Genomic DNA, 144,179 nt, shown 5'->3' with positions numbered 1-144,179 from the left:
GGTCATTGATACTGCAGTGTAATATTTGTTGATATGGAGAATGATCAGTTGAGAGGAGAGCAGGAACCACATACTAGAGCTGGAGCTGCTGCCAGGGCCACCAGTCATGAAGTCCATCTATGTAATTTACTAAAGCCGATGCCCAAGGGCATACAGGGCTTAAGTCAGGGCATCTAAAATCAAAGAACCAATCTGTTACAGTGGTAAAGAAAAAAAATATCAAAGGGAAAGTTAGCTGCAGAAAGTCATAAAATTGGCAATATGCCTTTCGCCACACAAAGTGGCAAGGAAAGGCTAAGGACTTGGCCTTTATTTATTACTGGTGGTTCTGCTTTTTATGATGATGTAAGCCCTTCTCCCTGTAGAAGTTTCAACAAAAATTTAAATTGTTAAGGCACAGAAGCCAACTGTGCGCTCAGAAATGTATCAAATCCCTGAGGAGAGTCTAAGGAGTAAATTTACTAAAGGGAGAGTTTGCAGACTCTGGAGAGTTTGGTCATTTTTTCCCACTCTCAAATTTACTAATGTCATACTCGGGAGAAAGATCTCCTTTGCTACGGGAAAATACTGGAGAGATAGCAAACTGTCTTCAATTCACCATCGGCAAAACTCGAGAACCTTTTCACTGGTGAAGATAGGATTCTGGAATTTACCAAGCAGAGAGTTTCTAAACTCTCATGAGATGGAAAAACTCTCCTGTAAAAATTTGTGAAATAAATACACCTGCCTGTGATCTGCGAGTTGGCAGAAACATACACAGATCACTGTAGGTTAAAAGTAAAAAAAAAATGACATAGTGCCCCCTTCCTAAAGCTTAACCGCCCTGGACTTGCCAGCCTGTCCTAGTTCTTAAAATTACAAAATGTGTAGGGTTCCACCATAATTTAAGAACCAGCACCTGGCTGCAGGGCCAGACCTGGTTTTAAATATAGGGGTGAAAAAAATGTGTGAGGTCCCCTCTATATTTAAATCCAGCTCTGGGTTCTTTCTAGCAGGGGACTAATGCCACAGCCAGGGGTGCCCTTTCACCGGGCCCCAAAGCCGCAGCATCAGTCCTGACCGCTAGTTAGAAAAGGCCAGGGATCCTTGGGGAGTTGGAGACCCCCCCAATAAAGAGGTCCCCCTCTCCAGGGCACCCCTGGCCTAGGCTGATAGCCTGGGGCTATCCCCACCACCCCTGGGCGGTGGATGGTGGGTTTATAGTGTAGGTGTAGTGTGTAAAAAATGTAATTATTCACATTGTCTTTACAGTGGAACTACAGGTTAAACTTTAGGGGGGGCTATGTCATTTTTGAAAAAAAACTTTTAACCCATTTTTTTACAGGCTGTAACACAAACAGCTTACACATATCTCACTGATATGTGCAAACTGCTTGAATGGGAGAGTTTTGCAGAGAGAAGACACTACAATCTCGGGTGAGTAATCTCCTGCAAAACCTGCTACTCAGGGGAGAAATCTCGTTCTGCTTCACCATCAGACATCTCACTCTCAGCTAAACTCGCTTCTTTGTAAATTTGCGAGTCTTAGGAGCTTCAAATCACCCGAGTTTCGGTGAAGTTAATCGAGTTGAGGAAAAAGCAAACTCTCCCAGACTCGATGCTTAGTAAATTTATCCCTGAGTGTGTCGACGGGTGCCATGTGTGAGCTTGACCTTTCCAAAACTGTACTCGAAGAGGAGCCTCCTTCCACAACTTGGCTCCAGCACAATTTAGAAAATTCCATTGTTTTTCAAAATCTTGAGCAATAGCATGCCACTCTTCGACCATTTATAAGAACTGAAATGAAAAATAGAGGAAATGTAAATTCAATAGTCACATGAATTATCTAATATTTACTTATATAGTTTTATTACATAGCCACCACTGCTTATCGAGGAGATGACATTGGCTACTATGGAGGAACCGGCTGACAAATCATCTACCAGCCAATTTAATGCCTCCACCACACAGCAACTCTCCCGGCTTGTCCTGCAGGAGTAGAAGGAAAAGACCATGTTAGGGAGGGGAGGGAGAGGATCCAGCTGAGGTCATGACTCGCTGCATCCTGGAGTCTGCTAACAGGCTCATGGACAAAAATGAGGACGAGCTGGGCCTAGTGGGAATTACCATTATAAAAAAACTGAGGAGGATAGATCCTGAGAACAGGGTTGTGGCAGAGAGGATTATCAATGAGGTCCCATATAGGGGAAATAAGGGTGAACTGATCCATTACACTAGTCTGGCAGAACATATCCCAATGACCAGACGGGAAGAGTTTAAGCTCATCTGACCAGCCCCATTGTCTCAGTCATCCTCATACCCACAGAGGCACTTTCCCCAATTTCCCCAATTTGAAGGATGGCCTGTACTCCCCCCTTCTGTATTTACGCGCCTTCCACCAACAATAACAATTGCTCTGGCAGGAAATTCAAGCTTGCTGTACATTGGGGAAACCCCAAGGTAGAGAATGAACGTCTGTAATTATTTTTAGTTCTTAAGTTTATTTCTAGTTATTATTTATAGTTATAATTGCTTGTTTTATATATATATATATATATATATATATATGGGATGAGCGGGTTCGGATTTCTGAAATCCGAACCCCCCCCCCCAAGCCCCCTCGATCAGAGCCGGGAACCGAGCCCGGCTCTGGTTTTCCTGTCTGACTCGGAACTGAAATCGAGGCAAAACTTCATCATCCCGCCTTCCGGATCTCGCGGGTTTTGGATTCTATAAAAGGTATCCGCGTCGGCGCCATTTCTCACTCCAGCTGTGGACAGTGAAGAGGAAGGGTGGAAGTTAGGGCTGGCTGGGCTGTGTTGTGCTGTGCTGCTGTTGTCCATAGGGGCTATGTCTACTCCTCCAAAGGCCATAGGGGCTGGCTGGGCTGTGTTGTGCTGCTGTTGTCCATAGGGGCTGGCAGGACTGTGCTGCTGTTGTCCATAGGGGCTGCCTGGGCTGTGTTGTGCAGTCAGTTGTCCACTCCAAAAGTCTATAGGGGCTGGCTGGGCTGTGTTGTGCAGTGTCCCATAAAGGCTGTAGTCCTAAAGGGGTGCTGTAGTGTTGTCCAGGGGGTGATCTGTCCATCAGGGGTGCTCCCCCCAAGTGCAAAAAAAACATTTATTTCTGTGTTTGTGAATTGTGTGCACTGTAGCTTCACGTGCATCAACAAAGGAGCAGCGCCAAGCAAGTAAAGGGCCGGCTGGCTCATCTCTTAAAGGGTGGTGTAATCCCCAAAGTGCACTTAAAAACATAAAAAAATCTTTTCTGTGTTGTGAATTGTGTGCGCTGTAGCCGCACGTGCATCAACAAAGGAGCAGCGCCAAGCGTGCGTCTGTCTCAAAAGTCTGTTAAAGGGTGGTGTAACCCCCAAAGTGCACTCCAAAAAAATAAAAAATTCTTCTTTTCTGTGTTGTGAATTGTGTGCATTGTGGCCGCACGTCCATCAACAAAGGAGCAGCGCCAAGCATGCGCCTGTGTCATAAGTATGTTAAAGGGTGGTGTAACCCCCAAAGTGAGCTCCTCAAAAAATAAACAATTCTCCTTTTTTTCTGTGTTTGTATGTGAAATGTATATGCAGTAGCCGCGCGTGCATCAACAAAGGAGCAGCGCCAAGCGTGCGTCTGTGTCATAAGTAAAGGGCCGTCTGGCTCGTCTGTTAAAGGGTGGTGTGACCCCCAAAGTGCACTTCAAAAAAAATTACAAATTCTTCTTTTCTGTGTTGTGAATTGTGGGCCTGATTAAGACCCGCTCGCGAGTCTTAATCAGCGCTCGCAAGCGGGTCGATGTTAGGCCAGTGCGCATGCGCATGACGGACCCGGCTCCGTCGTGCGCATGCACGAGACCCGTTTAGCGACGGGCAAGCCGTTGCTATGGGTCTCGCTACAAAGGGAGCGTGCTGTCGATGATGAGTGACAGCACGCCCCATTTGGTGGGCGTGCCGGGAGCGTGGCTGCCCAGACGGAGGCATTCCCATGGGAACGCCTACCGTCTGGGGTCGGCCCCACTGACATCACAAGTGATGTTAGTGGGATTGCTTTTGGGTCTGATAGAGCCAAAAGCATTCCAGGGCTTGCAGCAGACGAGACCCTACCACAAGGGTCTCTTGGCAAGCCCGATGGTCGCGATGGTCTTGACCATCGCGACCATCTTTTTGGCCACTCGCTATAGCTGTGGGTGGTCACCCACAGCTATGCGAGCGGCCAGGAGGCCGCTCTAAAAAAGAAAAGGAGGGCCCTGATTCAGAGCAAGTGCTCTGAAAGAGCATCCGGCTCTGAATCAGGCCCTATGTGCGCTATAGCTGCACGTGCATCAACAAAGGAGCAGCGCCAAGCGTGCGCCTATGTCATAAGTCTGTTAAAGGGTGGTGTAACCCCCAAAGTGCGCTCCACAAAAAATAAACAATTCTTTTTTTCTGCGTTTGTGTGTGAAATGTATGCACAGTAGCCACATGTGCATCAACAAAGGAGCAGCGCCAAGCATGCACCTGTGTCATAAGTCTGTTAAAGAGTGGTGTAACCCCAAAAGTGCGCTCCACAAAAAATAAACAAATCTTTTTTTCTGTGTTTGTGTGTGAAATGTATGCACAGTAGCCACATGTGCATCAACAAAGGAGCAGCGCCAAGCGTTCACCTGTGTCATAAGTCTGTTAAAGAGTGGTGTAACCCCCAAAGTGCGCTCCACAAAAAATAAACAATTCTTTTTTTCTGTGTTTGTGTGTGAAATGTATGCACAGTAGCCGCACGTGCATCAACAAAGGAGCAGCGCCAAGCGTGCGCCTGTGTCATAAGTAAAGGGCCGGCTGGCTCGTCTGTTAAAGGGTGGTGTAACCCCCAAAGTGCTCTCCAAAAAAATTATAAATTCTTCTTTTCTGTGTTGTGAATTGTGTGCGCTGTAGCTGCACATGCATCAACAAAGGAGCAGCGCCAAGCATGCGTCTGTGTCATAAGTCTGTTAAAGGGTGGTGTAACCCCCAAAGTGTGCTCCACAAAAAATAAACAATTATTTTATTCTGTGTTTGTGTGTGAAATGTATGCGCACTAGCCGCACGTGCATCAACAAAGGAGCAGTGCCAAGCATGCGCCTGTGTCATAAGTCTGTTAAAGGGTGGTGTAACCCCCAAAGTGAGCTCCTCAAAAAATAAACAATTCTCCTTTTTTCTGTGTTTGTGTGTGAAATGTATGCGCAGTAGCCGCACGTGCATCAACAAAGGAGCAGTGCCAAGCGTGCGTCTGTGTCATAAGTAAAGGGCCGGCTAGCTCATCTCTTAAAGGGTGGTGTAACCCCCAAAGTGCACTTAAAAAAAAATAAAAAAATCTTTTCTGTGTTGTGAATTGTGTGCGCTGTAGCCGCACGACCATCAACAAAGGAGCAGCGCCAAGCGTGCGTCTGTGTCATAAGTCTGTTAAAGGGTGGTGTAACCCCCTAAATTGCACTCCAAAAAAAATAAAAAATAATTATTTTCTGTGTTGTGAAATTTATCCGCAGTAGCCGCATGTGCATCAACAAAGGAGCAGCACCAAGCATGCGCCTGTGTCATAAGTCTGTTAAACGTGGTGTAACCCCAAAGTGCGCTCCACAAAAAATAAACAATCCTTTTTTTCTGTGTTTGTGTGTGAAATGTATGCGCAGTAGCCGCAAGTGCATCAACAAAGGAGCAGCGCCAAGCGTGCGCCTGTGTCATAAGTCTGTTAAAGGGTGGTGTAACCCCCAAAGTGAGATCCTCAAAAAATAAACAATTCTCCTTTTTTTCTGTTTGTGTGTGAAATGCATGTGCAGTAGCCGCACATGCATCAACAAAGGAGCAGCGCCAAGCGTGCGTATGTGTCATAAGTAAAGGGCCTGCTGGCTCGTCTGTTAAAGTGTGGTGTAACCCCCAAAGTGCACTTAAAATATAATTTAAAATTCTTCTTTTCTGTGTTTGTGTGTGCCTTAGCCGCACGTATTTATCAATATAACATAAATGGAGGACAAAACTTTGTCCGATAAAAATAAAATAGGGAAAGATCAAGACCCACTTCCTCCTAGTGCTGAAGCTGCTGCCACTAGTCATGACATAAGACGATAAAATGCCGTCAATGTCGTCTGCCAAGGTTGATGCCCAGTGTCATAGTTGAGGGCATATAAATTCCCAAATGACAAAGTTCAGGAAAATGACCTTAAAAATCATCTGAGGAGACGCGTAAACTTACCAATATGCCATTTACGACATGGAGTGGCAAGGAACGGCTAAGGTTTTTCCCTATGTTCATGACTAGTGGTTCAGCTTCACATGACAATGGAAGCCCTCCTCCCGCTACAAAAATCAAACGAGTTAAGCTGGAAAAAGCACAGCGAAGAACTGTGCGTTCTAAGAAGATATCACAAATCCCCAAGGAGAGTCCAAGTGTGGTGGCGGTTGCGATGCCTGACCTTCCCAGCACTGGACGGGAAGAGGTGGCTCTTTCCACCATTTACATGCCCTCTGCAAGTGCTGGAAGGAGCACCCACAGTTCACTTGCTGATATGCAAATTGAAGATGTCACTGTTGAAGTACAGGATACTGGTGTAGCTGGTGCTGAGGAGGAAGTTGGCGAGGAGGATTCTGATGTGGTTTGTTTAAATAAGGCTCCGGGGGAGACAGTTGTTGTCCGTGGGATGAAAAAGCCCATCACGGTCATAAGACCAAACATTCCACCTCTTTGGTCTGGTAATATTTCTATCCAAATCCGGACAACAACTGTCTTGCCATATGTACCATTTGTAAAGGTGAAATAAGTAGGGGTAGGGACATTAACCACCTAGGAACATCCTCCCTTATACGTCGCTTGCAGCACATTCATAAAAAGTTACTGTCAAGTTCAGAGACCGTAAGCAGTCCAGGGACACCTAAATCCCTTTGTCCTGTTGTATCCAAGCGCCTGCAAACCACACCGTCAACTCCCTCCTCGTCAATTTCCTCCTTAGTCTGGATCGGAAGTAGTCCTGCAGTCATGTCACTGGCATGACTGACTCTCCTATCTGGGATTCCTCCGGATTTTCTGGCTCTCACTGCATACTGCGGAGATTTGACCCCGTTGCCTTCCGTCATGAAGATGATGGAAACCACTATCTTCTACACAGAGTCACACAATCAGCGGCACTCAGGGATTTAAAAAACACAACAGACAACCAGGTAGCAAAAGCCAACGTTTCTATGCTGGCGTATTAAAAATGCCCTGATGAAAATGCGCCAGCATTGAAACGTTGGCTTTTGCTACCTGGTGGTCTGTTGTGTCTTTTAAATCCCTGAGCGCCGCCGATTGTGTGACTCATATATATATATATATATATAAAAGCATACCAGAAGGTGCGGCACTCAGGTCATATCCAAAGAATGTACTCAGACACATAAAGCGTTTTCAACGTTTCAATCTTATTAAAAAGATTTTCGTCAGGAAATACAAAAGATAAAAATCAATCTTACCTTATACCCTCTCACCCAGCATGTGAACAGCGTACGTCTCAACGGCACGCCGCATAGATGCCGGGAGCCGGGGCACACATTGATGACGTCATCAGCATATCAGTGCTGTACATGTCTGTAACACCAACCATCACCAAGGAAACCAAGTAAACAGGAACACACTGAGGGGAGCGAACGGCATAATGAATATGGAGCAGCACACATCATGTACATAATAAACATGAGCAAAATAGCATAATGGATATAAATCAACGCACATGATAGACACAAAAAAATTATATATATCAATCAAACATGGTAAATAAATTATTGATCCATGTGTATCCAATGAAGATGTAAGCATATGTATATGCGTGACGTATTTCTATATTGCAACAGTGGAGGCACTAATAATGCAACGTAAAACCGCTAGAAAATTTAAGGTGAGGATGGGAGTCCATAGATCCACCATTAGAAAGGCACTTACCAATGGTGACAGTGACCAACCAGTGGCACGTCATTTTGTGGAGGCGGGGCATAATCTTGCCAGTCTCCGCTACAGAATGATTGACCATATACCCCCCTCAGGAGAGATGGAGATAGGAATGGCATGTTGCTGAAACGTGAATCCTTTTGGATTCATTATTTAGATGTGATCACTCCAAAGGGTTTAAATGAGGTTTTACCATTATCATGCTTCACATGATTTATAGCTGCATGTATTCTGCTCCTCTATTTGATTCTATTACGTTGCATTATTAGTGCCTCCACTGTTGCAATATAGAAATAGGACACGCATATACATATGCTTACATCTTCATTGGATACACATGGATCAATAATTTATTTACCATGTTTGGATTGATATATATAATTTTTTTGTGTCTATCATGTGCGTTGATTTATATCCATTATGCTATTTTGCTCATGTTTATTATGTACATGATGTGTGCTGCTCCATATTCATTATGCCGTTCGCTCCCCTCAGTGTGTTCCTGTTTACTTGGTTTCCTTGGTGATGGTTGGTGTTACAGACGTGTACAGCACTGATATGCTGATGACGTCATCAATGTGTGCCCCGGCTCCCGGCCTCGATGCGGGATGCCGTTGAGACGCACGCTGTTCACATGCTGGGTGAGAGGGTATAAGGTAAGATTGATTTTTATCTTTTGTATTTCCTGACAAAAATCTTTTTAATAAGATTGAAATATTGAAAACGCTGTATGTGTCTGAGTACATTCTTTGGATATGACCTGAGTGCCGCACCTTCTGGTATGCTTATTTGTTGATTTATGTGATGGCACCAGGCGAAGGTATATATTTTGTATGAGTGCTGGACCATATTGGATCTTATATATACTGTATATAACCCCCCTTTAACCTCTAAAGGGGACACTAGGTTACCAACCCCCACAACACCTATTAAATGATATGACTATCATTATGATCAGTGCCTCCACCCAAGTGTTTATGATGTGTGTGGGTCTACTTGGGAAAACCCAAATGATAATGCAGTGTACTAAATATTAACAATAACTCACGTTCTTCCTACTTTTCCCTTTTTCCAGGTCCGCTTTGAATACAACTATGCTCCGGGAACGACAGGTAAGTGACAACACACAAATGACATATCTTTTTTTCCCTTTATGTACTTAAGATTAATACTATACGTACTTTTCAAAACAATGTATAGAGATAAGGTTATCACAGAAAATACAGAGGGCGTATTAACATTTCCTTACAGCTGTAAACTGTGGCCTAACATAAACTATTGCTCTTCTTATTAATTACACTTAGGGCCTGATTCAGACCCACTCGCGAGCGGCTGTCCACTCGCAAGTGGGTCGATGGTCTGCACTGCGCATGCGCATGACGGAAGGAGCTCCGTCGTGCGCATGCGTGAGACGCGACGAGCGAAGGACTTTCCTTCGCTCGTAGTGTCTGATCAAAGGGGGCGTGCTGTCGATGTTGATTGACAGCACGCCCCCTTTGGTGGACGTGCCGGGGGCGTGCCTCCCAGACGGAGGCGTTCCCAAGGGAACGCCTACCGTCAGAAGCCGGCCCCACTGACATCACTAGTGATGTCAGTGAGAGTGATTTTGGCTCTGATAGAGCCAAAATCACTCCGGGCCTTGCGGTTGAGAAACTCAACCGCAGGCTTCTGCTCGCAGTGGCGATGGTCGCGATGGTCAAGACCATCGCGACCATCATCCTGCATGCTCGTATATGCTGTGGGTGGTGACCCACAGCTATACGAGCGTCCAGGAGGACGCTCCATATTTATGGAGGTGGGCCCTGATTCAGAGCGAGCGCTCTGGTCAGAGCGTCCGGCTCTGAATCAGGGCCTTAATACACAAATACGTAATTTCTTATAGAATATCCTGCTTGGTGACGAAGTGTGATAAGTTCTGAACAGTCTCTTAAAGTTAATAGCCTTTAACGGTGAACTGACAATAGTAAGCAAATGTTCAATTAGTATATGTTAAGTGGAGATAATACTCCCTTTCGACCAAGATGTATTCCTAAATGGCGAACTATGTTGAAGAGCTTTTATATATATTCTGTAGGTAGCTATAGCTGAGAGGTTTTAATATGATAACCCTCACAGGGTTGGTCTCTTTGCCAGGCGATTAAAGTTCCTGTTCTTGGCGTATTAATAATCCTGACGTTAGATGAAAGTCAGTTGCTGTTAACAGGCTAACAAACTGACATTTTCTGCTAAAATATATATATAAATAAATATATATATATATTATATATATATATATATATATATATATATATATACAGTTTTAATTGAGTATCACTTCTGGGATCATAGGTGTCAGCAACCACTTAAATGAAGGCAATCCTCCTATACATCAGCTGTTCTGTGATTTTTTTACTGAGACTATGAGTTTTACTTCCCTTACTAATTAATCCTCAAAGTGGAAATCCAAGAAGTGCATTGTATTGTCACGTAGTTATATATGTTCAGTCACCGACTGACCTCATGGATAAGGATAAATTTAGATGCCTGCAGTCTTAAAAGTTGTTACTCCCATGCAGATGTTTTAATGCTCTGCTATGGTATATTCTATTGTAGCCTGGATCTTAAGTCTCCTTTAATGCTGTTGTGTTAGAATGCTTATAGTGACTAGAATGTTCCTAGCAATATGGAGCTAGCAGTTCCCTCTTTACATAGTAGACTATCCACTCTGTGTGAGTATAATACTGGGTGATGGGAGTGGCAGTGTCAAGTAACATCACTGGGATCACCTCACCCCTCCTGTAGACTGTGCTTTCTGATTGCGATGAGGTGAATCCTGTCACACACCCCGCCTCCTTCCCGGCTGTTCACCTCAGACTCCGGGGTGTGCCACCACAAGCCTGCCCCTTCATCTCACTGAAGGGCTTCTGCTCACCAGGCACAGCTGCTCTCTCTTCTCAGCAGGTACCCTCCTCACCAGGAGTTTCCTGCCTTACTTATCCCCCCCTGGCTCCTCTAATCCAGCCTCACAGCCACTACTGCCGCCCTCCTTAGGTTACCTCAGCGCAGTGCTGCGGCCTTAGATCAGAGGGCTCACGATAAAGAACTCCAGTCTGCCAACTGACACTAGCTCTTTCATATTTATAGCCTTCCCCTCAGCCTGCCACAAGCCCCTCCCCTCTGTACCTAGTGCATGCCATTTCTAGAACCTTCCAGGATCCTTACTAACTGTGGCACCATAATTACCTATATGGCCGTGTGATGTCTTGAGTAACCATATAGGAGAATTGCCTTCACTAGTCACAGATACAACAGCTCCATGTACATTACCTTTATTTAATACCAATAAATAGCCCTCCATAACTGTACATTTCATTTCAGCATACCTGAGTTTTTTATTACCCACACTTTACAGTAAATATACTGTATATACAATGTGTGTGTCCTATATTTGCAGGGAAAAGGTTAATTATTTAACACAGGGTGTTACATATATATATGGTTCCAATAAGCAGCACTCAATGGACTTTTCAATAACGATACCTCACACCTGGTAGAGCAACGTTGGGGGCTTTAATGCCCGTCATCAGGCTGCATATACTGTACATCAAGAAACAGAATACAAACGCTTACCTTAAATACCTGTGGTCATCTCCGACATGCGTCCAATCCTCACTGGCCACCCTCCGTCTCGTGCGCTCGACTTACGGCAATGCCGGACATGCGTCACCGCACCACCTGACAGGATGGTTACCATGGTAACCCGATGCCTGCCGGAGAGAACCCAGTGACATTGTAAATATCACCAAATTCAACTATAAAAGAAAAAAAAGAAATAAAGAGAGAGCTTAAATGAAGACAAAACCTAGAAATATAAATACAGAAGAGAACAACAGTGAAACATAATAAAAAATGTTGGATGAAAATAATAATGTGTTGAAAAAATATTAGAAGAAAATATCAGAAAAAAATATTGAAACAAAAATAATTTAAAAGTGAATCCATTACTGATTGAAGCTAGTGGATCTAGGCAAGGAGACATAAGTATCCACTCAACACAATATATACTCAATACTCCAATTTCAAAAGAAGACATTATAGTTAAGCTGATCGTTGAGTCCTCTGGTCCTCTGGGTCTTCACTTTGGTTACCGTGGTAACCATCCTGTCAGGTGTTGCGGTTGACACATGTCCCGAAATCGAGCGCACGAGACGGATGGTGGCCAGCGGGGATTGGACGCATGTCAGAGATATCCACAGGTATTTAAGGTAAGCATTTGTATTCTGTTTCTTGATGTATATGCAGCCTGACGAAGGACATTAAACCCTGAAGCGTTGCTCTAAAAGCTGAGGTGTCGTTATTGAAAAGTCTGTTGAGTACTGCTTATTGGAACCTTTTGTATGATATATATATATATATATATATATACACTGCATCCAGAAAGAATTCACAGTGCTTCACTTTTTCCACATTTTGTTATGTTACAGCCTTATTCCTAGTGGAATAAATTAATTTTTGTCCTCTAAATTCTACACACAATGGGCCTGATTCAGAGCCGGACGCAATTAGCGCTCGCTCGTCCAGAAAATAGGGGTGGCTATTCAAATGAACTGTTCGCTTTTTTTGCGGTCTGTTCACGCCTCTAGGTCTGAACGAGCGAACAAAACTTGCGGTAGTTTTTTGGGAAACTACGCCCCCTGGCCACTCGCATCCTACATCATGTCCGCTATTTATTAGATTAATTGAGTACATCGACCAGGGTATGAACTGCTCGTTATTCTTGTGGTTGGTTTTTGCTACCACAATTTTGCGAGCAGTTCTGGCTATTAAATAACCCAGTGACGTGGTCATTGACACTGCTGTTTTAATTATGCACACCCATAAAACGCCCGTTTTGACCTTTAAGCACACCTGCGATCGGATCTCCACTCCCCGTTTTCAAGCACCTTCCCCTGTTACCACCCACATTCGCCTCATTCTGTCACTCAAATTATCAGGCATTCGCTATTTTGCGAGCTCATGAATTTCGACCGCACTGACTGGTTTGCGCATGCGTATAACGATCCGTACGCATGCGCAGTTGGGCAAACATCGCTCGGAGCGAACGAGCTGCTGCTTATGAGTGGCTCTGAATCAGGCCCTATAGCCCATAATACAACGTGTGAAAAGTTTTTTTGAGATTTTTGCAAATTTAATTAAAAAGACCCTAAGAAATCACATGTGCATAAGTATTCACAGCCTTTGCCATGAATCTCAAAATTGAGGTCAGGTACATCCTGCTTCCACTGATCATCCTTGAGATGTTCCTACAACTTAATTGGAGTCCACCTGTGGTAAATTCAGTTGATTGGACAGGATTTTGAAAAGCATACACCTGTCTATATAAAGTCCCACAGTTGACAGTGCATGCCAAGCATGAAGTCCAAGGAATTGTCTGTAGACCTCCGAGACAGGATTGTCTCGAGGCACAAATCTGGGGAAGGGTACAGAAAAATATCTGCTCCTTTGAAGGTCCCAATTAGGACAGTGGCCTTCATCATCCGTAAATGGAAGAAGTTGGGAACCACCAAGACTCTTCCTAGAGTTGGCCAGCCATCTAAACTGAGTGATTGGGGGAGAAGAACCCTAGTCAGGGAGGTGACCAAGAACCCGATGTTCACTCTATGCTAGAGCTACAGCATTCCTCTGTGGAGAGAGGAGAATCTTCCAGAAGGACAACCATCTCTGCAGCAAACCACCAATCAGGCCTGTATGGTAGAATGGATTTGTGGTATCTTGCGCTCCCAATATTTATGTGAGCAGCTGTCTATTAGTTTAATCAGAAACACTGACTAAAATATATGATAAATGCAATTTGATAGACGCGCTTGTGTTTAACTAAATAAAATCTATATGGTGCTTAGCTGACCAATGCATCGAAGATGAAGATCATGTGCAATAAACATCTATATATATGGGTATGGAAATGTCAGAACTGATATCAAAATAAATAATATATAAACATAAATAAATACAATGAAAACAATTTAAAATTATTATTAAAAATGTGTCTAGGACCGGTAATGTCTGAATATACAGTGGACTCAATATATAACATGAAAAAAGTGTGTTTATAGCTCTTTTTGTGAAAATATACGTGTTAGTCCAGGTCTCCAGTATGGGGCTGTTTAACGCACCCTACCTTTCCCTAGCGGCGGAATGAGCTGATGGTTGCTGGAGTCTTGCAGCAGTCGGATCGGGCTCAGTCTGCTGTGTAAATGGCCCGTCTGACTTACGCTTTCATTCACCCAGACTGTGTCCTCTCCCAGGCTCTAAGCAGAGAGCCGCTGTTTAAGTTGGGAGTTCTTGTTGCCTCGTGTGCTCGCATCCACTCTGTGTTGCCATCAGTATGGGGTCCTTCTTACACCAACGCGTTTCATCACGGATGACTTTATCAAGGTGTCTGTGAGGTGAATTTTGCCTCCTTTTATTCCTGAGGGACTGTTTTAATTGGCTACTTAATTGAATAATTGGATACACGCCTTAGATCCCTCTTTTGCTTGTTCATGGGAAATTATAAAATGAGTTATACCACATAATAGGAAAATATATATATAATAAATATATTAAAATGTACTTTATTCGTTTGTGTGCAAAACATAAATTAAATGGATGTATTTAAAATAAACGGTTGTCTTTAAAATCAATTGATATGTTCTAAAAAAATAGCTACAAAAAATCCCCTTATTCATAGTATCAATTGTGTACAACAATATATACAGATTATTGCCAGGTCCTAATAGAATGAAAAATATATATGGAGATATTTGATAAATTTAAAAGATACGCTGTATAGATATTATGTATAAATGTTTTGCATGAAAGAAGTTATGATTTAATTAATAAATTGCATTTAATGAATAGATTCGCAAGGCTATATAATGAGATTAATACTGCTGATGCATTGGATTTAATCAGTTCCTCATCTCCTGTGTCTGTTGATTGGGACACTGTCTTCAGACTTTTAGAAATACTCCCAAATCACAGTCTATGGCCCTGATTCAGAGCCGGACGCTCTGACAGAGCGCTCGCTCTGAATCAGGGCCGTCCTTCTTAATTTTTAGAGCGGCCTCCTGGCCGCTCGTATAGCAACAGATATAGCGAGCGGCCAGGAAGATGGTCGCGATGGTCAAGACTATCGCAACCATCGGGCTTGCGACGAGACCCTTGTGGTAGGGTCTTGTTGCCACAAGCCCTGGAGTGCTTTCGGCTCTATCAGAGCCGAGAGCACTCCCACTGATATCACTTGTGATGTCAGTGGGGCTGGCCCCAGATGGTAGGCGTTCCCATGGGAACGCCTCCGTCTGGCAGCCAAGCCCCCAGCACGCCCACCAAAGGGGGCGTGCTGTCACTAACCATCGACAGCACGCCCCCTTTGGTACAAGACCCAGAGCGACGGCTTGCCCATCGCTATCCGGGTCTCGCGCATGCGCACTGGGCCAACATTTATCCACTTGCGAGCGCTCAGGCCCTATGTTCAGACTTTCAGGATGGAGGGTTCCCATTTTATAAGTCCATTCAGTTTCTGACTTTGAGATTCTTTCTAGATACTGACCCCCTCTCCAGTCTTTTTAAATTTTTCATATTGCTAAGAATTTCATACCTCTCGGATCTTTTTGATGGTGTAGTAGAAAGTGATTGGAGATGCTGTGTGCTGTGAATCCCTTTTTAATGTTATTAATGTGTTCTCCAATCCTTGTCTTCAATTTTCTAATGGTGCGGCCAATGTACTGAAGGCCGCACGGACATTCCAGTTGATACACAACACCTTCTGAATTGCAGCTGAGATTCTGCTTAATGTCGAATTTTTTGTTTTTGGCATTTGAACAGAAACCAATGACTGATTTTGTGCTGTTGATGCCAGTGTCTCTGCATACTTTGCAATTTAAACAAAAATGAAATCCCTTTTGTTGCAACATAGGGGTAGATCTTTCCGGTGGTATACAGCTTGCAGTTAGAATATTTTGGAGTGTTTGGGCTTTCTTCTAGACTACTCTTGGTTGAGTCGGGACTAGGTCTTTTGTTTCTGGGTCTAGTTTCTGTAGATGCCAGTGCTTTCTCAGCCTTTTATGTAGCTGTTGTATTGCGTGATGAAGAGAGTTTTGACATTTCCATACCTATATAGTAAAATGGCCAGACGGAAGCAACTCCTTGGTAAAAAGCACATGGCAGCCCACCTGGAGTTTGCCAAAATGCACCTGAAGGACTCTCAGACCATGAGAAACAAAATTCTCTAGTCCATGAGACAAAGATTGAACTCTTTGGCGTGAATGCCAGGCGTTATGTTTGGAGAAAATCAGGCACCGCTCATCACCAGGCCAATACCATCCCTACAGTGAAGCATGGTGGTGTCAGCATCATGCTGTGGGGATGTTTTTCAGCGGCAGGAACTGGGAGACTAGTCAGGATAGAAGGAAAGATGAATGCAGCAATGTACAGAGATATCCTGGATGAAAACTTGCTCCAGAGCGCTCTTGACCTCAGACTGGGGAGACGGTTTATCTTTCAGCAGGACAACGACCCTAAGCACACAGCCAAGATATCAAAGGAGTAGCTTCAGGACAACTCTGTGAATGTGCATGAGTGTCCCAGCCAGAGCCCAGACTGGAATCCGATTGAACATCTCTGGAGAGATCTGAAAATGGCTGTGCACCGACGCTTACCATCCAACCTGATGGAGCTTGAGAGGTGCTGCAAAGAGGAATGGGCAAAACTGCCCAGAGATAGGTGTGCCACGCTTGTGGCATCATATTCAAAAAGACTTGAGGCTGTAATTGCTGCCAATGTTGTTTAACAAAGTATTGAGCAAAGGCTGTGAATACTTATGTAAATGTGATCTCTTAGTTTCTTTTTTGTCATTAAATTTGCAACAATCTCAAAAAAACTTTGTATATGTTGTCAATATGGGGTATTGTGTGTAGAATTTTGAGGACAACATTGAATTTATTCCATTTTGGAGTAAGGCTGTAACATAACAAAATGTGGAAAAAGTGAAGCGCTGTGAATACTTTCTGGATGCACTTTATATACACACACACACACATATATATATATATATATACAGACTATGGCCCTGATTCAGAGACGGACGCTCTGACAGAGCACTCGCTCTGAAGCAGGGCCGTCCTTCTGAATTTTAGAGCGGCCTAGATGGTCGCGATGGTCAAGACCATCGTGACCATCGGGCTTGCGACGAGAGCCTTGTGGTAGGGCCCAACATCGAACCGCTTGCGAGCGCTCAGCGCTTGCGAGCGGGTCTGAATCAGGCCCGATGATCGGCACTCCATATATTGATACAGTGTTCGGTGTGCAATTTCCCAAGGGGTCTGACATGGAGCCATACAGCCATTACAGCTGACTGAAGTTATTACAAGTGATGTAAGCACTCTAAGCCATAAAGTAGCATTGTACATATATGTACAGTATATATAACCTACTTGACATATCTAGAGCACTGTGAGAGCAAAAAGGGTCTCAGTAATGTATTTATTTGAATGTGAGCAAAAATAAATTAAATCTTTTTTATTTCAAATTATGAATTATGTAGCACAATTTTGTGTGTTTCCCACTGGGTCAAAATTTAGGTACACAACACTAAACACAATATATATATATTAGGGGTGAGCGGGTTCGGATTTCTGAAATCCGAACCCCCCCGAGCCCCCCCGATCCGAGTCCGATCCGAGTCAGGCTCGACTTTTCCCGCCTGACTCGGATCTGACATCGAGGCAAAACGTCATCATCCCGCCTTCCGAGTCTCGCGGGTTTTGGATCCTATATAAGGTACCCGCGTCGGCGCCATTTTCTCACTCGGCTGTGGACAGTGAAGAGGGAGGGTGGGAGTTAGTGCTGTGTAGTGTAGTGTAGTGTAGTGCTGCTGTTGTCCACTACTTCAAAGTCCATAGGGGCTGGCTGTGTTGTGCTGTGCTGCTGTTGTTAATAGGGGCTGTGTCCACTACTTCAAAGTCCATAGGGGCTGGCTGGACTGTGTTGTGCAGTCAGTTCCAAAGTCCTGTGCAGTGTCCCAGTCCTAAAGGGGTGCTGTAGTGTTGTCCAGGGGGTGCTCTGTCCATCAGGGGTGCTCCCCCCAAGTGCTAAAAAAATAATATATTTTCTGTGTTTGTGAATTGTGTGCGCAGTAGCTGCACGTGCATCAACAAAGTAGTGCCAAGCGTGCGCCTGTGTCATAAGTAAAGGGCCGGCTGGCTTGACCGTTAAGGGTGCTGTAACCCCCGAAAGTACACTCCAGTCCAAACCAAAAAAAAAAATATTTTCTGTGTTTGTGAATTGTGTGCGCAGTAGCCGCACGTGCATCAACAAAGTAGTGCCAAGCGTGCGCCTGTGTCATAAGTAAAGGGCCGGCTGGCTTGACCGTTAAGGGTGCTGTAACCCCCGAAAGTACACTCCAGTCCAAACCTAAAAAAAAAATATTTTCTGTGTTTGTGAATTGTGTGCGCAGTAGCCGCACGTGCATCAACAAAGTAGTGCCAAGCGTGCGCCTGTGTCATAAGTAAAGGGCCGGCTGGCTTGACCGTTAAAGGGTGCTGTAACCCCCGAAAGTACACTCCAGTCCAAACCAAAAAAAAATTATTTTCTGTGTTTGTGAATTGTGTGCGCAGTAGCCGCACGTGCATCAACAAAGTAGTGCCAAGCGTGCGCCTGTGTCATAAGTAAAGGGCCGGCTGGCTTGACCGTTAAGGGTGCTGTAACCCCCGAAAGTACACTCCAGTCCAAACCTAAAAAAAAAATATTTTCTGTGTTTGTGAATTGTGTGCGCAGTAGCCGCACGTGCATCAACAAAGTAGTGCCAAGAGTGCCCCTGTGTCATAAGTAAAGGGCCGGCTGGCTTGACCGTTAAAGGGTGCTGTAACCCCCGAAAGTACACTCCAGTCCAAACCAAAAAAAAATTATTTTCTGTGTTTGTGAATTGTGTGCGCAGTAGCCGCACGTGCATCAACAAAGTAGTGCCAAGCGTGCGCCTGTGTCATAAGTAAAGGGCCGGCTGGCTTGACCGTTAAAGGGTGCTGTAACCCCTGAAAGTACACTCCAGTCCAAACCAAAAAAAAATTATTTTCTGTGTTTGTGAATTGTGTGCGCAGTAGCCGCACGTGCATCAACAAAGTAGTGCCAAGCGTGCGCCTGTGTCATAAGTAAAGGGCCGGCTGGCTTGACCGTTAAGGGTGCTGTAACTCCCGAAAGTACACTCCAGTCCAAACCTAAAAAAAAATTATTTTCTGTGTTTGTGAATTGTGTGCGCAGTAGCCGCACGTGCATCAACAAAGTAGTGCCAAGCGTGCGCCTGTGTCATAAGTAAAGGGCCAGCTGGCTTGACCGTTAAAGGGTGCTGTAACCCCCGAAAGTACACTCCAGTCCAAACCAAAAAAAAATTATTTTCTGTGTTTGTGAATTGTGTGCGCAGTAGCCGCACGTGCATCAACAAAGTAGTGCCAAGCGTGCGCCTGTGTCATAAGTAAAGGGCCGGCTGGCTTGACCGTTAAAGGGTGCTGTAACCCCCAAAGTACACTCCAGTCCAAACCAAAAAAAAATTATTTTCTGTGTTTGTGAATTGTGTGCGCAGTAGCCGCACGTGCATCAACAAAGTAGTGCCAAGAGTGCGCCTGTGTCATAAGTAAAGGGCCGGCTGGCTTGACCGTTAAAGGGTGCTGTAACCCACAAAGTACACTCCAGTCCGAACCAAAAAAAAATTTATTTTCTGTGTTTAGCCGCACGTATATATCAAATCGATATAACATAAATGGAGGACCAAACTTTCTCCGATAAAAATAAAATAGAGAAAGATCAAGAACCACTTCCTCCTAGTGCTGAAGCTGCTGCCACTAGTCATGACATAGACGATAACATGCCATCAACGTCGTCTGCCAAGGCCGATGCCCAATGTCATAGTAGAGGGCACATACAATCCCAAATGGCAAAGTTCAGGAAAATGACCTTGAAAAAGACATTTAAATCAGCTGAAGAGAAACGTAAACTTGCCAATATGCCATTTACGACACGGAGTGGCAAGGAACGGCTAAGGTCGATCCCTAGTATGTTCATGACTAGTGGTTCAGCTTCACATGACGATGGAAGCACTCCTCCCACTAAAAAAATCAAAAGAGTTAAGCTGGCAAAAGCACAGCGAAGAACTGTGCTTTCTAAGAAGATATCACAAATCCCCAAAGAGAGTCCAAGTGTGGTGGTGGTTGCGATGCCTGACCTTCCCAGCACTGGACGGGAAGAGGTGGCTCTTTCCACCATTTGCACGCCCCCTGCAAGTGCTGAAAGGAGCACCCACAGTCCACTTGCTGATATGCAAATTGAAGATGTCACTGTTGAAGTACAACAGGATGAGGATACTGGTGTAGCTGGCGCTGAGGAGGAAGTTGGCGAGGAGGATTCTGATGGTGATGTGGTTTGTTTAAATCAGGCTCCGGGGGAGACAGTTGTTGTCCGTGGGATGAAAAAGCCCATCACGGTCATGCCTGGGCAGAAGACCAAACATTCCACCTCTTTGGTCTGGCAATATTTCTATCCAAATCCGGACAACAACTGTCTTGCCATATGTACCATATGTAAAGGTGAAATAAGTAGGGGTAGGGACGTCAACCACCTAGGAACATCCTCCCTTATACGGCACCTGCAGCGCGTTCATAAAAAGTTACTGTCAAGTTCAGAAACTTTGGCTCAGACCGTAAGCAGTCCAGGGACACCTAAATCCCGTTGTCCTGTTGTATCCAAGCGCCTGCAAACCACACCGTCAACTCCCTCCTCGTCAATTTCCTCCTTAGTCAGGATCGGAAGTAGTCCTGCAGGCCATATCACTGGCATGACTGACTCTCCTATCCGGGATTCCTCCGGAGGATCCTGCATTGCTACGCCTACTGCTGCCGCTGCTGCTGTTGCTGCTGCTGCTGGGAGTCGTTCATCATCCCAGAGAGGAAGTAGGAACACCACTACTTTTACTAAACAATTGACCCTCCAACAGTCCTTAGCGAGGAGGATGAAGTACGACAGCAGTCATCCTGAAGCAAAACGTATAACTGAGGCCTTGACTGCTATGTTGGTGTTAGACGTGCGTCCGGTATCCGCCATTAGTGCAGTGGGATTTAGACAATTGATGAAGGTAGTGTGTCCCCGGTTCCAAATCCCGTCTAGATTCCACTTCACTAGGCAGGCGATACCGAGACTGTACAGAAACGTCAGAAAAAGTGTCCTCAGTGTCCTGAAAAATGCCGTTGTACACAATGTCCACTTAACCACGGACATGTGGACAAGTGGAACAGGGCAGACTAAGGACTATATGACTGTGACAGCCCACTGGGTAGATGTATCACCTTACGCAGCAACAGCAGCAGCGTCACCAGTAGCAGCATCTCAGAAACGCCAGCTCGTTACAAGGCAGGCTACGCTGTGTATCACCGGTTTCAGTAAGAGGCACACCGCCGACAACCTCTTAGAGAAACTGAGGGAAATCATCGCCCAGTGGCTTACCCCACTTAGACTCTCCTGGGGATTTGTGATATCTGACAACGCCACCAATATTGTGCGGGCATTACATCTGGGCAAATTCCAGCACGTCCCATGTTTTGCTCACACAATAAACTTGGTGGTGCAGAATTTTCTGAAAAGCGACAGGGGCGTGCAGGAGACGCTTTGGGTGGCCCGAAAAATTTCTGGCCACTTTCGCCATTCAGCGACTGCGTGCCGAAGACTGGAGCGCCAGCAAACACTCTTGAACCTGCCCCGCCATCACCTGAAGCAAGAGGTTGTGACGCGGTGGAACTCAACCCTCTATATGCTTCAGAGGATGGAGGAGCAGCAAAAGGCCATACAAGCCTATACATCCACCTATGACATAGGCAAAGGAGGGGGTATGCACCTGACTCAAGCGCAGTGGAGAATGATTTCCGTGTTGTGCAAGGTTCTTCAGCCCTTCGAACTTGCCACACGTGAAGTCAGTTCAGACACTGCCAGCTTGAGTCAGGTCATTCCCCTCATCAGGCTTTTGCAGAAGCAGCTGGAGAAAGTGAAGGAGGAGCTAAGACGGAGCGATTCCGCTCGGCATGTGGGACTTGTGGATGAAGCCCTTCATTCGCTTTGCCAGGATTCCAGGGTGGTCAATCTGTTGAAATCAGACCACTACATTTTGGCCACCGTGCTCGATCCTAGGTTTAAAGCCTATGTGGTGTCTCTCTTTCCGGCCGACACAAGCCTGCAGAGGTGCAAAGACCTGCTGGTGAACACACTGTCAGCTGAAGCGGAACGTGACACGTCAACGGCTCCTTCTTCATTTTCTCCCGCAACTGGGGCTGCCAGGAAAAAACTTAGGTATCCTAAGCAACCCGCTGGCGGTGATGCAGGGCAGGCAGGACCAAGTTTGGACATCTGGTCCGGACTGAAGGACCTGGCAACAATTTCTGACATGTCTACTGTCACTGCATATGATACTGTCACCATTGACAGAATGGTGGAGGATTACATCGGTGACAGCATCCAAGTAGGCATGTCAGACAGTCCATACCTGTACTGGCAGGAAAAAGAGGCAATTTGGAGGCCCCTGTACAAACTGGCTCTATTTTACCTGAGTTGCCCCCCCTCCAGTGTGTACTCCGAAAGAGTGTTTAGTGCAGCCGGGAACCTTGTCAGCGAAAGGCGTAGGAGGTTGCTTCCACAGAATGTGGAGAAGATGATGTTCATCAAAATGAATTATCAGCTCTTCCAGGGAGACCAGCCTCCAGAAGGTACAGAGGGACCTGTGGTGGTGGATTCAAGTGGGGACGAGTTAATACTTTGTGAGGATGAGGATGTACACACTGAAGAGGGTGAGGAATCGGTGGATGAGGAGGATGAGGATGACATCTTGCCTCCGTAGAGCCAGTTTGTGCAGGGACACATTAATTGCCAGCTTGTTTTGTGGGGGCCCAAACGAACCAATCATTTCAGCCACAGTTGTGTGGCAGACCCTGGCGCTGAAATGATTGATTTGTTAAAGTGTGCATGTCCTGTTTATACAACATAAGGGTGGGTGGGAGGGCCCAAGGACAATTCCATCTTGCACCTCTTTTTTTCTTTGCATTATGTACAGTTTGGGACCTAGTTTTTCTAACTGCCATCCTGCCTGCCACTGCAGTGTCACTCCTAGATGGGTCACGTGTTTGTGCCGCCCACTCGTGTCGCTTAGCATAGTCATCCAGCTACCTCGGTGCAACCTTTTGGACATAAAAACACTATTGTGAGGTGTGAGGTGTTCAGAATAGACTGGAAATGAGTGGAAATTAAGGTTATTGAGGTTAATAATAGCATAGGAGCAGAAAAACCTACAAATTCTGTGATTTTAGCTGTTTTTATGCTTTTTTTCAAAAAAATACAGATCCAAAACACAAAACCCAGAACCCAAAACACGGAAGGGTGGTTTTGGCAAAACCAATCCAGATCCAAAACACGAAGAAAGATCCAGATCCAAAACCAAAACACAAAACACGAAAAGTGGCCGATGCACACCCCTAATATATATATATATATATATATATATACACTGTATACACTATATACATATGCACTATACGTTCAGGCGGTCCTCTAACACTGGGGTTGTATTTAAGGTAAGATTTTGTGTGTGTTGTATCATGTATGCCTTGAAGAAAGATGAATTAAACTTCTGAAGCGTTGCATTTACATAGCATGTTTATGTAATTATTTAGCGGTGGAAGTGCTGCCCATATTGCAGTCATATACATATATATATATATATATATATATATATATATAATGTATATACAGTATGTGTTTATTGTGTGTGTACCTAAATATTGATCCAGTGGGAAACATACAAAATTGTATTGCATAATTCACCATTTTAATCTCATTTTTAATCTGAACCTTTGCATTTATGCAAATAAAAGATTTCCTTTATTTTTGCTCACATTCAATTAAATACATTGCTGTGACCCTTTTTGCTCTCACAGTGCCTTAGATAAGTCAAGTAGGTTATATATACATACTAGGGGTGTGCACCGGCCACTTTTCGTGTTTTGTGTTTTGGTTTTGGATCTGGATCTTTCTTCGTGTTTTGGATCTGGATTGGTTTTGCCAAAACCACCCTTCCGTGTTTTGGGTTCTGGGTTTTGTGTTTTGGATCTGTATTTTTTTGAAAAAAAGCATAAAAACAGCTAAAATCACAGAATTTGTGGGTTTTTCTGCTCCTATGCTATTATTAACCTCAATAACCTTAATTTCCACTCATTTCCAGTCTATTCTGAACACCTCACACCTCACAATAGTGTTTTTATGTCCAAAAGGTTGCACCGAGGTAGCTGGATGGCTATGCTAAGAGATACGAGTGGGCGGCACAAACACGTGGTCCATCTAGGAGTGGCACTGCAGTGGCAGACAGGATGGCAGTTTGAAACACTAGGCCCCAAACTATACATAATGCAAAGAAAAAAAAGTGGTGCAAGATGGAATTGTCCTTGGGCCCTCCAACCCACCATTATGTTGTATAAAAAGGACATGCAACCTTTAAAAAACCAAACATTTCAGCGCCAGGGTCTGCCACACGACTGTGGCTGAAATGATTGGTTCGTTTGGGCCCCCACAAAACAAGCTGGCAATTAATCTGTCCCTGCACAAACTGGCTCTACAGAGGCAAGATGTCGTCCTCATCCTCCTCATCCACCGATTCCTCACCCTCTTCAGTGTTGTGTACATCCTCATACTCACAGAGTATTAATTCGTCCCCGCTGGAATCCACAACCACAGGTCCCTCTGTACGTTCTGGAGGCTGGTCTCCCTGGAAGTGTTGATAATTCATTTTATGAACATCATCTTCTCCACATTTTGTGGAAGCAACCTCCTACGCCTTTCGCTGACAAGGTTCCCGGCTGCACTAAACACTCTTTCGGAGAACACACTGGAGGGGGGGCAACTCAGGTAAAATAGAGCCAGTTTGTACAGTGACCTCCAAATTGCTTCTTTTTCCTGCCAGTACAGGTACGGACTGTCTGACATGCCTACTTGGATGCTGTCACCGATGTAATCCTTTAACAGACAGACGCACGCTTGTCGCTGCTGCTTTGAGGATGCAAGTGCGGCTACAGCCCACACAATTCACAAAGACAGAAAGAAAAAGAAGAATATTTTTATTGTTTGTGGAGCGCACTTTGAGGGTTACACCAGCCTTTAACAGACAGACGCACGCTTGTCGCTGCTGCTTTGAGGATGCAAGTGCGGCTACAGCCCACACAATTCACAAAGACAGAAAAAAGAAGAAGAATATTTTTATTGTTTGTGTAGCACACTTTGAGGGTGTCACCACCCTTTAACAGACAGACGCACGCTTGTCGCTGCTGCTTTAAGGATACAGGTGCAGCTACAGCCCACACATTTCACAAAGACAGAAAAAAAAAGAACAATATTTTTATTGTTTGTGTAGCACACTTTGAGGGTGTCACCACCCTTTAACAGACAGACACACGCTTGTCGCTGCTGCTTTGAGGATGCAGGTGCGGCTACAGCCCACACATTTCACAAAGACAGAAAAAAAAAGAAGAATATTTTTATTGTTTGTGTAGCACACTTTGAGGGTGTCACCACCCTTTAACAGACAGATGCACGCTTGTCGCTGCTGCTTTAAGGATGCAGGTGCGGCTACAGCCCACACATTTTACAAAGACAGAAAAAAAAAGAAGAATATTTTTATTGTTTGTGGAGCGCACTTTGTGGTTTACACCACCCTTTAACAGACAGACGCACGCTTGTCGCTGCTGCTTTGAGGACAGTATCATATGCAGTGACAGTAGACTTGTCAGAAATTGTTGGCACCTCCTTCAGTCCGGACCAGATGTCCATACCAGCCCTTGACTTATGACACAGGCGCACGCTTGGTGCTGCTACTATGTTGATGCACATGCGGCTACATCGCACACAAGTCACAAACACATTAAAAAAATAGTTTTTTATTTTTTGGAGCACTTTGAGGGTTACACCACCCTTTAACAGACAGACGCACGCTTGTCGCTGCTGCTTTGAGGATGCAAGTGCGGCTACAGCCCACACAATTCACAAAGACAGAAAAAAGAAGAATATTTTTATTGTTTGTGTAGCACACTTTGAGAGTGTCACCACCCTTTAACAGACAGACGCACGCTTGTCACTGCTGCTTTGAGGATGCAAGTGCGGCTACAGCCCACACAATTCACAAAGACAGAAAAAAGAAGAACATTTTTATTGTTTGTGTAGCACACTTTGAGGGTGTCACCACCCTTTAACAGACAGACGCACGCTTGTCGCTGCTGCTTTGAGGATGCAGGTGGAATCTAGACGGGATTTGGAACCGGGGACACACTACCTCCATCAATTGTCTAAATCCCACTGCACTAATGGCGGATACCGGACGCACGTCTAACACCAACATAGCAGTCAAGGCCTCAGTTATACGTTTTGCTTCAGGATGACTGCTGTCGTACTTCATCTTCATCAATAGGGACTGTTGGAGGGTCAATTGTTTAGTAAAAGTAGTGATGTTCCTACTTCCTCTCTGGGATGATGAACAACTCCCAGCAGCAGCAACAGCACTAGGAGGAAGTGGTTCTTGATCTTTCCCTATTTTATTTTTATCGGAGAAAGTTTGGTCCTCCATTTATGTTATATTGATATATACGTGCGGCTAAAGCGTACACAAACACAGAAAATATTTTTTTATTTTTGCTGGAGAGTAGTGCACTTTGTGGGTTACACCACCCTTTAAGAAATGAGCCAGCCGGCTCTTTACTTATGGGACACAGGCGCACGCTTGGCGCTGCTCCTTTGTTGATGCACGTGCAGCCACAGTGCACACAAGTCACAAACACAGAAAATATATATTTTTTTGGTTTGGACTGGAGTGTACTTTGGGGGTTACAGCACCCTTTAACGGTCAAGCCAGCCGGCCCTTTACTTACGACACAGGCGCACGCTTGGCACTACTTTGTTAATGCACGTGCGGCTACTGCGCACACAATTCACAAACACAGAAAAAATATTTTGTTATTTGGTTTGAAGTGTACTTTGGGGGTTACAGCACCCTTTAACGGTCAAGCCAGCCGGCCCTTTACTTATGACACAGGCGCACGCTTGGCACTACTTTGTTGATGCACGTGTGGCTACTGCGCACACAATTCACGAACACAGAAAATAATTTTTTTTGGGTTTGGACTGGAGTCTACTTTGGGGGTTACAGCACCCTTTAATGTTCAAGCCAGCCGGCCCTTTACTTATGACACAGGCGCACGCTTGGCACTACTTTGTTGATGCACGTGCGGCTACTGCGCACACAATTCACAAACACAGAAAAAATATTTTGTTATTTGGTTTGGAGTGTACTTTGGGGGTTACAGCACTTTTAACGGTCAAGCCAGCCGGCCCTTTACTTATGACACAGGCGCACGCTTGGCACTACTTTGTTGATGCACGTGCGGCTACTGCGCACACAATTCACAAACACAGAAAATATTATTTTTTTAGCACTTGGGGGGAGCACCCCTGATGGACAGAGCACCCCCTGGACAACACTACAGCACCCCTTTAGGACTGGGACAATGCACAGGACTTTGGAGTGGACACAGCCCCTATGGAGAACTGACTGCACAACACAGTCCAGCCAGCCCCTATGGACTTTGAAGTAGTGGACACAGCCCCTATTAACAACAGCAGCACAGCACAACACAGCCAGCCCCTATGGACTTTGAAGTAGTGGACAACAGCAGCACAGCGCAGCACAGCACAGCACAACACTACTCTGCACTACACTACACTACACAGCCCAGCCAGCCCTAACTCCCACCCTCCCTCTTCACTGTCCACAGCCGAGTGAGAAAATGGTGCCGACGCGGGTACCTTATATAGGATCCAAAACCCGCGAGACTCGGAAGGCGGGATGATGACGTTTTGCCTCGATTTCAGATCCGAGTCAGGCGGGAAAAGTCGAGCCTAACTCGGATCTGCCTCGGATCGGGGGGGCTCGGGATGGTTCGGATTTCAGAAATCCGAACCCGCTCACCCCTAATACATACTGTATATGTACACTACTACATTATGGCTTAGAGTGCTCAGATCACTTGTAATAACTTAAGTCAGCTGTAACAAAGCTGAATTGTACTTTGCCAGTCTGGGACAGCTAGAATAATTTGCTATAGCTTAAAGGAGCAGCCAACCAAGCTATTTATTAAAGTTCATTCATAGAGTACAAGGGATCTATAGGCAAATAGTGCTTTATGAGTGTCACCCCACCCGTTACTGAAATACTTTTGGATGACTATGTCATATAAAGCACTGGCATGTTCTGACTCTTAAGGCACACATCCACTAGAAGACAGGCAAAAGACTGCACGATTACGACATTGGAATCGTGCAGTCGTTTGTCTGTCTGTGATGTGCCTGCACTGAACTAGCAGTCATTCAGTGACGGTACAGTACATCAATCATCTGCAAACATGTTGAACCTGGCGATATCGTCAGGTTGGACAACATGTTTGTACGATGATAGATGTCTAAGCGACCAAAGATTTTCAAACGATTATCGAACAATTATCGAACGATAACGATATAATTATCTTTCAATTGCTCAATTTAATCATCTAGTGCAGTGTTTCCCAACCTCGGTCCTCAAGGCACACTAACAGACCAGGTTTTTGTGATATCCATGCCTGAGCACAGATGCAGGGCCAGATTAACAATGGGGCGGATGGAGCTACAGCTCCAGGCCCCCATCTACAAATAGGCCCTTCATCATGATAGCATGATGATGGCCAGCCACCAGCTGGCCATAAATCATAAATATTAAAATTGTATTTTTATTTTCCTCACAAATTTTAAACTTTTACACATTAAAGAGATATTGGTATTGATAGTGTAAACGCCCACATGGCACTGGCCACACTCACACAGCACTGGTCACACCTCCCGCACTTGTCCTAATAGGCCCTTCAGCATATTCAGCTCCAGGCCCATTTGGCCTTTAATCCGGCCCTGCACAGATGGTTAAATCAAAATAACTAATATACTAATTAAGACACCTGTGCTTAACTGTGGCTATCCTTAAAACCTGGACTGTTAGTGTGCCTTGAGGACCGTGGTTGGGAACCCCTGGTCTAGTGGATGTGTGCCTTAAGTGAAAGCCATTGACATGCTGAAACTTGTAATTCTAAAATTGTCAGCATGCTGAAACAATAAATGAGTTTACTGGGACTTGTAGTTTCACAAACTTAATTATGTTGCCAGTAAGGGGTATATTTACTAAAATCCGGGTTTTTAGAAGTAGAGATGTTGCCCGTTGCAACCAATCACATTCTACTTAACATATCTTTAGCACTTTCTAGCAGATAATAGCTAGCATCTGATTGGTTACTATGGGCAACAACTCCACTTCTGAAGAAAAAATCACACTTTAGTAAATATACCCGTAAGAGTCCAAGTGCTATTTAGCATTGGGCTGGTTTGCTCTGTGAGGGAGGGAAGAGCACATTTTTTGAAGGTGCGGTTCCCTGGGAAATTCAGCTGGTAATAGCTACCACACTAACACAGGAGGGCCCCACACTACTGGTCTCGCTATTATAGTGCATTCTTGCCCCAGCTCTCCCTCATTGTCAGAGAGACTTCCTGAAATAGCAGTTATCTCCCTGACTGTCTGAAGACTCTAGGGCAGGGATGGGGAACCACAGGCCCGGGGGCCGTATAAGGCCCCCAAAACATTTTGTCTCAAAGCTTTTTTCTGCTTGCCTCATCTGGCTAGCAGGGTGCCTAGAATGGGAACCTGCAGCCACAATCTATGCAGCAGTGCCGCCAGATGGTCACACCGCTGCCCTTACAACTCCCCAGGGCATCCTCAGGATGCTCCGGGCATTGCTGTAATCACCGGCGATTGTGGCCTGCACCCCGTGTGACATCACACGGAGGGGGCAGCCTGTACTGGGCCCGCGAATAATGTTATATATATCAAAATGGCCCTCAGCATAAAAAAGGTTCCCCACCCCTGGTCTAGGAGATAAATTTACTAAAATGGGAGTTCTATTAAGAAGTGATGTTGCCCATAGCAACCAATCAGATTCTACTTCTCATTTATCTAGCACCTTCTAGAATATAATACCTGGAATCTGATTGGTTGCTATGGGCAACATCACTTCTTAATAGAACTCCCATCTTAGTAAATGTACCCCTAGCAATCTCCCTGATTGCACCTTACCCCCATTAAGAAGCTGTTATATTTAAAAAAAAGATATATGTATACAGTATATACATTCAAATGTGATCATTAGTATAATTTCCCTGCATTGGTTATAAGGCAAAATGATCCCTATGGCTACATACAGTTTCTGAATAGTATTAGGGGTAAATTTACTAAGAATCGAGTCTGGGAGAGTTTGCTTTTTTTTTCAACACGATTAGCGTCACTGAAACTCGGGTGATTGAAGCTCCTGAGACTCGCAAATTTACAAAGAAGTGAGTTTAGCTGGGAGTGAGATGTCCAATGGTGAAGCAGAACGAGATTTCTCCCCCGAGTAGCAGGTTTTGCAGGAGATGACTCATCCGAGATTGCAGCGTCTTCTCTCTGCAAAACTCTCCCGAGCAAGCAGCCTGCACATATCAGTGAGATATGTGAAGGTTGCTTGTGTTCTACCCTGTAAAAAAACGGGTTAAAAGTAACAGAAAAAATAACATAGCCCCCTCCCTCCCTAACGCTTAACCAGCCCCGGACTAGCCAGCCAGTCCTGGTTTCTAAATTACAGGGAATAAAATGTGTGGGGTCCCACCGTAATTTTAGAAAACAATACCAGGCTGCAAGGCCAGTCCTGGTTTTAAATATATTGGGGAAAAAAATGCATAGAGTACCCCTTATATTTAAAACCACCACCGGAACCAAAATCGTCAGGCTTTAATGCCACAGCCCGGAGACACTTTCACTGGGGCTCCGGGGCCAAATCATTTACAGCCCAAGTCAGTCAGGCCAAGACAGGGATCTCAGGGGAGATGTGGACCCCCCAAAAAAGGGTTCCCCCCTCTCCCTTAACCCCAGGCTTGGTCTGAAGCCCGGAGCTCTTCCCCACACCCCTTGAGCATTGGGTACGGGGGTAATAAAGTGGGGAAATATAAGTAAACTATTGTATTTTATGGTGGGACTACAGGTGCCAGCATGCCTGCCATTTGGCACTTGTGGAACTACAAGTGCCAGCAAGTGGGCAGCACCTGTACCCCCACTGTAAAATAATTAGTTAAATAAATACAAAACACACACAATGTGCCAAGTATAACTTTATTACATACACCTACCCATTCACACATACTTACCTATACTAGATGCTTCTGTCCTCTTCTCCAGCAGAATCCTTAATGACTGGCCCTGCAAAAAATATTGCATACTCACCTATATCCTGGCGCTGGTCTCCGCAGTAATCCATGGACTTTGCAACAATAAAAACGAGTTTCCCGATCCACGCACCCGGTATCAGTATGTGTGTTGCCACACATACTGATACCTCCCGAACGCCAGCTGACTGGACTGCACAGGCTTTGCAGTCCCACCAGCCACTCAGCGGCTGCTGATTAGCTACACGGGAACTCTCCAGAGTTTGCAAACTCTCCGAAACTTTTATGGGGTAAATTTACTAAGATTCGAGATGGTCCCGATTTGCAAAGTGATTCACCTCGCTGGAACTCGCCAAAACATGGGCGATTTAATCATTTTTTTCCCCCAAATTTACCAACAGGCGATTTGAGGCTAAACGAGTTGGCCGATGGTGAAGCAGAACGAGATATCTCTCCCAAGTAACTCGTGCAGGAGATTACTCACCCGAGATTGCAGTGTTTTCTCTCTGCAAATCTCTCCCGAGGTAGCAGCCTGCACATTATCAGTGAGATATGTGCTGGCCGCTTGTGTGTTAAGACTTGAAAAAAATGGTTAAATGTTTTTTAAAAAAACGACGTGAGGTCCCACCCAAAAGACTAACCAGCCCAAGACTTGCCAGCCAGTCCTGGTTCTTAAAATTACAGGGAAAAAAATGTGTAGGGTTCCACTGTAATTTAAGAACCAGCACCAGGCAGCAGGGACAGATCTGGTTTTAAATATAGGGATAAAAAAATTGGCGTGAGGTTACTCCTATATTTAAAACCAGCTCCAGACCCTTTCTAGTGGGGGGACTGATGCGACAGCCAGGGGTGCCCTTTCACCAGGCCCACCCAGCCACAGCATCAGCCCTGACTGCTAGTCAGCCCAGGCCAGGGATCCCAGGGGAGTTGGGGACCCCTCCAATAAAGGTGTCCCCCTCTCCAGGGCACCCCTGGCCTAGGCTGATAACCCGGGGCTATCCCCGGCACCCTAGGGCTGTGATTGCCGGGTGGATAGTGTTAGTGTGTAGTGTTAAATAAATGGTTAAATATTGTCTTTAGTTGTGGAATTATACGTCCCAGCAAGCCTCCCCCGCATGGTGGTATTATTTTGGAGAACCACAAATACCAGCATGCGGGGCATTACGGGCCCGCTGGCACTTGTAGTTCCACAACTAAAGCCATACAAAAAAACACAACATACACTGTGAAAGTAAAAGTTTAATATAACATACATTCACACTCACACTCACTATCACACTCACTATCACACATACTCATCTAGTGTCAGAAGTAATCCATAGGGGTACCTTTTAAAAAAAAATCCATACTCACCTCTCCTATGCGTAGTTCACTTCCTATTCTCCAAGTAGGCATCCAAAGGGTTAAAACAAAAAAACGGGAGGTACCGAATCCAAGCCGGACTGAGCAAAGCTATGTGTTTCCACATAGCTTTACTACGTTCGAATGACCGGGGCACACGTGTGCCCCATCATTTAAGGAGCCGCCAGCCAATCAGTGGGCATCTCCGTCGGAGCAGATCACTGATTGGCTGTGTGCGGTCAGCATGTCTCCCTATAGACTTCAATGGGAAGAAATCTCCATTGAAGCTATGGTGGGAACCGTATAGCCGACCAAATAATCATATAGCATTGTAGAAGCACGATGGATCACACTCAAAATCCTGCTCAAGTCTTGGTAGCACAGATACGTTCTAACTTAGAAAGTTCAAGAACTTTAGCTACAAGTTCAGGATGTTTGCTCTGCCCCTCCACAGGGTGCTATTAAAGAACCTAAGATGAACTTGCCAGACCGGTTCTCGGGGGACCGTAAGACTTTTTTGAATTTCCGTAAGAGTTGCAAGTTATATTTCCGTTTACGCCCCATTTCTTCAGAGACACAAACAGTGGGTATTGTAATTTCTCTATTGCAGGGTAACCCGCAAACTTGAGCTTTCGGACTTCCTTCCACGCATGCAGCTCTCCTTACTAGCTTCATTGTCCTCCAAAAACTCAGTTTTGGTTCCTGTAACGCTTCATATTTCTGATAAACCCTTCAATTCAGTTGCTTTTTTGGATAGTGGAGCTGCCGCTAAATTTATGGATTATTAATTTTTCATTCCTTGAGGATTCTTGCTACACCTTTATCCCAAGAACTCTCCATTTGCGGTTTGGACAGGGATCTCATCTCTAATGGAAATATTACATTTGATACACCTCTAGTCCAATTCTCTGTTGGGCTTCTTCACACGGAATTGATTTTGTTCTATCTTCTCAACCGTCCTTTGGTTCCGGTGGTGTTGGATCTTCCATGGATAAAAAAGCATAATCCTTCGATTGATTCAATGTCTGGAGAGATCACTAAATGAAGTTCAAAATGTTATTCTTCTTGTCTCAAGATTCCCGTTGTTACTGTTCGTCCTTCTGAAGATTTCGTTCTGCCTGGTTTGCCTTCTCAGTACTCTGATTTCTCTGATGTCTTCTCCAAACAGAAGGCCAATGCTCTCCCTCTGCATCGATCGTATGACTGCACTATTAATCTTGTACCTGGAGCAAAGTTACCTAAAGGTCGCCTCTATTCTTTGTCAATTCCGGAGAGTAAAGTTATGGAGGAATACATTAAAGAAGACTTAGCAAGAGGGTTTATTCGGCCGTCCAAATCTCCGATTGGTGCAGGCTTCATTTTTGTACAGAAGAAGGATGGATCATTGCGTCCCTGTATCGATTTTAGAGGATTGAATGAGATAACTATAAAGAACTCCTATCCTTTACCCTTAATTTCGGTCCTATTCGATCAACTTCGGAATGCAACCATTTTTTCCAAAATTGATTTAAGGGGTGCTTACAATTTAATTTGTATTAAAGAAGGCGATGAGTGGAAAATGGCCATTAACACTCACTCGGGCCATTACGAACACCTTGTTATGCCTTTTGGATTTGCCAATGCACCTGCAGTCTTTCAAGACTTGATTAATGACATTCTTCAGGATTATTTGGGAGTTTTCATTGTCGTTTATCTGGATGATATTCTCATCTTCTCCAAGTCTTTCCAACTCCATGTTCAACATGTTCGTCTGGTTTTACAACGGCTGAGAAAACATCGTCTTTTTGCTAAATTGGAGAAATGTGAATTTCATGCATCCCGGGTTTCTTTCCTAGGCTATATCATCACCCCTGAGGAATTTTCCATGGATCCGACTAAAGTGAAAGCAGTTCTTGATTGGCTTCGAACTAATACCCTTAAAGGAATCCAACGGTTTCTTGGGTTCGCAAATTATTACCAGAGATTTATTAATTCATTTTCCACCATTGTCGCACCCATTGTTGACCTTACCAAAAAAGGGCGGTTACTGTGAACTGGCCATTTAATGCTATCCAAGCTTTTGAAGATCTTAAAATCGCCTTTACTCAAGCTCCTGTTTTACGCCATCCACAGCCGGATTTGCCTTTTATTTTGGAGATTGATGCCTCGGAAGTAGGTGCTGGAGCTATTCTCTCCCAAAGGAATGCTTGTGATTGTAAATTACACCTGTGTGATTTTTTTTCTCAAAAGTTTTCTTCCGCTGAATGCAATTACGATGTGGGTAACTGAGAATTGTTGGCCATAAAGTGGGCCTTTGAGGACTAGCGCCATTGGCTTGAAGGTGCCAAACATCAGGTCACTGTCCTCACTGACCAAAAAAACCTGGCTTACGTCGAGACGGCTAAGCACCTTAACTCCAGACAGCCACGATGGGCCTTGTTTTTTACCCATTTTCATTTTGTCATTTCTTTTCGCCCTGGCTCCAAGAATGTGAAAGCTGATGCGTTTTCTAGAAGTCTTTCTTCGGTACAACCTATTTCTGTGCCTGATGAACCCATCATTCCTAAGAGGTGCATTCAGTTCACTCTTACTCGGATCTTGGCTGAGACTCTCCATAAGTGTCAGTCCGAAGCACCATCGGATGTTCCAACTCATCTTCTTTTCATCTCACAGAGAGTTAGGAAAGCTGTTCTCCAAGATTTCCATTACAAGAAGGCTTTTGGTCATCCGGGCATTGCTAAGATTGTGGAATTGCTTTCTTGTTCAGTTTGGTGGCCTTCCTTGGCCAAGGATGTCCGTGAATTTGTCCTGGCATGTGAGAAACAAGACACTTTGGACAGCTCCCTTGGGACTGCTACTTCCATTATCCATTCCTAGAAGACCTTGGACACACATCGCCATTGATTTCATTGTTGACCTTATGGTTTCTGGGCCTGATTCAGACCCGCTCATGAGCGCTATGCACTCACAAGCGGGTCGATGGCGGCCCAGTGCGCCTTTGGTGGGTGGGCCGGGGTAGTGGCTGCCCAAACTGAGGCGTTCCCATGTGAACACTTCTGTTTGGGGGCAGTGCCACTGACATCACGAGTGATGTCAGTGGGAGAGATTTCAGCTCTGTTTGAGCCGAAATCTCTCTTGGGCTTGCGGCAGCGAGACCCTACCACAAGGGTCTCGTCGCAAGCCCGATGGTCGCGATGGTCTTGACCATCACGACCATCTTCCTGGCTGCTCGCTATAGCTGTGGGTGGTCACCCACAGCTATGCGAGCAGCCAGGAGGCCGCTCTAAAAAACAAGAAGGCCGGCCCTGATTCAGAGTGAGCGCTCTGTCAGAGCATCCAGCTCTGAATCAGGGCCCCTGCTCATTGTTCGGTCATTTGGACGGTGGTCGACCGGTTTAGCAAGATGGTACATTTTATTCCTTTATCTAAGCTACCATTAGCTAGAGAATTGTCTGTTCTATTTCTCCAGCATATTTTTCGACTCCACGGTTTACCTCTGGATATTGTTTCCGTTCGAGGACCACAGTTTATTGTACAATTCTGGAGAACCTTTTGTGCTTCTTTGGGTGTTGCTCTCAGTCTCTATTCAGGGTATCACCCACACACTAATGGACAGACGGAACGTGCTATCCAATCCTTAGAACAGTACTTACGTTGTTTTGTCTCAAAATGTCATTCGGATTGGGTAACGCATTTGCCTCTGGCAGAATTTGCCTTTAACAATGCCTCTCATTCGGCCTCATCACTACTGTGTCTCCTTTTTTTGTGTTACTGGACAGCATCCTTGGGCTAACTCCAGTTTTTCTGTTTCGTCATCTGTGTCTCGACTTCATTGTATTTGGACTAAGGCCCATCAGAGTCTGCGTTCGAAAAGAGTGGCAGATAAACATCGCAGGCCGTGTTCTTTCAAAAGAGGAGATTTTGTTTGCCTTTCCACCAAGAATATCAAGCTCCGTCAACACACTCATAAGTTGGGACCAAAGTTTATTGGGCCATTTCGTATCATTGCTCAAGTCAACCCTGTGGCCTTCAAATTGCAGTTACCTTGCTCTCTTCATATCAGTAACACTTTACATTGCTCTCTTCTCAAACAGTTTTTACTTCAGTGACATTTGGGAGTAGGTATACTGCGAGACCTTCTCCTGTTATGGTACAGGGTCAACAGGAATTCATTGTTGAAAAGGTTCTGTACTCTTAATTTCTCCAGAGGTAAATTACAGTTTTTGGTTCATTGGAGTGGGTTAGGCCTGGAGGAACGTTCCTGGGTTTCGGAAGATGCACTCCATGCTCCCAGACTGAAAATACTTTTCTTTCAGAAGTTTCCCGATAAACCTGGATCTGGGGGTTCTTCAACCCCATGTCAAAGGGGGGGGGGTACTGTTACAAGTCCAGTCCAGGACTTGTTTCCTGCCAATATTTCTCCTGCTCCTGACCATGTTCTAGGTTGCTGGTTTCTAGGAGACCCAGACGTCAGAGGATTTCACATGTTTCCTCCTAGTGCTGCCTGATTAGCAGCTGATCCTATTTGAACTTCCTGGACTGACGCTGCCCTGTTGGCTATAGAGTTTTCATGTGGAACTTTTGTTTATGCTACTTGCTTGCTGTGCATCCAGATTCCCAGTTATTATTATCTTCATATGCAGCATGAACTCTGCTCACCGGCTTTCTGCTGAGTACTGCAGGCCATTCAGCAATCTTGCTACTACATCACGTTTAAAGCATCACTGTCTGCTGGGCCCTGCAGACCATCCAGCTATCCTGCTCCTGTTCCATGGATAAAGCATCACTGTCTACTAGGCCTTGCAGGCCATCCAGCAATCCTGCATCTACATCACATGTAAAGCATCGTTGTCCTCTAGGTCCTGCAGACCATCCAGCAATCCTGCTACTACATCACGTTTAAAGCATCGCTGTCTGCTAGGCACTGCTTCCATTTCAACTACACTTCATCTAAAGGCCCTCCTGGTAAAATATCTACATTGGCTCCAATAGCCACAACTAACAGCTCATTCGCTGCATCACGGCTTGCTGCCATATCAAAAGGCTCTCCTGGCCAAATACCTACATTGGCTCCAATAGCCACAACAAACGGCTCATTAGCCGCATCACGGCTTGCTGCCGCATCAAAAGGCCCTCCTGGCCAAATTCCTACATTGGCTCCAATAGCCACAACAAATGGCTCATTAGCTGCATCACAAGGCCCTCCTGGCCAAATATCTACATTGGCTCCAATATCCACAACAAACGGCTCAATACCCGGATCACGGCGCTGCCGCATCGAACGGCCCTTCTGGCCAAATACTTACATTGGCTCCAATAGCCACAACAAATGGCTCATTAGCCGCATCTTGGCTTGCTGACGCAATTAAAGGGCCTCCTGGCCAAATATCTACATTGGCTCAAATAGCCACAACAAATGGCTCATTAGCCGCATCATGGCTTGCTGCGCACCTGGAGCTGGTTTTAAATATAGGGGTAACCTCACACCAATTTTTTTATCCCTATATTTAAAACCAGCTCTGTCCCTGCTGCCCGGTGCTGGTTCTTAAATTACAGTGGAACCCTACACATCTTTTTCCCTGTAATTTTAAGAACCAGGACTTGCTGGCAAGTCCGGGGCTGGTTAGTCTTTTGGGGGGGGACATCAAGTAATTTTTTTTAGATAATTAACCCTATTTTAACCATTTGCAGAAAGAAACGTACACAAATCACAATGATTTCTGTATGTTTCTGACCATCTCGCAGCTCAGGGGGTTGAGAGATTGAAAAGTGATTTGGACAGAGAGTTTGCTCCTATCTAACCAGAGCTTGTCACCCCGATTCTTGGTAAATATGAGAGATGTATGTTTTAGGTGAAAGTACTTCCGATTTGGCCCGATGGTGATTTCATTCGAGATTGCTATCTCACCCAAGTTTTATGAGTGAGATGAGAGAAATCTCTCTCTAAATCACCCGACATTTTCCTTTAGTACATTTGCAAACAGGAAAAAAAGGAATAAATCACCCGAGATTGTCAACTCGACCTATCTCAATTCTTAGTAAATTTATCCCTTAGTGTGTTTTCTTCAACAAATAGATCTTACTAACTGCTTTTGGGCGCATTTACATTTGGATGTAAGTCAATTTTAAGACAGGCCTCACAGATGTAGCAGTACACGTCCACTTTACCGCAGCACTCAAAGGTGTTGCTTTCACAATCTCCTTGAAATGCTTTTTCAAAAGTAGGCAAGTATGTTATAGTGCACAGGTTCTCAAACTCGGTCATCAGGACCCCAAATAGTGCATGTTTTCCAGGTCTCCTCACAGAATTGGAAGTGAAATAATTAGCTCCACCTGTGGATCTTTTAAAATGTGTCAGTGAGTAATGAATACACCTATGCACCTGCCAGGTCACCTGGGAAATATGACCTGTGTGGGGTCCTGAGGACCGAGTTTGAGAACCACTGTTATAGTGTGACCAGTCCGGCATAACCTGATGCTAGTTGCTGCACACTCTTTGTCTCCCAGCATTATAGAGAACCAGCTCAGGCTTTAAGCATTGGTACTGGTCACACTTTTAGGGGTGGCTTGGGGACTGTACTTTTAAAAAACAATATATACATATAATATTTTTTAATAACATTTATTATTCTTTAGAATACATTACTTAATCATTAAGGTGTGGCAAGACCAGTAATATGGTCTCTGGGACAGTCAGTGTAAAGGGGCCTATCCATTACAGATAAATTTGAACGATGAACGATTTATCGTTCAGTCGTTCAATTTATCTGCTAATGGTAGGCTCTGTACGATGAAAATGCGCACTCCTGCGGCCGACAAATTTTGTCTCTCCAATATGTTCGTCAATTATCATTTATCGCTGACAGATATTAGAAATATCTGTTGCGGTAAACGACAAAAGATATTTTTAATGAAAATGAATAGAAACAAGGGGTGTGCACGGCCACTTTTCGTGTTTTGTGTTTTGGTTTTGGATCTGGATCTTTCTTCGTGTTTTAGATCTGGATTGGTTTTGCCAAAACCACCCTTCCGTGTTTTGGGTTCTGGGTTTTGTGTTTTGGATCTGTATTTTTTTTAAAAAAAGCATAAAAACAGCTAAAATCACAGAATTTGTGGGTTTTTCTGCTCCTATGCTATTATTAACCTCAATAACCTTAATTTCCACTAATTTCCAGTCTATTCTGAACACCTCACACCTCGAGGTAGCTGGATGACTATGCTAAGCGACACGAGTGGGCGGCACAAACACGTGGCCCATCTAGGAGTGACACTGCAGTGGCAGACAGGATGGCAGTTTGAAAAACTAGGCCGAAAACAGTACATAATGCAAAGAAAAAAAAGAGGTGCAAGATGGAATTGTCCTTGGGCCCTCCCACCCACCTTTATGTTGTATAAACAGGACATGCACACTTTAACAAACCAATCATTTCAGCGCCAGGGTCTGCCACACGACTGTGGCTGAAATGATTGGTTCGTTTGGGCCCCCACAAAACAAGCTGGCAATTAATCTGTCCCTGCACAAACTGGCTCTACAGAGGCAAGATGTCGTCCTCATCCTCCTCATTCACCGATTCCTCACCCTCTTCAGTGTTGTGTACATCCTCATCCTCACAGAGTATTAATTTGTCCCCGCTGGAATCCACCACCACAGGTCCCTCTGTACGTTATGGAGGCTGGTCTCCCTGGAAGAGTTGATAATTAATTTTTATGAACATCATCTTCTCCACATTTTGTGGAAGCATCCTCCTACGCCTTTCGCTGACAAGGTTCCCTACTGCACTAAACACTCTTTCGGAGTACACACTGGAGGGGGGGCAACTCAGGTAAAATAGAGCCAGCTTGTACAGGGGCCTCCAAATTGCCTCTTTTTCCTGCCAGTACATGTGCGGACTGTCTGACATGCCTACTTGGATGCTGTCACCGATGTAATCCTTTAACAGACAGACGCACGCTTGTCGCTGCTGCTTTGAGGATGCAGGTGCGGCTACAGCCCACACAATTCACAAAGAGAAAAAAAGAAGAATTTTTTATTTTTTGTGGAGCGCACTTTGAGGGTTACACCACCCTTTAACAGACAGACGCACGCATGTCGCTGCTGCTTTGAGGATGCAGGTGCAGCTACTGCGCAAACATTTCACACACAAACACAGAAAAAAAGATTATTTTATTTTGGTTGGAGTGCACTTTGGGGGTTACACCACCCTTTAACAGACAGACGCATGCTTGTTGCTGCTGCTTTGAGGATGTAGGTGCAGCTACAGCCCACACAATTCACAAAGACAGAAAAAAAAAGAAGAATATTTTTATTGTTTGTGGAGCGCACTTTGAGGGTTACACCACCCTTTAACAGACAGATGCACGCTTGTCGCTGCTGCTTTGAGGAAGCAGGTGCGGCTACAGCCCACACAATTCACAAAGACAGAAAAAAAAAGAAGAATTTTTTTATTGTTTGTGGAGCGCACTTTGAGGGTTATACCACCCTTTAACAGACAGATGCCCGCTTGTCGCTGCTGCTTTGAGGATGCAGGTGGAATCTAGACGGGATTTGGAACCAGGGACACACTACCTCCATCAATTGTCTAAATCCCACTGCACTAATGGCGGATACCAGACGCACGTCTAATACCAATATAGCAGTCAAGGCCTCAGTTATAGGTTTTGCTTCAGGATGACTGCTGTCGTACTTCATCCTCCTCGCTAAGGACTGTTGGAGGGTCAATTGTTTAGTAAAAGTAGTGGTGTTCCTACTTCCTCTCTGGGATGATGAACAACTCCCAGCAGCAGCAACAGCACTAGGAAGAAGTGGTTCTTGATCTTTCCCTATTTTATTTTTATCGGAGAAAGTTTGGTCCTCCATTTATGTTATATTGATATATACGTGCGGCTAAGGCGCACACAAACACAGAAAATAATTTTTTATTTTTGTTGGAGACTAGTGCACTTTGTGGGTAACACCACCCTTTAAGAAATGAGCCAGCCTGTCCTTTACTTATACAAAAAGGATCCTGTGCGCTTAATCAGAGAATTAGCAGCTGTCCTATTGAGTGTAATCAGACACCTGATTGACACTCTATAACTGGAAATACAAATGGGGTTTGGACGCGCTAGTGATTACAGGTGGGGTGGAAAAAAGGGTATTGTAATAAACAAAACAGATATGTGCAGATGTTACAATGATCAATAGTTAATGAGAGCGGCAATTGCTAAGTAAACAGAGGACTGAAAATAGACACATAAAGACAAAAGGATGTTTGTAGCTCTTTCATAGAAAAAATGTGTGTGTGCTGGAAGAAAGTGAATCTGTTGTGGCAGTCCCGTGTCTTGCACGCTGAGAGTGGAGCAGTGGTTGAAAGCTTACCCTATCTTACCCTATTGACGGCGCATTTTGAAAAAGTAATTGAATGACGAAATGCGTTTGTGTTAGGAAAGGCGGCAGTAAGAGCACGGAGAGACAACAGGAGTGCAAGCGGCAGCAGGAACCCCGGACTTCGACTTGCTCCACAGAGCCTGAAACAACACAGCCTGGGAAGACTCCAGCAAGACGGCAACAGCACAGAGCTTATAGCCGGACTCCAGTCTGCGCCGTCAATAGGGAAACATAGGGTAAGCTTTCAACCGCTGCTCCACTCTCAGCGTGCAAGACACGGTACTGCCACAACAGATTCACTTTCTTCCAGCACACACATTTTTTCTGCACATATCTGTTTTGTTTATTACAATACCCTTTTTTCCACCCCACCTGTAATCACTAGCGCATCCAAACCCCATTTGTATTTCCGGCCCTTTACTTATGGGACACAGGCGCACGCTTGGCGTTGCTCCTTTGTTGATGCACGTGCAGCCACAGTGCACACAATTCACTAACACAGAAAATATATATTTTTATTTTTTTTGGAGTGCACTTTGGGGGTTACAGCACCCTTTAACGGTCAAGCCAGCCGGCCCTTTACCTATGACACAGGCGCACGCTTGGCGCTACTTTGTTGACGCACATGCGGCTACTGCGCACACAATTCACAAACACAGAAAAATATATCTTTTTATTTTTTTTGGAGTGCACTTTGGGGGTTACAGCACCCTTTAATGGTCAAGCCAGCCGGCCCTTTACCTATGGGACACAGGCGCACGCTTGGCGCTGCTCCTTTGTTGATGCACGTGCAGCCACAGTGCACACAATTCACAAACACAGAAAATATTTTTTTATCTTGTTTGGAGTGCCCTTTGGTTACAGCACCCTTTAATGGACAAGCCAGCCGGCCCTTTACTTATGGGACACAGGCGCACGCTTGGCGCTGCTCCTTTGTTGATGCACGTGCAGCCACAGTGCACACAATTCACAAACACAGAAAATATTTTTTTTTTGGTTTGGAGTGTACTTTGTGGGTTACAGCACCCTTTAACGGTCAAGCCAGCTAGCCCTTTACTTATGACACAGGCGCACGCTTGGCACTACTTTGTTGATGCACGTGCGGCTAATGCGCACACAATTCACAAACACAGAAAAAATATTTATTTTTTTTGCACTTAGGGGGAGCACCCCTGATGGACAGAGCACCCCCTGGGCAACACTACAGCACCCCTTTAGGACTGGGACACTGCACAGGACTTTGGAGTGGACACAGCCCCTATGGACAACTGACTGCACAACACAGTCCTGCCAGCCCCTATGGACTTTGGAGGAGTGGACACAGCCCCTATGGACAACAGCAGCACAGCACAACACAGCCAGCCCCTGTGGACTTTGGAAGAGTGGACACAGCCCCTATGGACAACAGCAGCACAGCACAACACAGCCAGCCCCTATGGACTTTGGAGGAGTGGACACAGCGCCTATGGACAACAGCAGCACAGCGCAGCACAGCACAGCACAACACTACACTACACTACACAGCCCAGCCAGCCCTAACTCCCACCCTCCCTCTTCACTGTCCACAGCCGAGTGAGAAAATGGCGCTGACGCGGGTACCTTATATAGAATCCAAAACCCGCGAGACCCGGAAGGCGGGATGATGACGTTTTGCCTCGATTTCAGATCCGAGTCAGGCGGGAAAAGTCGTGCCGGACTCGGATCGACCTCGGATCGGGGGTGCTCGGGGGGGGGGTCGGATTTCAGAAATCCGAACCCGCTCACCCCTAATAGAAACAAAAAAAAATCCACTCCCTTAATGATGTCATGCAATATCGTTCGTCGTTCGCAAAAATCTGTCATGTACATGACAGATATCTGTCACTGCAGCCCCAGGAATTTTCAAGGGATAAATCTTTTGTCTTTCATCTTACAGAAAGATCTGCTAATGGATAGGCCCCTTAAGAACTACTCAGTATAAACCTGTACTACTGCTGTTGAACAGTCTTTGGGCCTGATTCTGAGATGTATGGTAATGCGATCTCAGCTTCGATTTCGTACGGAACGCAGCAGCAAAAATTTGCTAATGGTCCCAAAGATCTCCAGAGCATGAGGACGCACACTGCTGCCTTCTTATCTGTGTATGATGTCACTTACCTGCATAAATATCAGTAACATCAATGCACATAGAGCGCCCATCAAGCCCTTTGCGACAGGTCTGACCAGCCGCAGACTCAGCAGCATTCCTGACACACAGAGGGCTCTCATGCGGCATATGCAATCGCAGATGAAAAATTTATGCACGCCCATGAAACGGTGTTTAAATGGACAGACACGTCTGCGTTTTTCTGACCAACGCACTGTTACCACCCCCAAATGCTGACAACCTGTCAATCACTTTGCAGTGCGACTAATTCGCAGACATTGCTCGATCTGCATAAATATCAGCGTTACGTAAATCTCTGAATCAGGAAGGACCTGTGTCAGGAAATTTGCTGTCAGATACATCTGTAACACTCTACTAAACAAATCTTTTCTTTTACCCGCAAAAGAGTGGGGAGACATTTTAGTACTGCAGGGAAGGGTCTGCTGGCGATGTCAGGACATCCAGACACTAATTACAATTATCCTATAGCTCCCTTTGTTATCAGCAGATGGAGAGTAATGACAGTGTTTAGGAGCCTGGACAGATTACAGCATTTAGCTTGTCTGCCTGAACAAGTCTCTATCAGCACAAAACTTAGTGCATTGTCCCCTTGTCACCACAACTAAGCTGGAAAGACACAGCCCTGATGACCGCATGAAAGCACTCATCTTGCTGCATGATAATGTATTGTTAAATCATATATATTGTTATAATAATAAGCATTGATGTTTACTTTCATCAGTTATTAGTTATGAACAGTGTTTTAGAATTTAACTCAATGTAATTAAAGTACCTAGAAATTCATACTATAGTATATATACAAACAAATCATACATACACCTAGCCTTGTGTCAGTGGCAAAGTAAAAGTTACAATTTTGTAAGTGATCATTTCAATTACAGGTGTCAGAATAATTGCATTATTATTCTTATTGTCCATTGGCTCCTAAAGGGGCCTATTCATCATTATATAATTATCACTAGTGATAATTATGTTTTAAACTCGCTGCAAGTTTTAAAAATGTTTTGGAAGCATTCATCATGCCTCCCTAGCAAAAGTATCACTTGCAAAAAGCTGCTTTTTTTGCGTTTGCGGAGTCAGCTTTTCGGAAGAGTTATACTTTTCCCCATGTACTTGAGGTATCCATAAGAATCTCATCTGCTACATGAATCCCACTCTCTATATCCATGCTCAGGGCCGTAGCTAGGGAAGTGCGGCCGGTGCCATCGCACAGGGCGCCAGAGGTCAGGGTGCGCTGTTTGGGCCTGTCAAATTTTCTGTTTATTATCATTCTTGCTTGTAGCCTCCTTTTATTTCATCCTCAGCATCTCCTGGCCTCTCCTATCTCTTCCCTGGCCTTTCCCCATGAAGCCATGGCCCTTTTTTGGGTGCATTATGTCCCTTTGGAAAATGAGGGGCAAGCCAATGCTCTTTCTGGCACAGGGCACCAAAAAGTCTAGTTATGGCTCTGCCCCTTCTGTGTCTTACCTCCTCCCCCCACGTCCTCCCATGTCTGGCCAGAACCGCCCCCCCCCCCACCACCCCCGTGCGGCTACCATGGGTGTCCGAACAGTCCCCTCGCAGGAGCCCAATCAGGCCCCTCCCCTTCCCCCATGAGTGTCCGATACCCCCCTTCCCCCCCATTACCACCTCCTCCCCCTCTTAGCTCTGGGACTCTGCATTGCAGACACAACAGGGAGGGATGGATTGATCAACTTTGCTCTCGACCGGAAGTCCCAACCAAAGTGCTGATACGCACATACAGACCTATACAATCATACTTGTGACTTTCGATCCCTGACTGTCAAAATATCAAAATAAACTGATTGTACAACTGTACACACTCTCCTGATTCCAGGCTACACGCACAGCAGATATACAAAGAATTACCATAATGAGCAGAAAATGCGCGTGATACAGAATAAAAACAAACCTCCAAGAAGAGGATAGGGGAACTGAAGTAGTTTCAGCGCCATATTGTACACGAGTGTTGAGGGCTGAATATGTTCATTTACTTTGCTCCCATGAGTTTGAGAAGAAGGAAGACTTGTGCTTGTATTGCTGCTTCTATGGTGACAACAATACAAGCTATCATGAAGAAAAAGAACAAGAAGAATTAGGGGTCTATTTACTAAGCAGTGTTAAGAGAAGTGAAAAGTGAAGAGTGAAAAGTGATAAGGTGCCAGCCAATCAGCTCCCAACTGTCATTTTTCAAACACAGCCTGTGAGATGGCAGTTAGGAGCTGATTGGCTGGCACCTTATCACTTTTCACTCTTCACTTTTCACTTCGCCTAACACTGCTTAGTAAATTGACCCCTTAGAGTTGCTGGAACAAGGATTTGCTGCAGAGGTGAAATACTTTCTCCAATATGCCTTTGGTTCTGAAGATACATGAGCACAACCCTGATGACTTCAGGACTTTCTTGCGTATGGTTGACCCATTCTTCCAGGAGCTTCTCTGGCTGGTCACCCAGCTCATAGATAGGGAGGACACCTATATATAGAGGCCCATTTCTGTTGAGCAAGAGTCAGAAAGAGACGAGATGACGAAATTTGAAGGTATTGATAAAAAAGAAGAGTGAGGGAATAGATGATGCCAGCTGCATTCCAGGTAGACGCCATGCGGGTCGATTCGCCAGGAGAAAAGGAGGAATGGTACCACAGGGTAACATCGATTGAACAGAAGGGACATTATGGCCGAATATATCTATATGATACATAATGACTATATATATATGATACATAATGACTATTTTAATATGATACATATATGATACATAATGACTATATTAATACATAACTCTAGTTTCATATAAATTGGAACTCCAATCAAAGTTCTCTATAATACCAATGAGCCTTTTCAAACCAAATTATATTATATATTATTATGTTATACATATTTATTTGAGGGACTTATAGAAAGAAGGCATAAGGAAAAAATGTCATAATCCCTCCTTTTTTACATTTATACTGTTTTGCACATTTTTTATTATATACACTTCGTTTTTAAACACTGTTCATATAGGGATCATAACTGGTTTTAGAATATATAATCAATGCTGAAATAACTAAATAATTACTCTTATGGGATTGCAATGCTTGAATGATTTATTACTGCGTGCCATTAAAACACAGTTTCTTTCCTGATTTGGGCAATGACGATTAACAAGATACAGCTGCCTATTAGAGTAATTATTCCATTGATATAGGACAATTAAGCTCCTGATAAATGAAGCCGACTTTCTTAGGAGAGGATTACAGCCCTGATGAAGCCTGCAGGATGGCGGAAACGCGTTGGAATAGTAACTGCCAGGAGTGAAGCTAAAAGTCCGCATCCTGGAAATGAGGTAGTAACTGTCGGCCAGAGTACAGATGGGATGGTACATGGCATATGAGGATAGCACCGAGTCGTACACTCTATGTACGAGAGACCCGTCTAACCTGTAGAGGAGGCGTGACACCTACATGCCTGGACGACCGAGAGGTGGGGAAAAGGATCTGATTACACGCAGCCCAGCTTATCAGTTAGCTAAGATTAGATAACACAGCGTTGTTGTTTTTCAAAACGTTAACACTCCGTATGGAGACCGGAACATCTCTATTTGACATTTAATCATCAGTTCTAAGGAATTTATGATACAAACCAGTCTGCATGTGCTGTCCCTAAGACTTTGATTAAGTGCACTGAGGGGGTCATTCAGACGGGTTGATGTTGGGCGAGCCCCGTCGTGCGCATGCGAGAGACCCGGCGAGTGACGAGGAATACGTCGCTCGGGGTCTCGCACCAAAGGGGGCGTGCTGTCGATGGTGAGTGACAGCACGCCCCCTTTGGTGGGTGTGCCGGGGGCGTGGCTGACAGATGGAGGCGTTTCCATGGGAATGCCTACCATCTGAGTCCGGCCCCACTGACATCAGTAATGATGACAGTGGGAGTGATTTTGGCTCTGATAGAGCCAAAATCACTCCTGGGCTTGCGGCAGCGAGACCCTACCACAGGGTCTCGTTGCAAGCCCGATGGTCGCGTTGGTCAAAGACCATTGCGACCATCATCATGGCCGCTCGCTATAGCTGTGGGTGGTCCATTTTTAGGTAGGAGAGCCCTGATTCAAAGCATGCGCTCTGGTCAGAGCGTCCGGCTCTGAATCAGGCCCTGAGTTCAATATTGTGACACTTGAAAGATTCTTTCTTAAAGATACAGCATTGCATATTCAGATTATGTGAATTTTTATCTTTGGATCTTTGGATATTTTAGAATAAATAATTTTTTTACATCTGCTTGATACCTTTTATGATCCACACATAGGATATTGACATTGACACACTATTTGCGCAGGACCATTCTTTATATTTCATTTTGCATCTGTAAAGCAGGGAAACTTTATTAGAGTCCAACTAAGGCAGCATTTAAGTGTGTCGCATAAACAACATAAAACACCTATAGGAACCTATTTGCGCAGGTGATAATATATTTTGTATGAGTAATATGTTTTTATCTGACCTGCAAGGTTGTTTTGTAATGTAAGGGTATGTTAGTTAGGTTTTTGAACTTTGTATTAGGTAATTGTTACACATCTCTTAGGTTATGGTATGAATAGGGTGGTCCCGCTCCTTGGAGACATCTGTGACGTGGGTTCTGTGGCGCTTGACGTGATGTCATTGGGTCTCTGCCAGGTGCTCATGATATGGTGATGGAAGCATGCATGACATTTTTTGTGTCTAAAAACCTGCAAGTTTGCATGTTCTCGGACTCTATTACATTGGCAGAGTTTAAAGTATGAAAGTTTACTGCTAAATTCTCACATTTTCTAAACTCTTACCCTATTACATTTGGCCCATATATGTGCTACCTGAATGTTTCCCACTACAGTTGATATCACCCACAATGTACAAGACACCACATCAGGCGGCATGACCAGCAGTGTCCATGGTGGCCATAGAGCAGTAGTCAATTGGAAGTTAAATATTCTGGGGGATGCAGCAACCTGAGAAATGCAGTCAAACCCCCAAAATGCAGTCAAACCCCCAAAATGCAAGTATACTGTATTTTAGGAGATGGGATGAGGGGAGCAGGCACCATTGGGCACATCCTCTGCCCAGTGCCTCTTTTCCCTGGAAGCAGCCCTGCTCCCGATGTCTCCTCTCCCTGCACCCGCAGCCTCTGCCCCTGTGTCTCCTCTCCCTGCGTCCACTGCCTCTGCCCACAGTGTCTCCTCTCCCTGCATACTCAGTCTCTGTACTCAATGTATCCACTACCTGAGCTCGCAGCCCCTGTCCCCGGGGTGTACTCTCCATTCCTGCAGTCTCTGTCTCCAGTGTCTGCTCTCTGTGCCCGCAGCCTCTGTTCCTTGTCTCCTCTCGTTCCCGCAGCCTCTGTCCCCTGTCTCCTCTCTGTTCCTGCAGCCTGTGTCCCCAGTGTCTCCTCTCCATTCCCGCAGCCTGTGTCCCCTGTGTCTCCTCTCCGTGCCCGCAGCCTCTGCCCCTGGTGTCTCCTCTACATGCCTGCAGCCTCTGTTCCCTGTGTTTCCTCTACCTGTGCCCGCAGCCTCTGTCCCTGGTGTCTCCAATATGTGCCTGCTGCCTCTGTCCTCTGTGTCTTCTCTCTGTGCCTGCAGGCTCTGTCCCTGGTGTCTCCTATACGTGCACGCTGTCTCTGTCCCCTGTGTCTCCTCTCCCTGTGCCCGCAGCCTCTGTCCCCGGTATCTCCTGACCCTCTGCTCTGTTCCAGCAGCCTCTGTCCCCGATGTACTCTCTATCTACACATATACAGGCAAACAGCTGATATTCAAGTTTGTAATAGAAATCAGTAAAGCATATTTAGGAAAACATTTTAAGTATTAGGCAAATTATGGCAATTAAAATAGATTTTCTTAATTTTAAGTTTTTCTCTTTTTTAATCCTCCTATCCAAAAATACCTTATTTTACAAACATTTGTTTAACCAGATCAAGACTTGTAATGCTGTTCAACTATGACAACTTCCATTGATTGGTCTATACAGTTCTGGCTGCAAGATTTTATACTAAAAACATTTTATGAAACCATTGGGTATTATTTATTAAGCATATTATGCAGCACTTTATATAGTAGAGAATATTTCAGTCATTCCTATTAGTTTCTGCCCCAGTGGAGCTTACAATCTATATTCCCTATAATAACACATACACAATAGGTTCAACATTTTTTAACCTACCAGTATGTTTTTTTGTGTGTGGGAATAAACAGGATTACCTGGAGAAAGCCCACGTAAACACAGGGAAGAACATACAAACTCTATACACAGAGTACCCTGGGCATAAACTTAACTCATGACATCATGCTAAACACTACGTCAACCATGTTAGTAATATATAAAAATATATAGTAATTCCAGCCTGGATTTAATATAGTTGGCCTCCAAAGATATCTTAAATCCATCAAATCAGCAAGACTTTTAATGTTTTGCAGCTGTAAATGTAATGGAGCAAGAGGGCTAGCTGCTAGAAGTACACAGAGCTCCATATTGTACACATCCATACAGACAATAGTGTGTGCCTGTGTGTGTGGGGGGCGGGGGAGAGGTTATAATTTTGGCACGGTGATTACTGTAGGTAGCAAAAGTGACATGATTATTTAATTGCCATAATTATTTCCAGTGCCAATAAATCCTAAGTAACTAGTTACATTCTGCTTGCCCTGCTGCTTCATTTTTGCCACCTCAAATTCTGCAGCTGACTCTATCAATAGCATCTTCTCTGTCTCCACTTCCATTCGATCACCAGCTTGTCAGCTCACAGGTCAATGGCAACGAGGCAGTCATGACCTCACCCAGGAGGACTGATGTCTCAGGAGATCTCATGGCCAGTGGCCTAAGAGACACGGTGAAGCAGCTGGAGCGAAAGAGAGGTCCGCCAGGGCCAGAGAGTGGGCTGCACCACTGCAGAGGAGAGCGGAGCCGGCCACATCCCCACCCACAGGGGCTTTGGGCTCCTACAGAATGATACAACAGTAATGGGAGGTTCCGGAACACCATACCTGATGAAGACCATTGGGAACGGCTTTCCAAAGCAATCCCCTTGAAAAATATATATTGTGACAGGAACACTGGAGTAGTATTTGAGGACAGGTATATTTGTCCTAGGTTTCTGACCTACATGTTTTAAAATCCCAAAGAGAGATTTTGAACTTTGGTGAGGGTGGGCTTTATCAATTAGGCTCAGTTCAGTTCTTGGGGCATTTAGCCTTAGAGAAGGCTAAATAGTGATTTCACCTGCATGAGGGTGTTAAAAGGCTTTCACCCTGATCATTACGGCTCTCACTGCCTGGGGAAATGGACTGTAGAGTCTGTGGGCATGATTCAGATTTGGGAATAGAGAGAGAGATAGCACTTAACTGTGTACCTGGACAAACCATGTTGCAATGCAAGGGGTGTAAATACATAAATTTTTTTGCATGTAGGGTAAATACTGGCTGCTTTTACATGTAGCCCACAAATACTGCACAGCTTTATTATTACTGTACAATTTAGATGTCAGTTTGGACACCTCTCTCCCAATCTAACTCTCTCTGCACATTGTAAATCTGCCCTACCTGCAGTGCAGCATGGTTTCACCAAGATGATCAGTTGAGAGAGATATCTCTCTATTCCCAACTCTGAATCAGGCCCTATGTGAGAGAAAACCTGCTACTGGGTACAAGTGAGCCCGATTGATTTGGGTTTAGTCAGGGGCTTATGTTTTGCCGGATAGGCAAAGTATTTTATTTTGATATTTTACTTAATTTTTCTGCTTAATAAAACTTTCTGATATTAGTTGCAATATAAACCTTGGACTTGTGTAATCTCTCGGCTGCTGTGCACTACCATCTACCCCAGGAGATGGTACCTGTTCTCCTAACACTGTTACTATATATATATATATATTTTTTTTTACATATTGTACTGGCATTCTCTCCCACCCCCTTTTTTACTCTACATGTTTAAATGTGTTTAACAGCTCCATACAATATTGTAGTTAGAGGCAATCAGGAAGAAAAAGACTGGACACTGTGGCTTAAAATGACCAGTGTTTCAATGTGCTAATAAAAACATCAGCACATTGAAAAATGTGTCACTTTGAGCCACAACGTCCTGTCTTTTGCAGTGTGTGTGTGTGTGAGCTAATCTTTAGATTTAGCAAGTGAATGTAAAGAAGCATTGCAACATTGTAATCACCTTAGCAAAACATAGCAGAGAACTTTTGAAAAATAAATATAAATGTGATAACCACAATTTCTACTTTGTAGAAACATTCTATATCATTTTTATAAGTGAATGGTGAAAATATTGATCAAACTCTACAAATACACCTTGAATTAGTATAAAAACAGTCACTATTAATTATACAATTACATAAATTCATTGAATAATATCACTGGTAATATTTTTGTCAGAAGACACCTCAGGTGGTATCATACAGAATATGTATTTTCTACGCTGATTTCAAAAATGGTCTCAGAACCTTTCTATCACCCATAGTGTTAACGTTACGCCCTCTTTAAGAATATACATTACTCATTTGTACAGCATTTAGGATGTTTTATTTTTCTTCAGTAAAATTCCATTGTTTTCTTTAGTAATACTGTTCTGGGAAGATTAGTATAAATTAAGAAGGGTACATAATAATAAACAGTTGAGTCACATTCTGCTGGATGATGCACTTTGGACATGATGAGTAATCAGTACCACTAGCTCATGCTGCTGATATGACAGAAATATATGAGAGCATTAATCAACTGCTAGATAAAATCAAGTATGAAGAATACAAATGGAATGTCTGTGGTGGTTAAAAGTCATTGCACTTGGTCAGTTGAATCAGGTTGAAAAAGCTGCATGGGAGTCTTTCAAGAGTATTTGTCAGAACTTCTTAGGGTAGTATAAGGCAGACAACTCCTTCAAGACCTTCGGATATAAAATGTCTTTGAAAATCCATTTCTTGGACTCATACCTGGATTTCTTCCGAGCAAATCTTGGAGCAGTCAGCGATAAATGGCGAACGGATCCACCAGGATATTTCCGTAATGGAAAAGCGATATCAAGTAGAGTCCAAGTATGTTTGCTGACTATTACTGGCACTATAAAAAGGTATGGTCCTGAGGCAAAATACAGTAGAAAATCCTATACTTCCAAGTTTTAAGTGAGTCAATTGTTTACTATGTATGTATTGTTTATAAACATAATTTTGTAAACTTTAATTGTTAGGGGAAGGAGGGGATAGTTGTTACAGAGGCAAGTTGTTACAATGAATCTAAAACCACACCCACGTCCTGCTGCGGCTCATGTGACTGGGAACAAGTTTGAACATCTTTCCATCTGCGAAATTATGCTAACGCAGACGTGTTTAAGTAATAGGTACCTAAACAAACTAATTTTTCTTGTTCCAAAGTATTAGCAGTCGTATCTTGCCTGGACTGTTAAAGGTAAGGGTTTATCATTAATTTTGTTAGAATCACAGACCATTAGTGTATTTATTATCATCGTGATTTGAAGCACGGAAATCGAACTATGGCCATCTTTGTTATCTGACGTCACTTGGGGCAAGTTGTTACACAAAATTGGAGGCAATTTGTTACTTGTAACAACGTGCCCCATACTCAGTAGCGGATTTCCCACTAGACACACGAGGCATGTGCCTAGGGGCGCCACTTGCTGTGGGGTGGCACAGCAGACTGCCCCCTCCCCCCCATTCAGCCAGCTGCATTTGAGCAGTAGGGATTTTTTTACCCGGAGAGGGAGAGTGACGTCTTTGGGAGCAGGAGGCGGAGCTACATGGACAGAGCAAACCTAGCCAGGAGTGGGTCTAGTGTATTGCATGTAAAGAGTGGGCTCATATTGCTTGCATAAGAGGTGATGCAGTAGCATATACTTGCACTAATTGCAAATCAGAAATCTGCAGTGAAGACGATAAGGGATGTCTGACATTGTCATCAGTCTATATACCTTATATATGCCAAATGTGATTTTGTGATAAACAAACAATGTTTTCTAATGAATTAATATTTTGTATAGATTATTTATCAGTAACCACTTGCCCCCGTCAGATTGTTACAATTATTTTGTTCTGAAAAGCATGTAATTATTTGATGCAACTTGCACCCAATATAAATAGAAGAAAGGATATTGTTTTGTTTGTAAATTTTTCTGTTTGGCTGTGATTAAATATTTTTGAGATATTTGAATTGATGTATTTTTGTAACAATTAGCTCCGCCTTACCCGACTCAAAATTCTTACGTGATTAGAGACATTCTAAAATTATGTTGGAATATAGCACAGAAAATGCTACTAGATTCTCCTATATTCACTCTTGTATCAAAAAGTAATGGTGCATACACACGGTCAGATATGTCAGATGAACGATTTCAGCTTGTATTAAAATGAATGAAATCGACCAAATCTGACTACAAACACATCAGATGTCAGATATCGTTATCTGACAAACGGGAAAGCGCATCGTTCATCGTTCATTGTTGCCCACATGTCAGATTTTTCTTTCAGATATGAACGACTGAATGATTTTTAAAATCGTTATCGTTCAGATCTGAAGACAATTCTGACCTTGTGTATGCACCATTAAAAACATCTTGTTAACCAGTGTAATTAGTACTGTTTTTGGATCTTTTAAAATAAACCTGTGCTCCACACAGGATGGAAAACCTGTTAAGGTTCCCTTAGAATCCTTAAGGTGCCCACACACATAGCGACATTTTAAACGATTTGGCCGATTTCGACGAATCGTGACGACGAATCGGGTAAAAAAAGTACAAATCGTGAGTTTATACTCACGAGCACGATGCCGATGCGCGTCCCCGCTCGTGGTATATCGCATCTTCTGATCTGCCGTGCTGTAGGGCAGATTAGCCAACCATGAACCCGATGGACGCCGATCGTGAGGGTTTTTTTCCTCACGATGAATCGTACGATTCATCACACAATGCGGAATTTGACTGACAGAAGCCTGGACACGCCCCATCGCCATCTTGTGCAGCATCGTGTATGGAGCAAGACAGTCGCACATTGAGGAGCCTGCACACTGAAGTCTTGTTTTGGACAATTTTTGGTGAGTATTGGTACAGTTTAAATACAACCACACTGACCACCAATATGTGCTCCCCACTGCCCACCAATGTGTGCCCCCAGGCAATAAATGCATGACCCAGCCACCGCCCGCCGTATTGAGGCGGGCGGTGACTGGGTCATGCATTAAGCTCCCCCACTGCCCACCAATGTGTGTAATACCTCAAATAAATAAATAAACACGTTTTTTACAAAAAAACACCATACATTACATTTAAAAACACACAATATTTCAAGCTGGGGGTCTTCTACCTTTCGGTCTCCAGCTGTTGTGGAACTACAGATTCCAGGATGACCTGCCACCCACCTTTGAAACTGTTTTTAGGGCATCCTGGGATCTGTAGTTCTACCACAACGACTGGCCCAAAGGTGGAAAACCCATACTGTCAAAGAAAAACATTATATTACCAAGCAATAAACACATAACATTCCTGTAAAAGAAAACATGATTAGAATACCTTAACAAACCTTTAAAAACCTGTAAAAAAGAAAATATTAAAACATTAAAAATGTGAACTATAACAACATTACATTTTACAAAACTATTTACACAAATATTTAAATGTCCTTTTTTTTCTTATTCATAGATAATGTCCATGGATTCAGAACGTGAATTAGTTACAGGATTCATTGAAATCCTGCACTCGAAAGACTGTCTGTGGAAGATCAGTTCTCGGAAGTACCACAATAAGTCGCAGAAGTTGGCCGCACTCGAGGAACTGTTGGTGTATACAAAAAAATACATATCTGATGCAGACCTGAAAATTGTACGGCAAAAGATACAAAATCTCAGGACAGTATACATCAAAGAAAAAAAGAAAGTGGATGACTCCAAAAAATCAGGAGCGGCTACAGATGAAATATATACTCCTGCGCTGTGGTACTACCAAATGATGTAATTCATCAGTGAACAAGAGCCTCAAAGGGAATCAATCATCTTGATGTCGGAGCGTGAGGGAGATGAGGAGGTTGCGGAAGGCTTGGTAAGTAGTGACACAGTTTAAACCAAAATCCTTAATGTTTTTGTTGTTAAATCCCAAATGTCCAATTTAGTCAGTAGTTCACAGACAGTCCTCCTGCCATGGTACAGCACCTGGTCCATTGAAATAGGTCATGTACTCCTCCCTCACTTCTTTGGCACGTGCGGTGGATGTTGTTGTAGTTGTTGGTGCAGACACAGATGTCAAATGTTCAATGTCCTCCAGGGGTCCTACATCTTCTGGTCTAGCTGGGACTGGTCCTCATTGAGTAGATTTTCTTCGCAGAAAGTTGTGCAGCACACAGCACGCCATCATGACCCAGTCTATCTTCTCCACATGTAGATTGATGGTGGTGTGGAAAATGCGGAAGCGGTTGCTCATTATTCCAAACGCATTTTCCACAATGCGCCGTGCCCGGGATAGACGGTAGTTGTATATCCTTTTCTCTCTGGTCAGGCCCCTGTGTGCAAATGGCTTCATCACATGTTCATGTAATGCAAAAGCCTCGTCTGCAACGAAAACGTAATTTAGGCCGTGCTTTGTCTGGTCCAGTGAGGGCAGGTTGAGGGTTTTGTTGGCGAGTCTCTGGTAGAAAGCCGTCTTTTTGAAGGACCCACCATCTGAAGCACGCCCATTCTTGCCGACATCCACAAACAGAAATTCGTAGTTTGCATTCACCACTGCCATGAGAACGATGCTGAAGAATCCTTTGTAGTTGTAGTAATATGATCCGGTGTTGGCAGGTGGGTTGATGCGGATGTGTTTCCCATCGATGGCTCCTCCGCAGTTAGGGAAATTCCAACGTTGTTCAAAATCTTCCGCGATGCTGGTCCACTCCTCCACGGTGTTAGGAAACTGTAAAAATAGGAAAAAAGATGTTAAAACATGACTATAATATTTTTTATATCTTTTTTCCCTATATAGACTCCCACCCAAGACCCTGATTTAACATCAACACCGGACCTCAGTCTGCTCGGTGGCGACAGTGATCCGGAGAATAGCACACAAGTGGAAAGTCAAGTTCCACCTGGACCCTCATCTTCGAAACAACCCCAAAAAAAGAAAAAAAAAGGCAGAAAGGAGAATTTTACAGAACGAGAGGACCATTTTTTACAAAACACAGAACGGCTGCTGCAGAAACCCCCAGATGCAATTGATGATTTCACAGCTCATATGAACAGCACATTGAGAAATCTGGATGCATATATCCAACGAAATTTTTTACGGTTAAACTACGACCTCTTGAGTCGTTGTATGAGCAAAAATATCTCAAATTCGACATACATTGCAGATCCAATGCTATTTTCCCCTGCCCCAAATAGGTATGTCCGCCCCCCCCTGCCCAGTTAGATATTACTCCCCCACCAGGCACCAGCACCACCTTGTATAATGCTCTGCTGGATGCAGCAGATGAGTCTCCCCAATATACAGAGATGTAAATTTTTTCTATATTGTAATATCACCAAATTTTATGAATTCCAATCGGTGCTTGCTGCATGGGATAGGGTGGTGATGACGCCATTTGAACAAGGTCACTACGCACATGGCACAAGTACACATAGCTGGAAGCCGGGGCCACAATGTGTACTTGTGCCATGTGTGTATTGGCCTGTTCAAACTGGCGTCTGACCCACCCTATCACATACAGCCGGCTACCTATTGGGATTCATAAAATTTGGTGATATTTAATTTGGTTGTTTTTTTTACTTGCTTTTAATGTCACCAAATTTTATGAATTCCAATCGGTGCTTGCTGCATGGGATAGGGTGGTGATGACGCCATTTGAACAAGGTCGTACGCACATGGCACAAGTACACATAGCTGGAAGCCGGGGCCACAATGTGTACTTGTGCCATGTGTGTATTGGCCTGTTCAAACTGGCGTCTGACCCACCCTATTACATACAGCCAGCTACCTATTGGGATTCATAAAATTTGGTGATAATGTTCTTTTGTAAAGTTGTAATAAAAAAGTATTTTGCACACAGTTTAGTGCACACTTTCAGTTGCCTGCAGGTCAGTGCACATTGTACTAAAAGAAGGCAATTTCTTGCTTTATGTTGAGTAAAAAATTTCTTTGCACAAGAAACCAATGTGTGGTGTTTTTTTTTAACTTACCTTGCAATACTGGTACTGTAGCACTTTTACGATGGCTTTGCAGGTCTCCGGAATGATGACGCCCAAGGACTGAGGTGAGATGAGTGTCCCAAACTTTAGGTCTTCCAGTGACCTTCCTGTAGCCAGGTATCTCAGGGTAGCCACCAGTCTGTCTTCAGCAGGGATTGCCCTCCGCCACCTTGTGTCCTGTCTCTTGATGTGGGGTTCACCAGATGCAGCAATTCTTGGAAGCTGGCGTCATCCATGCGCAGGTAGTTCCGATAGTCCTCCTGGTTGTTCTCCTTGATCTCTATCAGCAGGGACATGTGAGAGCGGGTATCCCTTTGTAGCAGCCACTCCTTGGTCCAGCATGCTCTCGTCCTTCTTCGCTGGGCCCTCTTCCTAATCTCCCGGACCCCGGCTTCAGCGACCAACACTTTATACTGATAGGGACGCATCAGTACAGAATTCAGAAACAGGATAGAATGCAGGTAGGTAGCACACACTTGCAGGTAGAATAAACTTTGTATAAGGCAAGCCAAATACAAAGAGCACAGTAGCAATGTACAGGATTCAGCAGGAATACACCTAGCCTCATCTAGTAGCAGAGCAGAATGTACAGAGTTTAGGGTGCCTGCTTTTTTTATACTCCCAAGCTAGCCCCTCCCATTGTTATGACTATTTAAATTTCCCTCCAATAGTCAAGAGCCTGTTTTATTTTTTTTTTCAACTCACGATTTGTTATGTCCAATCTCACGATGCGTACGATCCGATAGATCATGAGATCATAAGACAGATTGGGTGTCTTTTTTCCCAAATCGTGATCACGACGGCAAGGGAGCTCCCGTGAAAGTTCATGAGGAAATTGGCCATAAAATCGTATCGTGTGCACATCGTTATATGTGTGGGCACCTTTAGAGTGTGAGAGCCTGGATTACAGTTCACCGACTAATTGATTATAAAAAATTATATGATACTGTCAAGAACATATCTCAACATCAACATACAAAGATATCTATTCATCTACTATAAAAATATATATAATTTATTTATATTTGTGTTAACTATTATAAGACACTGTTGATTATATAATGCATGTTCTTATGATTAATATCGTTAACTCAATATTTTCACTTCAAAGTAGAATTCTACTGACAGCTCAGCTCCACCAAGAAAGAAAAGTGATTGCTTTTATTTTCAAAGGTGAATATGCTTTATTATACAATATATAGAACTATTATTCTTGAGAAAGCATTGACATTCGCCTCTACTAAATAAGAAATATAAAGGTTTTTATTCAGAAATTGCTCTGCCATATGAAGCGGTGAATAAAAAAATTAGGAGACACCGTCAGTTCAACCTATAAAAAAATATTTTATAATAAAGAAGCAATCCAATGTAACTGATGGCAAATTGCTGGTATCACAATGCAAAAGTTGGCACAATTCATTCAGATGATTTAGGGGTAAATTTACTAAAGGTTGGTTTGTGGTAGTTTTCTAAACCAAATGAAACAGACCATTGTCAACAGCTTGATTGTGTCTAAATACTGGCTATTTATCATCCGTTTCAGCTTCAATTGAAATCCGACATGCAGGTCAGTCAGTTTTTACTGCTCTACATGCCGTTGGTTTTAATCTATCAGTTCAAAACCAATGGCAAAATTGTACATTCCGAAGCACTGTACAGATCACTATGATCTGTGCAGGCTTCGTAGGTGTAAAAGATTTTTAAAAATGTGTGTGAACCCGACCCTAAATCTATAACCAACCAGGACCTCTTAGACTAGTCTTGTACTGGAAAAATAGTGGGAAAACCGGTGTGGGGTCCCCCTGATTTTTCAATACCCAGCATCGGGCTGACCAGCCGGGTGGCTTATACTATAGCAGGAAGACACACAGCTTGGGGTCCCCCTGCCATACCATAATACTGAAAATGGATTTATAATCTGAAAACTTTTTGAACCCTTGGACCTGAATATTGATACAGAACTCAATGCATTCCTATAATTCTTTTTTTAAATCTACATTCACCTTAATTTAACATTATACAAATAAGTGGTACCTCAATAGATAAAAAGTATTTATTACCAACAAATGCGTGGGAAAGCAGACTCCTGGGGGTAAATGTACTAAAAGTCAGTTTTGGTTCCATTTAAAATCGACCAAAATAGAGCCAACACCCCAAAAAATTCAACCACAGTGTTTTTATTCAAAATAGATAGTGTACTAACAGTCAATTTTGGTCTCCATTCTGATTTCGATGGTGCCTTGGTTTCTATTTGAAGTTCTAAATATGATATATTCACCCTCAATAGAAACCAAACTAGACCCAAAATAAACACAAAATTATACAAAAGCATTCCTATTGGCCAAAACATGTCACATGCACTGTATTACCCACAAACACCCTCATCTCAGTGCTAATTTGCATATCCACAATTTTTAAAAAGTAATAGCTATGCCTTTAAATGCCTGATTTATACAGCCAGAGTGCCCCCATGCTTCACTTCCATGTTTTTTCCATCATATTGAGTTTTCTGATAATTTTACATGATTTAAAATCAAATAGTGCTGTTTTTGATGATTCTATTGAAAATGATGATTTTGGGTGGAATTTTGGTCTATTTTTCCAAATCGACTGTTAGTAAATAAGCTTTTTCTACTTATGACTATGGGGATGTACCGATGGTCTATTTTAAGTTCTATTTGTGTGTGAAGTTGAACTTCTGGGGATTTTGAGTGGGTTTTGTTTTTATTAAATACCTGATTGTCAAAATCACTACCAACTCACCTCAAAATTACCACAACATAGAATGGAATTGAAAATCAACCCTTAGTAAACTGACCCCCTCTTGTTGTTTTATTCTATTTTTAAAGTAACGATAAATCTCTATGAGCTTACTGCTCTTTTCACAACTTCCGGTATCAATTTTCAGTTTCTAAAGGGAACAATACAATTTTTAATATAAAAGAAGGAACATACTGAGCAGCAAACATCCTTGAAAAAGTGGCATTGGGGCATGAAATGTAGTAATGTCTAAATCGACTTCACGGAGAGGACACAGACGTCATTGCCAGTGTCCAGCGTCATTCGCTACCATCCAAGTGGGCATAGAGGGTGAATATAACCTTGTGGTGAGCGTAGCGAGCCACCGAGCCCAAAGCATGGCGAACGCAGCGACCGCGAGGGGACAACATTCTTCTTTAGGTGGGGACAACTATATTCTTTAGGTGGCCTTAATGGGCATGGAACTCACCCTCACTCACGTCACTTCAAGGTCCCTAGCATGAAGGGGAAATAAGCTCCGCCCAAGGAATGTGCTGGAGGTAAAGCAGGAAGTAACTGCCGGGACGATCACAGCTGCGGTAAGAAGCAGCCTGCACAGACACTGGAACCAGACTGCACTTCAAAACTCTCTCACAAAAATGTCTTTAAAGACTATAAACATGTTTATGTATTTAAATGTGCCACTGCTTCAAGCACTCATTCACTTTTATTTCAGCCCCAAACTGATCGGCACATGAATACATTCCACTGGACAGGGGCGAAGCTAGGATTTTTGTCACCTAGGGCAAGGCCATAATTTGGTGCCCCCCCAAAAAAATACAACATAGATGACGAAAAGGGTGTGTGGTTTTGTGACACAGTAATGCCCCTTATAACACATTATGCCACACATTAATGACCCTTATAACACATTTTGCCACAGTAATGTCCCTTACAACACATTATGTAACACAGTAATGCCCCTTACAACACATTAAGCCACAGTAATGCCCATTACACATTAATCCACAGTAATGCCCCTTATTCATTAAGCCACTGTAATGCCCCTTATACATTTATGCCACAGTAATACCCCATATACATAATGCCACAGTAATGCCCCATATACATTATGCCACAGTAAGGCCCCTTTTACATTATGCCACAGTAAGACCCCCTTTACATTATTCCACAGTAAGGTCCCTTCCACATTATGCCACAGTAAGGGTCCTTACATATTATGCCACAGTAAGGCCTCTGTTACGTTAAGCCACAGTAAGGCCCCATCTCCCTTTTCTCACCTGCCAGGGCTGTGCGGTGTTTTAGCTTGGGGTGGTGCGGGATGGGACTACCACACGCTGGGGAACTGTCAGTACTGCCATCATTGTAATGTGGCCTCCGCTGATGGGCTGCCGGTCCACAAGCACTCATTGGCTTGCGACCGGCACCACAATACACTGATGGTGTCTCTGTGCCTCTCTAGGCCGGGATGCGGCTCCAAACCCACAAGAGCAGCAACAACTGAGATTTTACACCCCCAAACCTCGAACCCTTAGCACTGACACATATACAAATCATAGATTTACTAATAAACATTCTTATGAAATCGTATCTAAATCACTTCTCAAATCACAAAATCATTAAACACCAATCAATAGCATGTTTGGATGTGGTAAGTTTTTATATTCATCTAGCCTTAATTATGACACTTATAAAAGGAGACAGACGCAGCTGCATCACTGTCTATGATTTAAACATGGCAGAAACAGACTATTGAGCTTTGTCAAAAAAAAATTTTATTTTGAATTTTACCATCTGCCTGAAAGGACTCACGAGCAATAGGAATATTTGTAAAAACGTGTTAGAATTACAATCGTATTGGTCTTTTTTGTATGAAATCCAACAATTCACCTGAAATCGATTCAAAACGTTTTGGAGATGTCCAGTGAATCGGATTCATTGGCAAACTTATCCCTATGTCATTTTACAGGCTGTGTTTGAAAAATGGCAGTCAGGAGTTGATTGGTTGGTATTTTATCTCTTCCCACTTTAGATCTCTCCAAGCTATGATAAATCTAGGCCTAAATTGGCCTAATATAGATTCCATATCAGAGGGGTAATGAGATGCAGGCTCAGATAATACTTATACAGGAAAAATTGGATAGATTGCAGAAAGTCAATTCTGGTCCAGTCCCTGTTTCTCTTTGACTGGCTACATCAGTGAGACATCCTGTTGGTGTAACATTGCACTAATGTGCCCTGAGCTGGCCCCACTGCCCTGAGCCTTCATCACATATGACATCACAGGAGATTGGGCCTGGTCCAGGAAGCTGAGTGTTGAGACACGTATTTCAGTTCTCAAGTGACTGCCCAGGCTGCATGGAGCCATTTCAGACACCATGGAAGCTAATTGCAGTATCCACTGAGGCAGCAATGAGATTTATGCTTCTTTGTCGAAAAATACTGATGTTCATTGTTCATGCCCCTTATCTACAAGATTTGAGGAGCCATGGTCAGCAGATGGGCCCAAAGGATGTGTCAACTGCAGACAGATGGTTAGATGGAATAGAGCCGGAACCAATATAAGAAAGAAACTGTGAGCTGACTGGGTGATATGAGAGAGACACTGGGCACAGCACTGTGCTATTTGGAGGATTCTGGGGTGCCTCGTGATGAGTTGGCTCTCAACTTAGATATACAGTATTAGTGTATATGCTCATATGGTATTACAGTATGCAATTATATGACCCAAAGTGGGTGCTATTATCATGTAGCATTAGAAGCCTTGACGCGGTCAGGATGGCTTAAACATATCTTTGCAAATATATGCAACAAAGATCTCTGGATTTCTACTATCATGTAGTATCCTAATCTTATTGCTGGTCTTTTGCAGTGTGCTGTGGAACATTTTTTGCTTTTTTTCTAGTCTAGAATAAACCTCTTCTGTTCTTCCTTTCATGCACCCCTGCATGAAAGTCCATTAAGTTGATCTGAGTAACCACTATTTTATATTACTGGTGATTCAGGATTGTGAGGATTGTCAGGATGGTACAGAATATAGCATCATCATTGGTTCCAGCATCACATCAGCAAAAGCATCCCCGCAACAATGTCACTGACTAGACAGTGGTCCTCCTCTCTAGTCATCGGTCAACTAACTCGGCATCCATCACCCTGTCCCCAACACAAGACCAGCTACTTATGCTTCCTCCCAAGCATTAACTACTGTAGCTGAACATCCAAACTCATGTGACCCACCTGTGAAGCTATGTTTTGCGTGCAGGGATATGTGAGGAATTAACCCCATCTTTAGCATGAGTCTGCAAGCTTCCATAGAATGCAATAGTCTCATTCATAAGAGACTGGGACAAACTACCCTGTATATACTAATATATATATATATATATATATTAATAATGAGTGATGTGTTGGCTAAACCAAACTTACCCAATCTGAGTGAATCCAAGTGGAGGCTCAGGTGTTCCCACTTTGCTCGGATTCCAAATGGAGGCAAAACATCATCATCATCCCGGAGTCAGATTCTTGCGGCTTTTGGATTCTATATAAGTCCTTCCCTGGTGATTCGGTTGCCATTTCACACTGACTTCAGTCTTGGCTAACGTGTCAGGTGTGCTGTGTTCATCCGCTCCACCTCCAGTGGCAGCTACTGTGCTGTGTCCACTCCAGTCCCTGTGTCCAGTGGCTGCTGCGGTGTCCATCCACTCCCTGTGTCCAGTGGCTGCTGTGCTGCTGTGTCCATCCCCTCCACCTGCAGTGGCTGCTGCTGTACTATATCTACTCCTGTCCCTGTGTCCAGAGGCTGCTGCTGTGTCCATCAACTCACTGTGTCCAGTGGCTGCTGTGTCCAGTCTCTCCACCTCCAGTGGCTGCTGTTGTGCTGTGTCCAGTTCAGTCCCCTTAGTGTTAAAAACTGTTAATATTGGCCAAGCTAGATTTACAGTACAGGCAGATTGCAAATCATTGTTATTACTGTTATAGTGCAGGAATCATTATAGTAGTCTGTCACACTGTGGTGCTGCACTGTGACTTCGCAGTCCATACCCCACTGTGATGTATGCAGTGCGACTCTGCAGGTGTCATTTGCGCAAAAAGTAAAACAAACGAAGTTACTTTTTTTGTTTATTTAACCTGTGTGCGCTGTCCCCCAGTGCGTTTTGTTCACATACATATAATTGCTGTGACTGCAGTGTCAACTGAGCTGCGTATTTAAAAAAGTTGAAAAAAAATAGTTTCTTCTATTGTTGTTATTGTTGTGCGCTGTCCGCCAGTGTGTTTTGTCATGTACCTATAAGTGCTATGATTGCACAGAGTGTCAGCTGAGCTGTGCATTTAAAAAAGTGCATAAAAAATATGTATTTCTATTGTTGTTTGTACTACATCTGTGTGCTGTCCCCAGTGCATTTTGTTCACGTACATATAATTGCTGTGACTGCACAGTGTCAACTGAACTGCGCTTTTAAAAAAGTTGAATATAAATAAATAATTTCTTCTATTGTTTTTTGTACTATGTCTGTGTATTCTTTGATAACTCAATAATATGAATACTTGTTATTTGAGAGAAGAGCAGAAGCAGCAAGCAAATGATAGCGCTGCAGCTGCTGCCACCAGTCATCATGACGAACCCGATAATAGTCTTTTAACGTCATCTACTAAAGTGTCAGGGCATCTGAAATCCAAAAATCAATATGTTACAGTGGTAAAGAAAACAACTCCTCTAATAAACAAAAAGTTAATTGCAGAAAAATATAATATGCCATTCACCGCATATAGTGGCAAGGAAAGGCTCAGGCCTTGGCCTTAATTTATGAGTGGTGGTCTCCATTAGCACCAGTTTGTATTAGGGGTGTGCACCGCCCACTTTTCGTGTTTTGTGTTTTGGTTTTGGATCTGGATCTTTCTTCGTGTTTTGGATCTGGATTGGTTTTGCCAAAACCACCCTTCCGGGTTTTGTGTCTTGGATCTGTATTTTTTTGAAAAAAAGCATAAAAACCACTAAAATCACAGAATTTGTAGGTTTTTCTGCTCCTATGCTATTATTAACCTCAATAACCTTAATTTCCACTCATTTCCAGTCTATTCTGAACACCTCACACCTCACAATAGTGTTTTTATGTCCAAAAGGTTGCACCGAGGTAGCTGGATGACTATGCTAAGCGACACGAGTGGGCGGCACAAACACGAGACCCATCTAGGCGTGATACTGCAGTGGCAGACAGGATGGCAATTGGAAAAACTAGGCCCCAAACTGTACATAATGCAAAGAAAAAAAAGAGGTGCAAGATGGAATTGTCCTTGGGCCCTCCCACCCACCCTTATGTTGTATAAACAGGACATGCACACTTTAACAAACCAATCATTTCAGCGCCAGGGTCTGCCACACAACTGTGGCTGAAATGATTGGTTCGTTTGGGCCCCCACAAAACAAGCTGGCAATTAATCTGGCCCTGCACAAACTGGCTCTACGGAGGCAAGATGTCATCCTCATCCTCCTCATCCACCGATTCCTCACCCTCTTCAGTGTTGTGTACATCCTCATCCTCACAGAGTATTAACTCGTCCCCACTGGAATCCACCACCACAGGTCCCTCTGTACGTTCTGGAGGCTCTTCTCTCCCTGGAAGAGCTGATAATTAATATTGATGAACATCATCTTCTCCACATTCTGTGGAAGCAACCTCCTACGCCTTTCGCTGACAAGGTTCCCGGCTGCACTAAACACTCTTTCGGAGTACACACTGGAGGGGGGGCAACTCAGGTAAAATAGAGCCAGTTTGTACAGGGGCCTCCAAATTGCCTCTTTTTCCTGCCAGTACAGGTATGGACTGTCTGACATGCCTACTTGGATGCTGTCACCGATGTAATCCTCCACCATTCTGTCAATGGTGACAGTATCATATGCAGTGACAGTAGACATGTCAGAAATTGTTGCCAGGTCCTTCAGTCCGGACCAGATGTCCAAACTTGGTCCTGCCTGCCCTGCATCACCGCCAGCGGGTTGCTTAGGATAGCTAAGTTTTTTCCTGGAAGCCCCAGTTGCGGGAGAAAATGAAGAAGGAGCTGTTTACGTGTCACGTTCCGCTTCAGCTGACAGTGTGTTCACCAGCAGGTCTTTGCACCTCTGCAGGCTTGTGTCGGCGGAAAGAGAGACATCACATAGGCTTTAAACCTCGGATCGAGCACGGTGGCCGAAATGTAGTGGTCTGATTTCAACAAATTGACCACCCTGGAATCCTGGCAAAGCGAATGAAGGGCTTCATCCACAAGTCCCACATGCCGAGCAGAATCGCTCCGTCTTAGCTCCTCCTTCACTTTCTCCAGCTGCTTCTGCAAATGCCTGATGAGGGGAATGACCTGACTCAAGCTGGCAGTGTCTGAACTGACTTCACGTGTGGCAAGTTCGAAGGGCTGGAGAACCTTGCACAACACGGAAATCATTCTCCACTGCGCTTGAGTCAGGTGCATACCCCCTCCTTTGCCTATGTCATAGGTGGATGTATAGGCTTGTATGGCCTTTTGCTGCTCCTCCATCCTCTGAAGCATATAGAGGGTTGAGTTCCACTGCGTCACAACCTCTTGCTTCAGGTGATGGCGGGGCAGGTTCAAGAGTGTTTGCTGGCGCTCCAGTCTTCGGCATGCAGTCGCTGAATGGCGAAAGTGGGCAGAAATTTTTCGGGCCACCCAAAGCATCTCCTGCACGCCCCTGTCGCTTTTCAGAAAATTCTGCACCAATAAAGTTTATTGTGTGAGCAAAACATGGGACGTGCTGGAATTTGCCCAGATGTAATGCCCGCACAATATTGGTGGCGTTGTCAGATATCACAAATCCCCAGGAGAGTCTAAGTGGGGTAAGCCACTGGCGATGATTTCCCTCAGTTTCTCTAAGAGGTTGTCGGCGGTGTGCCTCTTACTGAAACCGGTGATACACAGCGTAGCCTGCCTTGGAACGAGCTGGCGTTTCTGAGATGCTGCTACTGGTGATGCTGCTGCTGTTGCTGCGTAAGGTTATACATCTACCCAGTGGGCTGTCACAATCATATAGTCCTTAGTCTGCCCTGTTCCACTTGTCAACATGTCCGTGGTTAAGTGGACATTGGGTACAACGGCATTTTTCAGGACACTGAGGACACTTTTTCTGACGTTTCTGTACAGTTTCGGTATCGCCTGCCTAGTGAAGTGGAATCTAGACGGGATTTGGAACCGGGGACACACTACCTCCATCAATTGTCTAAATCCCACTGCACTAATGGCTGATACCGGATGCACGTCTAACACCAACATAGCAGTCAAGGCCTCAGTTATACGTTTTGCTTCAGGATGACTGCTGTCGTACTTCATCCTCCTCGCTAAGGACTGTTGGAGGGTCAATTGTTTAGTAAAAGTAGTGGTGTTCCTACTTCCTCTCTGGGATGATGAACGACTCCCAGCAGCAGCGACAGCAGCAGCGGCAGCAGGAGGCGTAGCAATGCAGGATCCTCCGGAGGAATCCCGGATAGGAGAGTCAGTCATGCCAGTGACATGGCCTGCAGGACTACTTCCGATCCTGACTAAGGAGGAAATTGACGAGGAGGGAGTTGACGGTGTGGTTTGCAGGCGCTTGGATACAACAGGACAACGGGATTTAGGTGTCCCTGGACTGCTTATGGTCTTAGCCAAAGTTTCTGAACTTGACAGTAACTTATTATGAACACGCTGCAGGTGCAGTATAAGGGAGGATGTTCCTAGGTGGTTAACGTCCCTACCCCTACTTATTTCACCTTTACATATGGTACATATGGCAAGACAGTTGTTGTCCGGATTTGGATAAAAATATTGCCAGACCAAAGAGGTGGAATGTTTGGTCTTCTGCCCAGGCATGACCGTGATGGGCTTTTTCATCCCACGGACAACAACTGTCTCCCCCGGAGCCTGATTTAAACAAACCACATCACCATCAGAATCCTCCTCGCCAACTTCCTCCTCAGCGCAAGCTACACCAGTATCCTCATCCTGTTGTACTTCAACAGTGACATCTTCAATTTGCATATCAGCAAGTGGACTGTGGGTGATCCTTTCAGCACTTGCAGGGGGCGTGCAAATGGTGGAAAGAGCCACCTCTTCCCGTCCAGTGCTGGGAAGGTCAGGCATCACAACCACCACCACACTTGGACTCTCCTTGGGGATTTGTGATAACTTCTTAGAAAGCACAGTTCTTCGCTGTGCTTTTGCCAGCTTAACTCTTTTGATTTTTTTAGTGGGAGGAGGGCTTCCATCGTCATGTGAAGCTGAACCACTAGTCATGAACATACTAGGGATCGACCTTAGCCGTTCCTTGCCACTCCGTGTCGTAAATGGCATATTGGCAAGTTTACATTTCTCTTCAGATGATTTAAATGTTTTTTTCAAGGTCATTTTCCTGAACTTTGTCATTTGGGATTGTATGTGCCCTCTACTATGACATTGGGCATCGGCCTTGGCAGACGACGTTGATGGCATGTTATCGTCTATGTCATGACTAGTGGCAGCAGCTTCAGCACTAGGAGGAAGTGGTTCTTGATCTTTCTCTATTTTATTTTTATCGGAGAAAGTTTGGTCCTCCATTTATGTTATATCGATTTGATATATACGTGCGGCTAAACACAGAAAATATTTTTTTATTTTTGCTGGAGAGTAGAGCACTTTGTGGGTTACACCACCCTTTAAGAAATGAGCCAGCCGGCTCTTTACTTATGGGACACAGGCGCACGCTTGGCGCTGCTCCTTTGTTGATGCACGTGCGGCTACTGCGCACACAATTCACAAACACAGAAAATATATATTTTTTTGGTTTGGAGTGTACTTTGGGGGTTACAGCACCCTTTAACGGTCAAGCCAGCCGGCCCTTTACTTATGACACAGGCGCATGCTTGGCACTACTTTGTTGATGCTCCTGCGGCTACTGCGCACACAATTCACAAACACAGAAAATATATATTTTTTTGGGTTTGGAGTGTACTTTGGGGGTTACAGCACCCTTTAACGGTCAAGCCAGCTGGCCCTTTACTTATGACACAGGCGCACGCTTGGCACTACTTTGTTGATGCACGTGCGGCTACTGCGCACACAATTCACAAACACAGAAAAAATATTTTGTTATTTGGTTTGGAGTGTACTTTGGGGGTTACAGCACCCTTTAACGGTCAAGCCAGCCGGCCCTTTACTTATGACACAGGCGCACGCTTGGCACTACTTTGTTGATGCACGTGCGGCTACTGCGCACACAATTCACAAACACAGAAAATATTTTTTTTTTGGTTTGGACTGGAGTGTACTTTGAGGGTTACAGCACCCTTTAACGGTCAAGCCAGCCGGCCCTTTTCTTATGACACAGGCGCTCTCTTGGCACTACTTTGTTGATGCACGTGCGGCTACTGCGCACACAATTCACAAACACAGAAAAAATATTATTTTTTTAGCACTTGTGGGGAGCACCCCTGATGGACAGAGCACCCCCTGGACAACACTACAGCACCCCTTTAGGACTGGGACACTGCACAGGACTTTGGAGTGGACACAGCCCCTATGGAGAACTGACTGCACAACACAGTCCAGCCAGCCCCTATGGACTTTGAAGTAGTGGACACAGCCCCTATTAACAACAGCAGCACAGCACAACACAGCCAGCCCCTATGGACTTTGAAGTAATGGACACAGCCCCTATGGACAACAGCAGCACAGCGCAGCACAGCACAGCACAACACTACTCTGCACTACACTACACTACACAGCCCAGCCAGCCCTAACTCCCACCCTCCCTCTTCACTGTCCACAGCCGAGTGAGAAAATGGCTCCGATGCGGGTACCTTATATAGGATCCAAAACCCGCGAGACCCGGAAGGCGGGATGATGACGTTTTGGCTCGATTTCAGATCCGAGTCAGGCGGGAAAAGTCGAGCCTGACTCAGATCTGCCTCGGATCGGGGGGGCTCGGGGGGGTTCGGATTTCAGAAATCCGAACCCGCTCACCCCTAGTTTGTATACATATCTAACAAAGGACCAGACTGAATTGGACAATAAGCGACTTTATTAGTGGATACACCGGAACAGTTTGTTCACTCTTTTCCATTTTTGGTTCACATTTTTTCATATGCATATGAATATGAGTTACCTATAATAATTTACAGTTATCTTGTTCACTATACATATTTGTGTTTATGAACTGCCTTTAATAAGCACATTGCCATTTGTATTTTATCCATTTATATGTTGCCCCATTACCAATTAAATATATATTTTTTTCATAAGTCAATAATATAAGCGGTGCACAAAGCTCAAACAGGCATATATACAAAACAATTAATTGAATAAGAAATAAAAGTGAAATTAACCCTCCCTATTAAAGGTGGCAGCCAATTACTTCCCAGGGATGATCTATTCAGTAAACCATCAGTAAAATAGTGAATAGATATGTGGAAGACAGACGCCTTCAGTGTACCAAACAAATAACAATGTTCAGAGAGGAAGTTCAAGGATAATAGTCCACAAAGGCCCTCATTCAGAGCCGTATGCTCTGAGCAGAGCGCACGCTCTGAATGAGGGCCGGGCTCCATTTTCATGGAGCGTCCTCCTGGACGCTCGTATAGCTGTGGGTCACCACCCACAGGCTATACGAGCGTGCTTTGTGATGGCCGCGATGGTCGAGACCATCGCGACCATCGAATTTGCGAGCCGGAGCCTGCGGTTGAGGTTTTCAACCGCAAGCTCAGGAGTGATTTTGGCTCTATCAGAGCCAAAATCACTCCCACTGACATCACTAGTGATGTCAGTGGGCCGGCTTCTGACGGTAGGCGTTCCCGTGGGAACGCCCCCGTCAGGGAGGCACGCCCCCGGCACGCCCACCAAAGGGGGCGTGCTGTCAATCAACATTGACAGCACGCCCCCTTTGATCGGACACAACGAGCGAAGGACTTTCCTTCGCTCGTCGCGTCTGGTGTATGCGCACGACGGAGCTCCCTCCGTCGTGCGCATGCTCAGTGCATAACATCGACCCACTTGCGAGCGGACAGCCGCTCGCAAGTGGGTCTGAATCAGGCCCAAAGTCTTTAGGATGATTCCTGAAGTGTCCTCACATAACGACCCTCACGATGTGTCTCAAAAGATAAAAAGAAAATAAGAAAAAAACATAGTTCAATGTGGTGCAACAGGCTTCCAATCGGCATCTGGTCTCCGTGTATGCGCATGCGCAAGACCTCACACATCTCGCGTGCTTATGTCAGCATTGCAAACTGTGGCCCGGATTCAGAGTTCTGACAGAGCGCTCGCTCTGAATCAGGGCCGTCGTCTTGATTTTCAGAGCGGCCTCCGGGCCGTTCGCATAGCTGTGGGTAACCACCCACAGCTATAGCGAGCGGCCAGGAAGATGGTCGCGATGGTCAAGACCATTGCGACCATCGGGCTTGCGACGAGACCCTTGTGGTAGGGTCTCTTTGCCGCAAGCCACAGAGTGCTTTCGGCTCTAACAGAGTCGAAAGCACTCCCACTGACATCACTTGTGATGTCAGTGGGGCCGGCCCCAGACGGTAGGCGTTCCCATGGGAACGCCTCCGTCTGGGCAGCCACCCCCCGGCCCGCCCACCAAAGGGGGCGTGCTGTCACTCAACATCGACAGCACGCCCCCTTTGGTACGAGACCCGGAGCGATGGATTGCCCGTCGTTATACTGGTCTCGCGCATGCGCACGACGGAGCCGGCTCCGTCGTGCGCATGCGCACTGGGCCACCATCGACCCGCTTGCGAGCGCATAACGCTCGCGAGCGGGTCTGAATCAGGCCTTATGTCTTATCCGGAGCTCTCAATTTGGGGCTTGCGGCTGTAATTCATGTCTACGTGTCTTTAGTCTCTGCATAACAAATCATGCAGTCGATAGGGGAATGGTCATTCTATCTCTAGTGGTAATATGGCTAATCTTATACGCAGTGGCCATGTTTCTGTAGTCCATGGTGGCTGTCATCTTTGATGATTCCATAGCATATAGGACATGTTGCACTGAACTCTAATGGCAAATATAGTAAGTATGAACGTGCAACACATGGTTGAGGTGATAAGTGCCAGAGATTTCCTTAAGCTGGAGGGCAGGAATACTAATATCAATTAAGTATAAATATAAAACAGACACAAATAAATGACTAAAATTTACATATTAAAAATATAATAGTATGAGATCTAAGAACCCATTAGCAAAATAAATGTTAATATAAAAATAGATGTTAATAAAAATACATATATAATATATATAATATATATATATATATATATATATATAGATGCAGAGGACTTGCACTCACACCACTCTTAGCAAGCCAACAAAGGGGTGCCACAAGGATTTTTTAGGATCCAAAAATAGAAAAACGATTGTTGTAAACAAGGGCACTCTCCATAAAAAAATCGTTGTTTATTAAGGCTATGTATAGCCGTGATACAAGAGAATGTCAATCTTCCAAAATATAAATCGAAATAATTGTCGTCAACGTTTCGGTCCTTGACGGACCTTCCTCAGGACAATACATCATACATGATTCAAAAGATTATTGAGACATCAATCACAATAGTATCAACAAGGAACAGAGAAGGAACCTGCAACTGCTCAGTGCACCGAAAACACCTGCTTCCATGCAACGCCAGGGACCGAAACATTGACGACAATCATTTAGATTAATATTTTGGAAGATTGACATTCTCTTGTATCATGGCTATACATAGCCTTAATAAACAACGATTTTTTTTATGGAGAGTGCCCTTGTCTACGACAATCGTTTTTCTAAATATATAAAAAGACTATATATAAAATGTAATACATAACAATAAAAGAGAATAATAAGAATATTGTATATAAAATCCATATACCTAGGTAAAAACCCTGAGATTAAGAAACCCATAACCCTCATTCAAACCATTCGGGTTGAGGGTGTCCAAAGTGTAGATCCAGTACATTTCACATTTAGCTAGATCATTATCGAGATCGCCACCCCTCTTACATACTGTAACATGTTCAATACCCTTAAAACTAAAATGATCCAGACTAGAGTTGTGGAATTTATTGAAATGCCTCGGTATAGAGTGAAAATCCTGTTTATTGCGAATACTTCTTAAATGCTCTTGTATTCTTATTCTTAGGGGCCTTTTGGTTTTTCCTATATATTTATGTCCACATTGACACTCAATCAAGCAAATTATGAATGTGGTTGAGCAATTGATAGTTTCTTTAATAGTATATTCTTTCCCAGTTTTATTATGGAAGGTTTTCGTTTCTCAACTCGAAAATTTACAGATACAACAGTGATTGCATTTATAAAACCCTTTTGGTTTCGCTAGCCATCCTGCAGTATTTTCACTGGGACCAGTGCTCAACATGCTGGGGGCTAGTATCTCCTTTGGGTTTTTGGCTTTTCTAAAAACCACTTCAAGTTTAGGGGGTAGTATTGTACTGAGGATTGGGTCCGTTTTGAGAATATTCCAATATCTATTAAATTAGGTTTTAATCTTTTTCTCTCCCTCATTGAATGAGGTAACAAAACTAAGATTCTCTTTTTTATTGTGGACATTCTTGGTCTTATATACCAAAAGTTCAGACCTATTCGTAGACCTGGTTTTAAGTATCGCTTGATGGATGAGGCCTTGTGGATAACCCCTATCAGTAAATCTAGACGCATACAGTCAGGTGAATAAATATTGGGACATTGACAGAATTTTCATATTTTGGCCTCTATTCACCACCACAATGGCTTTGAAATGAAACAAACAAGATGTGAGGGTAATTACATCAAAATCAGGTGAACGGTGTAGGAATTAGAACGGTTTCTATATGTGCCTCCCACTTTTTAAGGGGCCAAAAGTAATGGGACTATCAACTCAAAACTATTTCATGGACAGGTGTGGGCTATTCCCTCCTTAGTTCATTATCAATTAAGCAGGTAAAAGGTCTGGAGTTGATTCTAGGTGTGACATTTGCATTTGGAATCAGTTGCTGTCGACTCTCAATATGAGATCCAAAGAGCTGTCACTATCAGTGAAGCAAGCCATCATTAGGCTGAAAAATCAAAACAAACCCATCAGAGGGATAGCAAAAACATTAGGTGTGGTCAAATCAACTGTTTGGAACATTCTTAAAAAGAAAGAACGCACCGGAGAGCTCAGCAACACCAAAAGACCCGGAAGACCAAGGAAAACAACTGTGGTGGATGACAGAAGAATTATTTCCCTGGTGAAGAAAAACCCCTTCACAACAGTTGGCCAAATCGAGAACACTCTCAAGGAGGTAGGTGTATATGTGTCAAAGTCAACAATCAAGAGAAGACTTCACAAGAGTGAATATAGAGGGTTCACCACAAGATGTAAAGAATTGGTGAGCCTCAAAAACAGGAAGTCCAGATTAGAGTTTGCCAAACAACATCTAAAAAAGCCATTACAGTTCTGGAACAGCATTCTATGGACAGATGACACAAAGATCAACTTGTACAAGAGTGATGGCAAGAGAAGAGTATGGAGAAGGAAAGGAATTGCTCATGATCCAAAACATACCACCAAATCAGTGAAGCATGGTGGTGGTAGTGTCATGGCGTGGGCATGTATGGCTGCCAATGGAACTGGTTCACTTGTATTTATTGATGATGTGACTGCTGACAAAAGCAGCAGAATGAATTCTGAAGTGTTTCGGGCAATATTATATGGTCATATCCAGTCAAATGCTTCAGAACTCATTGGACGGCGCTTCACAGTGCAGATGGACAATGACCCGAAACATACTGCAAAAGCAACCAAAGAGTTTTTTAAGGCTAAAAAGTGGAATGTTATGCAACGGCCAAGTCAATCCCCTGACCTCAATCCGATTGAGCATGCATTTCACTTGATGAAGACAAAACTGAAGGGAAAATGCCCCAAGAACAAGCAGGAACTGAAGACATTTGCAGTAGAGGCCTGGCAGAGGATCACCAGGGATGAAACCCAGCGTCTGGTGATGTCTATGCGTTCCAGACTTCAGGCTGTAATTGCCAGCAAAGGATTTGCAACAAAGTATTAAAAAGTGAAAGTTAGATTTAGGATTGTTTAGTTTGTCCCATTATTTTTGGCCCCTTAAAAAGTGGGAGGCACATATAGAAACCGTTGTAATTCCTACACCGTTCACCTGATTTGGATGTAATTACCCTCAAATTAAATCTGAAAGTCTGCAGTTAAAGCACATCTTGTTTGTTTCATTTCAAAGCCATTGTGGTGGTGAATAGATGCCAAAATATTAAAATTCTGTCAATGTCCCAATATTTATGCACCTGACTGTATATACTGAGTTGTTCATCTCAGGAGTTTTGGTCATTGCAATTCTTCTTTATCTTACAAAATTGTGAGTAGGGGATATTTGTTTTTCAGTTTTTCTGATGGCCACTTTTATAATGTAGGTAGCTGTTTTTATCTACCTGTTTAATGAAATTCCTGGTTTCTACCAGATTATTTCTAGCTGACAGTACTAAATCCAAATATTCTATCTTTAGATTCTGAAATTTAAAAGTGAACACGAGATTAAATGTATTAATACTAATATGTTGGATAAAATTCTTAAAAACATCCTCATCACCTTTCCGCACTATTAGGATATCATCTATATATCTTTGGTACAGTACAATGTTTTCCAGATAGGGGTTGTTTGCATATATGTTTTCCTTTTCCCAGCTACCCATATGTAAATTTGCAAAGCTTGGGGCAAAAATCGTCCTCATAGCTGTACCACATACTTGAAGATAAAAACAATCTAGGAAACTAAAATAATTATGTGTCAAGATAAAATCAATCAGCTGACAAATAAAAGTCCTGTGTTCTTCATCAATATGTCAAGAATTTTAAACAAGATTCTATTCCTTTGGTATGTACAATTGAGATATGCAATGATTGCACATCTATTGTAACCCATTTAAAATCATCCTGCCAGGTAAAACCTAATTTTTGTAGAATGGCCGTGGTATCTTTTACATACGATTCTAACATATTTTAACATATTTGTTAAGGAAGATCTCTACATATTCAGATATATGTGCTGTGGCAGAGTTAATACCAGCAATAATCGGTCTACCAGGAGGTTTGTCTAAACTTTTATGTATCTTCGGCAGGAAGTAGAAAATTGGAATATTTGGACTATTGATAATTAAATATTGGAACTCATCCTTGTTTATGATTCCTTTTCCTGTGCTTCTAATTCATAGCCCGCACGGTTCATGACAACAAGTCCACTCCCTTTGTCAGCAGGTTTTATTATTATGGCTGGATCCTGTTTTAACTGTTTTAAGGCTTGTTTTTCAAAATTCATAAGATTATCTCTAATTTTAGGGCATAGGATGTCTCTAAATAAATCTTTCTTTACCAGTTCGTAGAAAAGATCTATTTGGCTGCTTTTGGATTCTTGAGGGTAAAATTTTGAGGGAGGTTTAAGGCCCGATTTAGTAGATGTAGAGGCATAGTTTTTTATGATACCTGTATCTGTTTTTAAAAATGCCTCTTCAAGGTCAATTTGCTAACATATTTGTTAAGATCAATATATAATTGGAAATCATTGGGCCTGGCAGTGGGAGCAAATGACAGACCTTTACTCAAAAGATCAATCTGTGGGTCTGTTAGTGTCTTACTTGATAAGTTAAAGACCCCCTTTTCTTTGAGGTCTTTTTTGGCTCCTAAAATCTGTTTCCTTTTCTATAATTTTGATTTTCCCCCTCTATTTCCTCTTGTTCTCCTAGATTCCTTTTTCTTGGAGATGCTCTGTGTGTGACTTCCTTTATTGCCTGTTTTTTGTAGCAATCCCTCCAAATAGGTGTACTTGGGGATAAAAAATCGCTCTCTGATTCTGAGCCCAAACGAGCAAGTGTTGAATATTTGTTTCTAGTGGTAAGGCTATTCTCTCTTGAAGAGTTACACCATTGTTTTCTCCTAGGTCTGAATGGAACTGTTTGCCATTCATCACATTGCTTGGGTTTGAAAAAAGTTCTCTTTTTGTATCTTTTGGGATCCATATTGGTCCATTTCTTAATTTTATTGTTTAAGTAATCCTACTTGTCTCTCAGAAATGTTTTCTCTTTCCTGTTGATAAACTCCCTTTCTACTTTCTCTACCTTTTTTAAAAGAACCACTTAATTTTATTTCAAGACCTCATCATTCTTGAATGGTTCAGGTTTCAGATCTTTGTTTTTGATCTCTACTTCGACCATATCAAGTTCCCTTCTCTTTTCCTGTATGATTAGCTGTATTAATTTAATCGAACAGTCATTTAGAATTTGTTACCAGTTTTTCATAAACCATTCATTATCTAACCAAAATGTGTTTTTTTTTATGTCTGATACCACATGGGATTCTGTTGATCTTTACATATTGCTCTAGGCCTGCGATATCCCATCAAAGTTTGGTTTCTTTGACCAAAATTTTTTCTAGGTCCCAATAATCCTCATCTATATTGCTCTCATTTATAGTTTCAGACATTTCTGCAGACTCTTCATTGAAATGTTTTTGACATAAAGTAGCCCGTGTGCCTCCTTGTTGGCTTAACCTTAAGAAACTCATCATATAGGACAAATATTGATGAGTCTAAGGGTGCTGCCCCTTTGCTGAATAGTGTTAAATAAATAAGTCAATAATATAAGCGGTGCACAAAGCTCAAACAGGCATATATACTAAACAATTAGTGAGTAAGAAATAAAAGTGAAATGAACCCTCCCTATTAAAGGTGGCAGCCAATTACTTCCCACGGATGATCTATTCAGTAAACCATCAGTAAAATAGTGAATAGAAATGTGGAAGACAGACGCCTTCAGTGTACCAATCAAATAACAGTGTTCAGAGAGGAAGTTCAAGGATAATAGTCCACAAAGTCTTTAGGATGATTCCTGAAGTATCCTCACATAACGACCCTCACGATGTGTATCTCAAAAGAAAAAAGAAAAAAAAGAACAAAACTTAGTGTAGCTGGTATATGAATTTTAATAGTGCTAAACACACTGAAGAAAGTGAATAAATATTAGTGAAAAAGCACTCCACTCATGCTATAGGATAGAATCCCAGCACCAATAATAGCAAAGCCTCGTACCAACTGTATGTCTTTACAGCTCAGTAAAGATTAAATTCCTTGCTCATATCGGATTGCATTCAATTCCATAGGTGGTTCATGTCCACATAGAGAAACACGAGGAATAAAAACCTCCAATCGTGTGATACGTTTTAAAACATACACATAATTTAATAAGTTTACAATAAAGACTTGTACATAAAATAAACAAGGGAACAGGTTATCTGTCTGGTAGAAGGAGGTGACCAACATGGGGTCCCGCTCAACGCGTTTCGTCCTGCTGTTTTTTTTTTCATGCTAACTACCATCCTAGTGTGCACATACATTATTTAGACATAATATACAGTACCAACAGTTAGTAATGAGCTGTAGCGCTTTAGTTAATCATTTCTTTTTACCCGCCTGTACATGGATGTTAAAAAAAAACTTAATAAGTATCCTCCAAAATGCCATTGTACCCACTGTCCACTTAACCACAGGTATGTGGACAAGTGGAACAGGGCAAACTAAACATTACAAGACTGTGACAGCCCACTGGGTGGGTGTATTGTTTGCTCCAGCAGCACCAACAGTAGCAGCATCTAAGAAATGCCAGCTCATTCAGAGGCAGGCTACTTTCTAAATTACTGGCTTCACTAAGAGGCATACTGGTGCCAACCTCAGGGAAATCATTGCAAAAGTCAGGGAAGTCATTGCTTGGACTCTTCAGGATTTGTGATTTATGACAACGCCACAAATATTGTGAGAGCATTACATCTGGGTGATTTTTAACATGTTCCATGTTTTGCTCACACAATCCATTTGGTGGTGCAGAGTTTTTTGAAAAATGACAGGGCAGTAGATGCTGTACATGGCCCAAAGCTTTTGGGACATTTTCAGCATTCAGCAGCTGCATGCAGAAAATTGTAATACCTGCTAGAACAGTTTAATTTGCCCTGCCACCAGCTGAAGTAAGAGGTAGTAACAAGGTGGAATATTACCCTGTATATGCTTCAGCAGATGGAGGAACAGCAAAAAGCCATCCAAAGCTGCACAACTAGCCATGACATAGGGAGAATGTACCTTACTCAAGTGCAGTGGGGAATAATTTTCCATTTTGTGCAAGGTGCTGAAACCCTTCAAGCGGCATGTGACACAGCGACGTATGCTCCTTCAGTTTCTCCGGCAACTGCGACTGCCAGGAATAAACTCAGCATTCCTAAGAGACCCACTGCTGATGCAGATTAGAAAAAACAACATTTAGACATCTGGTCGGGTCTAAAAGAGTTGCCTCAAATTTGTGACATGGTCACCTCTTCTGTGACTCCATTTGATACGGTCCCCATTCAAGAATGCTTAAAGATTATTTTAATGACAACATCCAAATAGGCATGTCAGACAGTCCGTTTGTCTACTGGCAGGAAAAAAAGGCAATTTGGAGGCCCTTGCACAAACTGGCTGTGCTTTACAGAGGCAGCTGTAATGGAGGATTCCAGCAGGGACGAATTAATATTGTGTGAAGAAGATGATGTACACACTGATGATGAGGGTGAGGATGATAATGGTGATGACATCTTCCCTCTGTAGAGACAGTTTGTGCCTATTGGTAGCTTGTTTTGTGGGGGCCCAAACAAACCAATCACTTCAGCCACAAGTGCCAGTCCTTGTCACTTAATTGATTGGTTTGTTAAACTGTGCAAGTCCTGTTTAATATACTGTACAACATAAGGGTGGGTGGGAGGGCCCAATGACAATTCCATTTAGCACCTCTTTTCTTTGCATTATGCACTGTTTTGGGCATTACTGACTGTCTTTACATAAATGAAAAACATTTTTATTATAGTTTGTTAAACAGCCATCCTGTCTGCCACTGCAGTGCCATTCTCAGTTTCATAGATGTGTCATGTTGCAAGTTGAACTACCACAGCCAATGAAATCTTCTACTTGCAGTTGATGAATGCAGAAAATGTCCATACATTTTTCTGCTCATAGACAGCATCTCCTGCACACCCCTTTGAATTAAAAAAAAAATTCTGAACCACTGAATAGCTCCACTGGGGCATGGACTGATGTGAATGAGAAACTTAAATTAAATTTACTACAAATCAATCCTTCCTTTCCCTGCCTTCAATTCCATCTCCCTCAGGCCTCTGATCTGATCTGACCCACTGTACATATTACCCCCATCCTCCTCCTCCCTATAAATTTGCTTCAGAATCAATACATTTGCTACGAATCAATCCTTCCTTTACCTGTCTTCAATTACATACATACTCAATCTCCCTTGGGCCTCTGATCTAGTTCTTGACTAATGAAAATATTCTTGGGTTCTTTCTATGGGGGTCATATACTTATTACACTGCCATCCTGTCTTTCACTGCAGTGCCATTCTCTTTCCTAGACTTGCCATGTTGGAAGTTGAACTGACATGTTTGTGCTGCCCACTGCTGTCACTTAGCTTAGTCAGCCAGCTAGCTTGGTGCCACCTTTTGCTGTGAGGTGGTCAAAATTGACTGGAAATTACTGAAAATTAATGTTATTGAGGTTAATAATATTGTACAAATAAAAACAGTCCAAATGATGTGATTTTAGCAGTTGTTATAATTTTTTTTAAAAAGTACAAAACCAAAAGCCGTAAGGGCGGGGGTCGGTGCACATATCTAATATACATATCTTTAAGTTATTGTCTCTTGGGCTAACTTGACTGAATCACACCCATGCCTACGCCTCACAGGCTATTACTTAAGGCCACTTATCTATTTTTTTATAACCACAAAACCACATTGAAAGGACAACATATTTAGGAACATATTTAGGAAGAGGAGAGAATATTTGATGCAAAAATTTACAAAATACGAACAGGTTAAAATTACTGAAAATACAAAATGAAAAGAAGAAAAGTAAAAAGAGGTCAAGATACAGTGATTTAATGATATACTGTAAGTATTTGTACTACATTTACTTTTATCAATGTTTCTATAACTATAATGGAAATTAATACTGATTGGAGGAAATAAAACCTTATATTATTTGCGATATTAATTGTTTATACATACAGTATTAATTTTATGCGTGTGTAATAATATTGTACACATGCAGTTTAAGAGTTTAAATTGGCTTTTTGTTTCTGACAACAGTAAATATTCTCTCAACAAACTTCCTGCATTGTTCCTATAAAGACAAAAAAAATAAAAGGCCGACAAAAAGTAGATGATTAAATTAGATGTAGCGTTTTATAACAGGTAAGAAAACTACAGACTGGGTGGGAAAATGGGCTTGGTGTGTCACATGGAATATTTAAGATAGAAAAGTTCCAAAAACATTGGTTTTGTTTGATCTAAATTTAGAAAGTTCCAGTGTGTTCTGTCTATATATGCTAACTAAGCTCTTTGGAGATTTAAATGCTATTTTTAAAAGTATAGCTTATACTTACAGTAAACACTGGTTTTAGAACATTATAAAGAGTGTAGTAAAAACATATGCGAGATAAAAATAGAGAAAAAGACTCATTAGGTTTAACCCCAAAATGGTTATAAAACATGACATCAAGCAGTGTCAGATTACTCTCTTACCCTCAAGTATTTCACGTACAGTTTTGTGGGCATGAGGGTACCCAGCTGCCTCTTTTATTTAAGTGATTATTTAGGAGAGCTGTTGGCAAATACACACATATTTCCAGCTGCTGCCTTAGCTTCTTTCTGCATTTGTACTAGCACAAAATGTGGTAACTACCCACTGCTAATAATAAAAAGCCTGTGAGAGATGATGGCTGCCAGAGGCTGCAGATGAATCACATGTAATACCTACAGTATGCAGTCTAGCGTTGCTTAGTGATTATTGTAGATTTCTTCATTACACATTAAGGAATCAACCTGAAAATGGGGGTGTTCTACTATATAATTAGGATGCAGGCCTGTTGGGGTACATACTGGAGTATAGGGTTTCATATTGATTGTACAGGACGCTGAGTGTATTGGACTGTTGCACTGCATGTTATCTATTTGTGTTTTTATGTTATAATTTTGGGCTCTATGCTGTACATTCAGACTGCATGGTAAATTTTGCTGGTATTATTATTATCGTTTATTTATATGGCGCCACAAGTGTTCCGCAGCGCCTTACAAAGTACATAAACAAATAGATTGATTTACAGTGACTTACAGTACAGTACAATACATTACAGTACATGGATAATATACATTGCTACATTCACAACCATAACACCCAGATAAGCAACAATGCAAAGCAATCAAGTGTTAGGTGCCCTGGTAGAGAGTAAGAAGTAGATGAAGGTATAGTAAGGAGATGCACAAGAGGATAGAGGGCCCTGCTCATAGGAGCTTACATTCTAAGGGGGAGGGACAGACAAACAGAATGTGAAACAGATGGGATAGGCAGGGAGGAAGGAGTATGTAGCAGCAAGTTAAGATGAGAGCTGGAAGGCTTTGATGAAATAGTGGGTCTTGAGAGCCCGTTTGAAGGATTGTAGAGAGGTGGAGAGTCTGATGGGAAGCGGGAGAGAGTTCCAAAGGTGGGGAGCAGTGCGGGCAAAATCTTGGAGGCGGGAGTGGGAGGAAGTAATCAATTGGCATGAGAGGTGGCGTGCATTTGTTGAGCGAAGAGGGCGGACAGGAGAGTGAAGGGAGATGAGATCAGAGATGTAAATGGGAGAGGAATGGCTGAGGGCTTTGTAAGTGAGTGTGAGAACCTTAAATTGGGTTCTAAAGGGGAAGGGGAGCTAGTGGAGGGCTTGTAGGAGAGGGGAGGCAGATGCAGAGCGTTTTGAGAGGAAGATGAGCCGAGCAGCAGCATTGAGAACAGACTGGAGAGGGGAGAGAAAGGATTTTCTGGAGGCCAGATAGGAGAAGGTTACAGTAGTCCAATCTGGAGATGACCAATGAGTTTATGAGAGTTTTAGTGGCATCCTGGGTGAGAAAGGGTCTAATCTTGGAAATATTTTTAAGATGAAAGTGACAGGACTGTGAGAGATTCTGGATATGTGGTTTGAAGGAGAGGGAGGAGTCCAGGATAACACCAAGACAGCGCACTTTGGGGCTAGAGTTGATAGTTGTGCCATCAATTGATAAAGAAATGGTGGGAAGTGTGGTTATGTAGGGGGAGGGAAGATGATTAGCTCAGTCTTAGATATATTAAGTTTAAGAAATCGCTGGGACATCCAGGAAGAAATGGCAGAGAGACAGTTGGAGACACGAGTGAGGAGAGAGGGAGAGAGGTCAGGGGAGGAAAGGTAGATCTGAGTATCATCAGCATAGAGATGATATTGGAGGTCAAAAGAGCTGATGAGTTCACCTAGTGAGGATGTATAGAGTGAGAAAAGGAGAGGTCCAAGAACAGAACCTTGGGGAGCACCCACTGCAAGAGGCTGTGGGGGAGAAGAGGAGTCATGAGAGGAGACAGAGAAGGATCAGTCAGAGAGGTAGGAGGATAGCCAGGAGAGGGCAGTGTCATGCAGACCAATGGAGTGAAGGATTTGCAGAAGGAGAGGGTGGTCCACAGTGTCAAAAGCAGCAGAAAGGTCAAGGAGAATGAGCAGAGAGTAGTGACCCTTGGATTTAGCAGCAAGGAGGTCATTGCTGACTTTTGTGAGGGCAGTTTCAGTGGAGTGGAGAGAACGGAAGCCAGACTGAAAAGGGTCAAGGAGGGAATGAGAGGAAAGAAAGGTGGTAAGGCGTTTGAAAACAACACACTCAAGGAACTTGGAAGCAAAAGGGAGGAGAGAGATGGGACGGTAGTAGGAGAGAGTGTTAGAATCAAGGGTTGTTTTTTTGAGTATGTGGCAGACAAGGGCATGTTTGAATGCAGACAGGACAGTGCCTGATGATAGAGAGAGATTAAAGAGGTGGGCTAGATGGGAGCAGGCAGAAGGAGAGAGGTAGCGGAGGAGACGTGAAGGGATAGGGTCAAGGGGGGAGGTGGAAGGGGGGGAGGAATGGATGAGGGACATGACTTCCTCTCCAGATACAGGGGAGAAGAAAGTTAGAGTCGGTAAAATTGAAGGAAAGGGGTGGGAGGTGGATAGCAGGGGGACTGGTGGGATATGATGTCCTGACGTATGGAGTAAATTTTAGATGTAAAGTAGGTAGCAAAATCAAGGGCAAAGAGCGAGGAGGGGAGGCGAGGAGGGGGTGGGCGGAGGAGGGAGTTGAAGGTGGTGAAGAGACGTTGGGGATTTGAGGACTGAGAGGAGATGAGGTTCTTGAAATATGACTGTTTAGAGAGGGAAAGGGGAGCATTGTATGATGAGAGCATAAATTTGAAATGGAGAAAATCAGCCTTAGAGCGTGATCTTCTCCACTGTCGTTCGGCAGTTCGCGAACACTTTTGCAGGTATCTGGTGCATTTGGAATGCCAGGTTCGAGGTGTAAATCTGCGAGGGTGAATAGTGATTGCCAGAGCAACAGACTCCAGAGCAGAAGTAAGGAAGGTATTGTATAGAGAAATGGCTTGTTCAGGGCAGGAGAGAGAGAGGATAGGGGAGAGAAGCGAGTCAAGCTGGGAAGAAAAAGAAACGGTGTCAATAGCGTCAATGTTACGCTGGGCTGCAGGCTTAAATGCTTTGATCAAATCATGACAAAATCCCCTTTGCTTTATTTGCTGCACACATAAATTTGCAGTATATTATTGTTAGCGCCGATAGCAAAAGTTTTTCTGCTTAGTGATAGTGGCCTTAAGAGGTAGAGGAAGGGAAGGAGAGAGGGATAGGTTAAAAGAGAGAAGGTGATGGTCTGAGAGGGGGAATGGGGAATTGGAGTAATCAGAAATATCACAATGGTGAGTGAAGACCAGGTCAAGTGAATGCCCACTCACATGGGAGGGTGAGGAGGTCCATTGGGAGAGACCAAATGAAGACATGAGGTTGAGGAGTTTGGAGGCAGAGGCTTCTGTGGGGATATCAATAGGAATATTGAAGTCACCTAGGATAATAGAGGGAAGGTCAGAGGAGAGAAAGTGAGGAAGCCAGGAAGCGGAGTTGTCAATGAATTTGGAAGGAGGGCCAGGGAGATGATAAATGACAGCTACTCTAAGGTGAACTGGTTGGAAGAGGCGTATAGCATGAACCTCAAATGTAGAGAAAGCAAGAGATGGTTCGGAGGGTAGGAGTTGGTAGAAGTAACCGGGGTATAGAGGGACCCCTACCCCACCACCATGGCGACCCCCAGGCCGAGGGGTATGAGAGAAGATGAGGCCCCCAGAGGAGAGAGTAGCAGGGGAAGTGGTGTCAGAGGGTGAAATCCAGGTTTCAATAATGGCTAGGAGATGCAAGTTTTTAGAGATGAAAAGGTCATGGGTGGGTACGAGTTTGTTACATACTGATCTGGTATTCCAGTGAGCACAGGATAGAGGGACAGTGTTTGTGGGAGAGATGTGAATTAGATTATTTGGGTTGCTGTAGCGAGAAGGTGAGTTTAATATGGGTGGCCAAGATGAATGTAGAGATTATGCGGGGACCAGTGGTGGGAAGGGAACCTGTAGGTGGTTGGCAGGGAGGGAGTTTAATATGATGGGGGTGGTATGGGGTGACATGGAGAGGAGGTTTGGAGGAAGTATTATCAGTGGGGTAGTAGGACAAGGCAGGGGTAGAAGAGAATTAAAGTGTATTAGTGGGAGAGGAGAGGGAGGACGGCAGACAGAGGAGGGGAGATAAAGGAAGGAGGAGGTGGAGGAGACAAGGGGGAAATGATATAGGTGGAAAAAGGGGGTAGAGCAGAGTATTAAGTAGACAGTGAGTGGAGGGGGAGGTACACATGATAATGGTGTGGAAGAGTTGGGTAGAGGGAGAAAAACTAGATGTGGGAATAAAGTATGAGTGCAGAGAAGCAAGTAACAGTACAATGGAGGAAAATGTGCCTGCAAAACTTCCAAACTATTATTGAGCAGAGGAAAAGAGGAGAAATGGAATATTAAAGTAAACTGAATTAGAAGACAGATGACAGGCTAGGAAAAGAAGAGAGGTGGGTAGACATATACTAAAATTGGCACTGAATACAGTAAGCTATGAGTTGTTTGTGAAACGAGCGAGTCAGTACAAATAATAGCAGGTGTAAGTTCTTATAGTGAGCAAACAGAGGCCAGTGAAGATTGCCCAGGTGATGAAGACAGCAGTTGCTTGTAGTGTAGATATTGTGAACTTACATTTCTTGATTATACTTTGTCCATATGTTCTTGTTAAAGAATACCGGCTGTACTCTGCATGCTGTACTTTGGGGCGGCATGGTGGACTTTGCTGGTGCATGCTGTACTTTGGGGTAGCTTTCTGTACTTTACTGGTGCATACTGTACTGTGGAGTTGCATGTTGGACTTTGCTGGTGCATGCTGTACTTTACTGGTGCATACTGTACTTTGGGGTTGCATGCTGTACTTTGCTGATGCATTCTGTACTATGGGGCTGCAGGCTGTACTTTGCTGGTACATGCTGTACTTTGGTGTTGCATGCTGGACTTTGCTGGTGCATGCTGTACTTTGGGGTTGCATGCTGGACTTTGCTGGTGCATGCTGGAATTTGGGGTAGCTTTCTGCAATTACTGGTGCATACTGTACTTTGGGGTTGCATGCTTGACTTTGCTGGTGCATGCTGTACTTTGTTGTAGCTTTCTGTATTTTACTGGTGCATACTGTGCTTTGGGGTTGCACGCTATACTTTGAGACTGCATACTGTACTTTGCATTTGTGTGCTGTGCTTTTGAACTGTTTGCTGGACTTTGCTGGTGCATTCTGTACTTTACTGGTGCATACTGTACTTTGGGGTTGCATGCTGTACTTTGCTGATGTATTCTGTACTATTCTGTACTATGGGGCCACAGGCTGTACTTTGCTGGTACATGCTGTACTTTGGGGTTGCATGCTGGACTTTTCTGGTGCATGCTGTACTTTGGGGTTGCATGCTGGACTTTTCTGGTACATGCTGTACAATTTACTGGTGCATACTGTACTTTGAGATTGCATACCGTACTTTGCATTTGTGTGCTGTGCTTTGAACTGTTTGCTGTACTTTGGGGGTTCATGCTATACTTTAAGGTGTGAAGATAAGAACAAACAGCGCTCTGGATCTCTTGTCAGGCAGCCTAATATTATAACCCTAGCAGCTCCACTTAATTAGAGGTTTCCCACCTCTACATAGACATAAATGAAAGTATAATAGTGGTGCGCTCTGGGTTTTGCTAACTAGATGATATGTGGTGAAGATAGTTCCTTAATATCAGACTATAGATGAAATGTTCCTTAGTGACCAATCAGCTACTCATGTCGCAGAAAAAACTTCCTTATCCCTGACCGGGAAATGTCTAATTACCTTGAAAAAGTCCATTACCTGGATGAAACGTGTTGGGCCACGCCCCTTTCTACATAACACTTGGTGACTTTTGCGCCTTGTATATTTTGGGACTTTAAACTATCCATTACTGCTTATTAGACTCTTGTGAGTCTTTATATTTTTTAAATAGAATAAACAAGAATTGTTTTCATTAGAGTGCATAGCCTCCCTGTATTGCATACATCACCCCTCTCTCCACCTCGGACCTCTTCAAGCACCGGGACAAAGGATACCAGCAGGAACCGACCAGTTTGGTAAGTACATCCATCACTTACCTACCTGCATCATCGTGTATACCCTGTCCCTGATACTGTGCCTATACATTGCATTTGAGGTGGAGAGGAGAGAGAAGAGGGCACGCTGCAGCAGAACACCCATCCTACAGTATTTAACAGACATTTTACTGTGAGACTTTACTCCATAAAGAACACACATCCCACAGATTTTTGAGACATTTTCCCAAGACCCCTCATGTTGGATTCTCATGGGATTTATTAAAACATTGTGGACATAATTAGACATTTCCCGGTCATGGATAAGGAAGTTTTTTCTGCGACATGAGTAGCTGATTGGTCACTAAGGAACATTTCATCTATAGTCTTATATTAAGGAACTATCTTCGCCACATATCATCTAGTTAGCATAACCCAGAGCGCACCACTATTATACTTTCATCTATACTTTAAGGTGCATACTGGATTTTCTTTTGTAAGAGGTGTACACCATAAAGTTGCCATAAGTTTTCAATTTTTATAATTAGAGGAATTAAGGGCATATCTGTAGTATATGTGAAGGGCCAGTAATGTAAGAGGAGAATATTATCTATTTAAAACTTCATGTATTATACAATATTTGTAAAAAAGTATTTGGATAAAAGGAGGAGAATTGGGGGAGGTGGTTGTTGCTGAACTGGCTGGAGTTGAAGTTGCAGTTTCTGCCAGTGAAGTGGGGATATATCACTCAGTGGTAGTACAGCAATTGACTGACTCATTACTACTTGGAGCAGCAATTACTCCAAACTCGTAGCTGTGCCTTGCAATTGCAGTTAGTCCATTAGGAGTCATCCATTTCTGTTTGCTGTCTGATATGGTTACCTGCAGGAGTAGGATGACCATCAGGTGAGCCCTACAATTCTGGTAGAGGTCACAGTAAACAAAGCAGCCAGGCACTGAAAGATCAGTGAGGAGCTTTGTGCAGTGGAGAAGCAAAAGTACACTCAGCAAACTCTCTCTCAAGAATGCCTCACACAGCAACATCTCACCCAGCAAACTTTTCCCTGCTTTGGAGGGTAAGTGTTAAGGCCCAGGTCAGATAATTGGGTATTAGTCCTGCTACGGCCTTGAGGGCCAGTATACCTTGGCTTGATGCAGCAGACATGAGGGCTGAAGGTGCCTTGTTGGATAAGGCCTGTGGGCCGGTAGGTTGCGATGCAGCCTTTGGGCCAGATGCAGCCTTGAAAGCTGGAGGTGCCTGGTTTGCTGTGGCCTGTGGGCCAATAAGATGAGATGCGGCCTTTGGGCCGGTAGCAGCCCGAGCTGGTTGTTGCCTGAGGGCCAATAGGATGAGGTGCGGCCTTTGGGCCGGTAGCAGCCCTGGGCTGCTACCGGGCCAATAGGATGAGGTGTGGCCTTTGGGCTGGTAGCAGCCCCTGGGCTGGTTGTGGCCTGAGGGCCAGTAGGATGAGGTGCGGCTTTTGGGCTGGTAGCAGCCTCTGGGCTGGTTGTGGCCTGAGGGCCAGTTCTAACAGTCACTGAAAGGAGTCGCAACCTATGGGCTGTGAGGCAGCCTCCAGGCTGTCCAGCAGCCTTGAGGGCTGGATGAACTTAGCAAGGAGATGCTGGGGTGTGCTGCGTGCTGCTGGGATGACACCAGTGGTTGTACACTGAGTAGTGTACTCTGGATGCTGAAGTGCGCTTAGTGCCGCCAGGGTGACACCAGCGATAGTACACAAGATTGCGTACTCAGGACCCTGAGGTGCGCCTGTGCCGCCTGGATGGCACAAACGGTAGGAGGCAGGAATGCAGACCTAGCCACACAGATGACACAAACGGCTGGTAATACCAATGGCAGACCGTGCCGCCTAGATGACACAAGCGGCTGGTACAATGTGGTTGACTTGACACAGGTAACTTGACTGAAAACAAGAGACCACACTGGAACTGGAAACACGTGGAACACTATCACCGGAATGGAGTGAAGGGCTGGCTGGATTTTAAAAGAAACAGGGCCCAACCAGAGCAAGTCTCCCTAATGACAGACCAGTGAGCACCTGGGCTGTGAACAGACAGGAGAATCAATCAGTGTGCACCTGATAGTGTACACAGACAGGCAGTAATTATTGCAGAGGCTCAGCAGCAACCAAGACTGGAACTGCAAACGATATGCTGCTAATCACAGATCCAAACAGGAGGAAGGAGGAGACTTCAGCAAACGCTTGCCAGGCGTTCACCCTGCACAGCATTGGCAGTGCAGCGGCTTGTGACAGTAAGCAATGATACAGGCAATGGGCAATGAGTGGGACTGTTAGAGGGTGGCGGGCTCTCCAGTGTTGTTGATGCATATGGTATTTATTTAAATATAGTATATGATTAAAGTGTATATATTATAATGTAATAGGTACCAGAGCTCAGTGTTAAATTAAATGTACTAAATCCATTAGATATTATATATAAATTATATATAAAAAAATTAAAAGCAATAATACAAGATGGCAGTTTTCACTGAGAAACACCTGTGCAAAAGTCAATCATATATAATATAAAAAGAAACAGGGAGCGCCAACACAAATTATAACAATAATGTGGTACAGTGAAAACAATCATTTTCATGGTACAGTAGAAGTGGCATACAAGAGAACAGGAATTTCTGTCCTTGAAAATGTAATCAACCTTGAAAGCTGAAAAGAACTGAACATAGGGGCATATTCAATTGGGGGTGAGGTTTAGCGAGGTAAAAAACCTTGCACCACTCATGCCCAATTTTGGATTACCGCGGGTATGGGCACTCCTGATACCCTGGTATCCAATTTTTTTAAAAGTGGTTGCGGAGTTTTCAGAGCTGCTCCCGGTGGCCTCCCCATCATCTTGTCACCAGGGAAGGGGCTGCAGGGGGGTGCAAAGGCTGCTGGGAGATGTAGTCCTCCCAGCACCGACTAACTGTGAATACAATCATGGGGGGGGGTGCACACACACATTCACTCATATACACTTGCAGATATTCACAAACACTCATGCACCACCTGCTGCAAAAGACCCGGCTCCTGAAGCTGTAGGGAGAAGACACCGCTTCGGAAGGTAATTAAGGACTAATTAAGCTACAGTAATTGGAAAGAATTACTTAATTAGTCATTAGGAGGGTGCCGCTGGGGTCCCAAAGCATTTCCCAACTATTTTCCTAAAAATATGGATTTTAGGAAAAATTGGTGCAAATTAAGACTTGAACAGATAATTTTTTTCCAAAAATCACAAAAGGATTTAGGAATATTTACCAAAGTCCACTTCCTGGTGATGACTTTAACCAGCTATTGCTTACCTGTATACCATAGGAAGCCTATTTAGCATAAACAGCAATACAAGTACAATATGCAGTGATCACCTGTGCATGCCTGAAAAGGAGCATGGTCGTGGCCTCCAAGCAAACCCCCATTTCATCACTCTGGGGTCAGGTCCAGCACTCTCGGATATGCTGGGCTGCCCCCAGAGACTCCCTGCACTTCCTCACAATAACTTCACAGTGCAGAGCCCGGCTCCTGGATGACCGACCGTGTCCAGTAGAAATCATGGATTTCTACTGGACAAGGAGACTGAATACCAGGGACAAGGTGAGTATAGTGTGTGTTTTGTGTGTGATAAACGTATACTTGCATGGTGTGTGTGTCCTGTCATTTTTTTACTATTATTTTTACAGTGCGGGTACCGGTGCCAGCTAACTGCTGTAACTTGTAGTTCCACAAGTGCCAAAGGGCAGGCACACTGGCACCTGTAGCCATTAAATATTCTCACTATTACCTCTGCACCCACCGACCAGGGGTGCAGGGAAAAGCCCCAGGCTTCAGCCCAGACCTGGGGTGCTTAGGAGATGGAGGACTCCTTTATTGGGAGGTCCTTACTTCTAATAGGATCCCCAGTTGGGGATGATTATTTTGGGGTGTAAATGCTTTGGCCCGGAGTGACCCGGTGAAAGGGTCCCCTTGCTGTGGCATTACATTCCGGCTAGTTTGAGCCCAATGCTGGTTTTAAAAATATGGGGAACCCCACTGCATTTTTTCCCTGGATTTTTAAAACCAGGACCGGCTTACAGAGTCCAGTGCTGGTTAATAAAATAAGGGGGACTCCAACACATTTTGTCCCTCATGTTTTTAGAACCAGGACTGGTTCATGGAGCCTGGGGCTGGTTTTGCTTTTAGGAGGAGAACGCAATGCAGTTTTTTCTGAAATTAACCATTTATTTACACAAATATACATACAAGCAGTCTGCCCGTATCTCACTGATATATGCAGGCTGCTTGTTCGAGAGTGTCTGGCTAAGGGAACACGTGTAGGAACGATCACGAAAACACGATCCAGTTAAACATGGGAGCTTAGTAAATTCCAGGATTTCATTAAAAAAATATCCTGTTTTCAATCGTTCCTATCCGTGTTTAAACATGGACAAACATGGGCCAGACACGATTATTAGTAAATTTACCCTTCGGTGGCTGTCGGAAAATAATCTTCCAGCAGCCCCCAATGGCAGAGGGACCTCCCAGCACCTTAGCATTCCTGCACCCGTCCCCAGTATGTGCCGTGCTGCCGATCCCTACTGATTAGGCAGCACAGCAGGACCTCCAATCCGGTGGCTGCAGATAGAAGCAGCCGCTGGGGAAATATGAATCCAGCAGCCCTCAGCCCCGAAGCCATACCTGAGAGGAGCAGGCGCTGGGGAAATGCAGTCGCAATGGTTCGATAATCTATACTCTGATATATTGATCAACGATATGTTATAGAATCAATAATTATGTTATGTGTTTAAAAAAAATAATTTTTTACTAAAAAACTGACAATTTCTGAGCGGTTTTTGGAAAAAAATAATATCCAGTTAAGTGGTTAAGGCTTCAATGTTATCTCCAAAGGTACAAATACTGTTAGTTGGACTGAGTTCATAGCTGGAATGCTGGAAATGCTTTAGAGGGAACAAACTTAATCATATAAATTGAGGCTTTCTTTAGGTATACAGTAAATCTGTCAGATCAAGAGTACAAAGTTTGCAAAACCAGTTGTAATAAAGCAACTAACTTGTATTCCAGTTGCAGCTTTGCTTATACTGTATATACGATCCTCATATTACTCTCCTCCCTATAAAGATATGCCCTGCAGTGGCACCTACAGTAGACCATCAGGGTGCTGTTTCAGTAGGAGGGACACATGGACAAAGCAGCAAACATTTTTTTCTGTTACAATAAAGCCAGGATTTCGGGAAAGATAATAAAGTCCTAGGCGCAAGGAAGCAATGTTGTAGAGGCAACTTTTTGTTGACTTTGTACGTTACTGTTATTACTATTTTAGTTTTCTTACTATTATTGAATTAGATTTACTGTACTGTATCAAATATTTATTAATCATGGTCTTAATCAGAGTTGAATTATTTTTATGTATTTTTTATACAAATGGTAAAGAGTGGATACCACACAAGTTTTGACAGTAAGCCGATAAAGGCATAGGGTGGTACAGAAATGTAACTAATGTACACCAGGGTGGGTACAAGCATACCTCCTATAGATCTTGCATTCTTGGTTTGCTGTGGAAAGTGACCTAAGCCACCATGTCTTTGGCAGTTTCAGCTGCTGGATTAAAAGGGGTAATAATATTAAACACAAAACCAAGCCTTTTTTATATTTAATGTTATTCCCCCTTTAAATCCTGTTTCATAACTGCCAAAGACACAGCAGCTTTGAAAAGTACCGCATAGTAAAAATGTACCCCTTATAATCCTGCATGTCTTATTTATTTGCATGCTAACATAGTGTTCCCCATTCATTTCCCCAACTTAAAACTAGGGGTGAGCGGGTTCGGTTTTACTCGGTTTTACTCGGTTCTTATCGCCACTTTGCCGCAATTTCGGCTCGATTTAATTCGCTAACCAAAACACGTGTTCGGCGATAGCCAATAAAAAGATCCGGGTAAAACCGAGTAAAACCGAACCCGCTCACCCCTACTTAAAACACAGGTCAAATACGGCATTACAGGGAATTAGGATTTAAAAAGAGGACAACAATATTTGATGTAGTTAATGCATTTTAATTGAATTAAGTGCCGAGAGCATATCTTGCAGTAAGGTGAGCACTGTAACATACAGGTACTGAATCATGCTGTTCTTTTAAGTTAATTGTGCTTTATCTGTATATGGAAATTACTTATAGAAGAAAAAAATAATTTTACTAAGATCATACATTTGTGTTGCTTATTAAATATACATATGTGACGCAAGAAATGCTATATCACTATATACATAGACATGCATCTCTATAAATACATATCTTTTTATCATTGTGGTTTAATAATTCACACGCAGACACTAGCTTGAGATTTTATCATCAGTAACGGCTGGGTGTGATGTCTCATTAGCTAGGGGCTGAGATCCTGTCATTGAACTGGAAGTGGTGAGATGGTAACAAACCGTTAAACTGGTGGTTTAGAAAGCTGATCCCCTGAGAGTTTAATAAAAAATAAAAGTACGTTGGAAGAACTAAACCAGAAAACTGAAACAACACTGAAAGCACTGTCTCACCCAGGTGTGGAAGACAAGGTGGAGGGAGAAAATAAAACTAACCACAGAATCCACACTGGCTTGTTGTCATACTTCACTCTCTCTTCAACTCAACTGTTAATTATTTCACATAACCTTTAATGTTATTGAGAGTATAATAGTCATAAAGATTAATAGAATATTGAAGCAGTATAAAGCCTTTCCTCATTTCTTAAACATATTTTAAAAACTCACAAACAGCTCATAATAATACACAACAGTTTATTTATAAAGTGCAAATAGGCAGCTTAGCTGTGTGGATTTCCATTAGGGTACTTTTGTAAATCAAGATGGCTACCTTTGCAAAGCTGCATAGCTGTGACGAAGAAGAAGGGGAAAGTTGGGCAGAGTGAAGATGTTCCTAGTAAAGTATGGAGTAGACAGATAGGTGCACCTTGGTTGCGGAGCAAACATTTATAATAATATAAAAAGATGAGAAGAGTGCGTTGTCAGTGGCAGTCCTTACCATGAACAGGGATGGAGTTAGTTTAGAAGGCACCTATGCCGCTGCTACACCCCTTGCTGCACCGACTTGCTGTCACCACCCAAAGGGGATAGCCAGAGAGTTGGTAATTATGCTTCTTTCTTCGGCACTTCCACTTCTCCCCCTGCTGTTTCATATTAGAGGAGCACTTGGCACACTATTCATAATAGGCTGACCGCTGCTTCTTATATTAGTAAGTTGATTGTTCAGCACTTTTTTATAACTTATTTTAAGTGGCTGTTATGTTTTTTCTATAATTAGCTTTGTTCTCTCAGAATTTTCTGTTTGCCGACCGCCGATATACTGGCTGCTTGGACCACATACTTTCCGACACTCTGGCTGCGCCTTCCGGGAGAAGGCAGACAGGTTGACGTAGCAAAATGGAGTGAAAGGGCATGGCACATCATCGTGACCAGGCCCCCAGCTATACATTGCCAGTATTAACTGCATTGTAATTCAGGGGGCAAGGTTACGATGACGCGATTCAGTGCGGATTGTGACATTGCCCAATTTCATGGAAAGGCAGATCCGGCAATTTTAATCTAACTCATAATAAGGCAGACATATGCAAAAATGCATAAACTTACATTTGCGCATGTACTGTATGCTGTGCCCATGCACAGAGTTCTATCTGACTCAGAATTAGGCCCTATATGTCTTTCTCTTATTTTGTATGTTCCCATACGGTATGTCCCCGACCCCACCCCCTGTCTCTGCACAACGGTTGTCCTTCCTTTCTCCTTCATTTGTCTTGCCTCCATTTACCTTGTCCTTCTCTCACCATCCTCATCTTCTTGCACCTCTGTGCTTATCTTCCTCCTCTTCTGTTGAAATTGATAGTCTTGCAGGCTGTAGATCAGGAGTGACATGTACAGTCCTTAGGATGCCAAGTAAGCTTAATCATCTGATTTTTATCATTTGTACCCTACAAAGCCGACAAATCTTACTGCCAGCGATAAAACTGATGGTAAGATTTAGTAATAGTACTACCGCAATACCTAATCTGTTATTAGTGAAGTTTAATAAAGCATTTAAATAAATAACAGTTTTTTTAATGTTTTAACTTTCTAAATTAAATGTTATCTATTTTTAAACTGTCTTTACAAATATTTCCCACCTATACTTACAAATGGCTCAAAGTAAACCCTAATCTCTATGCTAATATATACATTTTTTTTATCACTGTGAAGACTAGTGATGATAAAAAAGCCTCTATATCTTAGAATTGATTACACAATTATATAAAGTAAATATGTTATGATTACATACAGTGGCGTAATGAGGGGGGTGCGGGTCGCACCCGTGTGTCACCCTTGTAGGAGGTGACACTAAAATGCCGGTTCCTCTCCAATGAGAAGACCCGAGTGTTGCAGTGTGACATTCTCCTGTAGCACCCAGCTCCTGTCATAGAAGAAGCGCCGACAGTGCTGACAGCCAAGTCTCCAGGGGCAGCCCAGCATCTCTGGTGATGCTGTGCTGCCCTCGGAGTGAAGTTATCAGGATCCCAGAGAGGCCACACCCCATTTATTCAGGCCACACCCCATTTTCGCTAGGCGCGCCTGAGGCGTGGAGCTATCCAAAGTGCATACCGGGTGTCACCAGACCTGGTGAAGCCTCTGATTACATAACATATTTACTTTGTATAGTGATACAAGTTTCTAATGTGTTTGGACTCCGCTCCCCTTTGATAAAGTTGTGGGGTACAAAGCGAAATGCATTAGCTGCACTGCACCCCTGAATCCTAACATTGACTGGGAAATTGAAGGAATTGTTCTCAACCTGAACCAGACCTCCGGACTGTTTGTACTAAGAACCATAAGTGCATCTGTCATCTGCTTACAAGATTGGAGGTGTCCACAACAAAAAAGGTTTTTGCCGACTTCAAGGGATCCTTTATTTCATATCTCCATGCGTGATGCCATCCACTAATCTAAAGAACCCTATGCTTTATGGACAGTAATTATAACCATCATATGTTGGAAATCCCATGTAAAGGCTACACAATACTTATTGGAGGTTGCTATAGGCTTCACCAGTCAATTATCAACTACACAGTGGATTGATTAGAGTTGATGTTATTAACTGCTGATTTTACAATTGATTAATCTAGTATCTTTTACTATATCCATGTTAACTTTTTAATTAAATATATTTACTTTAACCAATTGTGTTACAATAGTTTCATCTTTCCTCAAAAAGTGCTGTTATTGTATATTTATGCTCCCCTGCACTACTCTGGAAAAGCTCACCGGCAGGGGTGTAGAAAGATAGACCCTGGTAGTTTTGAGGTGTGTGGCCTAATCATGGGAGGTGTGGCAACATTCCCCTTAGAAAAACAAAAAGAACAAAAATTATTTGCAGTTCCATGAAGTGCTGAACAGGGAGGCACCATGAGCCTCTAAACCAGGGGCAAATCCAGGGTGTGGAGGCCAGGCAGAGGAGACTGCTGCAGCAGCCTTCCTCTCCCTAATGCAATCCAGCACACAGCAGGGCAGAGAGGTGCGTACAGTACATCTCTGAATCAGACCCAGAATCAAAGTAGTATACTTTTAGGATTTACACTCCAACAGCAGATGTCTTAAGCTGGCCACACACTTGGCGATCTGCACACGATCAGCCGATGTGTACGATTTGTGTATGATTTCCCTTGAAACTCTCCCCGGCAGCTCTGCATACGATCTCCACACGATCTGCACACAATTTGGTGTCCAATCTTTATACGATCTCTCCTGCAACCAGACTTTCACAGTGCATCACCTCCTAGATTGTCAGATCTGCCCTACTGCATGGCAGATCTGACGATGCGATGTGCAACCAGCGGGGACACACATTGCATCGTGATCGTGAGTGAGGACTCATGATTTCCTCACGATTTGGCCATATTTTACACGATCTGCCCTTCCAATGTGTTGGAATCGGCCAGATCGAGTAAAATATCGCTATGTGTGTGGCCAGCATTACTGTGACTAATCTTCCTATACTGCCTGAATATCAGATGTACTCTCATCCAGTGTTCACTGCCATTTGGCAAATGATGGACAGCAAATACAGTACCATTTGGTTTTAACATGCAATATTGACTTTTATTTTTATTTTCTGACATTGCTCAATACCACCAAAAATCCTTAATCCTTCATTACATTAATTGCATGACTATAAGTTAGCAGGCTATTTAATATTCTAGGAGACTGCATTATAACATACAGTCAGGTGCATAAATATTGGGACATTGACCTAATTTTCATATTTTGGCCTCTATTCACAACCACAATGGCTTTGAAATGAAACAAATAAGATGTGCTTTAACTGCAGACTTTCAGAGTTAATTTGTGGGTAATTACATCCAAATCAGGTGAACGGTGTAGGAATTACAACGGTTTCTATATGTGCCTCCCACTTTTTAAGGGGCCAAAAGTAATGGGACAAACTAAACAATCCTAAAACTAACTTTCACTTTTTAATACTTTGTTGCAAATCCTTTGCATGCAATTACAGCCTGAAGTCTGGAACGCATAGACATCACCAGACACTGGGTTTCATCCCTGGTGATGCTCTGCCAGGCCTCTACCGCAAATGTCTTCAGTTCCTGCTTTTCTTGGGGCATTTTCCCTTCATTTTTGTCTTCATTAAGTGAAATGCATGCTCAATCAGATTCAGGTCAGGGGATTGACTTGGCCATTGCATAACATTCCACTTACTAGCCTTAGCCTTGGTTGCTTTTGCAGTGTGCTTCGGGTCATTGTCCATCTGCACTGTGAAGCACCGTCCAATGAGTTCTGAAGCATTTGACTGAATATGAGCATATAATATTGCCCGAAACACTTCAGAATTCATTCAGCTGCTTTTGTCAGCACACATCATCAATAAATACAAGGGAACCAGTTCCATTGGCAGCCATACATGCCCACGCCATGACACTACCACCACCATGCTTCACTGAAGAGGTGGTATGTTTTGGATCATGAGCAGTACCTTTCCTTCTCCATACTCTTCTCTTCCCATCACTCTGGTACAAGTTGATCTTTGTCTCATCTGTCCATAGGATGTTGTTCCAGAACTGTAATGGCTTTTTTAGATGTTGTTTGGCAAACTCTAATCTGGTCTTCCTGTTTTTGAGGCTCAGCAATGGTTTACATCTTGTGGTGAACCCTCTATATTCACTTTGACACATATACACCTACCTCCTGGAGAGTGTTCTTGATTTGGCCAACTGTTGTGAAGGGGTTTTTCTTCACCAGGGAAATAATTCTTCTGTCATCCACCACAGTTGTTTTCCGTGGTCTTCGGGTCTTTTGGTGTTGCTGAGCTCTCCGGTGCGTTCTTTCTTTTTAAGAATGTTTCAAACAGTTGATTTGGCCACACCTAATGTTTTTGCTATCTCTCTGATGGGTTTGTTTTGATTTTTCAGCCTAATGATGGCTTGCTTCCCTGATAGTGACAGCTCTTTGGATCTCATATTGAGTCGACAGCAACTGATTCCAAATGCAAATGTCACACCTAGAATCAACTCCAGACCTTTTACCTGCTTAATTTATAATGAAATAATGAGGGAATAGCCCACACCTGTCCATGAAATAGCTTTTAAGTTGATAGTCCCATTATTTTTGGCCCCTTAAAAAGTGGGAGGCACATATAGAAACCGTTGTAATTCCTACACCGTTCACCTGATTTGGATGTAATTACCCTCAAATTAAATCTGAAAGTCTGCAGTTAAATCACATCTTGTTTGTTTCATTTCAAAGCCATTGTGGTGGTGAATAGAGGCCAAAATATGAAAATTCTCTCAATGTCCCAATATTTATGGACCTGACTGTATGCACATTCTTGCCATTTATAAATGTGATATTAATGACATAATATTGACTTTAAAATATTTTTTCTGGAACAGTGGTTGTGTGGAGTTTTGTATTGTATAATTGTTTATTACTGCCAAAACCATTTGTTTTTTATTGTAACTCAGAGTTATGACTGCTGATGGACAATGGGCCTTATTCAGAGATGAATGCATTTGCACAGCAGCTGTGTCTTTGGATCAATATTGTGACCATCGGTTGCAATGTTTGCAGCATAGCCCATCTGAGCAAGCCTAAGCTTACTCATAATAGCAACCCCATGGCCGCTTGCAAGTTCAGTAAATCTTCATCGGAAGACGCAGACACTGGCCTCGATCTGCCCAGAAAATGGGGCCAATATACCCCAGTTACCGGCAGATGCAGGCAGCGGCGCTCCGCACCCCCATATGGCCATAACATATTATGCCAAAGCTTCTGGGCACTGCATGCCATCTTGCAGGACTCGTTCTGCATAAGCGCATTACGGGTCCTGTGCATGCGCAGTCTACCCACTATTGGAGTTGTTTGCAAACCATCAAGTATCAGTATCAAGAATCAGACCCAATATTGTTAAAAATATTATTTTATGTTATATTTTGGCTTTTTATATATATGATAATAATATATGATAATAATTTGAACCACATATTACAGCAGTTATTAAACTAAAAGTTTAGAATTAACAAGCTCTTAGAGTGCAAATGACTGGAGGTGCAACAAAAATGAGTGTTAACTGCTGCCTCACAGCTGCTTACAGATTGATTGCGAGTCTGTAATTGAATTCCTCCGGGCAATTTACCAGGGGGGAACATACCGTGCAACTCATCCTGTGGGTAATTGAAAGTGCCACCTAGTGTACTTGTAACAATCAGATTGTCACAATCTGTTCTGTCTCCAGTATCGCTGATCAACTAGCGGAATGCTCTACTGGGTTTTCTCCTTCAATCAGTTCCAAACCTCACCAGGGGTGCTGCAGTCTGTGTTCTGCAGCTGATGAGTGCACCTGGAATGGATTGGGTATGGGATGCCGGGGCTCGAGATCCCGACGGTCAGAAACCCATCACCGGCATCCCAACAGGGTTAGGATACTGACACCTGTCGGTAGGTATCCTAACCCTACCCTTAAACCTAACATTCCCTCCCGGCCTGCCAAAATCTAACCCTCCCCCCGCAGCCCAAACCTAATCCCCCCACAGCCTAAAATTTAGCTCCCCCTAGTGCCTAACCGCTAACCCTCCCCCTAACCCCACTACTTACTTCTGGGATGCCAGCGGTCAGGAAGCTGGCGCACGGATTCTGCCTGGTGTCAGGATTTTGACACCAGCATTCTGAGCACTGGCATCCTGATAGCCGGGACTAAAATTACATCCCCTGGAACACCCTAATTAATTGCACCAGGCTGGCATAAATTAATACCTGCTTTCCCCAGCAATCCTGGCCAGATCAATGTCTGAATCTGAACTCCAGTTTACCTGGAGTTTCCCAGAGTACTTTGCTAACTTGCCCCTGTATTCGAGCTATCAAGCACTCCTGCAAACCTGCTTCAGTGTTCTGGCTATTAAGCACTCCTGCTGCACCAGTGTCTCAGCTATCAGGCAATCCTGAATTCCTGCTCAAGTGTTCGAGTTATAAGACACTTCTGCAAACCTGGTCCAGTGTTCTAGTTATCAGACATTCCTGTTAACCTGCTCCAGTGTTCTAGTTATCAGACACTCCTGTTAACCTGCTCCAGTGTTCCAGTTTTCAGACACTCTTGTTAACCTGCTCGAGTGTTCCAGTTTTCAGACATTCCTTTAAACCTGCTCCAGTGTTCCAGTTATCACACACTCCTGTAGACCTGCTCCAGTGTTCCAGTTATCAGACACTCCTGTTAACCTGCTCCAGTGTTCCAATTTTCAGACATTCCTTTAAACCTGCTCCAGTGTTCCAGTTATCAGACACTCCTGTTAACCTGCTCCAGTGTTCCAGTTATCAGACACTCCTGTTAACCTGCTCCAGTGTTCCAGTTTTCAGACATTCCTTTAAACCTCCTCCAGTGTTCCAGTTATCAGACACTGCTGTAGACCTGCTCCAGTGTTCCATTTATCACTCCTGTAAACATGCTCCAGAGTTTCACTTATCAGACATTCTTGTAAACCTGCTCCAGTGTCTCTGCATTTGTGTAAACCAGAGACCATGAATCTTTGCATCTGTGTAATCCAGGAACCCTGCATCTGTGTAATCCTGAAACCCTACATCTGTGTAATCCTGAAACCCTCCATATCCTAATATGGTTAATTCTGCAACCTTACATTTCTGCATCCGAGTAATCCTGAAACCCTGCATCTCTGCATCTGGGCATCCTGGAACCCTGCACCTGAGTAATCTTGAATCCTTGCATCCAGGTAATCCTGAAACTCTGCATCTAGGTAATCCTGTATCATTGCACCCTTGCATCCTGCTCTTTGGCTATCCTGAAATTCTGTTTCACCTGTTTACTACTCCAGGATACCATCATTAATTGCTGTACTGTATTTGCAAATCTCATTATCACCTACAGTATGTTTGCCTCAGTTAATATACTGTACTCCACTCCACAATTACCTTGTTTTAACTGCTGCAAGTGTTTAACAGCATTATTTTCAAGAACAAACGGTATATATAATGGGAATTACGACACAGATAATAGTAAAGTTGGTTTTATAATACTTCAGTATTTTAAAAAATGTTTACAAAAACACCTTTAATAACACAAAATATGTTCATGTTATGCAGACATATGAGCGTTTTAGAATCACTAATGTAACTAATTAAATCCACATAAAGAATAAAATCACTGTGGCAAACATAACCTTAAGGAACAGGCAGAGGGCCGGATTCAATTAGCCGCGAAAAGCTGAAGTTCTACTAAAAGTATTCGCCGGTGCGTACATTGCGCACAAAAATGCTTATTGTCGAAGTTTTTGCTTAAAAATGTGAGGACTTTGTTGATCTGTATAGCTTAAATACTAATTTTCATTTAAGAAAATGGATGAACACATAAAGGACATTTTAAAAATAGCAACTCAGTAAAAAATATTTGTCATGTGCGCCGACCCCGTGTTTTAGTTTTGGTTTTGGATCTGGATCTACCCTGGTTTTGGATCTGGATTGGTTTTGCCAAAACCTCACCTCCGTGTTTTGTTTTCGTGTTTTGGTTTTGGATCTGGATTTTTTTCTTAAAAAATTATAAAAACAGCTAAAATCACATAAAATGGGCCTGTTTTTGTTCCTACAGTATAATATTAACCTGAATAACATTTATTTCCAGTAATTTACAATCAATTTTGACCACCTCATAAAATTATTTGCTTCATCTAGTTAAGGCCAAAAGATTGTATCCAGCTAGCTGGCTGACTAAGCTAAGTGACACAGTGGGCGGCACTAACATGTGGCAGTTCAGTTTCTAATTTCCAACACAGATACAGTGTGTTATACAATGTGGGTTGGATACAGCAATAGTGCACTTACTGTAACAGCAGTGTCGGCAGAGCGGGGTTGCCAACGGTGTCCTCAGTACATGGAATGGCAGTGCTGCGGTATTGGCAGTGTCCTCAGTGAAGGGTACTGGTGATGTCGGCAGTGCGGGGGTGCTAGCGGTGCCTTTAGTGTAGATTTGCTGGCTGTGTCGGCAGAGCCTGGGTGCCAGTGGTGTCTTCATTGCAGGTTTGATGACTGTGTCGGCAGTGCAGGGGTGTTCTCAATGCAAGGTGCTGGCGGAGTCGGCAGAGCGGGAGTGCCAGCGGTGTCCTCAGTGCAGGTTTGCTGACTGCGTCCGCAGTGCAGGGGTGCTGGTGGTGTCCTCAGTGTGGGAGTGTCGGCAGTGTGGGGGTCTCAGTACGTTGGGCAGCAGTGCAGGAGTGTCGGCAGCGGTGGTGTCGGCAGTGGGGGATGCTGCCAGTGGGGGTGCCGGCGGTGTCAGTCGGCGGGGGATGGCGGGCGCCATCTTCTTTTCCTCTTTTGTGCTGTTTTCAATGGGCTTAACGCTGATTGGCTGAGAGCCGTGACAGACGGCTCTCTCAGCCAATCAGCGTTAAGCCCGCTCAAAACAAAACCTCGCGACTGCGCTCGGATCGCTCCGCATCCCTGAAATTCGGGTGGGTTTGGTTCTCTGAGATCCAAACCCGCTCATCTCTAAAAAATTTTAACATATGTTCTTGCATAAAAATGGAAGCATTGTATCATATAGGGACTTTGACATTCCCAAGACTTGACTTGTTAATAAATTGAGGCATGATAGGTATTAGAATGAATGCTACAAAAGTCAGAGACTTGGTGATAAACAATGCTTTATTTAATGTTTATGGCACAATGGCATTTATGGCATTCCATGTAAAAGAGAGGATCTCTCAGACAATGGTAAAATTATTTAAAATCCAAATTTCAGAAGAACTGAACATGCAGGAACAGTTCTATAATCAGCTATTCTCGTATATATCCCAAGACACAGTTAAGCAACAATCCCAATAAATCAAATGGTAATTAGGAATCTTAGCAGTTCACACTGTAGCTAGTTATAAAAAACACTCAATTTATATTGTTTTGAACTCCAGTTCAAAACAATATAAATCACTCTACCTTAGGAAGTATGCGTATGGTCCATTACTTACTAGACTGAATACAGTTAGGGGTCTATTTATTAAGCAATGTTAGGAGACAGAGTGAAAAGTGATAATGTGCCAGCCAATTAGCTCCCAACTGTAAATTTTCAAACACAGCCTATGAGATGGCAGTTAAGAGCGGATTGGCTGGCAGCCTTAAAAAACTCTTTGGTTGCTTTTGCAGTATGCTTCGGGTCATTGTCCATCTGCACTGTGAAGCACCATCCAATGAGTTCTGAAGCATTTGACTGAATATGAGCACATAATATTGCCCGAAACACTTCAGAATTCATTCTGCTGCTTTTGTCAGCAGTCACATCATCAATAAATACAAGGGAACCAGTTCCATTGGCAGCCATACATGCCCACGCCATGACACTACCACCACCATGCTTCACTGATGAAGTGGTATGTTTTGGATCATAAGCAGTTCCTTTCCTTCTCCATACTCTTCTCTTCCCATCACTCTGGTACAAGTTGATCTTTGTCTCATCTGTCCATACGATGTTGTTCCAGAACAGTAATGGCTTTTTTAGATGTTGTTTGGCAAACTCTAATCTGGTCTTCCTGTTTTTGAGGCTCACCAATGGTTTACATCTTGTGGTGAACCCTCTATATTCACTCTTGTGAAGTCTTCTCTTGATTGTTGACATTGACACATATACACCTACTTCCTATATAGTGTTCTTGATTTGGCCAACTGTTGTGAAGGGGTTTTTCTTCACCAGGGAAATAATTCTTCTGTCATCCACCACAGTTGTTTTCTGTGGTCTCCCGTGTCGTTTAGTGTTGCTGAGCTCTCCGGTTCATTCTTTCTTTTTAAGAATGTTCCAAACAGTTGATTTGGCCACACCTAATGTTTTTGCTATCTCTCTGATGGGTTTGTTTTGATTTTTCAGCCTAATGATGGCTTGCTTCCCTGATAGTGACAGCTCTTTGGATCTCATATGGAGAGTCGACAGCAACTGATTCCAAATGCAAATGTCACACCTAGAATCAACTCCAGACCTTTTACCTGCATAATTGATAATGAAATAACGAGGGAATAGCCCAAACCTGTCCATGAAATAGCTTTTGAGTTGATAGTCCCATTACTTTTGGCCCCTTAAAAAGTGGGAGGCACATATAGAAACCGTTGTAATTCGTACACCATTCACCTTCACCCTCAAATTAAATCTGAAAGTCTGCAGTTAAAGCACATCTTGTTTGTTTCATTTCAAAGCCACTGTGGTGGTGAATAGAGGCCAACATATGATAATTCTGTCAATGTCCCAATATTTATGCACATGACTATATATATATATATATATATATTAGGGGTGAGCGGGTTCGGATTTCTGAAATCCGAACCCCCCCGAGCCCCCCCGATCCGAGTCCGATCCGAGTCAGGCACGACTTTTCCCGCCTGACTCGGATCTGAAATCGAGGCAAAACGTCATCATCCCGCCTTCCGAGTCTCGCGGGTTTTGGATCCTATATAAGGTACCCGCGTCGGCGCCATTTTCTCACTCGGCTGTGGACAGTGAAGAGGGAGGGTGGGAGTTAGGGCTGTGTAGTGTAGTGTAGTGTAGTGTAGTGTAGTGCTGCTGTTGTCCACTACTTCAAAGTCCATAGGGGCTGGCTGCGTTGTGCTGTGCTGCTGTTGTTAATAGGGGCTGTGTCCACTACTTCAAAGTCCATAGGGGCTGGCTGGACTGTGTTATGCAGTCAGTTCTCCATAGGGGCTGTGTCCACTCCAAAGTCCTGTGCAGTGTCCCAGTCCTAAAGGAGTGCTGTAGTGTTGTCCAGGGGGTGCTCTGTCCATCAGGGGTGCTCCCCCCAAGTGCTAAAAAAATAATATATTTTCTGTGTTTGTGAATTGTGTGCGCAGTAGCCGCACGTGCATCAACAAAGTAGTGCCAAGCGTGCGCCTGTGTCATAAGTAAAGGGCCGGCTGGCTTGACCGTTAAGGGTGCTGTAACCCCCGAAAGTACACTCCAGTCCAAACCAAAAAAAAAATTATTTTCTGTGTTTAGCCGCACGTATATATCAAATCGATATAACATAAATGGAGGACCAAACTTTCTCCGATAAAAATAAAATAGAGAAAGATCAAGAACCACTTCCTCCTAGTGCTGAAGCTGCTGCCACTAGTCATGACATAGACGATAACATGCCATCAACGTCGTCTGCCAAGGCCGATGCCCAATGTCATAGTAGAGGGCACATACAATCCCAAATGGCAAAGTTCTGGAAAATGACCTTGAAAAAGACATTTAAATCAGCTGAAGAGAAACGTAAACTTGCCAATATGCCATTTATGACACGGAGTGGCAAGGAACGGCTAAGGTCGATCCCTAGTATGTTCATGACTAGTGGTTCAGCTTCACATGACGATGGAAGCCCTCCTCCCACTAAAAAAATCAAAAGAGTTAAGCTGGCAAAAGCACAGCGAAGAACTGTGCTTTCTAAGAAGATATCACAAATCCCCAAGGAGAGTCCAAGTGTGGTGGTGGTTGCGATGCCTGACCTTCCCAGCACTGGACGGGAAGAGGTGGCTCTTTCCACCATTTGCACGCCCCCTGCAAGTGCTGAAAGGAGCACCCACAGTCCACTTGCTGATATGCAAATTGAAGATGTCACTGTTGAAGTACAACAGGATGAGGATACTGGTGTAGCTGGCGCTGAGGAGGAAGTTGGCGAGGAGGATTCTGATGGTGATGTGGTTTGTTTAAATCAGGCTCCGGGGGAGACAGTTGTTGTCCGTGGGATGAAAAAGCCCATCACGGTCATGCCTGGGCAGAAGACCAAACATTCCACCTCTTTGGTCTGGCAATATTTCTATCCAAATCCGGACAACAACTGTCTTGCCATATGTACCATATGTAAAGGTGAAATAAGTAGGGGTAGGGACGTCAACCACCTAGGAACATCCTCCCTTATACGGCACCTGCAGCGCGTTCATAAAAAGTTACTGTCAAGTTCAGAAACTTTGGCTAAGACCGTAAGCAGTCCAGGGACACCTAAATCCCGTTGTCCTGTTGTATCCAAGCGCCTGCAAACCACACCGTCAACTCCCTCCTCGTCAATTTCCTCCTTAGTCAGGATCGGAAGTAGTCCTGCAGGCCATGTCACTGGCATGACTGACTCTCCTATCCGGGATTCCTCTGGAGGATCCTGCATTGCTACGCCTACTGCTGCCGCTGCTGCTGTTGCTGCTGCTGGGAGTCGTTCATCATCCCAGAGAGGAAGTAGGAACACCACTACTTTTACTAAACAATTGACCCTCCAACAGTCCTTAGCGAGGAGGATGAAGTACGACAGCAGTCATCCTGAAGCAAAACGTATAACTGAGGCCTTGACTGCTATGTTGGTGTTAGACGTGCGTCCGGTATCCGCCATTAGTGCAGTGGGATTTAGACAATTGATGGAGGTAGTGTGTCCCCGGTTCCAAATCCCGTCTAGATTCCACTTCACTAGGCAGGCGATACCGAGACTGTACAGAAACGTCAGAAAAAGTGTCCTCAGTGTCCTGAAAAATGCCGTTGTACACAATGTCCACTTAACCACGGACATGTGGACAAGTGGAACAGGGCAGACTAAGGACTATATGACTGTGACAGCCCACTGGGTAGATGTATCACCTTACGCAGCAACAGCAGCAGCGTCACCAGTAGCAGCATCTCAGAAATGCCAGCTCGTTACAAGGCAGGCTACGCTGTGTATCACCGGTTTCAGTAAGAGGCACACCGCCGACAACCTCTTAGAGAAACTGAGGGAAATCATCGCCCAGTGGCTTACCCCACTTAGACTCTCCTGGGGATTTGTGATATCTGACAACGCCACCAATATTGTGCGGGCATTACATCTGGGCAAATTCCAGCACGTCCCATGTTTTGCTCACACAATAAACTTGGTGGTGCAGAATTTTCTGAAAAGCGACAGGGGCGTGCAGGAGACGCTTTGGGTGGCCCGAAAAATTTCTGGCCACTTTCGCCATTCAGCGACTGCGTGCCGAAGACTGGAGCGCCAGCAAACACTCTTGAACCTGCCCTGCCATCACCTGAAGCAAGAGGTTGTGACGCGGTGGAACTCAACCCTCTATATGCTTCAGAGGATGGAGGAGCAGCAAAAGGCCATACAAGCCTATACATCCACCTATGACATAGGCAAAGGAGGGGGTATGCACCTGACTCAAGCGCAGTGGAGAATGATTTCCGTGTTGTGCAAGGTTCTCCAGCCCTTCGAACTTGCCACACGTGAAGTCAGTTCAGACACTGCCAGCTTGAGTCAGGTCATTCCCCTCATCAGGCTTTTGCAGAAGCAGCTGGAGAAAGTGAAGGAGGAGCTAAGACGGAGCGATTCCGCTCGGCATGTGGGACTTGTGGATGAAGCCCTTCATTCGCTTTGCCAGGATTCCAGGGTGGTCAATCTGTTGAAATCAGACCACTACGTTTTGGCCACCGTGCTCGATCCTAGGTTTAAAGCCTATGTGGTGTCTCTCTTTCCGGCCAACACAAGCCTGCAGAGGTGCAAAGACCTGCTGGTGAACACACTGTCAGCTGAAGCGGAACGTGACACGTCAACGGCTCCTTCTTCATTTTCTCCTGCAACTGGGGCTGCCAGGAAAAAACTTAGGTATCCTAAGCAACCCGCTGGCGGTGATGCAGGGCAGGCAGGACCAAGTTTGGACATCTGGTCCGGACTGAAGGACCTGGCAACAATTTCTGACATGTCTACTGTCACTGCATATGATACTGTCACCATTGACAGAATGGTGGAGGATTACATCGGTGACAGCATCCAAGTAGGCATGGCAGACAGTCCATACCTGTACTGGCAGGAAAAAGAGGCAATTTGGAGGCCCCTGTACAAACTGGCTCTATTTTACCTGAGTTGCCCCCCCTCCAGTGTGTACTCCGAAAGAGTGTTTAGTGCAGCCGGGAACCTTGTCAGCGAAAGGCGTAGGAGGTTGCTTCCACAGAATGTGGAGAAGATGATGTTCATCAAAATGAATTATCAGCTCTTCCAGGGAGACCAGCCTCCAGAAGGTACAGAGGGACCTGTGGTGGTGGATTCAAGTGGGGACGAGTTAATACTTTGTGAGGATGAGGATGTACACACTGAAGAGGGTGAGGAATCGGTGGATGAGGAGGATGAGGATGACATCTTGCCTCCATAGAGCCAGTTTGTGCAGGGACACATTAATTGCCAGCTTGTTTTGTGGGGACCCAAACGAACCAATCATTTCAGCCACAGTTGTGTGGCAGACCCTGGCGCTGAAATGATTGGTTTGTTAAAGTGTGCATGTCCTGTTTATACAACATAAGGGTGGGTGGGAGGGCCCAAGGACAATTCCATCTTGCACCTCTTTTTTTTCTTTGCATTATGTACAGTTTGGGGCCTAGTTTTTCAAACTGCCATCCTGTCTGCCACTGCAGTTTCACGCCTAGATGGGTCACGTGTTTGTGCCGCCCACTCGTGTCGCTTAGCATAGTCATCCAGCTACCTCGGTGCAACCTTTTGGACATAAAAACACTATTGTGAGGTGTGAGGTGTTCAGAATAGACTGGAAATGAGTGGAAATTAAGGTTATTGAGGTTAATAATAGCATAGGAGCAGAAAAACCTACAAATTCTGTGATTTTAGCTGTTTTTATGCTTTTTTTAAAAAAAATACAGATCCAAAACACAAAACCCAGAACCCAAAACACGGAAGGGTGGTTTTGGCAAAACCAATCCAGATCCAAAACACGAAGAAAGATCCAGATCCAAAACCAAAACACAAAACACGAAAAGTGGCCGGTGCACACCCCTAATATATATATATATATGGCACTCTGGATAATGAAGTATGGCAGGGTGCCCTCCTAAGTGAAGATATGCGATATATTCCTGTAGTGTGGTGTGGCAGCCACACAAGATAATGAAAAAGTCGGCACTACTGAATTTGGTGAGGAAACTGTGTTTTCAAAGCATCATAAACATAATACAGTCAGTCGATATTTCATGGTCCTAAGACCTTTTCATCAGGACTATTACAAAAATGTTTCTGTAATATTCTATATATATATATATATATATATATATATATATATATATATATTAGATATATTCCATAGACAAAAAACCTTACGATTTCACATGTCCCATTGAGGTTTCATTAGACATGATCTGAAACTTCACAAAACTTACTGAATTTCTGCGACTCAAACTAAAAAAAACAATGAAATTCTGATCATTTAGGCTGATGCCTTAATGGACGTGTTCTTTGCGCAATACAGATATGGTATGCCATAACACCCTGTGGTTAACTGCATATTCAGCACTCTCACAGAGTGAGATTGCTGTCACACACAAAATGGTGGAACCGCTAATTCTCAGAATTGTGTGCTCATTGGAATACACACATGCAGTCTGCACACTAGGTCCTCTGGGAGTTGTAGTTCCTTACATGCTGCTTAGTAATGGCTTTTACTGAGTAACATGTCCTTCGTGGAACTACAGTACCCATCCCAAGTACCGAGACACTGACAGTGACAACAAGCTCAGCTCCCATCCTTTGTCGCAGCACTGCTGGAGAAGAAAATCCCCGGACACCACCGGCAGGTACATGTGAGTACCAGTGACTGAGCCGCGGCCGCCAGTAGCACGGCTGACCTACTGCTGCTTCTACATGCAGCGCCATTTGTATAATGAAGAGGATGGCATTGCTATGTAGTTACATTACACATAGTAGAGGGGGCAACACTGGCACGGAGCAGGGGGGCACACATGGCAGAGCCCAGTGCTGGTCTCTCTTATGTACCATATGAGGAGATAGGACATGTATAGGATATATTAGAAGGTGTATATGACATATACATATACATTCTTGTTATAAACACTTTTTTATATATTTCGCCTTAATAAAAGTTATGTTTTAATTTAGAATCCAGGTTCTCAATGTATTGTATTTATATTTACTCAATATAATCTGTGTGTGCCCGTTATGAGAATACTTTTTTCTTTATTTGGTTTGATTCATGTTATGCTTATTCTCTGGTGCACCTCCCCAAAATATTGAATTATATTTAAAGATTGTGTAATTTAGGGGAATAGATTTATAAATAATAAAAGTTCCTGTGCGGATATTTCTGTACCTAATATATATGAGGTGACAGGATACCAAAGCCCTGGCGAGTTGGCCCCTGCCAGACGAGTATGCGAAGTCCTGGGATGGTGATGGACATGAAAAAGATCTTAAAGGCCGCTGTTCCCCAGGCAAAGACGCCAAAGCTCTGGCAGGTTGGACCCCGCCAGGCGATGACGGCAAAGTCTTGGGGTGGCAGCGGCCATGAAAAAGAGCTTAAAGGCCACCACTCCCCAGATAAAGACACCGAAACCCTGGCGGGTTGGTGACCACCAGGCAAAGATGCTGAAGCCCTGGTGGTTTGGCACCCACCAGGCGAAAATGACGAAGTGCTGGGCTGGCCACAAAAAAAAATTCTTAAAGGCCGCTGACCCCCAGGTGAGGGTGCAGACAAAATAAATTATTTAAAAAAATCGGTGTAGTCTGTTCATTTTAATATTTCTTTTACAGGTGTAATACAGGTACCAGTTGGCCCTAAATGCACCACTTGCTGGTACTTGTGGTTCACTAAGTACCAGCATGCAGGGGAGGCTTGCTGGAGCCTAGAGTTTACCTGCAAAAGACAATGGGGGTCATTCAGAGTCAGTCACAAGCGCTGAGCGCTCGCAACCAAGTCAATGTTGCCCCACTGGGCATGCGCACGATGGAGCCGGCTCCGTTGTGCACATGCGCGAGACCCGGCTAGCAACGGACACTCAGCCGCTAGGGGTCTCGCAGCAGACGGGGCGAGCTGTCGATGGTGAGTGACAGCTCGCCCCGTTTGGGAGGCGGGCAGGGGGCATGCCTGCCCAAACGGAGGCATTCCCGCCGGAATGCTTGCCATTTGGGGGCAGCCCCTCTGACATCATTGCTGATGTCAGTGGGCAGCTTCCTGCTCGATCAGAGCAGGAAGCTCCCTGGGGTTTACAAGTGCCCAGACCCAACCTTAGGGTCTGGTCATAAGCCCCGATGGTCGCGATGGTCTTGACCATCACCCATGTCGGTCGCTAGAGCTGTGGATGTTAACCCACAGCTTACCAATCGACAAGGAGGCCTTCGTTCAGGATATAAGAGGCCGCCCTGATTCAGAGTGACCGCTTGCAACTTATGACTGCCTCTGAATGAGGTCCAATATTCTTTCAAATGCACCACATTGCACAATCAACCAGACACCCACTGCCCAGGGGTACCGGGGATAGCCTAGGCCTGGAGTGCCCTGGAGAGGGGGACACTTTTATTGGGGGGTACCCAGCTCCCCAGCGATCCCCAGCCTAGGCTGACTAGCGGTCAGTATTGATGCTTCGGCTGGGGGACCCAGTGAAAGGGTTCCCAAGGCTGTGGCATTAGCTCCCCCACTAGAAAAAGTCAGGTGCTGGTTCTGGACAATACAGGGGAACCCTACACAGTTTTTCTCTGTATTTCCAAAACCATTACTGGCTCACAGCCCAGTTTTGGTTGCGATGAATACAGGAGGACCCCTACATCATTTGTCCCCCGTAGGAAGTTTGTGGGCACTGAGTGGCATGTGTGTGCCACATAACTGCCCAGACCTCAGTTGCATAGACTGCATGTGTGTATTCCAATGAGCACACAATTCTGTGAATTAGCAGCTCCACCATCTTGTGAGTGACAGCAACCTCACTCTGTGAAAGTGCTGAATCTGCAGTTAACCACAGGGTGTGATGGCTTACCATGTCTGAATTGCGCAAGGAACACGTCCATTAAGGCATCAGCCTTAATGATCGTAATTTCATTGCTTTTTTTAGTTTGAGTGGCACAAATTCAGAAGGTTTTGTGAAATTTATAATCATGTCTAAGAAGCCTTAATGGGACATGTGAAACCGTAAGGTTTTTTTGTCTATGGAATATACATATACATGCATATATATACACATATAGACATATATCACAATATATATCACTCAAAATATATTTATATTATTAAAATCTTTGCTCAGTAGGATTGCACTCACAGGGAGTGGAGCATACCTTTTTCAGAGGCACTGCACTGAGGTTCAAGCTACAGGATATGGACACCATAATCCCTCCTTATCAGCAGCAGCAGCCCATCCCCGACTGATCATCATCATCAGCAGCCCATCCCCGTTTAGCAGCAGAAGCTGGACACCTGTTCACCTTCACGGAGCTGATGGAGCTTTGCTCTGCTGCTGTCTGTCGTTATGGTGTGGTGGCACCAGGAGCATTTTAAGAGAGGAAGGGGTTCGTGTGCAGACTCAGTGCAGGCCCCCTCCTCTGCAGAGCAGCACTACGGACAGGTAAGCAGTGCTCAAAGTGGGAATTTAGAGGTGGGGGTATGAAAATTTAAATCCAGAACCGCCTGTATGGGGCAGGCAAATTGGGAGTTTCAGAAGGCAGGTATTGGGCAGCTAGTGGCAGCCATCAGCAAGGACGTAATAGGAAAATATTTTCTTTTTGTCTCCAACAGCCCTACCCTAACCTGTGGGCCTATTCCAATGAAGGGTCTGGCTGTCAGTGACTTTCATCACAGTCACTTGACTGGTCAGGCTGACCACTGCGCTGCCCGATTGGTGCTGAGCTCTTATCGTGGCAGCAGCGCATGGGGAGAGATGCAGAGCCGTGGAATGTCCCTAGGCATTTGCTTAGAATGCCTATGCTTAGGGCGGCTCTGGTGGTGAATGTTGACCTTATATACCACACACCTCTTGGAAAGCCTGCACTTGGTGTTAATGCAAGTACAAACAATCAAGTTATGCTGCTGCATGTCGGCTGTGTGACCTTAATTTAACGGGGTGCTGCAGCATCAAGTAAATACAGTGGGCCTGATTCAGGGACGGAAGCAATGGCTATTACATATGCATATCGGATGATTGTTTGCCATTGCACAAGCGTATAATCCACACTGCACGTGTGCAGCGATCACATTGTGATTACGGACACACAGAGGAGTCCATCGCAAAGTGAGTGACAGGTTATCAGCGTTTGGGGGTGGTAACAGGGGGGTGATCAGAAAATGTACATCGATGTGCGTCGATGTTACCGATATCTATGTAGGTAAGCGACGTTGTACGCATATGAGCATATGAGAATGCAGCGGTGGGTGTCCTTATGCTCGGGTAAGCTTTGGAACTATTTGCATATATTCGCAGCTGTGTCCCATGAAAAATTGCAGCTGCGATCGCATTAGTGTCCATTTCTGAATCAGGCCCAGTGACCAGAGAGTGAAACAAACTTCCTGGTCTAGTAAATGCTTCTCTTTCACTGCTCCTACCTATAGAACTTGCCAGTACCTTTGGTTAAGAAAAATGTGTGGTATTGATCTGTTAATTAATCTGTCCACACAAGACATGGAACACACATCACACTTTGATTCAGCTTTCAAAATTATTACAGAAGCTCATGCTGAACATAATATGGCCTGATAAATCTTTTATGGCACTTTTAAGCAGGGCCGTAACTAGGGTAGTGCGACCTGTGCTACCGCACGGGGCACCGGAGGGCATGGGGGCGCTGTTCGAGCCTTTCTATTTTCTGTTTATAATCATTCTCACTTGTAGCTTCCTCTTATTTCTCCTGGCCTCCCCATCTTTTCCCTGGCCCTTCCCTATGAGGCCATGCCCCTTTTTCAGGTGCGTTTTGTCCCCATTTGAAAAATAGGGGGGGCACAATGCTCTTTCTGGCACAGGGCACCAAAAAGTCTAGTTAGGGCTCTGCTTTTAAATAAGCCCAAATTCAAGTATATATTTTGCAATGGTTTACCGTATTGCTTCTGGTACCCAATACAGTACTCTACTTTTTATATAGGTACCCTACATAGAGTACCATATAAAAGTAAGTTGGCTCAGTAATTATATCACGTGTGAAGTTGAAGTTCTGTCTGGGAGTCTCCTAATAAAACACATTTCTGTTTTTCTTTTTCTATGTGTAACACAGTCTCGGCTAACTTCACTGCCGATCTTACAGAATCGAAAATGGTTGATAAGGATGGCATCATATCTAAGCAGGAATATGAATACTTATGGACAGAACATCCCATGATACCAAACTTTTATTTCTTGCACAAATTAACAGAAATCCCAACACACTGCCAAGAAGGCCGAATGTGTTGGACATAGGAGGTATAGTTGAAAAAGCTACCACATGTATTGATTTACATCTGAGACACTTTGTGCTAGAACCTCCATCATAGATAAAAGACACCTCCGAGGTGCTCAAGAAACTCTGTAATGCAGGGCCGTCTCAAGGCATGTTCGACCAGTGCGGTCGAACAGGTGCGCCACCCCATAGAGGGTGCACTCCTCCCAGCCATTCCAGATTTCAGCGGAGCAGTCCCATTTTTCGGGCACTGACCCGCTGTTCCACCCACGGGACGAAGTGTCCTGTGGGCGGTTGGGATGTTGGGCGCCTCCACCGCCGCAGCTGTGCAGTGGTGCCGGCCCCTGGAAACAAGAATGGATGCCGCGCGCAAGATTTGGGGCATCTGGACACCTCGCCGCACATGTTGTGGATCAAGCTGGAGCCAGCCCTGCTGTGATGTCAAGGAGGGGCAATTATCCCCTATCAGCACATGTGCATGCTTACTACTTTTCTGGGATTTCCATGACTATTGAAAATGTCAAGATCCAGTTTTGAGAGCATTAGTGAGATACAATTATGTATGCAGCAAAGCTTTACCGTCTGCAGTATTGAACTGTAACCCTGGCTATTAGTACATGTGCATGCTTGTTGAATTTCTGTGACTATCTTACAAGTGACCCATGCCGGAAACCGAATATAAAGTTAATTTATGCACCAACCATACTGGCTGAGACATTGTTCTGAAAATTGGCTATACTGCAAAATCTACCCATGTCAGTTGTTTGCATTCCTGTAACAATTACTGTTGGCAAATATCTATGCTTAATTAATCTCTGGGATCTGATTAATGGATCTGCCTGTCCATAGGACATACATTACTGTTTTATTTATATGGTTATATTTACTGAGTCCAAGGGAACCTTTTCTAGGAGGTGTATCTGGCATATACTGTACATAACCAATTGAAAAATAACAGTCATATCAATAAAGCCTCACTTAGAGGTTTGCAAATAAGCTCCCATTATAGTGTGACATTAATTGTTACTAACACTGCATGAGATTTACTTATTGTGACTGTAGCTTTAAATGTCACTAAGGAGAATTGAAACATACTGTACTTTGATATTTAGGACCCAGTATATAGAGTTTTTGAACCTTAAATAAAACCTTTTCTTGAGCCTTATGGGATTGAAGTACAATTCCATTTAAGAGTACAATATAGCAATTTGATGCTATTACATTTTTCTGAAAACTGTCCAGTAAATTCCGCAATGTTGTAAAACACAGTTACGATAAATAAAATGAATTATCGCCTCGAATAATGTATATGAGACATTATAGACAGGACATTGGGCCTGATTCAAAGTTGTACGCTAATGCTGCCACTGATGCATCTGTGTGTGCATCTGCTATGTAAAAATATGCAAAAAAAATATGCAAATGTCGCCAAAGCCAGGAGATGTATTGAGCCGCCCACCATTGGCTTTGCGAATCCAAGTATCTGTATAGAAAGGTGCAGCATGGTCCCACAGACTGCGTGAACTGAAGTTCTGGAGCCATATTTCTTGCGTACAGGATCACAGATGCAGGGTGTGACATGCAGCTGAAACAGTCACCATGCTCCTGCGCTCTTTTCCACCTTTCCCTTTTACCTCCCCAAATTCTCCCTGACTGTCAATCACACTGCAAGTAAAAAGTTGCTACGAGCGACTACGGTAAAGTGACACATGTGCATTGTGACATACTGTTAATGCATGCTCAGATTCTCAATTATAGCTCAACTGGGACAAGCATAGTACACAAATCTGACCCATTGTTCCTGGAGTATTATTTAGTAAATATATTTACTGTACACAGCCATACCAATTGGTATTTAGAGTAGAGGGTATTTGTGACAAATCTGACATAGATTAGCAGCAATAAGTTTACTACACTTACTTTATATAATTCCTAGAGAATACTCTTCTCTGGATAGATTTGTTTCTCCACCTTATTTTATTCAATATAAATAAAAAATGTTACGTTTTCATTAAAACATCATTTAGTTAACTAATAAAGTGCCCCTAAGAAAGAGTCTTATATTCTTTCCCTATATGTGTTTTCTCACAGTAGCAAATTACACATGACTACTTTTTTGGAAATCTTGCATCTACAGAATATAATTAAGATGTGGGCAAGAAAGAATTATTTCCCATTAAATGGGCAAGTGAGGAATGAAAATCACTGGCTGGATGTTGTGTTCATCAGTGACGTCACTGGGGTCAGGGACATCCAGGGTGCCAAATAGCCCCCTTTGATGTGCAAGCCCAAAAAAGGGGAATTGCCTTGTGGAACACCCCCAGTTTTATCACTTTGGGGTATGTCCATCACTCCCGGAGATGCCAGGCTGCCCTCATAGACTCTCCCCGCACTACCGGATCCTCCTCAGTAATCAGGAGCCGGGCATTGCACAATAACATCACAGTGCATTGCCCAGCTCCATGTCAAAGAGGAGTTGCCATCATTTTGGTGTCACAACCTAGTAACGCCATTGTGCTCCAACCTAACATAGTGTACAGAGATCACAAAAATCTGCATTACTGTATATTGAGTCAACTATAGGAGTGAATACCACACATGCTAGATAGAGTTCTGGTTATCTAGCAGAAGCCCCACGCTGAGAAAGCCTTCTACTAAATTGGAACCTAAATACAGTATATAGTTCTATTTATCAAAGCTGTGACTGTACAATTAGAATTACTTCACTCCACAACGTCATCCAAAACATGTTCGATTTCAATGCTTAAATTAGTAAATATGTCCAGTTTTAATATGAATTCTGGTAGACTTTCTCTTGAACACAGAGAGTGCATAACATAAAGTATATTGAATTTTGAGTGCTCAATAGGACAGTTATAACACCTTGTACACTGGAAGTGGTATGGTCCAGATGAAAGACCATGCATTAATAGAGTCGTTGATTGACAATTTGCATAAAACATTTATTTTAGGATCCAGGTGAGCCCTCTACAAGGTTGGAGTACTGTCAAGATTGATGACAGAGGCTGGGATAGTATCAGTGGTGTCACATTATTTTAGGCCAATTAAACTGTTTATATTTACATCCATCTGACTCACGTGCTAGGCATTACTGATCCACCAATTATAGGCTGTCAACACCATTGGCTGTAATAGGGTTACCTTGCTTAAGTGTTTGTGCTTCGTATTGTTTAAAGTCTAATTATTATTGATGACTCTTGCCCATTGCCAATTTCAACCTCTGCTTGTTTATACATTTTATTGTCTTCTGCCTACCATAAACACCTTTGATTGTTGCCATGTATCCTTACCTGCAGTCTGTGAGGAACGGATGGCATCATGGCCACTGTTGCTGAGCTAAATAAATGTAATGTTTTGTCCTCTATGCAAACCATGCTTTATATGCAGGCATTACACTGTAGGAATTAGATGAGCTAATGTTGGCCAAGGCAATTTGTACAGTGTGTAAGTGTTTGCTTTCATTTTATTGTTTTATCTTATACTTTCACCTGTTTGTCCACAATAATTAACTCTATAATTGCATATAAAAACAAGTGTGTTAGATATCTAGATGGTTGCAAAGTGCACTCCTATAGCATTATGTAAGAGACATGTCTAATAAATGTGTCGAAGTTTTGAAATTCCTAGAAGTTTCCTAATATTCCAGACCTACTATCTAAAATACTTGCCTAATACAGCAAAAGACTATAATTGTTGACTCCTTAATATAAAATTATATAGACAAAAGCCATGTTTAATCCCCATTTAGCTAAATTATATATGCAATAAGCAGTGTAATAATGTAATGATTAATATTTAAAATTAAATGATGATTGAGGCTCTAATATGTTCCATATGTTTCTCGTACAGATGCTGGTGAGGATGACTTGGCTCCAGAAGCCTGCAGACACAAGGGACAATCCTACAGGGCCTGCGACAAATGATTATGAGCATGCAAGAATGTTTTAAAGAAAACAATTTGCAACATTTGAAATTAAATTTCTATTAAAAACATATTTTTATTTATTTTTTAATTATTATTTTTTGGATAACATCTGCCCGTTTCTTTGAAAATGATTTAGTTGAAATGAAGTAAATATATATTTTACTAACAGTTACTTTCATATCTTCCAATGAAGAAACTGCTATTGAAGGTGCGAAAATGTTTTTTAGATGTAAAAGGGCCACTTATAATATTTGAAATTATAAATATATAAAGTAACTGGCATAAGATTTATCAAATTCACATATTTATATTTAGAAAGTAACTAGCATAAGCATTATCAAATGTACATATTTATTCTATTTATGTAACACTTTAAAATATGAGTGTAGTTTAATAACAAACAATCATTTTAAGAATCCTACTTCTCTAATGTGCTCCGACAATAAGGCTTATACAGGAACTCAGAGAGGGGGGGTTGGGTGACTTCGGAATACTGGAGCCAACCATGGAAGCAGAAAAGCAGAAAAAGACACACACACACACACGTCCTTTTGTAGTGAATCATTCCCTGAATGGCTCTGGCTAATCACATGCCCTTTCATTAGTGACACTGGCAAATTGGCCAACAAGATTTCTCGACAGCCCTGAGATTACATGACATTGGTTAATGAGAGTTCAGCGAAATTACAATGCAAATTTACAACTGCATAAATTACTAAAATAAAAACTTTAAAGATTTAAGGTTACAATCAGAGATGGAAAAAAACTATTCCGTACTCTGCTACTATAGCACCCAAGACGTCTATAACGTTTCTTCGATGTCATCAAGGAGATGAGAGAGTGACATGGATGGCCAGAATCATGATAATCCTATTTCCTTTTGATAAACACCTTCTACCAAAAATATCCTCCAGAGATTGCACAATAATTCTCTCAGCCACTTTAACAACGCTAGCTAAGGATCTACGGTCTCCCGTACCATTCCCATACCACACAGTTATGTAAGTGAGAAGATTTTCAATTATGCAATGTTAAAAATTTACAAGAACAGAGCTAGATAATCCTATTGCTTGAAGACTTTTAGGAAAGAAGACGTTGCTGAGCCTTTCCCACCACAGCTGAGATATGTGAAGATCATGATAGATCATCAATACAGGGGCAGAACTATGGGAGACAAAGGAGGCGCCTGCCACCGGCCCCAGCTCTGAAGGGGTACCTCCTCCATTGTCCACAACATATTCACCCCACTTAGGGCTGTAACTATGTACCTGGAGTGTACCGTCACAGCCACCCAAAACATGGCACCCCATCCCGGCACCTGAGAAGCCACCATACACTAGTGGAGAGCTCCATGTCAGACCATCAGCTGCTGCCTTCGTCTATCTATAGCCTGTCTGCATGTGAAATGCTACATTACAGTGTCTTCGGCTGTGACGGGGGCAGGGCACCAAATTATAATTTGCCTCCGGGCGTCTGGGATGAACTTAACGCCACTGCATCAATAAAATGAATACCTAAAACTGTAAAACCACTAACCAATGCTGATGTGCAGATTCCTAGACCTCCTAAACTCTCTCACAACCACCTTAGTTTTCTTACTATTTAAAAGCAAATTATTTTCCTCCCCCCAACTTAACAAGTTGCTTCACCTGTTCTCTATAACTTTCCTCATCCCCATCACTAATCAGAGCCTCAATAGTAGTGACTTCTGCACATCTAATAATAAAGTTAGACTCTGTACTTGCATTACAATCAGACATAAAAAGAATATAAATAAGGACTTAAGACACATCCTTGGGGAACTTCCACATTTATAAAAAGTACAGATGAAAGTGAATCATCTATCCTGACCGACTGAGGATGGTCAAACAAAAATCCAGCAACCAGTTATATATCGGCACATCATAACCAGGATCTCGGAGCTTGGCAATTAACACAGCTGGTATAACATAAATGAAAGCTGAACTATAGTCCACAAACAATAGTCTAGCATATGAGTCTCTACTGCAGAAAAAAAAGCATTTACATATGTGGCTAGTGTAGGTTATAACACATTATAATGAGTACGGTGTCTTGACAGTTATTAATAAAAATTTTATTTCCATATAAAATGTATTTAAATACAAACAAAGAAAAATACAATTGAAAATAAATTAAATGAATTTAAATAATTAAAACAGCTGTTTTTCCCTTTAAAATGAAATTACAATCTCTGCAATGGACAAAGTGGAAATGTTAATTAAGTAATGCAAATAGACAGCTGCAACTTCATATAAAGTAATATAACTGCAACACTAATAAATTAAGTTTCATCAGCTGGAGGGATCAATATACTACTAAGCTGCTGCTGCTGCTAATAATCATTTATTATTGCATAGAGTTGCACCCACAAGAGATGTGCCTCCTGGCAGATATCTGCAAATGTTTCCCTGTCTGATTGTTTCACATTTATGATGTAGCAGAGTTTCTGTACACACCAGTGGATACCCTGAGACAACAAGCAGCCCAGTAGTGTATGAGCCCAGTTACTCATGCCCCTTTTACACCAGAGCTAAAACCCAGGTTATTGCAGGGTTAACCTGGGTAGCTCCTTGGTATAAAAGGGGAAAGGGTTGGATTGCCGGGTCGAGTGACCCGGTAATCCAATCCAGGTAATTTGCAGGATTTAACACGGGAATAACCTGTGAAACCCTACAGTGTAAACAGCGCGATCCGGGTCACGGTGACCTGGATCATGCCGCATGCCTGCCGATTGTCTGGCTTCAGTGGCATATGGAGATGACGTCATCTCCAAGCGTCCACTTCAACACCAGAAAAGCTGTGTCTCTGCAGACCCAGCTTCGGTGTGAACGGCGCCAACTCAGAAATATCCTGGGTCGGCGCTGTGGAAATTCTGGGTCTGATACGGACTGGAACCCTGTTCCAACCTATGGGTCAGACCCGGAATTTCGGTATAAAAGCAGTATTAGTAATAAGTGTAATGGTTTATTGAAGGGATAAAAGGTACAGCTATACTCACTGTCACACACACTGTTATATTGGAGCGGAGCTTAAGTGGAGCGGGTGACATACAGTACAGCTCACCAGCCGGCGGGTGTATGTGGACGGGGGTAGCGGTGCAGGAATGCTGGAACAGCATTCTGGTCAGTGGTAATACCTGGTCTAACTGGAGCTAAGTGGGAGACTACTGTCTCACACTGTGACAGTAAACACAGTAACAAGATGGTGCCATGCCCATGTGCAGTACTTAAACTGGTGGCCATCTTGTAATAGGGAATACAGCTCCCTGGAGAATCAACATGGAGTCTGCACAGTAGCGTTATGCATTCTCAACAACATTTAGATGCGCACATGCTTACTGTACTGGGACTACTTGCCCAGCTCTTCTCTTTTTTGTTCCGGCTTCAGGCATAAGAAGATGTAAATAAATGATACAAAAATAAAACTATAAGATCTTATGCATACTCATTTTGGTGCACAAGCACAGCATGAAATACATATGTTATAAAAAAAAGAGATGTATCTTCTGACTATAAATTAGCCCTTTAATATGCTTTGTTAATTATTCTTGTCATTAAGGCCTTTTTTTAATCTGCCAATTTCTCACCTCAGCACTGGCCTCATATCGAAGGAGTTATACTAAGCCTTGGAGAGAGATAAAGTGGAGAGTGATAAAGTACCAACCAATTCAGCTCCTAACTGTCAAACACAGCCTGTAAAGTGACAATTAGGAGCTGACTGGTCGGTACTTTATCACTCTCCACTTTATCACTCTACAAGGCTTAGTACATCTCCCCTGAAACACAGAGAAACAACGAGTGTACCCTTCATTTTTGACCAAGTCTATTTACAGATGTAAAAGAACAGAGCTGTATATAGACCAGGACAAAGACATTTGTACTCTGCTGTGTTACCAGTTTCTTTACATACAACTAGCAAAAATGTATAAGCGGGAAGTGTGATGATGAAATGGATCCAGGGAAAATAACCTATAGTTTTTTTTAATGTTGGACCTGATTTTCTAAGCCAATGGATGATAACCATTTGCATACCATTCTGCCCTCTCGGGAAAAGTCTCCGTACTGTAAAGATACTGTAGAGGCAGAAAAATGTAAAGTGTTGTTGTATGAAAAAGTGTACACTAAAATCCAATGGTCTCTTTCATGGCCTAATCGAGTAAGAGGACATTGGTACTGTTTTTATTATATGTGGCACTTTTGTAAGGCTTATGCTTTTTATTATATTAGACAATGTGCTCCTAGCAATGCTCTTCTATACTACAGTGCAGTTGAAAAGCATAAGGTGCACCCCATTAAATGTATTGGACAAGATCTGAGCTCTACCAGCTCAGAGTTGATGCAAAATTAAGTTATTTTAAATAGAAATGGTCAGTAAGTAAAAATGTAATTTTGCATTCACCAGTCAAAACTCCTGGTTTTCTGCAACTGACTGGCTCTGCAAATCCACACTCTGACACAATTCTGTACTGTGCCTTGGGCATTATGAGCTTCTTAAGTGAGGCCATCATGTCTATTTCTTAAAAATAAATTATATATATTTTATATACAGTACATACATAAAGGGCTTCCATCAGAAATTGTGGGGCCCTGTACAGATGAAACAGGTAGCCCCCCCCTCCTCCCCAACATTCCCCCACCCCCCAGCCTCCTACCCATTGGACCCAGAGGTCCATCTTACTAGGAAAAACTGGGCAAGGTCTGTCATATCGGCCCCTGAACTTAACCATGTTGATTTAAGTCAACGTTTTCTATAGCTAACAATGCTGCACACTGCACATTAACATTACTTTACACTACATGCTAATATTGCACTACACTACATGCTAACATTACACGACATACTAATATTGCTCTACACTGCCTGCTAATTACTGTACACTAGTAGAAGCTTTTGGGGCTATGACCGTTTAAATTAAATTTTAGATGCTTTTTTTAGCAGGTACAGGAACTGATGAGCTGCTTCAGACCTGCTCGCTAGGATGCGTTCGCTCGTAGTTGGCTGATATTTGCAATCTGCGCATGCGTATGCATCGCAATGTGCGTGCGCAAACTACTGTGAAAGATCGTGAAGCATTCACTCGCTGTGCATAGACAGCCCAGTAGAGTGAGTGACAGGAGAAGCCATTTGTGGGTGGTAACATGGGCAGGCCACTAGAAATGGGGGAGTAGAGGTGCGAATGTAGACGTACCTGAGCGTCTCAACGCCGTTTCAGAGACGTGCATAATTAACAGGCAGCGTCATTGTACACGTCACCTGGTTGTATTTCACAATGAAGTGATCGCAGTGCTTGCAGCAGGGTATAGTCAACCTCAAGCGCTGCAATCGCATCCGATGGTGCTCAATGTACCAATAGTTTCATGCACTTCGAGAAGATGATGTGCGCAAGTGGGCATCTTATGAATGGCTGCTGGATGTCTGCATACACTAAGTGATCGCACACCAAGACATAGTGGGCGTGCTAATGCCTTCCCGTGCAATCGCCTGCCTTGCTGGGCGTGCGCAGGATTTGCATACACTGGGTGCGAGCGAACGCATCTAGCAAGCGGGTCTGAATGAGTTCCTGTTTGTATCTGCTGAAAAATAGCACTGCTTCTATTTGAAGCAAAGTTCATAGTGTTCAGTACATTTCATTTGTTTACTTATTGATTGACAACTATTATTCACAAAAACTTTGGAGAATGTTTTTAAAATATGATTTTGCCTTATTGCTTTATATTTTACATTGTTGCAAAATTTTACTGTTGCAGTAATCAGAATGGTACAAATTCACTATATCAGGGGTTCTCAAACTTTTTTGCTCTGGGGCCCAGTCTAACGATATAAATTATTACAGGGTCCCAGCTAGTTACCATAGAATGGCCGCCAGACATGGATGGTCAGTAGTCCATGCATGCACAGTAGCACTGTGGAGGACACAAAATAGAAATTAAGTGATCGCTAATTCATTTCCTACACACCGCAGGGACGAGATCCTTTCGAAGCCCCTGTCCCTGCAAGGAGAGACAGTGGGTGACTGGGGAGGCAAAGGGTGATGTACAATGCAGTGGGTGACAGGGAGAAACAGAGGCTGACAGGGGAGGCAATGGGAGGAAGCAGGAGGCAGAGGGAGACATGATAAGGCAGTGGGTGATGGGGAGGCAGAGGGTGGCAGGGAGAGGCAGAGGGTGGCGAGGAGAGGCAGAGGGTGACATGGAGGGAGTGGGAGAAAGCAGGAGGCAGAGGGTGACGGGGAGGCAGTGTGTGGCGGGGAGATTCCGAGGTTGGCAATGGGTGACTAGGGAAAGCAGTGGGTGACGGGGAGGCAGTGGATGAAAGGGGGAGGAGTGGGTGGCAGTGGGTGGCGGGGATTGTGTGGATGAAAGGGGGAAGCAGTGTGTGGCGTGGACAGAGTGGATGAAAGGGTGAGGCAGTGTGTGGCAGTGGGTGGTGAGGAGTGAGTGGATGAAAGGGTGAGGCAGTAGGTGGCAGTGGGTGGCGGGGAGTGAGTGGATGAAAGGGTGAGGCAGTGGGTGGCGGGGAGTGAGTGGATGAAAGGGGGAGGCAGTGGTTGGCGGGGAGTGAGTGAATGGAAGGGGGAGGCAGTGGGTGACAGGGAGGAGGAAGTGGGTGAACCAATCATAAATGTTTTTTTCTGTTCCCCTCAACATCCCACAGTGTACTCCCCTGTTCCCCCATAGGGTCTGTTCTCCGTGCTCCCCTCCTTGCTCCACATGCTCCCCTGCTGCTGTTTCTTCCCCCTCCACAGCAATCATCACACATTCTGTGTCCCTTCACCCCAGGCTGCACTTACGTAAAAGCATCTTCACAGAGAGTATGGCAACTTGAGAAGTGCTGCACTATATGTATCAAAAAAAGCAACAAGTATACATTTTTTAATAGTTTTAATAAGTTTTTTTGATGTACTGTGATGTGATGTGATGTGAAACATACTTTTTGATGATATATTTTGATGCTTTGATGCTTTATGTTCTTAAAGTGATACAATGAATAGAAAGTGATACAATGAATAGAAAGTGATACAATGAACAGATAAACAGCTATAAAATCCTATGTGTTGCTCATATTTGTGGACCTTCTCCAACTCATTTGTACTCTTTGTCCTATAGCACTGAATATATCTTTACCAGCTAGCCAGTGACTTTGAAGGTTACTCTTAATCTCCTGATCTAACTAATTAAACTAATTACATTGAACTACAGTAATAATTGTTGACAAAGTGCAGCGTTATATTACCTTTCCTATTTCAGTTACATTGCTGCAGTTTAATGTAGTAGGTGGCACCTTTGCTCTTCATAATAATAAACTAAGTATGGGCGGAGAGTGTTGATGAATGATCAGAGCGGCTGCTCTTGCTAGTTTTCTGTATATATATATATATATATATAATTTATATATATATATATATATAGGTAGGTCCAATCGGTCCGGCACTCCCGTATACACAAATGAAGACGCCTGCGTGCCCTCCTCAGTGTAAAGTATAAAGAAGCAAAGGAAGGCGGCACTGCAGGTCTTAATCAATCGTCGTGTTTATTGCCAACGTTTCAGGGCTGAACGCCCCTTTGTCAAGGATACATGAAAAGCATACCAAGGTTCTCACCTTAAATAGCCCACCCGTGCATGTGTGTGTGGTTCTCGAAGGCCCGCGCTTCCGCACGCTGCAGGGCGCGTCCCTCTCTGATGACGTGCGCTGTATCTGGATTCCCCGGTAACCTAGGAGACCCGGATGCCACGATCATCAGCCACACTGTAACGAAGTGAAATAAAAACAATAAAGGAACATGTTAACACCACTATTTAAGACTGAGAGCATATATACTGAGTATTATTCAAGCTAGCAAGGGAACAGCCAATCAATAATGTATAGTGATAGCTCCCTATTAACGGGACATTCTAAGAAGACATACATATCAAGGAGTTTGTATAATACAAAAACCACACAACTTAAGGGTGACTAAATAATGAGGTAGGGTGTGTTACTGATGCAATATATAAATACCAATAGAATCTATTCATATCGCTATACTCAGCGGTTTGCAATTAGGGGAGCATCCCATTAAGTACTGGTTGCGGAGGTATCAGTCAAAACGTATTCCAACAGATTTTATCGTTTAACCCTTTTGGTACAATCGTATCCAGCTCAATAATCCACTTAGCTTCAAGTTGCAGTAGTTTTCTTTCCCTGTCACCCCCTCTTCGGATAGCTGGAACATGATCTATGATTTTGTGTTTAAATGTTGCCAATGAATGCTTGTGTTCTGAAAAGTGACGTGCTACAGGTTGGTCTGTAGTTTTTCCTTGTAGCGCAGATCTTATTGCTGTACAATGCAATGCCATCCTTTCTCTCATGGTTCTAATCGTTTTTCCTACATAGGTTAATCCGCATGAACAAGTGATGGTATATACTATGTACGATGATGTGCATGATAAGACATGGTTTATTTTGTACGTTCTGTTTTTATGAGGGTGTTTAAATTCACCACCTGTTACCATACTTTGGCATGTAACACATTTCAGACACTTGTAACAACCATTCGTTTTGCTAAGGAATTGAACTCCCTCTTCAATTTTATTATCAAATCCTGTGATATCCGCATGTACAATTGTATCTCTTACATTGCGTCCTCTCAGAAAGCAGGTCATAGGTCGTTTCCCTTTAAAGCTGGGCAAATCCTTATCCGTTGCCAATATTGGCCATAGGGCGTTGCTAGCTTGTTGAGTTACTGGGCTGGAGGTAGTGTATCTTTGTTTCCAAGTGATTGCCGACTCGTCCTGTTTTATTCTGGGTTGTAACAATTGGTCTCTGTTTATCTTTAATACTTCTGATTTGTGCCGTTGTAATAGGTTCAAATCGTATCCTCTATTGGAAAATTTGATGATAATGTTGTCTAATGCATCTCCCAATTCCTCTGGATTGCTTGTTATCCTGGCCACCCTAAGCATCTGTGATCTTGGCAGACCATTTTTCAATGGTGTGGGGTGATGACTTGAAGCTAGTAAGAGATTATTTTTGTCTGTAGGTTTGCTATATACTGATGTAGCAATTTTTCCATTGACGAGGGACACCTTCACATCTAAATAATTTAATGTATCTTTACTATACTGATAAGTGAATTTTATAGAAGATGCTCTGTTATTAACGGATGTCATCAAGTCTATGAAGCCTTGTTCGCCCCCCAACCAAAACATGAAAAGGTCATCTATATAACGACAGAAGAATAATATTTGCTTGGATATTTCCTGATTCTGAAAAAATATATTTTGTTCTTCTTTAAGCATGTAAATGTTCGCATAGGTGGGGGCCACATTGCTGCCCATTGCGCAACCCATGCGTTGTAAGTAATACTCCCCATTGTACAGGAAATAGTTGCGAGTTAAGATAAGTTCTAGCAGATGTAATAGGAAACTGAGATCGCATTCTTTGTAATTTTCAGCTATAAGTAGTTCCCTGATAGCATTGAGACCCTCCGAATGTGGGATAACAGTGTATAGATTACATACGTCCATTACGCAAATCAAGGTGTTTTCAGGTACTGACTCAATACGTTTCAGCTGTAAGAGGAATGACGTGGTATCTTTAAGTACAGTGGTCTGTTTAGAGACGTAGGGTTGTAATATTGTGTCTAAAAATTGCGATATTGGTTGATATAATGAATTTTTTGCCGATATTATCGGGCGACCGGGTGGCTGTACAAGGCTTTTGTGAATCTTTGGTACCAGGTAAAGAACTGGCACCACTGGAAATTTTTGAGTTAAAGCCAAGCATAACTTGTTACTTATTTTATGTTCCTCTGTGGCTTGTTTAAGTGGGATTACTTGGTAGTTTACTATATACCATAGGGTCTGATAGTTGGCGATTCACTTCTGTCTTGTAGTCATTCAGGTCCAGTACAACTAAAGCACCGCCCTTATCCGCTGGGCGGAACACTATGTCTCTACGTTGACCAAGTTGTTTTAAGGCTTTATTTTCTTCACTGGTTAAATTGTAATGATTTACCAATTTGGCCATATTATATCTTTTTACTGAATTATCCAGTAGTCTTGAATAAGTTTTGATAGATGAATTTTGGGACCGTGGATCAAAGTTGGAAGAGGATCTTGATTGAATAAAGTTGGAGAAGGGTAATGGTTGTTCTAAATCGGCTTTATGCTGAAAATATTCACGCAGTCGCAATTTGCGTGTATATTTATGTAGATCTTCTTGCCATTCAAATTCATTATAGGTCTTGGTCGGAACAAATATAAAAGCAGAAACAGTGACATAGTTATCCACCAAGCAGATAAGGGAGGGGGTATTGTTGTCCAAGATTTAACAGCTTATAAGGCTGAAATGTACACGCAACTTGCTGTATCTGACAACCTACTTTCTCCCTATATATCCAAAGCGCTACAGGAGAAGTGGCCCCGGGTTCCAGTATTTTACACCATCCCAAAGATCCACAAGAATGCTGAGAAGCCCTTGGGAGGTCCGATAATCTCAGCGAGGGGATCACTATATTACAAAATTTCACAGTACTTGGATAACTTGGATCGCTTCCTCCATCCTGCTGTACAAGCAGAACCTACTTTTCTACAGTACACAACGTCATTCATTAATAAATTACAGGACATTTTGCCTGTTCCCCAAAGCTGTTTTTTATGTACTCTTGACGTGTCAAGTTTGTACACATCCCACATGATGCGGGCCTTCATGCCACACATAGATTCCAGACTAACAACGTGAAATACCGGGGAGCAGACATAACACTGTTCTTCGATCTGCTGGAATTGACCCTTAAACAGAACAATTTTTTGTTTAACAGCAGATATTACCTCCAACTCCTAAGTTGCGGGATGGGGTCATGTGTAGCACCGTCTTTTGAAAACATTTTTAGGTTTAAAGCGGAAAGTAACTTGTTCTTTCAAGACCAGGAGGTCGTTAGCCACACCCATTTCTATTCCAGGTACATAGACAACCTGTTCATTATTTGGACAGGTTCCAGAGATTAATTTATAAGCTGCATGACTAAAATAAACCAACAAGATGACTACATCAAATTCACCTAGAACATCGATCCAGTTCAGATACCTTACCTGGATGTCTTGGTTACTAAAGAGAACATCACTCTGCACACAACCATCTTTAAAAAACCCACTGACAGGAACATGATCCTAAGGGCTGAGAACCGCCATCCACATTCCTTGAAGTCAGGTCTTCCCTTTTCGCAGCTTTTACGGGTCCACAGGATCACTGATGATCCCGAAGTGGCCAATAAAGAAATGGATATCATGATCCAACAATTTGTGGTGCGAGGTTACTGTCCCGACAATCTTAAGGACATTAAAAAGATTGTGCTTCTAATTCCAAGACAGGATACACTTTGCCATAAACCTAAAAGAAAGTTGGAGAAACAAATTACCTGGGTTAACCAATTTAACTCTTTGTTGTGTCTCCAAATTAACAAAACAGCCAAGAATCTCTGGCACCTTGTGGCAGAAAATCCTCACCTACCATCCCTATCAGGTACCACTATTATGCCCTGTTATAAACGCCCCAAAAACATCAAAGACTGGGTGGTTTGGTCTGACATCTCAGGCCTTGACAGCGGGAGCACGGGACATTTCATGACACATAAACTGGGTTGTTATCGCTGTATCCACTACACCACATGCAGTTATTTAGAGGTGGGTGATTCTTTTGCCCACCCACACTCAGGAAAAAGATTTCAAATCAAACATGTTCTTTCCTGCACATCCAAATTTGTTGTCTACATTATCAGATGCCCTTGTGGCTTTCTGTATGTGGGCAAGACGTCACAGCAATTCAAGGAACAAATAACCTTACACCGCTCAGCCATCAGAGCTGCCTTAGGAGGTAAAAATCAAGATCAGCCGGTGGCCCATCACTTTAAAGAATTCTGCCATGGCCTGGCAACTCTCAAGTACAAGAGCATTGATTGTATACCCCCTTCATTAAGAGGAGGGGACAGTTCTAAAGCACTTCTCCGTTTAGAAGCATGGTGGATTTTTACCCTGAACATCGTGTTCCCCAATGGATTGAATGAATCATTGTCATTAAATTGTTGTTTATGACATGTCATTAGATTTGAATGTTTTTTCTGTGAGCATGGGTTGCTCATGTAGTTCCATCAGTGCTACATAATAATTGCATTATTCAATTCAATGTCATTTGTTGGTAGTGGCTATAGTTTTGTTGTATACACCATGTATAGCACATTCAAGTCATTATAGATTTCTCTTCTACATTCTGTCCTGCAGCTTGCTCCAGTAGAGCTATAATGTTTACATCCACATAACCCCCAGCACTTTGGGTACAGCTGGATTCCACGTCTTCACATACTTTGCGGTATATATTATGTTTGCTATCTTTTGTACGTTATGTAATTGTCCTCACATGTATGTCAGTTAATTTTTTGTGCTTATTCACGATTGAGCAGCCTGCAGCTGTTGGTTGCTGAGATGCAGTGCCGCTATGCACCCGTCACTCAGTAAGCACAGGTTGGAACTGTGGGCCTGATTCTGACCCGGTCGCAAGCGCTTTGCGCTCGAAACTGGGTCAATGGTAGGCTAGTGCGCATGCGCACAATGGAGCCGGCTCCGTTGTGCGCATGCGCGAGACCCGGATAGCGACGGGCAATCCGTCGCTCTGGGTCTCGTACCAAAGGGGGCGTGCTGTCGATGTTGAGTGACAGCACGCCCTCTTTGGTGGGTGGGCCGGGGGCGTGGATGCCCAGACGGAGGCTTTCCCATGGGAACGCCTACCATCCGGGGCCGGCCCCACTGACAAGTGATGTCAGTGGGAGAGCTTTCGGCTCTGTTAGAGCCGAAAGCTCTCTGGGGCCTGCGGCAACGAGACCCTACCACAAGGGTCCCATCGCAAGCCCGATGGTCGCGATGGTCTTGATGGTCACCCACAGCTATGCGAGCGGCCAGGAGGCCGTTCGAAAAAAACAGAAGGCCGGCCCTGATTCAGAGCGAGCGCTCTGTCAGAGCGTCTGGCTCTGAATCAGGCCCTGTGTTCATTAGTTACCCCGCGTTGATATGGGCTGGTCAGGCCTCTGGTGACCTCATAAGAGGGCGTGGCTAGGCGCTGAAAGTCAGGGACGGCAGCGCTGGCAGCGTTCAACATGGATGACTCACTGGGTGCTTGTTGGTGATGGGATATAAGGTATGTTGTAATGCTGTTCATTTGATGCCTAATGACGATTGAATAAACTGAAACATTGCAAAGCCCTGCTTGTTTTGATTACCTACTTTAAAGTCTTGAGAGTGTTACCTTTGAAGTCAGTGTCTGTATATTATATATATATATATATATATATATAATATATTAGGGGTGAGCGGGTTCGGATTTCTGAAATCCGAACCCCCCCGAGCTCCCCCGATCCGAGTCCGATCCGAGTCAGGCTCGACTTTTCCCGCCTGACTCGGATCTGAAATCGAGGCAAAACATCATCATCCTGCCTTCCGAGTCTCGCGGGTTTTGGATCCTATATAAGGTACCCGCGTCGGCGCCATTTTCTCACTCGGCTGTGGACAGTGAAGAGGGAGGGTGGGAGTTAGGGCTGTGTAGTGTAGTGTAGTGCTGCTGTTGTCCACTACTTCAAAGTCCATAGGGGCTGGCTGTGTTGTGCTGTGCTGCTGTTGTTAATAGGGGCTGTGTCCACTACTTCAAAGTCCATAGGGGCTGGCTGGACTGTGTTGTGCAGTCAGTTCTCCATAGGGGCTGTGTCCACTCCAAAGTCCTGTGCAGTGTCCCAGTCCTAAAGGAGAGCTGTAGTGTTGTCCAGGGGGTGCTCTGTCCATCAGGGGCGCTCCCCCCAAGTGCTAAAAAAATAATATATTTTCTGTGTTTGTGAATTGTGTGCGCAGTAGCCGCACGTGCATCAACAAAGTAGTGCCAAGCGTGCGCCTGTGTCATAAGTAAAGGGCCGGCTGGCTTGACCGTTAAAGGGTGCTGTAACCCCCGATAGTACACTCCAGTCCAAACCAAAAAAAAATTATTTTCTGTGTTTGTGAATTGTGTGCGCAGTAGCCGCACGTGCATCAACAAAGTAGTGCCAAGCGTGCGCCTGTGTCATAAGTAAAGGGCCAGCTGGCTTGACCGTTAAGGGTGCTGTAACCCCCGAAAGTACACTCCAGTCCAAACCAAAAAAAAAATTATTTTCTGTGTTTGTGAATTGTGTGCGCAGTAGCCGCACGTGCATCAACAAAGTAGTGCCAAGCGCGCGCCTGTGTCATAAGTAAAGGGCCGGCTGGCTTGACCGTTCAGGGTGCTGTAACCCCCGAAAGTACACTCCAGTCCAAACCAAAAAAAAAATTATTTTCTGTGTTTGTGAATTGTGTGCGCAGTAGCCGCACGTGCATCAACAAAGTAGTGCCAAGCGTGCGCCTGTGTCATAAGTAAAGGGCCGGCTGGCTTGACCGTTAAGGGTGCTGTAACCCCCGAAAGTACACTCCAGTCCAAACCAAAAAAAAAATTATTTTCTGTGTTTGTGAATTGTGTGCGCAGTAGCCGCACGTGCATCAACAAAGTAGTGCCAAGCGTGCACCTGTGTCATAAGTAAAGGGCCGGCTGGCTTGAGCGTTAAGGGTGCTGTAACCCCCGAAAGTACACTCCAGTCCAAACCAAAAAAAAAATTATTTTCTGTGTTTGTGAATTGTGTGCGCAGTAGCCGCACGTGCATCAACAAAGTAGTGCCAAGCGTGCGCCTGTGTCATAAGTAAAGGGCCGGCTGGCTTGACCGTTAAGGGTGCTGTAACCCCCGAAAGTACACTCCAGTCCAAACCAAAAAAAAAATTATTTTCTGTGTTTGTGAATTGTGTGCGCAGTAGCCGCACGTGCATCAACAAAGTAGTGCCAAGCGTGCGCCTGTGTCATAAGTAAAGGGCCGGCTGGCTTGACCGTTAAGGGTGCTGTAACCCCCGAAAGTACACTCCAGTCCAAACCAAAAAAAAAATTATTTTCTGTGTTTGTGAATTGTGTGCGCAGTAGCCGCACGTGCATCAAAAAAGTAGTGCCAAGCGTGCGCCTGTGTCATAAGTAAAGGGCCGGCTGGCTTGACCGTTAAGGGTGCTGTAACCCCCGAAAGTACACTCCAGTCCAAACCAAAAAAAAAATTATTTTCTGTGTTTGTGAATTGTGTGCGCAGTAGCCGCACGTGCATCAACAAAGTAGTGCCAAGCGTGCACCTGTGTCATAAGTAAAGGGCCGGCTGGCTTGACCGTTAAGGGTGCTGTAACCCCCGAAAGTACACTCCAGTCCAAACCAAAAAAAAAATTATTTTCTGTGTTTGTGAATTGTGTGCGCAGTAGCCGCACGTGCATCAACAAAGTAGAGCCAAGCGTGCGCCTGTGTCATAAGTAAAGGGCCGGATGGCTTGACCGTTAAAGGGTGCTGTAACCCCCGAAAGTACACTCCAGTCCAAACCAAAAAAAAATTATTTTCTGTGTTTGTGAATTGTGTGCGCAGTAGCCGCACGTGCATCAACAAAGTAGTGCCAAGCGTGCGCCTGTGTCATAAGTAAAGGGCCGGCTGGCTTGACCGTTAAGGGTGCTGTAACCCCCGAAAGTACAGTCCAGTCCAAACCAAAAAAAAAATTATTTTCTGTGTTTGTGAATTGTGTGCGCAGTAGCCGCACGTGCATCAACAAAGTAGTGCCAAGTGTGCGCCTGTGTCATAAGTAAAGGGCCGGCTGGCTAGACCGTTAAAGGGTGCTGTAACCCCCGAAAGTACACTCCAGTCCAAACCAAAAAAAAAATTATTTTCTGTGTTTGTGAATTGTGTGCGCAGTAGCCGCACGTGCATCAACAAAGTAGTGCCAAGCGTGCGCCTGTATCATAAGTAAAGGGCCGGCTGGCTTGACCGTTAAAGGGTGCTGTAACCCCCGAAAGTACAGTCCAGTCCAAACCAAAAAAAAATTTATTTTCTGTGTTTGTGAATTGTGTGCGCAGTAGCCGCACGTGCATCAACAAAGTAGTGCCAAGCGTGCGCCTGTGTCATAAGTAAAGGGCCGGCTGGCTTGACCGTTAAAGGGTGCTGTAACTCCCAAAGTACACTCCAGTCCAAACCCCCCAAAAAATTATTTTCTGTGTTTGTGAATTGTGTGCGCAGTAGCCGCACGTGCATCAACAAAGTAGTGCCAAGCGTGCGCCTGTGTCATAAGTAAAGGGCCGGCTGGCTTGACCGTTAAAGGGTGCTGTAACCCCCGAAAGTACACTCCAGTCCAAACCAAAAAAAAAATTATTTTCTGTGTTTGTGAATTGTGTGCGCAGTAGCCGCACGTGCATCAACAAAGTAGTGCCAAGCGTGCGCCTGTGTCATAAGTAAAGGGCCGGCTGGCTTGACCGTTAAAGGGTGCTGTAACCCCCAAAGTACACTACAGTCCAAACCAAAAAAAAAATTATTTTCTGTGTTTGTGAATTGTGTGCGCAGTAGCCGCACGTGCATCAACAAAGTAGTGCCAAGTGTGCGCCTGTGTCATAAGTAAAGGGCCGGCTGGCTAGACCGTTAAAGGGTGCTGTAAACCCCGAAAGTACACTCCAGTCCAAACCAAAAAAAAAATTATTTTCTGTGTTTGTGAATTGTGTGCGCAGTAGCCGCACGTGCATCAACAAAGTAGTGCCAAGCGTGCGCCTGTATCATAAGTAAAGGGCCGGCTGGCTAGACCGTTAAAGGGTGCTGTAACCCCCGAAAGTACAGTCCAGTCCAAACCAAAAAAAAAATTATTTTCTGTGTTTGTGAATTGTGTGCGCAGTAGCCGCACGTGCATCAACAAAGTAGTGCCAAGCGTGCGCCTGTGTCATAAGTAAAGGGCAGGCTGGCTTGACTGTTAAAGGGTTCTGTAACCCCCAAAGTACACTCCAAACCAAAAAAATATATATTTTCTGTGTTTGTGACTTGTGTGCACTGTGGCTGCACGTGCATCAACAAAGGAGCAGCGCCAAGCGTGCGCCTGTGTCCCATAAGTAAAGAGCCGGCTGGCTCATTTCTTAAAGGGTGGTGTAACCCACAAAGTGCACTACTCTCCAGCGAAAATAAAAAAATATTTTCTGTGTTTGTGCGCGCTTTAGCCGCACGTATATATATCAATATAACATAAATGGAGGACCAAACTTTCTCCGATAAAAATAAAATAGGGAAAGATCAAGAACCACTTCCTCCTAGTGCTGTTGCTGCTGCTGGGAGTTGTTCATCATCCCAGAGAGGAAGTAGGAACATCACTACTTTTACTAAACAATTGACCCTCCAACAGTCCCTAGCGATGAGGATGAAGTACGACAGCAGTCATCCTGAAGCAAAACGTATAACTGAGGCCTTGACTGCTATGTTGGTGTTAGATGTGCGTCCGGTATCCGACATTAGTGCAGTGGGATTTAGACAATTGATGGAGGTAGTGTGTCCTCGGTTCCAAATCCCGTCTAGATTCCACCTGCATCCTCAAAGCAGCAGCGACAAGCGTGCGTCTGTCTGTTAAAGGGTGGTGACACCCTCAAAGTGTGCTACACAAACAATAAAAATATTCTTCTTCTTTTTTCTGTCTTTGTGAATTGTGTGGGCTGTAGCCGCACCTGCATCCTTAAAGCAGCAGCGACAAGCATGCGTCTGTCTGTTAAAGGGTGGTGACACCCTCAAAGTGTGCTACACAAACAATTAAAATATTGTTCTTTTTTCTGTCTTTGTGAATTGTGTGGGCTGTAGCCGCACCTGCATCCTTAAAGCAGCAGCGACAAGCGTGCGTCTGTCTGTTAAAGGGTGGTGACACCCTCAAAGTGTGCTACACAAACAATTAAAATATTGTTCTTTTTTTTTCGGTCTTTGTGAAATGTGTGGGCTGTAGCCGCACCTGCATCCTTAAAGCAGCAGCGACAAGCGTGCGTCTGTCTGTTAAAGGGTGGTGACACCCTCAAAGTGTGCTACACAAACAATAAAAATATTCTTCTTCTTTTTTCTGTCTATGTGAAATGTGTGGGCTGTAGCCGCACCTGCATCCTTAAAGCAGCAGCGACAAGCGTGCGTCTGTCTGTTAAAGGGTGGTGACACCTCAAAGTGTGCTACACAAACAATTAAAATATTGTTCTTTTTTTTTCGGTCTTTGTGAAATGTGTGGGCTGTAGCCGCACCTGCATCCTTAAAGCAGCAGCGACAAGCGTGCGTCTGTCTGTTAAAGGGTGGTGACACCCTCAAAGTGTGCTACACAAACAATTAAAATATTGTTCTTTTTTTTTCGGTCTTTGTGAAATGTGTGGGCTGTAGCCGCACCTGCATCCTTAAAGCAGCAGCGACAAGCGTGCGTCTGTCTGTTAAAGGGTGGTGACACCCTCAAAGTGTGCTACACAAACAATAAAAATATTCTTCTTCTTTTTTCTGTCTATGTGAAATGTGTGGGCTGTAGCCGCACCTGCATCCTTAAAGCAGCAGCGACAAGCGTGCGTCTGTCTGTTAAAGGGTGGTGACACCTCAAAGTGTTCTACACAAACAATTAAAATATTGTTCTTTTTTTTTCGGTCTTTGTGAAATGTGTGGGCTGTAGCCGCACCTGCATCCTTAAAGCAGCAGCGACAAGCGTGCGTATGTCTGTTAAAGGGTGGTGTAACTCTCAAAGTGCTCCAAAAAATAAAAAACTATTTTTTTAATGTGTTTGTGACTTGTGTGCGATGTAGCCACACTTGCATCCTCAAAGCAGCAGCGACAAGCGTGCGTCTGTCTGTTAAAGGGTGGTGACGCCCTCAAAGTGTGCTACACAAACAATAAAAATATTCTTCTTTTTTCTGTCTTTGTGAATTGTGTGGGCTGTAGCCGCACCTGCATCCTTAAAGCAGCAGCGACAAGCGTGCGTCTGTCTGTTAAAGGGTGGTGACACCCTCAAAGTGTGCTACACAAACAATAAAAATATTCTTCTTCTTTTTTCTGTCTTTGTGAATTGTGTGGGCTGTAGCCGCACTTGCATCCTCAAAGCAGCAGCGACAAGCGTGCGTCTGTCTGTTAAAGGGTGGTGTAACCCTCAAAGTGCGCTCCACAAACAATAAAAATATTCTTTTTTTTTTCTGTCTTTGTGAATTGTGTGGGCTGTAGCCGCACTTGAATCCTCAAAGCAGCAGCGACAAGCGTGCGTCTGTCTGTTAAAGGATTACATCGGTGACAGCATCCAAGTAGGCATGTCAGACAGTCCGTACCTGTACTGGCAGGAAAAAGAAGCAATTTGGAGGTCCCTGTACAAACTGGCTCTATTTTACCTGAGTTGCCCCCCCTCCAGTGTGTACTCCGAAAGAGTGTTTAGTGCAGCCGGGAACCTTGTCAGCGAAAGGCGTAGGAGGTTGCTTCCACAAAATGTGGAGAAGATGATGTTCATAAAATGAATTATCAACTCTTTCAGGGAGACCAGCCTCCAGAACGTACAGAGGGACCTGTGGTTCCAGCAGGGATGAATTAATACTCTGTGAGGATGAGGATGTACACACTGAAGAGGGTGAGGAATCGGTGGATGAGGAGGATGAGGATGACATCTTGCCTCCGTAGAGCCAGTTTGTGCAGGGACAGATAAATTGCCAGCTTGTTTTGTGGGGGCCCAAACGAACCAATCATTTCAGCCACAGTTGTGTGGCAGACCCTGGCGCTGAAATGATTGGTTTGTTAAAGTGTGCATGTCCTGTTTATACAACATAAGGGTGGGTGGGAGGGCCCAAGGACAATTCCATCTTGCACCTCTTTTTTTTCTTTGCATTATGTACTGTTTGGGGCCTAGTTTTTCAATGCCATCCTGTCTGCCACTGCAGTTTCACGCCTAGATGGGTCACGTGTTTGTGCCGCCCACTCGTGTCACTTAGCATAGTCATCCAGCTACCTCGGTGCAACCTTTTGGACATAAAAACACTATTGTGAGGTGTGAGGTATTCAGAATAGACTGGAAATGAGTGGAAATTAAGGTTATTGAGGTTAATAATAGCATAGGAGCAGAAAAACCTACAAATTCTGTGATTTTAGCTGTTTTTATGCTTTTTTTCAAAAAAATACAGATCCAAAACACAAAACCCAGAACCCAAAACACGGAAGGGTGGTTTTGGCAAAACCAATCCAGATCCAAAACACGAAGAAAGATCCAGATCCAAAACCAAAACACAAAACACGAAAAGTGGCCGGTGCACACCCCTATAATATATATATATATATTTATATATATATGTAGTTATATTTCTCTTACACATGGGGTCAAATCTTTCCCCACCTTTTATTAGGAATCATGAAATATGAGGCTGATGCAGACTTGACTGTAGGTTAGCGGTAAATATTTCTGCCTTCCGTGCATGGATAAAATTGTGAATTTTTGTCGATAATCAGATTGTATGATTCTGTCCCACTGAACAGCACCTGTCCATAGGCTTGGCTTAACAGAACTCATCATTTTCGGTGCACACTTTCCTTAGCCTTTCTGCAAGAGATCAATCTGAAAACAGAGGTAGCCTCGCACACAACTCTGCACAGCCTACTGTATGTGCAATCTCCCCACTACCACCCAGTTACGCCCCTTCAGGAGACGCGGCTTAGTTATGTACATCTCTGAATCCCCTGCAGAAGCTCGGTTGCGGAGAATGCGCAATGTGATAATGGGCAAGAACCGTCCGCAAAACTGACTTGTGTCCACTTCTGCATTGTGCACTCTTTTTTTAGTTTTTAATAAAAATAATTGTCAGTATAATGTCTATTTAATTGTAGTGTGGAAGGAAGAATCCTTTTGTTTTAGAAAATCTGTATCTCCTGCATAGCTTTCTCCTGCTGTGTTCACCCTCACAAATCATTACAGGGATAATATCAGTGTGGAATAAGGCTGTGATCTTACTGTGTTACTGTATATGTAAATCCCCCAGGCAGATATACACAGAAATGTTCTTCCATTGTGGATTAAAATCCTCTACTATTTCCACATTAGATAAAAGGAAAAGACTACCAAGTGATAACATGCTTAATGATAGTCTCCATGGAAACTAAGTTTTCCCTAATAAACAAGAAGAAAAATGAGAATTTATACCAAAATGATAAAGATGAAAGGCAAGAGAATGTAAATCAGGGCAATTCATTGTACTGAGAGGCTGAGCTTGAGAAATTAGCGGACATGCCTAACCCTGCAGTGCTGACAATCTATGTAAGTCATTATCAGCATGTTCTAAATAAAGACAATTTAAATATCCGTAACTTTATCTTGTATCACTCTGATCCTAAACTGCTTGTTTCAGTTGTCAGTCATGTGTCAAGCACATTGTATAAATAGCTGGCAATTATGAATACTACACAAATTATTCCTAAATCTACTGATATATCATGGTTGCAGTATGTCTGCAGTCCATCACACAAACTCTGGGGTACAGCAAACTTGTAACTCTCCAGCTGTCGCCTAACTACAAGAACCAGCATGCCTTATCAAGGAACAGCTGCAGGGCCTCAGGATTTCTCCAGACAGACACATTAAACAAAGGCAAAGTGACATAAGGGTGATAAGGCCGCCACTAATGTGCCAGGATAACCAATACTTTTTGACTGGTGAGCTTAAATTTAATAGATAAAATTAATTCTTTAATACACAGTAGGGATGAGCCCCCACGATCCGAGCCGGGAACCGAGTCAGGCTCTGGTTTTTCCGCCTGGCTCGGAACTGAGGGCCTGATTCAGAGCCGGACGCTCTGACCAGACCGCTCGCTCTGAATCAGGGCCCTCCTACCTAAAAATGGAGCGGCCTCCTGGCCGCTCGCATAGCTGTGGGTGACCACCCACTGCCTATGCGAGCGGCCAAAAAGATGGTCGCAATGGTCTTGACCATCGCGACCATCGGGCTTGTGACGAGACCCTGCGGTAGGGTTTCGCTGCCGCAAGCCCAGCAGTGCTTTTGGCTATCAGAGCCAAAAGCACTCCCACTGACTCACTAGTGATGTCAGTGGGGCCGGACCCAGACGGTAGGCGTTCCCATGGGAACACCTCCGTCTGGGCAGCAACGCCCCTGGCACGCCCACCAAAGGGGGCGTGCTGTCACTCACCATCGACAGCACGCCCCCTTTGGTGTGAGACCCATAGCGACAGCTTGGCTGTCGCTATGCGGGTCTCGTGCATGCACATTAGGGCACCATCGACCCGCTTGCGAGCGCTCAGCGCTCGCAAGTGGGTCTGAATTAGGCCATGAATTTGAGGCAAAACGTCATCATCCCGCTGTCGGATTCTCATGGGTTTTGGATTCTATAAAAGGTCCCGCTATCGCTGCCATTTTTCATTCTGGCTGTGGAGTGTGCGTGCAGAGGGAGGGAGCTGGGAGCAAGTGTTGTGTGTTATACTGTTTGTTCAGTTGTGTGACAGATTACATACTGGGCTGGCTGGCTACTGTGAAGAGGCTGGCTGGATACTGTTGTCCATACATAGGGGCTGGTTGGCTACTGTTTTCCACATAGGGGCTGGCTGTTGTCCTGTCCATAGGGGCTGACAGAGGGAGGGAGCTGGGAGCTGTTGGCTACTAATAAAAATAATAAACTTAGTACTACACTACTATTTATAGTTATAAACATTACAATACTGGGCAGGCTGGCTACTGTAAAGAGGGAGGGAGCTGGGAGTTGTTGATGATGCTGGCTGGCTGGCTATTGTTGTCCACTCCTTATACAGTACATAGGGACTGGCTGACTACTGTTGTCCATATAGGGGCTGGCTGTTGTCCTGTCCATAGGGGCTGGCTGTAGTGCTGTGTTCAGGGCGTGCTCGTCCTTCAGGGGTGCTCTCTTCACCTACCACCACCACTAGTGTTAAAAAAATATATATATATTTCCTGTGTGCGAGCCGTGCTAGTTAGCCCACCTGTCATCGGCGTAGGTAGGTGCGCAGGGGTGCTGTGCTTCTATCAAGGGGCTGCTGCCCAAAAATACAAATAATTGTTACAGGTGCTGTCCTGTGTGTTGTGGTGTAGACCGGTGCCCTTCAATAAAAATAAAAACTTTTACAGGTGCTGCTCAGTGTGTTGTGGTGTAGGCCGCTACCCTTCTTATTCTTACATACCTCCCAATTTTTTAGAACGGGAAGGAGGGACAGGGCGCGCGCCCAAAAAAGGGGCATGGCTTCCAAAAAGGGGCGGAGCCAACTGGAAAATGGGGCAGAGCCTCGCGGCTTCCCCCAGTTTTCGTCACTATAGGGGGCGTGCCCAGCACTCTCCGAGTTGCTGGGCAGCTCCCCAGGTTCTCCCTACGCTAGTGAACAGATGCCGTGCGATGCCGTGCGAGGAGAAACGTAAACTTGCCAATTGTTACAAGTCCAGTCAAGGACTTGTCTCCTGCCAGAATTCCTCCTGCTCTTGACCATGCTTCTAGGTTGCCGGTTGCTAGGAGACCCAGACGTCAGAGGATTTCACATTTTTCCTCCTAGTTTTGACTTATTGGCAGCTAATCCTATTTGAACTTCCTGGACTGTCACCGCCCTGTCAGCTATAGAGTTTTCATGTGGAACTTTTGGTTATGCAACATGCTTTCTGTGCATCCAGTTATAATCTGCACATGCTGCGTGTACTCTGCTCACCGGCTTCTAGGTGACCCAAGTACCCAGAGTTCAAGCATCGTTGTCTACAGGGCCCTCCAGGCCATACAGCTATCCTGCTTCTGTACCACGTTCCAAGCATCGCTGTCAACTAGGCCCTCCAGGCCATACAGAAATCCTGCTTCTACACCACGTTTCAAGCATCGCTGTCTACTAGGCCCTCCAGGCCATCCAGCAATCCTGCATCTATACCACATTTCAAGCATCATTGTCAACTAGGCCTCCTGGCCATTCAACAACTTTAGTTTGGGCTGTAAGTCTACAGTATATTCTATTGACAGTCCTATTGTATCAGCTCCTTACTGCACCACTGCCATGTTGTGTTTGTACTGGTCCTCCAGGTCCACCATATAATTTATTAAGTAAACTACCATGATTTTAATATTCTGCTTGTGACTGT

General features: G+C 43.8%; 1 long non-coding RNA gene across 1 annotated transcript; it reads left to right on the top strand.

The window, feature by feature from the left end:
- Positions 1-52,914: 52,914 nt before the first annotated feature.
- LOC148505678 (uncharacterized) lies at positions 52,915-120,266 on the top strand. Its single transcript, XR_015869866.1, has 2 exons — positions 52,915-53,156; positions 120,123-120,266. It is a non-coding gene; the product is annotated as an uncharacterized LOC148505678 (long non-coding RNA).
- The last annotated feature ends 23,913 nt before the right edge of the window (positions 120,267-144,179 follow it).

This window comes from Taudactylus pleione, unplaced genomic scaffold (assembly GCF_031769625.1).
Source record: "Taudactylus pleione unplaced genomic scaffold, aTauple2 ptg000444l, whole genome shotgun sequence".
Lineage (NCBI taxonomy): Eukaryota > Metazoa > Chordata > Amphibia > Anura > Myobatrachidae > Taudactylus > Taudactylus pleione.
Note: the sequence above shows the minus strand (reverse complement) of the source record. Positions and strands in the feature narration are given on the sequence as shown.